Source organism: Onychostoma macrolepis, chromosome 04, assembly GCF_012432095.1.
Source record: "Onychostoma macrolepis isolate SWU-2019 chromosome 04, ASM1243209v1, whole genome shotgun sequence".
In the NCBI taxonomy this organism is placed as follows: domain Eukaryota; kingdom Metazoa; phylum Chordata; class Actinopteri; order Cypriniformes; family Cyprinidae; genus Onychostoma; species Onychostoma macrolepis.
In genome coordinates this window covers 23125588-23269766 of record NC_081158.1, presented here as the reverse complement: position 1 = coordinate 23269766, position 144179 = coordinate 23125588, and the positions used below count along the sequence as shown (strand labels likewise).

Sequence of the window (144179 nt, the reverse complement as noted above, 5' to 3'; positions counted from 1 at the left end):
CACCCTTATACTCATCTGAGCGCAGCTGATCTCGTCATCAAATACACTAGTAGGCCTATCCAACTGCTTATCCAACTACTTATTTAATAAGATGGGAAGATACTTACTTGGAATACTTTTACTTTTGAAATATTGCATTTGCGATGATGTGGTGAACTTTGATGGAGACATTAAGGACTTTGTAGTTGGTAACAGTAAGTTATTTGTTCTTACTGACCATCGACTACATCAGATGAGACACGATCTGAATGAGGAGAAGAGGAAAGACATCACTGATGCCCCTCACCATAACAGAGTCAACATCCTGGTGCCTTTTGAAGCCAACGGCACCCTGATAACGTGTGGGACTTTTAAATATGGATATTGTGAAGTTCTTGATATAAATGACATAACAAACAGTATTTACTATGAAAGTGATATATTGGTAGGACCACAACAGAATGAGAAATCTGTTGCCTTCATAGCCGGTAGCTACCTTTTGGTTGGGAAAAAAGAAGACGATGCAAAAGCTCAAGATGCCAGGTATTCTGTTGCTAGCTTGTGGAACACTTTACAGTCTCAACCAGGAGGGATTTTCTCAAGAACAGCAGAAGGATCAGATGCCATCATTCAGAGCACAGTGAGAGATGTGGAGTTTGTTGACGGATTCCAGAGAGTTTCGCCCTCAGAATCCTATTTATTTCTCAACGCAAAGACTGACTCCGAGAGGAAAGTGCTCGTCCTGTGGATGAACAGCTCTAAAGTAAAAAAGATAGACATAATCAAATCCCTACAGGCTGCAACGATACGATGCTGCAGTGATAAAGTTCGTCCAGTGCTCGTCGCCTCCACCGTTATTCCCTCAGTGAACGGTGTTATTTGGGCAGGTGTGTTCAGTGCGCAGAATCAGCAGGATCCGGAGAACAGCGCGCTGGCTCTGTACGATATCAGTAATGTTCAAGGCCGAGTGAAGGGCTTCTGCGCTATTGGTGAAAAGCCTTGTGGATCTGAGGTTGGAAATTACTTATATACTTTTTAAACAGTATTTTGCCTTACAGAGACTTGAATAACATTTGTAATAGAATACATGTTGCATGATAAACGTAATTCACTATAGTCTATACACTATATTCAGTATATGTTGTTTGTGTTTCAGAGTGGTACTGAACTTCAGCCGCTCTCTGTGGTGTTCAGGTACAGCTCAATGTCAGCAGCAGCAGCAATGAGGATTGAATCCTGGATTGTGTTGTTCATAGGAACCAGTGATGGACAACTCATAAAGGCCTGCCTCGTATTCTATTTTTCACTAGTTTCTTAAATGTTATCATCTCTAGTTAAAAAACACTGAGGATATAAGTAGGTTGCATTGCACCGGTGAATTTGTGGGGCCTTGTTAACATTATAAGGCTTATGCATCAAGAAGTATTGTTAAGCACAAAAAATATTTGATATCCCAGCAATGAACAGCGAAATTAATCAATTGCATGAATAAAGCACCACAGTCATATAATGATTTGGCTAAAGTTTGGATAGTGCTGTTGTTTATATTTTTAGCTGATGTTGGATGAGAAATTCACACCAGGCTGTCCAATAGTGCTGTACAAATCTGATGATGAACGTGCAGTGCTTCCCAGAATGCCCTTTGATCCAGTAGATTTCAAACATATCTACATTGCTCTGAAGAAACAGGTGAGATTTAAAAATGTACAGTCAATAAAAAGAATCAACACTGAAAACACTTCATTTTAAATTGCTTACTCGCCAAACTAAAAGTTGTACTTGAGGCACACTCGGTGAAACCATTCATTCATATACTGAATCTTCAGACCAAGTTTAAAAAAACTCAGTGTTTTGAGAAACAAATAAATTTTTCACCCTTGCATTTCTGTTTCCAGCCCTTTGTAAATATATATTGAATATTCATTCAGGTCAAGTTACCTTCATTTCTACACTCTCTGAAAAAAAGGTACAAAAGCGGTCACTGTGGCCATACCTTTTCAAAAGGTACATTTATACCATTTAGGCAGAGGTGGGTAGTAACGAGTTACATTTACTTCGTTACATTTACTTGAGTACATTTTTTGGGTAACTAATACTTTTAGAGTATATTTAAAAATGGGTACTTTTACTCTTACTCAAGTACATTTTTAGTGAAAAAACGGTACTTTTACTTCGTTACTGTGGGCGACGCTCCTCTCGTTACTTTATCTTAATGCATACAAGTTAAAAATCCTTCAGTTTATTCCAAGCGCGCCATCTACTTTTTTTTCTGGGCAATGAGCGTTGCCGTTCGCGAATGATTCATTCTTTTGAGTCAATTCTATTCAAGGCTTGATCAAACCAGTTGGCAGACCAATGAATCGGTTCGCGAATCAGTTTGAATGATTCGTTCAGTTCCTGCCGCGCGCTGAGTCGTCTGAGGCGGTTCTCACTCAGAGTTGTAACATCAAGAGCGCTGAAGACGTGGCTCTGGATCAACAGTCAGTTGAAAGCAAAGGCTATGGTTTACTAGCTATGAAGATCTTTATTAGAAGAACACCGCGTGTGCTGACGGTTCCACAGGTATAGATTCGATTACAGTTCACGATACCACTATGACATTACAGTTTGTTGTACATGTACCTTACACATTAAATACAATGTATATTTGATTCATTAAATAAGCTGTGACGGAGTAAGAAATAAACACCCGCCAAACCAGCGTTAGTTCCAGGAGGAATGCCTTGCCTAGACACAATTAATATGGAAATTTTCACAATATTTACGCTTGCAGAAATAAAGGCTACATTTGTTTACATTTTGCGGAACAGACGGAAGAAGATCCGTCAATGTGCATTTGATTCGTTATGTTCAGATGTTCTGTAGCGGTCATGTGAGGAGATTTCACTCTTCTCCGTGTCAGAGGTTATATACATTTATAATACATAATTAAACTTTTAATTTAATTTAACTCAGTGATGCAAATCAGAATTTGTATCAGCTGTTACTCCAGTTTTCGGTGTAATATGATCCTTCAGAAACCATTCAAATATATTGTTTTGTTACCAGTGTTGTTGAAAAAAAACAAAAACAAAAAAAACAGCATATGCTGGTTAGGTATGTTTTGAAGCTGGGATGCTGGTTTGTGCTGGTCATGTGCTGGTCTTGAGCTGGTTGGACCAGCTTAAATCAGTTCAAACCAGCATCCCATGCTTCAAAACATACCTAACCAGCATATGCTGTTTTTTTCAACAGGAAACAGTTTTGCTGCTTAATATTTTTTGGAACCTGTGACAGTTTGTTCAGGATTCTTTTATGATTAGAAAGCTAAAAAAGAACAGCATTGATAATAAATCAGGCTGATAAAAATTCTGATTTGCATCACTGAAATAAATTACATTAAAAAAAAATTAAAGGTATTTTGAACGGCAGTGTGTGTGTGTGTGTGTGCGTGTGTATAAAAATGTATCTAAATATCTATATATCTAAATAAAAATAGATTATATTCAGTATATGATCCAAAGTAACTAGTAACTAACTACTTGAGTAGTTTTTTTATCCGATACTTTTTTACTCTTACTCAAGTAACTATTCAGACTATTACTTTTACTTTTACTTGAGTAAATATTTCTTCAAGTACTTTTACTTTTACTTGAGTACAGTTTTTGGGTACTCTACCCACCTCTGCATTTAGGTACCATTAAGTTATCAATATGGAACTTTTAAGTACAAAGTGACAGCTTTTGTACCTTCTTTTCTGAGAGTGTGTAACGATTCCTACAATAGAGATTGTTTGAAAGCAGCAAATACAAATTCTAATTGACAAACTCCTGTGCGCTCCACTGCACACTGAACAAGCAAAAGACTGAAGATAGTAGTGTTTCACATTTATCATATCCGCTTGTCGTGTATATGGCTAATCATCTGATGTTTGTATATAGAGTTAGAGTTATGAGTTAAAATAGTTTTAAAGAAGTATTTGCTTTTGCAGGAGATTTTTTTTTAAGTATGTTGTTTCTTTATGCTTGAAGGATAACAGCCTATCAACCTGCATTTTCACAGTTATTAACATCATAAGTCTAATATACAAAATATATTATAAAATCTGAATGCTTTTCTTTCTTTCTTTGTAAATGTGTGCACCATAGCTTGTGTTATATTACCCTGGCATCTAATGATTATAAACTATACTGTAACACTGATGCAATGTGTTTTAATAGAGCTGCAGAAGGAATGATTGTAATCTTTTTTTCTGACTGCGTTTTTTTTGTTAAATTTTTCCTTATTTCAAAAAGTCGTGCAAACTCATTAGTGGATTTTTGTTTTTGTGTTTTGCTTTCTGCTCATGCCTTTGATGCAGTTAAGAAGAGTGTCTGTGGTTTCATGTGCTAAATTCAGCACTCTGAAAGACTGCAGAGCTGCTCTGGATCCTCTCTGCGGCTGGTGTGTGAACACACAGAGGTCAGATTAATATCTGTTACACTTACAAGTAAAAAAAAAGTGTAGGATATGCTAGCTAGTTTAAAAAAACCAATAGCATATCCAGCGTGGCAATAACAACTCCAAATGATATATTTCTGCTTGTCTAGATGCTCCATCCAAGATGAATGTACAAAATCTTCATGGTTGTTCACCCCTAAAGACTCCCTTCAGGATCTGCTGGTTTCTTTTCAGGTTTGGGCAGAGAAATCTTCCAGCAAGGTATTGTTATATTAACTTCAAATAGGACCATTTTTCATTGCATTGAAAAGATACTAGCAATTTCTACTGACCAGTCAATGCCCACTCCTACACAGATTACTCTACATCTTTCCTTGAGTCTGGAGAGCACAGGAAATCCCACCTTCTCATGCACCTTCATCACAGGAAGTGTGAAGCTGTGTGACGGGTCTGATCTGGATGCAGTTTTCCCAAACTGCTACTGTAGTTTTTCTGACCAGCTACTATCTACTGGAGGTTGGTTCTCTGTCAGTGCAGTGGATTGGTGTTGTGTGCTTTGTATTCAATGTGCACACATACCACACTTAAAGCAAGATTTTATTGTCCTCAGTACACTCCAGCCACTATATGTATCTAAATATACTATTTACAAATATAATATGACTGCATTGATGGCTATCAATTTTATTGAGAAATTTCTTACCATTTCATTAAACGCAGCTATTGCATGCAGCTGACATGCATAACAGCAGCATTTCAATGGAAAAAGAGCACAGTCTTACATGCCTCTGACACCACATGCATATTTAAACAGACAGAGCAGAGTCTGCCATGGCATTAATAGACAGAGAAACATCTTCAGAAGATAAAGCAGTCATTTTCTACTAACAAGGCCAAATTCCATGAATAAGCCCCAAAAAATGCAAACAGTAATTCCCAAAATCTATAAGACTCTTGAAGAAACAATTGTTTAAGTCACATATAAGTGAACTTGGCAACTCTGCTGCTATTACATTAAAAATAATAGGAAGGGAATTAGCACAAGCGATTGATAAATAGCAGGAAGAAAGTGTAAATACCCAACAGAGAACTCATAAATCAGCAATACATAACTTACGATGACAACATTTCAAGTTTTTGCCTCTGATTTCTCACTTATACACACGGGAACTAGTAACACTGATTCAATAATGTATGTGCGTCTGTATGTTGTAGGAAAGAAATGTTTTGATAAATTCTGTGACCACAGAGCATATCTAAATATCTTAGTGTTATTTCCTTTCACTTTCTCAGCAACCGTAACCATGGTAGTAAACCTCATGACACATCTGAAACTAATACATTTTACGATAAAGTTTCTCATAAGCTGAGAAAAAAAAATTTTCTTTTTTTTTTTTTCAAGTATCTCCTAAAATGAAATACAAGCAAAATAAAGGAGACTAGTTGTATGCAATGTAAGCCACTTTGGATGTCTGTTAAATGGATAAATTCAGTATCAATGTGAGAAGTCCTGATCAGCCTGTCTGGTCTATTCTGCAATGTTGTATCCAGAAAACCTTTTCAAAAATGTTATTATCATTACTTTTTAATAATCCATACAGGTTTAAATATCTCAGCTGAAGTGGCTGTTGGGGATCAGAAAATCACAGAGAGGCTGGTGCTGAAAGACTGCCTGAATATCAAAGATAATTCACCAAGTGCTTCTTATACACAGTAAGAAATGCAGAGCCTAAAAATAAATAAATAAATCTCCTCTCTTTAGGATGTATGTAGTGATGAGAGGAAATATGAAGTAAGTGTCATACCGACTACTGAGGATTTTTCTTTATGAGGACCTAAGGTCATGTTAAATGTCCTTTTAAATACTTTTTTGCTGCATCTTACATGTTCACCAATTGCTGTCCTGTAGGAACCTGAAATTCTCTCTCTGGAGCCCAACAAGGTTTCTTTCCATGGCAGAAACAATGTTTCACTAAGAGGAAGGAACCTGGAATCTGTCACTAAAATCCGTATTCGAGGGGATCTGGAGTGCATTCCTAAAGAGTGAGACTGTGTTTGTTTAGTGGTATATATGAATGTGTGTGTATTCAGATAAATGATATTGTATATCTGGACATGAATGTTTCTCTTCAGATCTCCAGTGTTTGATCGCTCCAGTGACACTTTAAGGTTCCACATTCCTCCGAGTGGAACTAAAGGAACAGTGAAAGTGTGTGTTGTTACTCCTGACGACCGTTGTCATGGTAACAGCATCATCACTTACAGTTCTCAACCCAGCTGCACTGGAATACAGCCCACAGTCAGCTGGAGCAGGTCATTCTTGGGACTTTTTATTGACAGATTTTTTCATGATTATTGTTGTAATTCAGATATTATATATTATTTTATACCATATATAATGGATTTGGCTCCTCCCTAATTCTGATGTCTGGTTTTTGATTAAATTTTCTTAAATGTCTCTTCAGCGGTGGAAGGAAGATTCATGTTCAAGGCAGCAATCTGGAATTTGTGGAATCAGTTACTGTCAATTCCAGTTATAGACACTATGATCTGAAAACACAATACAACACAAACTCAGGGGTAAGACGTGTGCTTATTACTCCTGCATTAGGCTAAAAATGAACCTTACCCTAAAGAGGATCCAGTCTTGCTGTCTACAGCACTGGATCTGACATATGGAGATCAACAGTCAAACAGCCCATATTCACACCAGTTCTAGTTTAGCAGATTGTTTAATTTGCTAGTAGAATTGTTAAATGTACTTCATTGACTGTCAATATTTATTAATTCAAACTAAATATTATTATTTATTCTATTCAAAGCTTACATGTAGCTTCACTCTGCACGTCACATGTATTATTTATATTTTCTCTTTCTCAGGACATGTGGTTTCACTCCCCCAAATGCTATTATTATAATTATGAATGTGGTTCTTTAAGCTTGCATGTGGGGAACTCCACTGTGGACTGTGGGTATTTGTCCTATGAGCATGATCCACTAATCACTGGATTCACCAGCTTACAGGTGGCCAAAGATCTACAGGTGAACATTGAGGTGAGTTTAACATCAGTGTACAGTCCGAATGCAGTGGCATGCGTAGGTATTAAAAAACTTTCAGTAAATATTATTATTATTATTGTGAGCAGTCAGGGTTTCTGCACATCAGCATGTGAAACTCACAACCTCCAAACCATCCCACACTCTCTGTTTCTCAGAAAAGGGCAGATATGCTGAATTTGAGTATGAATGAGGTGACTGTGACGGGTCTACAGGGAGATCAGCAGTATCAGTGTGTTCTGGAGAAGATCAAGTCCTATTCTGTTATCTGTAAGATTAAAGGCAAATTTGGAGCCGTCCCAACAGTGGACAAACTCAATGTAAGTGCGTTTTGATATTTTCTTGCAAATGGTAAATGTAATGCTGTCTCTCAATAGATTATGGGAGGGAGAATCTCTACACTGTTTAGTTTATTATACATCTTTGTCAACTTTATGAGATATTTTATGAGTAGGACATTTCTTTCATTGTCATTTCAGATCAGTGTTGGGGATTTTTATATTATCCTAAGTGGAGAAAGACCAGAGTATTTGCAATTTTTTTCTATAGTATTTTCTTTAATATTCTTATTCTTTTTTCTTATCTTTTGTACTTTGTTATTTATTTATCGGATTTAATATAATAGCTAATCTGTTCTCCAGACAGCAGGTGGCGCCTTATACTTACATATTATGATATGCTGTAAAAACATAGCCTTTCAAAGTTCTTACAGAGGACTGGTCTGTTATTTAGCACTGTAGTACAATTATTTTGCATTAGAAGGCTTTGATTGTATCTCTTTCATTGTTCTCTTATTAACCTAATATTTTGATGTTATCAGTATACTGTAAAACAAAGTATAATTAAATAAACATTTTTCCATGATCATTTCAAAGGCATATTCAGATTATTAGGCTACTATAGTTACATGATTTAACTCAGCTATAAACCCTTTCAGGCATATCATTTTATTGAAATATCACTGGCATGAATTGGTAATACATTTTATTATCAAAATAACTCCTATATGCAATATAAATATCTGAATATAATACAGAAAACTTACCATAAAATGTTAAGATTTTATAGTTGCGCAATTATTGTGGTACATTTTCATTCTGTAACATGTAAGGCTGTGTGCAAAAATAGACCTAATTCAGCAGAGAAACTACATCTACCAAAAGCTTGTGTATGCTACTTTACCAGTGCCTACACAACAATCAGAATTTCACAAAATGGAAATATTCCTTCTGAAAGGGTGATAAAAGAAAACAAAATGAGAGGCAGAACAAAGAAAAACACCAAAACCCAATGCCTGCTCTGAATGTAATAAGGCAAATAGTTTCTCTATTATTCTGCTAATAGAGTCACTGCAAATTACCTTTGAAAAGAAGAACTGCTTCAAAGAACTCAAATTACCATAATTATTCTAGCAGAAAAGCATCACTAGTGCACTTATGATAGACCCCACAAATACACAAAGATACACACTCATGCAATTACAGCTCATGCTTCAGACACAATCCATCAGACAGTGATAAAAATAAAGGTATGGAGAGACTGTTATCACTATAGCAACAAGACGAGCCACATTCCTGAGTTCTTCGCTTGTGGAAGGATCAATAGCACATTATCCACTCCTTCTAATGTTCCAGGAAACCTGAAGCATTTTCCAATAGGCAGAACCACTTCTTCTTAATTATGCATTTTTACATAGATCTTTAGTCTGAGGGGGCACATTTTTATTTCACCCTTAGTTTATATTAAGATTCTTGTTTTTAAAAGAAATCTCTTATGCTCGCCCAGGCTGCATTTATTTGATTAAAAACAGTACAGTTTTAAAATGTAATTTATTCCTGTGATGGCACTATCAGCAGTCATTACTCCAGTCTTCAGTGTCCTTCAGAAATCATTCTAATATGCTGATTTGGTGCGCAGTTATTATCAATTATTATTGGTGCTCCGTTATTATAATGGTTCTTATTATTATCAATGTTGAAAACTATTTTTGCTCTTTAATATTTTTGTGCAATTTTCTTTCAGAAATCTTTGAAGATCTTACTTTAAATCTTACTTACCCCAACTCTTGAATGGTGGTTAATCACAGTTATAAAAAAAATATATTAAGCAGCGCATCCATTGTACACATTTATAATAATAATATTTTTCTTGAGCTCCAAATCAACATTTTAGAATGATTTCCAAAAAATCACTTGACACTGAAGACTGGAGTAATGGCTGCTGAAAATTCAGCTTTTTTCATGCCAGGAACTTTAAAACTTTTAAATAGAACATTTAAATAGAAAACATAAGAGACTTATTTCAGAAATAGTAAAAGATTAAAAAAAAAAATAATAATTAATATTCAGACTTTTTACTGGTGGTGTGTATATATATATATATACACATATTACATGAATTTACTGATTCAGCTTTCAGATCAGCAAAAGAAACACATCAGTTGGCAAGCCCTTCGAGGAACTCAAGCATCATTCACAGAAAAATCACTGCGCTCACACTCACATAAACACTCCCCTCGATCACAGCAGAGAAAGAAGCAGTCCTGAACTCTCAGAAATTAACCCTGCTGAGATTTTTGGGAAAAGGGCATCTGCTTCCAATAAACCCCGGTTAATACTTGTTATCTGCACATTCAGGGGTATATGGAGATTTCTCAGAATCCTCGTCTGAACCTCTCCTCACAGACACAGCACCGCAGGCTGTCACCACGTCCCTGAGGAGACCCCGAGAGATTTATGTGCAGGAATAAATAGAAATATGGAAATATTTATGAAACCGAAAAAAATAATTATGGAATGAGCATGAGTATGTTTTATAAGCCTAACTAAACAGCGCTTATGATGGCAGAGGACAAGGTGTTCTGGGTTTTTTTTTTTTTTTTTTTTTTTTGTGGAAGGACTGTGCATGTTTTAATGAGCTTGTTTACAAAGAAAGATATTTTATTTAAGTAATAATATTTTTAATAATAATTCCACCATCATGAAGACTTTCCGTTTCAATTCTAGTGTTTTTATACTGAGCAAATAATATTTTTTTATCTTTTATCTATTCTTGAAGCTAACTGTCATTTTTATTTGTTTATTATTTTGCAAATGCATTAGGCTGTTTTCCACATGGGAACTCCACACAATGTAGGTGATTTCTGCATGGACATTTGGTCCCCATAATAAGCAAAACCTGTCACACAAACATATCTCACTTGTCAATTCACATCTCCTTTGTGTGTGTGTGTGTGTGTGTTAGAGAGAGAGAAAGAAGGGTCATAAAACCTAACAACCTAAACAGTTCACACAGGTGGCCTATTCACCCTCTGGCTAACAAGACAGGTGACAGCTCTGTGCAAAGGTTCAACTCTTTATAACGCCCTTAAACAATCTGTGAGCAAACATTCTTGGAATTAAATGGTTCATTAGATATATAAAACTTCTTGTCAAGTAATTTCCACAAAATTTCGACTGAACGATACTGCAGTTCTTCTGTTAGGCTCAGTTCAATGTTTAGAGTCAATTCCCTCTGCCTGACTAAATACAAGTGACAAAAGCATGCAAAGACAGTAATCAGAGAGAGACTAAACTGCAAGGAAAACAAACCGGCTTCCCCAACACTAATTTAGACTCAATAAATCTCATGTGACGAGGTGAGCTGAAGCGAAAGACTGAAAGAGAGTGAGAAACACAGACAGAAAGAGGCAGTGGATCAGTTAAAACACTGACAAAAATGTGACATAACAACGGAAGTGTATAAAATGTATGAATGAGGGAAAAAATAATGAGCCATAAATTAGAAAAAAATACTTCACAGTAATTAGCAATTTGATCATTATTACAATCTCTTTCCATAAATATATACATAAAATGTAATCTGTTTCAACCATTAATGATAAAAACATTTCACATTAACAATTTTAACATTCTTAGTTCAAATATGTACATAAAATAAAATAAATAATTCATGCTCTAGCCATAAATGAGAAGAAAACAATTTGATAATTCTTTAGTCTCTTTTCAAAAATATATACATATAACAAAATAAAATAATTCATTCATGCTATAGCCATAGAAAAAAAATAATTTGATAATTATTACAGTATATTAAATATATACATAAATATATACAAAAAGAATAAAATCTGCCCCAGTCATGAATGAATTTAAGTATTATTATAGTCACTTTCAGAAAAATAAAATAAAATCAGTTTAGGTACCTTATTTCACATCCGTTAAAATTAATAAATGATTTTAATCCGTTGCAATTTGTAATCTAATTTATGCCATTTATTGTAATTTGGGGCATGATGAGAGATCTTTTCTGAGAGATCACTTGATGATTGAAATGAGCAGACATTCTCATTCAAGCATTGTCTGTATTCAAGTATGGTGTGCCATGCATGTTGGAAGTCTTAGGAAAATGTCATCAAGATGATAATAATACAGAAAATAATACAATGATACCATGATATGTGCATTAGTACTGTCCCTGAGTTAGCAAGCATTTTGACAGAGAGAAGAAGGGAAGAGAGAGAGAGAGAGAGTGTGTATGCATCAGAAGGGGAGGAGCTGCTGATGGGTGATCCTACTTGTCTGGCGTTCTGCCACTTCGTTCTAATCACCACTTCCTAGAAATCCATTTCCTGGTGTGAGGAATTCTGGGAAGCCTGCTGTACTGTAGGTAATCCCAGAGAAATTCCTCTCATCTCTCAACTCCTTAGACCATGAAAGGAGACACTCTCCTGCCCTCACTCAGTGTGCACATCAAGGTTATGTGTTTGTTTTGTGTGTGTGTGTGTGTGTGTGTGTGTGTGTGTGTGTGTGTGTGTGTGCGTGTGCGCGCGTGTATGTGTGTGTGTGTGTGTGTGTCTGCTACCAGGAAGGCAGATGCCCTTCTGGGAACACATCTTTTGTTGCTGGTCGCCAGAAAAGTGTTTCAGGAGGGAAAAGAGAAATGACTTTTTATTCATTATGCTCCATCTACATGGTTCCAATTGAGCACAATGATGCTGAGAGAAAAATAATAAGAAAGAGAAAAGCTAAATCTAGCCACACGAAAACCAAACCTATTAATGTGATGGAAAATGATTAACGGACAGATTTAAAGAAACAGTTCACCTAAAAATTTCTGTCTTTTTTTTTCAATGGAGCACAAAAGGAGACATTTTGAATAATGTGCTAGTTGCTCTTTTTCGGTGAATGGGGACTGCAGCTTTCAAGCTTCAAAAGGGATGCAAAAGCACTATAAATGCATTGTAAATATGAACTGTTTTCTAAGCCTTCTTAAGTCATAGTTTTGATTGAAAAACAGACTGAAATTTCACAGGAGTTCACACTGGTTTTGTGAATCAAATTAGCTGATTCATTAAAACGATTTGACTGAAAAGAATGACTTGTTCACAAATTAGACATTGCTGCTTCTCTCTCGAATATTGCCATTAAATTATGACCCAAAGCTATCATGTTGACTACATTCACAATGTTTTATAGTGCTTTTTCAATCCTTTATTTAATTTTGAATAATGTGTTCATCACTCTTTTTCATTCAGTTACAGTAAACAGAGATTGGAGCTTTCAAACTTCAAAAGGGATGCAAAAGCAGCATAAAATCACCATAAATAATGTTCATGAGTTGCAGTCCAAGCCTTCTGAAGTCATATGATAAGTCAATTAATAAAGAGTTCTTGAAATTTGTGAACAAATTGTTAACATCAGTTTTGTGAATCATATCTACCAATTCATTTAAAAGACTTTAGGCAAAAGAATGATTTGTTCACAAATTGCCATTCTTCCATGAATATTTTCAGTGAATAATAGCCCAGAGCTAGTGTGCTGACTATTTTCATGATACTTTTATGATGCCTTTGTGGCCTTTCTGAAGCTGGAAACCCCATTTGTTGTAACTGCATGAAAAAAGCAACAGAGAGAGTAGCGCTGGTTAAGCCATAAACCGGTGTGTTAAAGGTGTTATGTAACTCTGTCTGCACACACTCCAACCTCCACTCCGTGTTCACTCCTTCACACACTCCGTTTCTTCTCCTTTAGTTAAAAATAGCTGCTAAAGGTTAACCGGTGTGCATTATCATCGAGCCCAGTGCTGACCCACCGGTCTACAGAATCAATGCAGTGTCGTTGCCTTCATCTCATATGCCGAGGGCCATGTGGATCTGCTCGCATCGGCATAAATGTGTGGCTCAGGCCAGGCTCACTGAAATCTGCTTCTGGACATATGGTGCTTTATTATCAGCTTGTGTTTGTGTGTGTGTGTGTGTGTGTGTGTGTGTTGCATGTCTGAACATACGGGTGTGGGAACACAGTGTCCAGTTGTGCTGCACTTAGTGTACTGAGATCAAGGAAAATCTAATAAACAACTGTCAATCACAGGATGCACAAACTGATAAAAAGAGCTGCTTTAAGCTCTAGTTTCTGCTTGACAGCAATGAGATTAAATAGCGATAATATGATCTATCTTATCTAATTTTTTATCTTTATCTTATTTAAAGCATGAATTAGCTCCTTTTAAGGTTTTTATAACTTCTGGACAATAGTTTGAGGAATTATCTATTACATTATGTATATTCATGTTATGTGAATATTTCTCAATAATCAAGCCTATAGTGTAACTCAACATGCTATATCTGTAGCATTCAAATACCTGGATCAGCAAGATTGGAGCTGCTGTAAAACATGATTTACTATGTTGGATTACAGTATCCGAACAGCCATAATTGTAGGCCACTCTATAGACAAAGAAAGAAATGGGCAGGATATGGAGAGACACCTCTCAGCCATGTCATTTGGGGGCAAGTTAGTGGCCAAACACACACACATTCACACAATAACCAGAGATGTTGTGGCTTTGGGACACAGTCTCACGGGAATACACACAAACACCCAGAACTCTCAGTGGCCACATTGACCCCTAGCGTAAATGCTAAGTGTCTCTCTCACACAAACACACACACAAAGGATATGAACGTCAAGACCCCACCCGCTTATTACTGTGCAAGCAAAAACAACCACAGCTTAAGAATAACAGGACGTGAATTGAAGGGAGGAATCAGAATCCGTGAACACGATTGTAAGGAAACAAAGGAGGTTCCACTGTCTGGACCAACATGGGAAAAATAAATTTATTGATTTTATATATATATATATATATATATATATATATATATATATATATATATATAAATTCAAACCTACAGAATGAGGGAAAATCACTATTTAAAAAAAATAAAAATAAAAAATTTATAATGCAGCTGACAATGTTTTTTATTTTATTGTATATTTCTTCGCTTGTTTTGTGAGCACTGCATATTACAAATATGTTTTTTGAATGTCATGATGTTTTCTTGATATTTGACAAGATAACTAACTACCCTGCCTTCAATGCCAGGTAACCTAAGATTTTAAAGACTTGGCCTTAATAGGGGTTCTCCAGCGGTCCTGGGTTAGGTAACTTTTGGCAAAATGGCATTTTCGTTGTACCACACTGATTATGCCAGAATGTTTCCCCCCCCAAAATATTAATAATATTTTAAAACAAATCGCTTCAGTCATTATTTTTTTGAAAGAAATAATTCTGATCAAATTAATTCTGCCAAATATTAAATATGTTTTTTTTTTTTCTACATAAAATTTAAGCCTTGTAATTAAGCTTTTTATTCTTTATGACAATTGTAAATGGTTTTACCAGATCTTTTGTAGCTTTATTGTAGCTTTATTCTTTTATGTGATTTAATCAACCCATTGTCTGTATGAATTTCACATGTTTGATGTATTTTAAAATATATTTATAGATTCAAACACAAAAAATAAACATTATTACACCCACACAAAGACCATTAATGGCCATCAGGTCACATGGAAATAATATAAAGTACAGGATGATTGCCACTGATTGATAACATGCTTACAAAATGCATAGTTTAGCATTGCATTTATTGTATAGAAGTAGCACGGTATGTATTTCCGAGAAACATTTCTGTTATGTTATAGGTTCAAAACAATGCCTACAACGCTCACAGCTTATGTACAAACCTCAAGAGAATTATTTTCGTTGTTTAACGTGCCACACATGGCATAACAGCTGATTGCATAAAACGTTACAATCCCAGTGATTGTTCATCTTTTTCTTTAGCATATAGCATATCTATACTGTACTGTATGTTAGGGAAGTCCTAGTTTGCTGTATATTGGCATGCTTTATTGATGTTTTAGCTCTGATAATGATTAAGCATTTTTGTCAGTTCACAAAATAGATCACAACTGACCCTTATGACTTGATCTGGTATGGGAGAAACACAACGCTTTTCCTATTTTCTACATACAGACATACACATGTCCACTGTCTCTCCACATCTTCCAATCAGATTGCCGCCTTTTACCACAAAATCTCACAAAGACACAAAATCCCCCTTTACTACAGATTTATATGTCATTGAAACTGACATCTGCGCAAACACTGCGTGGCCTGAAACGCTACACTGCCGAACACAGGGGTGAGCTCATTTCCACGGTAATGCACAGAGTCAGATGACTGGGGAACGGCAGTCTAAAACTAAAGCTCAGACACAACTCTTTGTTGTTGCATTCATTCACTGCAGCTGTTAGTGTAGCTTGAAGGCTATATGATGAAATACAGCAGCATAATGTTGGACAAGCTGTGTCTGATCTCACTGGCAGCCACTGGCAGTACCTTCTGTTGTTCTGTTGTCCATTTAAAAAAAAAAAAAATACAGTGGTGGTATCAGTGTCAATGCCATAGCGTTTTCATATATACAGTACAATAATGGGCTATTTGATATACCATATATTGGTACTGCAGTGTAAACGCTACTTCAAATAAATATACCCACTTATCAAAGTACATGTCCAGAGAAACTTACTTCTTATGCTTAGAGTTGCATGTGCAGGATGATTAAGCATCAGTCAGTTATTAAATAAATAGAAACATTTGCTAATTTAGTTGTTATAGCACAAAATGTCAAATATATGGCCTCTGCTGGGGGTAAGAAGCCTGTCCAGATAAATGTTTTTGAATGTAAATGTATATAGATTTTTAAAGTGACATTAGTGTAAAATACTAGATCAGATATTGTATTTAAAATTTTGTGTTAACAATTTAGTTGAATAATTTAATAACTGATGACAGGCAAAGCAGAATCCCAGTAAAAGAGATTCATCTGAAAGGTAAAATTATTCTATGATTTACAGGCATATTGACATATTTAACGGCCCATATTTTAATTGAAGATATGTCATAATAGCAGCACTGTGAATGTAAATCTAATGATTTCACTAAATTAACCTATAGGTTTTAATGAAAGCGAAGATGTCTGAAATGTACAACTAATTTATGGAAATATTAAATAATAACACCGATAAATATTACAATTTAAAATAATAGCAGTAGCCTTTGGTGCATTCTGTGCTAATTCTGGGGAGGTCATTTTACCCAAGGGTCTAATTTGATCTTTTTTACTAAAATAAATAAATATTAATGTTTGTGGAGATTGGAGTAAAAGTTTTTGTGTCCAAAAATCCATCATTAACAAATGATATTCAACAATAAAATGTCATAGATCATTACTTTCCAGACAGATCTTTAATTTAGATCAATTAACCGCAATATAGTTTTGACTGACTAAATTTAATAAATGTTGATATTCAGGAAAATAGTGTAGCCATTCATCATTCAAAAGTGCTGAAATGAGATTTTGTGCCATCTACAGTCAAGAAAACGAACTAAATAAAATCGTTTAGTAGTGGTTTGAATGCTGTAGCCTACCTTTTTGCTGTTGAATAAACAGGACAGTTTGCGTTGTTCAAGTTGGAATGAATGACTCTTTTGAATCAGTGTTTTTTTTTTCAATTAATCGATTAAATTCATCTAAATTGGCCGAAGTCAGTCCGTGTTCACACAAGATGCACGCGGACACAGCTATTCAAAAATACAATTCATCATATCACAAATATTGCAAAATACATATACAATCCTACAAAACCTGCAGTTTTTCCTGTTCTTTTAATTAAGTGGCCTATGCAGGCTACAGTAAGGCAGTGGTACGAAAATTAGCATTGCTAATTTTATGTGGATAAGCTAGAGACACTTTCTGAGTAGCCACATTTATCACACATTATTTATGGCTCAGGTGATTGGCTCAAAAGTTCAAGTGTTCAAAAGATGGTAAATTCTCCGAACATCATGAGATGAATAGGAGGCTTTCTCCAGGTAGCTTAATTATGAAAACCTGGAAAAACTGCAAGGTGATTGGGACCCATAATATCTTAAAACAAGTTAGGCTAGGCATATCTGAAAAATAAACATCAGCTAAACTGAACATTTTGCATTAATCCTGCAAGAGTCTGATGCTTTTCTCATGTTATGGGAACACAGTGTTAATCCATTACAAAGAGATAGTACCTTGCAAAACGTCTTCAGAAGGTCACTTGAGGATGCTATAGACTGTGATCCAGACAACAGAAAAGAGACTTTGACCTTTGTCATTCATCTTTATGTTTCATTCATGAATAGACCATTAAGCCATACAAACACAGGATCAGGAAACGATAAGAGAGGTATCCGGATTTGAAGGTGTGGAGCTGTGATGGTTTGCTCTGATAAAGTCTCCCCTGTGCATTTACTGTACACAGTTGACTAGAGAAGGATGATGCACAGGTTTAAATGTTCTTCCTGACCTCTTAATTTCACTATTATCTCACATTTAATTTACTGCTGAAGTCTCTGACCTCTGACGCCTTCACTAGGAAGTGCTCAGTCTTTCCATTACGTACAACCTTCAGCACTTCCACATATTCAATTTCAATCATTCAAGTCAAGGGCTTTGTGAATGACTAAATACTGCTTTCTAGAACCTGTGAAAAGAGCAGATTTTTTTATCTTGTGTTGATGTATTTTCTATTGAAACAAGAAGTTTGGGTCGGGTATAGAAGCTCCTTTTTTAAGTAGTATATAGTTTACATCACAGATGTAAACCATGATTGGTTCACCATGATTGTGAACCCTCAGAGACAACTGGAATTAAGGGGAAGGATGTTGTCATTCTGAAGGGTAATTGATTAGACAAAAATGTATATGCGTCCCATCATCAATGCTTATTGTTAACAAAAGAGAAATGTATATCAGCTTAAAGTACATTTGGTCAGCTTTTATGTTTAACACACTGTATAGTAGCCTGTTTTCACCTCACAGTAAATAAATAAACTTTTGCAACTTCATCTCACAAATTATCTTGTTATTATTTCTTATATTTGCGATGTAATGCGATTTGTAATTGTGACTTTATACCACACAGTTGACTTTTTTTTTCTTCTCATAACTGCAACTTTAAATCTCAGAATGTAACTTTATACCTCATAACTGTTCTTTATATCTCATTCATTATATATCACATATGGTGCCTATAGTTTCTTGTAATTTCACTGTCTCACAAAGTGATTTCTTATTGCCAATGCAACTTTGATTCTTGTATATGTGAGACTTTATATCTCATAACTGCAACTATACAGTGGGAAAAAAAAATAATTTGATCCCCTGCTGATTTTGTACGCTTGCCAAATGACAAAGAAATTATCAGGCTATAATTTTAATGGTAGGTTTATTTGAACATTGACAGACAGAATAACAACAACAAAAAAATCCAGAAAAACGCATTTCAAAAAAGTTATAAATTAATTTGCATTTTAATGAGTGAAATAAGTATACAGTGGGGCAAAAACGTATTTAGTCAGCCACCAATTGTGCAAGTTCTCCCACTTAAAAAGATGAGAGAGGCCTGTAATTTTCATCATAGGTATACCTCAACTATGAGAGACAAAATGAGAAAAAAAAAATCCAGAAAATCACATTGTAGGATTTTTTAAGAATTAATTGGTAAATTCCTCGGTAAAATAAGTATTTGGTCACCTACAAACAAGCAAGATTTCTGGCTCTCACAGACCTGTAACTTCTTCTTTAAGAGGCTCCTCTGTCCTCCACTCGTTACCTGTATTAATGGCATCTGTTTGAACTCGTTATCAGTATAAAAGACACCTGTCCACAACCTCAAACAGTCCAACTCCAAACTCCACCATGGCCAAGACCACAGAGCTGTCAAAGGACACCAGAAACTAAATTGTAGACCTGCACCAGGCTGGGAAGACTGAATCTGCAATAGGTAAGCAGCTTGGTGTGAAGAAATCAACTGTGGGAGCAATTATTAGAAAATGGAAGACATACAAGACCACTGATAATCTCCCTCGATCTGGGGCTCCACGCAAGATCTCACCCCGTGGGGTCAAAATGATCACAAGAACTGTGAGCAAAAATCCCAGAACCACACGGGGGGACCTAGTGAATGACCTGCAGAGAGCTGGGACCAAAGTAACAAAGGCTACCATCAGTAACACACTGCGCCGCCAGGGACTCAAATCCTGCAGTGCCAGACGTATCCCCCTGCTTAAGCCAGTACATGTCCGGGCCCGTCTGAGGAGGATTGGGAGAATGTCATATGGTCAGATGAAACCAAAATATAACTTTTTGGTAAAAACTCAACTTGTCGTGTTTGGAGGAGAAAGAATGCTGAGTTGCATCCAAAGAACACCATACCTACTGTGAAGCATGGGGGTGGAAACATCATGCTTTGGGGCTGTTTTTCTGCAAAGGGACCAGGACGACTGATCCGTGTAAACGAAAGAATGAATGGGGCCATGTATCGTGAGATTTTGAGTGAAAACCTCCTTCCATCAGCAAGGGCATTGAAGATGAAACGTGGCTGGGTCTTTTAGCATGACAATGATCCCAAACACACCGCCCGGGCAACGAAGGAGTGGCTTCGTAAGAAGCATTTCAAGGTCCTGGAGTGGCCTAGCCAGTCTCCAGATCTCAACCCCATCGAAAATCTTGAAAGTCCGTGTTGCCCAGCGACAGCCCCAAAACATTACTGCTCTAGAGGAGATCTGCATGGAGGAATGGGCCAAAATACCAGCAACAGTGTGTGAAAACCTTGTGAAGACTTACAGAAAACATTTGACCTCTGTCATTCCCAACAAAGGGTATATAACAAAGTATTGAGATGAAATTTTGTTATTGACCAAATACTTATTTTCCACCATAATTTGCAAATAAATTCTTTTCAAAATGTGATTTTCTGGATTTTATTTTTTTTGTCATTTTGTCATTCATTTTGTCTTTCATAGTTGAGGTATACCTATGATGAAAATTAGAGGATTCTCTCATCTTTTTAAGTGGGAGAACTTGCACAATTGGTGGCTAACTAAATACATTTTTGCCCCACTGTATGATCCCCTATCAATCAGCACGATTTCGGGCTCCCAGGTGTTTTTTATACAGGTAAGGAGCTGAGATTAAGAGCATTCTCTTAAAGGGAGTGCTCCTAATCTCCTTGCAAACATGTTCCTGCGGGGCCCATACTGGCTTTTTGCGAGCACAATTGGCTAGGGCCAGTCCACACCAAACCTAAACAGGCCCAGTGTGGGCTTGCTCAGGTGGGGCCCACAGCTTTGGGCTCACTGTGGGCTCTCTGTGAGCATCCCTCACTAGCGGACTGCCCACATTAATCCCATGATGGCCCAGTGAGGGCCAGCCCATTCGGGCCCAGAGCAACTTTTGTACCGTTGGGCCCATGCAGGTTTTGTGTAGGCAGCCCTGTATTGCAACTAGGAGAATACTAACAACATTGACTGGCCATTCTTTAGTCACTCAATTGAACTGGAATGGCTCAAACCAAAAGAGAGAAACCTGTCAAAAGAGAGAAACCTTTCAGAACCTGTTGTTTCATAAAGGCCAGGGATCCTCAAATCTGGCTCATGAGATCCACTTTCCTGCAGAGTTAAGCTCTAACCCTAATCAAACACACCTGAGCATGCTAATCAATGGCTAATCTTGGAATTCAAGAGACAGAGCGGGTAGACGAAAGGAGCGCTACCACCGTCTGTCGACCTCGGGGGAAGAATGAGCTTTGCCAATGAATACTTTAGCACACCAAAACATTTATTCTGCAGAGGTTAAAGTAATAATTTGGTATTTTTTATTTTCATGTTAATTTGTATCATATTTATATTTGTATAGATAATTTGTAGTCCCTTTCAGAGTGTTAAATCAGCAGTATTAACCTGAATTGAATGTTTTCTATTTTGTATTTAATAAATCCATTGATTATAAATCCCTTTGATTACTGTACATTTTTGACAATACAGACATTAGTTATGTGGTGACTGCATCCATTTCAGATATATAATAACTGTTTTTCCCAAAGACTTAAGTTATAGTAGCTGAAAAGTATTTATAGTGAAACAGATTTATTGCTGTAGATTAACAATGCGGGCCCTGTGTGGGCCTAGTGAGGGCTTCCTGGGGGCTAAGTGAGGGCTGCCCATGCAGGACCAGCTCTAAGGGGCCAACGTTTTGCCAATGACCAAAGTCTCAGTGGCCCTATGTTGGCAGCCCACTGGGGGCCCTTAGGCTAGCCCTAAGTGGGCCTGTAAAGGGCCAGTGCAGGCTTGTTTGCAGGGCTCAGTTTGTTACCTGTATAAAAGACAACCTGTCCACAGAAGCAATCAATCGGTCAGATTCCAAACTCTCCACCATAGCCAAGAGCAAAGAGATGTACAAGGATGTCAGGGACAAGACTGTAGACCTACACAAGGCTGGAATGGGCTACAAGACCATCGCCAAGCAGCTTGGTGAGAAGGTGACAACAGTTGGTGCGATTATTCGCAAATGGAAGAAACACAAAATAACTGTCAATCTCCCTCGGACTGGGGCTCCATGCAAGATCTCACCTCGTGAAGTTTCAGTGATCATGAGAACGGTGAGGAATCAGCCCAAAACTACACGGGAGGATCTTGTCAATAATCTCAAGGCAGCTGGGACCATAGTCACCAAGAAAACAATTGGTAACACACTATACCGTGAAGGACAGAAATCCTGCAGCGCCTGGAAGGTCCCCCTGCTCAAGAAAGCACATGTACAGCCCGTCCAAAGTTTTCCAATGAACATCTGAATGATTCAGGGGAGAACTGGGGGAAAGTGTTGTGGTCAGATGAGACCAAAATCGAGCTCTTTGGCATCAACTCAACTCGCCGTGTTTGGAGGAGGAGGAATGCTGCCTGTGACCCCAAGAACACCATCCCCACCGTCAAACAGGTGGAAACATTATGCTTTGGGGGTGTTTTTCTGCTAAGGGGACAGGACAACTGCACCACATCAAAGGGACGATGGACGGGGCCATGTACCGTTAGGGCCAGGGCATTGAAAATGGGTCGTGGATGGGTATTCCAGCATGACAATGACCCAAAACACACGGCCAAGGCAACAAAGGAGTGGCTCAAGAAGAAGCACATTAAGGTCCTGGAGTGGCCTAGCCAGTCTCCAGACCTTAATCTGTGGAGGGAGCTGAAGGTTCGAGTTGCCAAACGTCAGCCTCGAAACCTTAATGACTTGGAGAGGATCTGCAAAGAGGAGTGGGACAAAATCCCTCCTGAGACATGTGCAAACCTGGTGGCCAACTACAAGAAACGTCTGACCTCTGTGATTGCCAACAAGGGTTTTTCCACCAAGTACTAAGTCATGTTTTATGAAGGGGTCAAATACCTATTTCACTCATTAAAATGCAAATCAATTTATAACTTTTTTGGAATGCGTTTTCTGGATGTTTTTGTTGTTATTCCGTCTCTCACTGTTCAAATACCATTAAAATTATAGACTGATAATTTCTTTGTCAGTGGGCAAACGTACAAAATCAGCAGGGGATCAAATAATCCCCCAACTGTATCTCACAATAGCAACTTTGTTTCTCATAATTGCGGCTTTACAACAGATCTCACAAAATACCTTTACGTCTCACACCAATTGTGACTTTATATTTTACGAATGCAACTTTGTTTCTTGTAACTGCAATTTATAATCTCACAATTTTAAAAACATAAAACAGTTGCAAATTGTTCTTGTAATTTTATATTTAACAATTGCGACTTATTTTTTCATAATTATATTCATGACAGTATCTCACAAAGTAACTTTACATTGCACAATTGACAATGTCACAAATATGCCTGCCTGCCTGTTTCTCATAACTTCATATTTCGCAAAACGACTTATAACTCAATTGTAACTTTCATGACTTTTGTCACGATTGATATCTTTACAGTATATTTTACAAGTGACTTTATAAAGTGGCTTTATATCTTGTACTTGAAACTGCAACTTTATATCTCAAAAGTGTGACTTTTTACTTTTTACTGCATCTATATACTGTATTCAAACTTTATCTCACAATGTTTTATTACCCTAAAGGGCTTCTCTGTAGCTCAAACAATATAACATGGCACTATAAAGCCAAGGTCATGGGTTAGATTCCCAGGGAATGCAAAAACTGATAAAAAGTGTACCCTGAATCCAGTGAAAGTTGCTTTGGATAAAAGCGTCTGCCAAATGCATAAATGTACTGTAAATGTAGACAGCAATGGACTTCCTTAAAGCATATATGACCTCAAGGCTAACTATGCACTACACCTTTTCACTCACTGCTGTTTTGAGGGATTTCTCATTTAACATTTCCTGTCATAAAGCTACTACCTTGAGTAACACTCACACATCTTGTTCCAGCAGGTAAAGAAAACACCAGGAACTGGTAGATAATTACAGATAATTATCACTCATGTCACAAAATGAGCTAACATGATTCAAATCAAACAATGCAGGATAAAGATAATTGCATTTTATGTCATAACTCAGCATCAGGAAAAAAAAAACATTCCTGTCTTAGCCTTCCTATCCAGACATCCATTTGCAGAAACCAAAAGAGGAACAGATACGCAGACCAACCCATCAAGAGCCCACAGGGTATAGAATGCCACACCATCCAAAACCGGTTTCCACGGCAACCTGAGCCGAAAAGCCCGCCACAGCATTTACAGCAACCCTCAAGTATATATTTCCTCCAGAGTTCAGGGAAGGCGGGTGACCACCGCTATAATTCAATGCAGAAAGACATATCGCTCGCTGAAGAGCTGCTTTAACGCTTTGCCTTCGGCCACCTTTAAATCTAGAACAAACATGCTGTAAGCCCATGGAGGCATTTTTTATCTGCGGAGGAGATGCTTTTACGGGCGCTGATGCGTTTTTTGGCACCACACATGAATTTTCTGAACCACTGGACCGCACACACATCATTTTATGGGTATGAATTCAACCGTCCCAACTGAAGGCTGAGATTACAATACCCTGCACATTTCTGAGAAACACCGGAACAAAAAACGCACGCTAAGCTGAATTTCAAACGCTTCCCTGGAATTAGGGAACTCAGGACAGAGGGCCTGTGTCAGATAGCTCTGTGTTTGTGCACATTTAGCAAGACAACAGTCATTTATTCAGAAAAGAAAAACGCCACAGGGGACGTGTGTAGATTACTTTATCAATGTTTCTAATCAAAAGATGAACATTCATCACAAACCATTAGTTTAATACCACAAAAAGTTGTCTGTGATTTCTTAGACATGACATTATTGGATCACCTCAGGGACAATGGGGCTGTTGATGGCCATTTATATTTAACTAGGTAAGTCAATTATACATCAACGTAAGCTCTTTCACACTCAGATTCTAGGAAAGCATTCAAAGTCTCATAACATGGCATCTGGGAGACAAAGCTGAAAACAAAAACGTGACAATAACAAACGCGGAGGGAGCGGGTAATCACAGGAGAAACTGACAACTGCGTACAAATGTTTACGAATGATGGCATGTATTACGCACGCACACACACACACACACACACACACACAAACACTCTCTGATTAATAAGTGAGAGATTAGGAAATGACCTGTGTCATATAACAAACACCTGATCTGTAAATATTGATTACGCTTCGAGTAAACAGCACTGAATAAAAACAGCAAGTGACAGATGGAGAGAAAAAAAGAGAGCAGACCAGATATAGTAGCCTGAGATTATGCTGAAGACAGTATCTCAACAAACATGTGTCATACAAAATGTCTTTTTTTTTTCTTCATATGTCTCAATTCTTGTATATAATTATTATACATGCAGTTGAGCACGTATAACTTTTACTTACTGAACTGGGTCACACTTTATTTTAACAACAAATATTAACAACCATTAACTACCACTTTTGCCCTAGTAAACTCCTAATTTGCTGCTTAGTAATAAGGTAGTTGTTAAATTTAGGTATTGGGTAGGACTAGGGATGTAGAATACGGTCATGCAGAATACGTGTTTTATAAGTACTAATAAACAGCCAATATGCATGCTAATAAATAGTGAGAATTGGTCCCTATACTAAAGTGTTACCATGAAAAGCATAGAAAGTGTTTTAAAAGTATGAAAAAAGAATTGGTAGTCTGAGAACATAAATCCCATCTGGGCGTTTCAGAGTGTTATTACTGGGTGGAATCAGTGGGCAGAACAGCTTGTTTATGAATGAGAAATGAAAAGTATGACCCCACTAAGAACATCACATTATCAGCAAGCAGCTGGTAAATAGTTTCAAATAAAGATTGCATAAAGCGTCTTAACTCATCTCACCTCATCAAGGACACATGTTATCTGGGACAGGAAACAGTGTATACCAAAACATTATAAAACAGTGTTTTTCTCATGAATAAACATGAAATTATTGTGCAAATACAGAAAAATCTGACTTAGTTCACCACTGGCAGTAGCAAGGCAATATCTGCATTACAAAAATAGGTGTAATTAAGGGTAATTTCTGTGGCAAATCAAACAAAAATTGACAAATTTAACGGCAATACAAAAGATATTTCGGAAGCATAATTAAAGAAAAATTATTTGAATATTAAAAGGCATATATAGAAAAAACAGTATGACATGATCAATTTCATAATTTTTCATTATGAATGATGGAGTTTCAGTACATTCCTGTAACTGAATACAAAAAGTCACAGAAGGATACTCTGTTTTGTCTTCCTCCGGTGTCTGTCATGTGTTTTCCACAGCTCAAGAGCAGTATGAAGTTCAGAAAAACACGACTTGTTATGTCACACAAACACCTGTTGGAGGACAGATGGCAGGATGTCTGTGGCCTGCAGGCTCTGGAGCAGTCGCCGCACTGTGGCTTCTCTTCCGTTCCTCTGCGTCCACACCACCAGCCCAGCGAGCACCTGACTCTGAACCGCGTGGGGGTGGTCGACGCAGCACCGGTACAGATCCGCAGAGGACAGGCCCAGATCCAGCAGCACAGACTTCCACTCTGAACTGAGAAGAGCGGCCAAGCGGTTCAGATGCTGCGTGGTTGGAACAGTCGGAAGGATGTGGTCAGGAACACCACACTGAACTGAAAACAAGAAACAACGTATGATTTCAGAAGTACAGTAAGTCGTTACACAAGCACATCTCATTGAAATAATTACAGGACAAAACCAAATAATAAATACTGTAAGGAAATTGATCCTTCACAGGGAGTTTGATTGACAGGCGATCTGACCAATCATAATGCCGAATCTGCCATTTTTGTCCAACAAACAAACCAGACAGGAGAGTAGATTAACATCAGTGGACTTGGAACTTGAAAAATAGTGTGTATTGACATATTTCCGCAGTTGAAACAAAATACCTTCTGATGTTCATTCATGTTTATTTTGTGCTATAACTGGTAAAGAGGAAGAAATGATCAGTTCACTTGCCACTTGAACCGAGGCGCTACAGCAGGGGTGTCAAACTCAGTTCATGGAGGGCCACAGCCCTGCAGAGTTTTGTTCCAACCCTTCTCCAACACACAAACCATCTAGTTTTCAAATAAGCCTGAATGACTTAATTAGCTGTATCAGGTGTGTTTAATTGGGGTGGCATCTAAACTCTGCAGGGCTCCGGCCCTCCAGAAAATGAGTTTGACACCCCTGCACTACAGCGATCAGTCATGACACATTAAAAAGCCACAAAACGGCATTTATTGTTTTCTCTTTGCTCCATGCTGTATTTTTCACTGCGTGAGAACATGATGTGTGGCATTAGAGCGCCATGGCTTGTCAGACATAGCAACAGTAATAAAGAGGGGCGGGTCTTTGCGAAGGTTCAGTTGGGATTGTTTGCATTCAGAACTGGTTCAATCTTTCGTAACCGGATAATTTCTGTGATGTTCAATTCTGTTAAGGGTTCTTTAACATCTCCTTGTGTGTGTTGTCCTTTTTGTTTGCATACAACAACTAACATAAAGCATGACCAGAGTTGTCTAATTCAAACAAATGGTTCTTTTGAACTACAAAAAAAACTACAGAATTGAATTTATTTAAATGCAGAATGTCTTTACGACCACATGAAACAGGAGATTTTCAGACGTGCATTCCAACTTCAGCGCCAGGCGATAGTCAAACGAGCACAGAAACAGTACAGGTGATGAATCAGCTTCAGTAGAACATCAGTGAACTGCGTTCAATTGTAATCAGTGAACAATAGTAATGTTATCAGTGATACTCGCCTTCAGTCATAAAAAAATGCCATTAAACAAATATTAAAAATATACTGTCTTTATGTTGTTTCTATATTAATTTGAAGATTGAATGTGAAATTATTGCAGTATAAAAATATATTTAAAAACTTTGATGTTAGATGGGATTTGTCACAAATTCGGTTCGTGGACTTCCATCCATTTGCCACCAGATGTCAGATGTTCTATTGACTCTCACACCACACAGATTATTACACATCACCCTGAACTACATTTCCCATCATCCATTGCACTGATTACACACACACACAGCTGTAGCCAATCAGACACTCTACATAAACCATGGACTTCCTCTTTCTCACTGCCGAGTATTGTAAGTACATATCGCTACTCTAGCTGATAGCTACTTTACGGAGCCTGCTCAAGTTTTCTTAGTTTAGTCTAGTCATAGTTCTGCCTAAGTTTTCCTAGTCTAGTCATAGTATTGTCTTGCCTGTTTTTCCTGTGTTCAGATTCTTGCCCGTGTATCTTGGATTAACCCTTTATATTATTTGATATTATTTGCCCTTAAACAAGGTCCACGATCGCTAGAGAACCATGTTTGAGAATTTTTAACCATCGCTCACTACTCTGAATTACCAGACTGTGTTTTGATAAACATTTTCTGTGATGGCATTAATCAACCACTACAGTCTAAGCTTAGACATGAGGGTCCGTGTTCGTCACTCAGTCAGTTTCTGGACTATGCTGTCGGTTCCTCATTCACCGGGGGTGTCGTGGAGGAGGAACGTGACGTCATGCCCATGCCTATAATGGCGGCTGCGGCGTTTAGTCAACCGCAGGCTCCATGACATTCGAGCATATTGATCGCAACTCCGGTGATTAAACTCACTCGTGAAATGGCGGCCGCACCGGAGCGCACTCCCATAATGGCAGCAACAGCGGAGCCCGTTCACAAAATGGCGACAACACTACTTCGTCATGTCACAGCCACCATCCTTGAGTCAAGTCAAGTCACAGCTGATCTTCCTGAGTCAAGTCACAGCTGATCTTCATGAGTCAAGTCGTCACAGTGGATCATCATGAGGCAAGTCATGTCAAGTCACCGCTGATCTTCCTGAGTCAGGTCAAGTCACAGATGATCTTCCTGAGTCGAGTCGAGTCACAGTGGATCATCATGAGGCAAGTCAAGTCACCGCTAATCTTCTTGAGTCCAATCAAGACACAGTTGATCTTCCAGAGTCATGTCATGTCTCAGCTGGTTGTCCAGAGTCACGTCACGTCTCAGCTGATCGTCCAGAGTCACGTCACATCTCAGCTGATCATTCAGAGTCACATCACGTTGCAGCTGATCGTCCAGAGTCACGTCACGTCTCAGCTGATCGTCCAGAGTCTGGTCACTTCCTGTCTTTTACACCCAGATCTCCGAGGTCAGTTTGTCAATATTCCAGACTGGCATCCAGCGTGGAGGATCCACTGCTGGTGTCAGCAGGCGCAGCTGGTATCCCCAAACCCACTCACTCTAGCCCTCCGGTTCCTGAACTTATTCCCCTGTCTGAAGTACTTCCCATGATGGGGTTTGCTTTTTGGTGTGCTTGGGCTGCATACACCACCACAGAAATTCTGGAAATGGCGGTGGCCACTGTGATGTCTCCAGAGGTGGCGGCTGACACTGCAGAACCTCCCGAGTCAGTGGCACTGCTGCTGCGTTCCCTGAGGCAATGTCGCATGCTGCAGTTTACCCAGAGGTGGTGGTGTATGCTGCAGAACCACCCGAGGCGGCGGTGCTCGCTTCAGCTCCTTGTGTGGTGTTTGCGCCCAGCAATGCACTTTCAGCCTGTCATGTCGCAGTCGAAGGAACGTTGATGAACGCTGTACCTGTCCTGTCAAGGAGAATGTTAATGAACTCACCCTGTTTCCTGAGGGTACTGCTGTAGAACTTCCAGAGGTGTCAGTGGTATCCGTCTGTGAACTCCCTGTTTATCCTGTCTCGGCCAAGGAGGCCATCTGTGAACTATCTGCCTGTCCTGTCACGGCTATGGAGGCCTTCTGTGAACTCTCTGCCTGTCCTGTCACGGCTACGGAAGCTGTCTGCGAATCCTCATCCTGTCCTGTCATGGTTATGGAGGCCGTCTGTGAACTCACTTCCTGTCCTGTCACAGCTATGGAGGCCGTCTGTGAACTCTCGTCCTATCCTGTTACGGCTATGGAGGCCGTTTATGAACTTTCCCCCGGTCATGTCACTGGCCATGAACTCTTGCCCTGTCTCAACCTAGCAGCAGAGGCTGTCTGTGAACTTCCTGACTGTTCTGCTGCGGCTACAAGGGCCATTCTGGAACTCTGGACGCCAGTTAACTTATCTGATTTTGTGCCAACCGCCAATTCCATTTCAGTCAATGCTTTTGATTTTGAACGATCTGTCTGTTCAGTCACAGTCAATAAGCTTGATTTAGAACTGTCTGCCCGTTCAGTTGTCATCAGGGAAACTATTGATGAACTTTTTGTGTTCCCCGCCTCGGCCCTTGAGACTGCATATGCTCTGTCTGTCTTTTGTGTCTCAGTTTTACCTAGACGCCAGTCTCTGCCTTGGTGGTCTTCTTCTCCATCTGCTCCACCGTGGTGGTTTTCTGCTCCGCCGTGGAGGTCTTGTGCTCAGTCTGCTCCGCCGTGGTGGTCTTCTGCTCCGTCTGCTCTGCCATGGTGGTCCTCTGCTCCACCCTGGTGGGCTCCTGTTCCATCTGCTCTGCCCTGGTCTCCGGCTCCGCCCTGAGTTGAGCATTTCCCATCATCCATTGCACTGATTACACGCACACAGCTGTAGCCAATCACGCGCTCCACATAAGCCATGGACTTCCTCTTTCTCACTGCCGAGTATTGTAAGCATATATCGCTACCCTAGCTGATAGCTACTTTACGGAGCCTGCTCAAGTTTTCTTAGTTTAGTCTAGTCATGGATCTGCCTAAGTTTTCCTAGTCTAATCATAGTCTTGTCTTGCCTTGCCTGTTTTTCCTGTGTTCTGATTCTTGCCCGTGTATCTTGGCTTAAACCTTTGCCTTGCTGTTTCGGATTACGTTTGCACCTTACCTGGACTATTGCTCGTATTATCGGGTTACCCCTCTCGTCAAGCCCTCTGGATATCATTTGCTGATCGAAGACCCACGCTTGCCCTAGGAATACCCTTTGTCTTGCCTCATTCATGTCCATTTGCTGTTTATTGACCCATGCTTGTTTTCGACCATGATGATGAATAAAATTCTGCAGATGGATCCGAACATCTCATGCTCTGATAATTCCGTAACAGGATTAATTGCGATTATATACACACACGTGTGTGTGTGTGTGTGTGTGTGTGTGTATGTATTAGTGCTGTCAAAGTTAACGCAAATTCATTTTAACGGCACTAATTATATTAACGCAGCGCACATTTTCTGTTTGAACCGTGGCCTAGCCCGTAGTTGGAGAAATGGAGATGCACAGTGTTGCCAACTTAGCAGACCCCTTTAGCGACTTCTGAAACTCGCTGGTACTGCCGTGCGAGCACGAGGTCTTGCTTTCCCAGTGCGCGCACACCTCTCTCTCTCTCTCTCTGTGCGTCTTCTCTGTTCAGCGAGTGGCGGAAAGGAGCAGCGCTTTCATTTAAACACAGATATTATGATGCTTCTCTAATTTTACACATAAGTAGGCTATAGTCGAAATCACAGCACAGCAATTGTCATTATCGTATGTGTATTTGATTTCATCAGACGACGGCTTGATTATCAGGATTTTTGTGCAGATTAACATCTTGGAAGGAAGAGCTGGTTATGTAGTCTTAAGGGGTTGCGTTTCAGTCACTATTTCATATTCATTCCGTTGTCTGACAACCGAAACAATAAAATAAATCAATGAAAACAGCTGTATCAAAATACAGTATGTGGGCACAGAGAGGCTAACAAATCTAATAATAAATAATAAATGTACATTTTGCATGTTCAGAAGAAGTGAGCTGCCCTGTTGTGCAAAAATGTAAACAGGTTTGTGTAAATAAATTGCTCAGTGCAAACAAAAGAGAAGTAATTGGAACCTGGTATTTATTTTTTCATGTGTCTAATAGACATGAGCAAGTCTATAGAAAAACATCTATAATCTTTGATACATGTCTAGTCTTCATGCTCTGTTAACTATGGTTTCACTAATAATAAACATATATTACATAAAGCATCCATATTTGTCCATGCCCATGTTGATTAGAGTATTAAAAACATGAAAAGTATTGATTTAAGGTACATTTAGAACAAATAAAAATGTGCGATTTAAATTGCGATTAATCACAAGTTAACTCATGACAATCATGCGATTAATCGCGATTAAATATTTGAATCGATTGACAGCCCTAGTATGCATGTATATATATGTATGTGTGTGTGTGTGTGTGTGTGTGTGTGTGTGTGTGTGTATTCCTTATTAAATCCAAGTCCTTAACCAATTGAGTTTTTAGTGGGAGACATTTATATATTTCGTCATCTTCAATTTATGTTGTTGCTTTTTTTATCCTTCATGTTAGATATGACGTGGATTTGACTGTACTTGGTAAAAATAAATAAATCCAAAATGTCTAAGTCCATGTCAAGTTTGTGTTCAAGTCCATTCATAATTGCAGTCTGAGTCCAAGTATGCCAACACTAATACTGTGTGTGTGTGTGTGTGTGTGTGTGTGTGGACACACACGCACGCACGCACACACACACATACATATTTATATACTATGTATATACATATATATATACTATGTATATATATATATATATATATATATATATATATATATATATATATATATATATATATATATATATATGCTGTGTTTGTTATGCCATTTAAAATTGTTTTGGCTGAATCAGAACTATCAAATTTGTTACAAACAGTTCCAGGAAAATAAGAAATAAACAATGCAAGCAAAAGAATGTAAGGGAATGCTGTACAGCATGTTTTATTCATATATGCTTCACTGTTATAATACACTCAGGTTACCACTAAACGGCTTGAGATGACAAGCCATGCATGTGTAATTCTGACCTCAATAACAGAAGTTTGAGGGGGTCAGGGGACAAAAAACAACATCTCTAATATGATGCAAGCATATTTATTTGAATAAAACATGCTCCATGCACTAGTGGAACAGCTTAAACTGCTGAATAAAATGTAATATTTTATTCAAAAAGCAGTGATAAGTCTTTTATGTCTCTACATGAAGCATCAGTAAGTCAAAACATATTTACTGGACTGACTGAGAATTTACATATAAAACATAAATTAATTTAAATTAAAATGATACATACACATAAAAAAGCAAACACCATTTAATTATATTGGAAGAGAAGGACTAGGAAAAATATTTAACCATTCAAAATAAATTTCTAGGTGGCGACATCAACATCCAATATTTCTGTCCCTGTGCAATAAAGACACGTCATTGTTTTCGTCCCAAGAGAATAGAGATGTGTTTTATTTGAGCAGTGGGGATGAATGGAGCAAAGGTCGATTTGAGAGTTTGTTTTGAGTGTTCCCAAATTCTTCACAAAATCAAGGACGTCCATTGATTTCTGTCGTCAAGAGACAGGAGTGGCCACACCAGGCCATGAGAATAACAACTCTCTATCTCTAAGGCAGAACATTTTAATAGCTTCTGAGCTGAATCTAACACTCTTGCCATTGGCATTTCATACATTCTTTCCTATAATCTTCAATAAAGGTTTCAGATTGTTCAGAAACACATTTAAAAACAGTCATTATTTTTGCAGTTACACTTGGTGACACTAACAGGTGCAGAAATTGCCCACTTCAGCTTTAAGGGAGCAGAAAAGATTCAATTCAATTCCTCTTCACTGTTATAAGCGCTCAAAAAACCAAACGCAGTAATTCTCCACCATGGATTTGGACACTTTGCGATAGTTCTTCACAGCTTTAAAGCTTCTAGACCCCTGAGACAAAGATTAGTGTGTTGAGGTGGCCCAACCATCAGCAATAAACACCACAAAGAGGATTTCACACAGCAAGTGCTGGTTTAGTAAACAGGGGTGAGCTGGTAAAGATCCAACAGAGCCATAACATGTCTGTGGCAATACTTTATCTGATTAATGGCACACGGTGGTGGAGGAACACAAAGGAAAAGTGGAAAAAAGACAGTCAGAGACAAAGAGAATAAAGATAAAGTGCAGAAAAGACATTGGGAGTGAACATAGAAATAGGGTAGCAAGGAAAGAAAAAAATCAATCCATAATAGTGGTCAAAAAAATGGCCAGTGATTGTTTTAATGTTTTGTATTAAAATAAATGTTTTTAAATATTAATATTGTAATAATATTATAACATTAATGTCATTATTACATAAACATATAAAATATGAATACTATTATTTTTGATATGAACATAAATTCATTTACATTCTTAAATAAAATAAACTAACAAAATCTTACAAATCTTTAAGTACACATTGTCATTTAACAATTAGTAATGATACTGAATTAACTGAATTAACAAAAAAAGCTTAATTCTGACAAGGAAATTACAAATTTCACAGATTTCATCTTGCTGTTTAATAAGTGAGTCAGATTTATTAACCACTCTGATGAATTCATTTAGTTAATTCAGTAAAGGGATACTTTAGATGGATTGTTTGTGACTCCTGAAACTTCTGTGGATTACATTCCGTGTTTGTTTTTGTGTACAGTTTCGCCATTGTACTCTATATATTCACAGGCATATTTATCACCCCTGTTTATTTTATTTTGCTGACAAAAATGTCTGATACTATATAGGTTCCCATGAAAAATGTAGCATTTCAGTGACATTTTTAAAATGGTTAAAAAAAAAAGTGCAAAACACAAGTCAGTAATGTTTACGACAAACTAATGTAAAAGGGATATAGCGATCACAATTAAAGTTGATGAAAACAAAGAAGAAAAAAATTGGGAAAGTAAAAAGGGGTTTTACTTGAATTTTTAATAAATCATAATGAATCCATTAGATAAATGTTAAAAGGATAAAAACAGTGTAGGAAGAAAGAACGAAAACAGAGAGAGAGAGAGAGGGTGCTCTGCAAAGAACATTGCCTGGGTTTTGGCGAAATGCTTAACTTTTCTGAGAATTGTTTCTTTTTTATAGGATGGAGCATTCCAGCTTCAATTTCCATGCGTACATGTGGACACTTAACTCCAGATTGCTGGAGGGAACAGATTGTGCACTTTAAGAACGTGAAGTATGCAGAAGCCTTGATCTGAGGGGACAGTTACAGTACCTTAGTCTTAAGAGGCCGTAAGGAGACACATGTAGCTCTGATGTACAATATATATAGCCTATCCATCATGCTTTTGTTATAAGAAGTGTCCGTGAGTTCGTGTATAACAGCAGAAAATGTTTACATATTTAATTAAACATCCCTGTGAGAGGATGCAGTAAATTTGAAGGACTAGGAATATGTTTTTTTTTTTTTTTTTTTATAAAGCCAATAAAAATACAGACGTGAGCGAGCGTGCATGTGTGTGTGAGTTTGAATTTCCTAAAACAGGTCACTCTGTCTCTCTAGGAAAAGTAAATTCGTTAATTTTGGGCAGGGTGATAGTGAACCGCCCACACACAGCCTCTAGGGAACAGCAAGCTGTGTCGTATCTCTGGAAAATTCCACGAAATCTCACAATAAACCCTGCTTTTCAACAAGCGTGATGTCACAGGACTGGGCTTGTTTATCTGAAGTTAAAAAGAGGGAAAGTCACAGGCGTATAAATCACCATAATATACAATATAGCCAGAGAATTTCACATCTAACCTCACATAAACCTGCAGGATACCATCACAATGTGACATTAATGTTCCTGTTTCCTCTTGAAGAGAGATGGAGACAGTAAAGGAGGGTTCACTGAGGACATTCAGGCTCAATACAGGTGCTTGTGAAGACTGATCATGTGAAGATTGAAGATTGATCATGATGAGACAGAACAAACATGATCATGCAAACAATCCACAAATTACTTCAAATTAGCTTCAAATTAAATATAAGCAAAATTTTTGATAATTAAAATTGATTTTTAAAAATTAAAACGGCCTGACTTTGGTGGTTTGATGTGATTGGCTTCCTCTGAGGTTGTACATTTCATACATTCAAATGTGATTTCAGTACATTTCAGTTTTTATCAGACTTTAAATGTTCCATCTCATCCCTAATGACCGCAATTCTGCTGCCTAAGGAAGGAATTCCAGTTGGATTACTGGATGTACTGCAGACTGAAAGATAAGATTACACCTCTTTCCAATGGAAATGTCCGGTCAAAAATATGTGGCTAATGTTTGTACATCTAAAGAAAAAAGAATGGAATGAATACGTTTACGCACGAAAATACATCCTTTGTGGAAAGTATACTCACTGACACAAGGACTATCAGACCAGAGCTATTAATTAAATTAAAATTAAAAACATGATACATTTTTATATATATATATATATATATATATATATATATATATATATATATATAATTAAAACAATAATAAAAATAATTGTTTATTGTAATTGTAATATAATTTACATTTATATAATTATGTATATAAAACAAAAATATTACATTACTACATGTATATTAAAATTATATATAAAATTAAATGTGTGTGTGTGTGTGTGTGTGTGTGTGTATATATATATATATATATATATATATATATGTAGATAAATACACACACACACATTCTATTTTATAAATAATTTATTTTATTTATATAGAATGTATTCTATTTTATATCATTATTATTATTTTATATATTAAAAATATTACAATAATTTAAAAAGTAATAATCGATTATGTTTTTGGTTGGCTCTGGCCTCACAACTTTGTTGTCAGTGATCAGGGCTGCGTGGATCTACGATCAATTTAGGCTTACGATGCTTTTGGGTAACGTAGCCCAGTATCCCTTCCACAAAGAATAGATCTTCTTGGGTAAACTTATATGTCTGCCATTTATAACGTAGGTTATTATTTAACTTTTTAAAGTAAAAAAATGTTTAAATGTTTTTTCTGGAAAAAAACTGCTTGCAAAAATAAATTGTATCGTGTTTTGCATCGTATTTCTCAGTAAAAATATGAGCAGGGAAAATACAAATCTGAACTGACTGGGCCAGCACAAAAACACTTAGTGGTTTGTTATTTTTCAGATGACTGACACAATCAGTTGAAGTCATTAATCCAGCTCCATATAAATCAGAATGGCAGCAATGCATGCAGACACAAAATCTCTCTGTTGTCGAACTATAAAGATTTGCCTAGACAGATGGTTTCATGTTATGAAGTGGCTCAAAATGTTCTAATGGAGCATAAATCTAAGACCTATTAATTGTCCTTAATAGACCCCATGTGTAAGCCTTGGCTTTGGGCACATGAACAAAAAACAATCTTGTGTGGCTAAATTGGCTGTGGACGCTCAACATCTGATCTCGATAAACCAAACTGATCTCGAATGATCCAAACTGTACCAATATGAGAGTGTCGTCTCTGTTCGTCAATACAAAATATTCCTAACAGATGCAGCACATCAAGGAGTCAGTCCGAGTGTAGAGTCCAGCTGGAACGGCCGAGCACTGCAGCCCGCTTCCACATTCTGACAGGAAGACTCTCCTCAAGCCAACGTTCCTGGAAATCAGACTGTACTAGAGATGGGTGGAGGGAACGAAAGAGGAGAGTCAATGTGATGTTCCAACAAAAACAAGTGAACAGCACTGTGCTGGCTTGTTTCAAAAGCAAATTATTAAAAGTGCCTTCCTGCGTTCGTCCGTGGGTGAGGCAGGGAGGCGACAAGTCACACGAGGAGAAGAGTCCGGCTTAGCCGACACTAATGTGATTGTTACTAGGAACAATCTTGCTTGCTATTATAAACTGCCTTGCTTATACATTTTATACGCGTCAAGCATTCGGTTAAGCATGTTTTCCTAAAATAAAGACCCACTATTTTTATAATAAATTTTTGCTATCTATGTAGCTGACTTGATCCGTTCAGTTAGCTCGCTTCCTGTCGACCTATACTGTCCTATCTAAATAAAGGCATAAAACGCCATGAATAAATCTTTTTTTAAAGTTATATTCATGTAAAAATATATTTGTATTTCATATAATTATTACATTGATTTCTTAAAGATAATATGACACTGAACACTAGAGTAATGGCTGATGAAAAGTCAGCTTTGCCATCACAAGAATAAATAAAATCTTAAATTCATTCAAAGAGAAAACTGTTATTTTACACTGTTATAATGTTTCACAATATTACTGTTTTTACTACATTTGTAATCAAATAAATGCAGTCTTGGTGAGCATAAGAAACTTCTTTCAAAAACATAAAAAATACTTAAATACCTTAAAGTTAAGAATGATGTTAGTGTATATTAAGAGTTGGAACCATTCAGGGGTTATTACCTGCTCACTATGAACTCAGGATCTCTTAAAGGGATAGTTCACCCAAAATGTATATATATAAATCACGCAAGCACACATTGTTATCAGATTATCGGTCTATCCACGACACAACTAGAGATGTTTCTGTGTCTGCAAATGCATCTCCCTCACTGACTACTTCGTCCTGATCAGATTCAGAATGGTCAAAACATGATCTACATACATATGCTCTACATATATGATCTATAATTTTCTCTGATCCTTCCATTTATGCCGATCGTCTTGTATTCGGACCCGGGAGATATCTCGTCAATGGCCTATTCCGTTCCAAACCCGCAAGACCTTCATTCATCTTTGCAAAAACAAATTACGATATTTTGGACGAAATCCGAGAGCTTTCTGACCCTGCAGCTATGCAACTAACACTTTCAAGGCCCAGAAAGGACATCATTAAAATAGTCCATGTGACATCAGTGGTCAAAAATAATGACTTTATTCAACAATTTCTTCTCTTCCGTGTCAGTCTCTGTGCGTTGTGGTACTGTCGTGAATGCACGTCGAAGTCTGACATGGAAGAGAAGAAATTGTTGAAACAAAATTATTCTCATAGCTGCATAAAATTATGGTTGAACCACTGATGTCACATGGACTATTTTATAGATATCCTTACTACCTTTCTGGGCCTTGAACGTGTCAGTTGCGTTGCTGTCAGAAACTCCCGGATTTCATCAAATATATCTTAATTTGTGTGAATGAAGGTCTTGGAATGACATGTGGGTGAGTAATTAATGACAGAAATTTTGGGGTGAACTAAACCTTTAATTCTTCAAAAAAAATAAAAATTGTGTCCCCTGAAGAAGAAAAAAACACCATACAGGTTTGAAATGACAGATTTTTCATTTTGGTTGCACTATATTGTCCAGCAGTTTCTGTGCTTCTGTTATACAGAAACAGGATTGTATGTGAATGTTTTACCATATGTATGCCATAATATTATGTGCTGGATATCTGCTTTAGTTCTCAAGCTTTTTTATAGACTTTGTGGGCGACACTGGCATACACTGTAAAAGTAAACACATACAGAACGGTGCAAAAGCTCTTGACATGAATCGGCAGCTGCTGGGTATTACAGAGGGTGACTAACAACGTATAAGGGATTGACCTGAAGATATAAGACACACGCAAATGCAGCTGTGCAAATAACAGATACTATAGTCTTCATGGTCTGGTAGCACCAGTCTGGTGGACACATGTTACTGATCATGTAGGGCAGTGTTTGTCAACTTCCTAGACATTCTGTTCTAATAGGGAATGCAAAAACAACGCTAAATGAAAACTAAGTTTGAAAAACTAGTGTAGCATATGGTCTTGCAGAATGTGCTTTATAAGTAACAATAAACAGCCAATATATTAATAGGCATGCTAATAAGCAACTAGTTAGTGAGAATTAGTCCACATACTAAAGTGTTACCATTAGTTTTAATAAATTTCCATTTTCGACAATTCTTTGGTAAGTAAAGAACAAAACAACTACAAAAACATGGCCTTTTGTCTGATCAAGGTCTCATACAAGCCAATTTGGAAAATAAAGCTTCCAGAATGACTCACAACTGCACTAACAAATAGTCACCAAGGGTTCTGAGCATGCTAACTTCTGCTATAATGGAAGCCAGTTGTGATAAATTTGTCTAGAGGCCTGCCACAGAACATTTAGCTTTGTAAACAACTTAAAATTCAAAACCTTACAGCATCAGGTACGATAATTCCCAGAACCCGTAAGTGAAGGCTTAAGGAACCATTTGCATAATGTTCCTTAAAGCGAGCATCTCATAAATAAACATGCAAATATGCATGACTCGCAGGTGTGCAAATGGACTTTAAAACGAGGATATTGTGTCCCCACCTGACTGATCTCGGTTTAAAAGTAGGTAATAAGATCATAAGGATGGTGCTTTGTTAAATTCAACCAGCACATGCATCTCATTTATTAATGTGTCCGTGACACTGCAGATTCAGAGTCTGTCACAACGATGGAGAATGAAAGCGAGTTGAATGAAAAACACGTTCCCATGCCAACAGAATGACATCACTGGTGTCAAGATCCAAATTCACAGCGACATGAATATTAATAATATGAGCAGTGGATGACAATAAAAGCGGGAAAGGAAGAACAAAGCACCACAACCGTTTGTGTCCCTGAACGACCCCTGACGATCTATTAAGCTAAGAAGATCTTAAAATTAAAGCGAGTACTTAAGTGTGAAGAATGCTTGCTCAGAGTAGCGCTCGTCCTCGACTTCCAAGAAATTTGCAAGCACGCTTCTTTTTTCCCTCCTTTTCTTTTATGCTTTCTCTTGAACTCCACCCCATCCCCCAATTTATTACCATCTGAACCACAGTAAGTCAATAAAATCTTCAGCTCAGTAACTGGAGACAGGAGGGAGAGGGAGAGCAGCCAACAAACGGCTTTGATTATATTTTTCCTAGAAAGGAGGATGCTCGGCGAGAGTGCTGGGCCGCAGCGCTAGTGCCAGGAATTAATGCAGCTTTCATGGAAAACCAGGGCAGCACACCAAGCCGGCCTGGCCTTGAGAGACTCAAAACACAACTTCAGCTCTTTTTTTTTCTTTTTATACTTCGCTCTCCTTCTGTTTTTCTTTTTACGTCTTGTTTTTCTAGGAGGGAAGGGGTTGGGTTTTTTCAAAGGTGTTCTGGGGTTCGGTTAACTGACTAAAAAGGGGGATGCGGAGTGGTTGTTAGTGGGTGTTCTGTTCTCACACGGAAAAAACAACAGAAAGCAGATAATAAGCCGTCTTTTAGCGAAACAGCAGCTGAAATATACGTGGTGCACGTAGAGAATATCATTGTTTTTAAAAACGTCTGAAACCAGACTGGTGTAGATGTAAATAAGGCATTTCACAGACTGTAAATATGCAAAAAGATTAGTTTTCAAATCATATGGAAATTTGCTATGCTTTAAATGCATTTGCTGTAGGTTCTCTAATAGATTTAGTAATAGAGGGTTTAGTGTTAGGAATTAGAGGAAGGGCAATTCAAGCACTTGTTATTTAACCCTGCGGTCAAAAACAGGAGATGTAATAGCTTGACCTCTAGCTTTCATAATCTCAATTCAAAAATGAATAGTCTCATTATGAGACAGAGAGTGAAATCAGATGAAACTGGGAGGGAATACGAGGGAACAGAAACGCATCTGACAACAAAATGCTTTTTTAGTGCAGCTGGTGCCTTGAAATGGCTTAGAATAATGTTATGCTTATTTTTCATATTTTTATTTTATTCATATATTATTATTTATATACAGTATTTTTATTAAAAGCTATACAATACAACTATAACAATATTAAAATTAAATTTTTAAATTGTATTTTTATATTATATATTTATTCTCTTCACACATGTATGACATGCGTGACTCAGTGTCTGGAGATATATGTGACCCTGGATGACAAAACCAGTCTTAAGTGTAAATTTTTCGAAATTGAGATTTATACATCATCTGAAAGCTGAATAAATAAGCTTTCCATTGATGTATGGTTTGTTAGGATCGGACAATATTTGGCCGAGATACATTTGAAAATCTGGAATCTGAGGGTGCAAAAAAATCTAAATATTGAGAAAATCGCCTTTAAAGTTGTCCAAATTAAGTTCTTAGCAATGCATATTACGAATCAAAAATTACGTTTTGATACATTTACGGTAAGAAATTTACAAAATATCTTCGTGGAACATGATCTTTACTTAATATCCTAATGATTTTTGTCATAAAAGAAAAATCGACAATTTTGACCCATACAATGTATTTTTGGCTATTGCTACAAATATACCCCGGCGACTTGAGACTGGTTTTGTGGTCCAGGGTCACATTTGTCCAAACAGTGTAGGTTTACTTATCCACCTTATTTTTCAAGACATAAGTAATGTAAACTATTTTCTGTGAATATGTGAGACTTCGTTAAGTGTAGATAAATAACTAGAAGATAGTAAAGTGCAGTAGACTATATGGTAAAACAATTTTCACTACAAATTAATGTTTTTATGATTACGATAATAAAATAATATGATAACAAATACTAGTTTGCAATAGCAAGACTGTTTTTTGCAGAAAAACGCAAAAAAAAAGACTGACACCGGAAGCTTTGCACATTTACAGTAAGTTACAAATGGCCACACCCACTCTTATGTTAACAATAAGGTTCACACACATGTTTGTGTGCGCTGTGTGTGTGTGTGTGTGTACCTGGTATTTTCTATGTTATGAGGACCAAATGTCCCCACAAGTATAGTAATACCAGTGAAATTTAAAACAAGCTTATAAATTATACAGAATAGGCTATTCTTTTCTGAAAATCTACAAATGCAGAAAGTTTTGTGTGAGGGAAAATACAGTTTGCACAATATAAAAACAATTATGCCTATGGACCCTGCTAAAAAAAAATAATAATAAAAATAAAAATTAGACGTCCAATAGAAACCATCACAGAAATTCCAATGGTTTCCATTAAAATACCATTATAAACCATTAGCTTTTTCCAGTAAAACCATTACAAAATTCCTTTTTGTAGTGTGTTTTGGGCATTTTTCCAATAGGATTTAACATCCCACCAATAGAATCCATCACACACCAGTAGACACCATTATAGTTTCCATTAAAACCAATACAATTCCCATTATAACCATTAAAACCATTACATTTTCTATTGTGTTTTGGGCAGGGTTCTATTGTTTTTTTCAGCAGGGGAAATGGGAACCAGTTTGTTTGTTTGTGTGTGTGTGTGTGTGTGTGTGTGTGTGTGTGTGTAGTCATTGTGATGATTTAATTTAGTTAGTTAGTTAGTTAGTGAGATATATTATAAGATGTTTTCTATTCCCTAAACCTCACACAAAACTTTCATGCATGTTTTAATTTTCATTTAAATTTCATTTCATTTTGTGGGTACATACACTTAGCTATCCAAATGAGGACATTTATGGCATTTGTGCTTACTTTCTTTTTGTTTATATTATTTATTCATTGTTTTTTCCAGTTAAAGATAGCCCAAAGGGATGATATGTCAGATGCGGCTCAAACGACAGCCAAGTACACCCACGCAGGACTCACCTGTGAAGGACAGAGGAGGAGGAGACTCTTTGTCTTCAGCACACAGTCGCAGTAATTTGTCTTTGATCCAGGGAAAATCTTTCTCTAATGACTGAATAAAGTGATGGAAGGCGCGCGAACCCCGCGTGGGCAGAATATCCAGCAGCTTTAGCGTTTTTTTCCTATTAGACGACTCAGACTGAATCTCCTCTAAATGACTCTCCGTTAAGATCTCCTCCTGGTATAAATACTGTATGATCATGTCGTCCACTAAAAGCTCCTCGACCAGAAAAAGCCGCTGAGATCGGAGCAGTTCTTTGTGTTTTGGGTCCATATTTGAACCCGATGACCCAGTAAAAAGCACAGTCTATAGTGAAAAACCCTGGTTCTTAACCACAACAACTGACTGAACTATGAAGAGTTTACTACAGCAGCCGGGAAAACGTCGGCGAATCCTTCGTTAACCTATTAATAATTGTTGGTAAATGCACATAAAGGGGTGTTTGTGAATATATCACATACATATCATAAGTTTGCGCTGTTGGGTGTAATACATACTTTTCCGCGTAATGTCGCATTTGTTTTCTACCGGCTGGAAACGTGGAGCAGGAGGAACTAATTTTTGCCATCATTGTTGTTCCCGCATTTGTGTAATGTGTGTAAATAAATTGGGTAATTTATACTAATCATTGTGCAGAATAAATAAAAATACTCCGAGAAATTGTATTATAACCTACATAACATAATACAGCTGTATTTATCCCTTTTATTCAGACACAGAGACACCCATCCAGAATATAAAACTGGATTTTCTAGTTAGGCTAATACATTCAAATATTAACAAGCGTTCTGTATTATTAATGCAACACATTTTATAAATCTTTAGAATGTGTTATGTCTTTACTTTCAAAGACATATATTGTGGTAACAAACCTAGAGCAACTCAGCAACCACAGTAAATGTTTGTGAAGGATTATAATTACAATCCTTTCTTCTGTCTCTCTTTCTCTCTCTTCTTTTCACATGATGTAGAGCAAGTGATATTATTGAGTGATGCTCTTGTCTTTCCAGTTTGTCCTGTGATGACTCTTACAAAAACATTGTGTAAAGCTGCCTATTGCTGACATTGTCCCCTGATTAGGAAAGTTCTGTGTATATTTTCTTGTCCTCATGACGTTCGGTTAAACCACTTGTTTGAAACGTTAAGCTTTCTTTTGCCCTTAAAGTGGCTTTAGTCTTTCAAACACTGGTTATGATTTTGTAGAGCAACAGTTGTTCCAGGAAGAGCGGATTATTTAAATATCATGGCATTTATGAGCTGCAAGAAGTTGGATGTAGCTATGTAAATCCCCTTTGGTATTATTTGTATAATCCTGAGGGTCCATACCATCATTGCCTTTTGCAGTGCTGAACCCCGGGTCCTCACGAATAATGCCCTATATGTTCAATTCATTACATTTATATGGCTCTTTTTACAACCATACATAAGGCCTGCTTTATCAACAAGCATGCTTTACACTAAGCCTTTTAAAATCTGTTATAAGGGATTTTCCCTTCAGAGAATCCATTATTTTTGAGGCTTAAGGACTTCAAACTAAATTGGAAGCATCTACCGGGCCGAATTTACCGGATATTTGTGTAAAACTGTACTGTACAGTCACTACATGTTTCAAACATTTTCAATTTTTAGTTATTAATCTTATCCATTTAATCTAATGTTTTATCTTTCTGATGTTAATAATCTGTTTCATATTATCACCTATAGCTCTGAATGATGTTCCATGTTGTTTCTGAACATGGCACCGCACCTGCCTCAAATTTGAATGAACAGTTTGTTATTATCATCATCTGGTCTTGATAATGGCATAATGAAACAAAAGGTGTCACATGCGCTTTAGCGAAGCGTGCTTTGCATTGCAAAGGCTGTGTTTTTATCAGATGTACAGTACAACATGAAGACTTTGAGCTGAAGTATTCCTTTGAATTGTTTTGTGCATGTAATATGAGGTGAGAGATCATTAGCCCTCGCCCCTGAACTGACCTTTTAAATCCTGTTTACTTGACCGCATGAGCTGTTAAGACGTTCATCAAGCCAGTGTCAGGTCCGGTCATGTAAAGAGATGTGAGCTCCAGAATATTCCTCACTGGGTTAGTTCAGGTCCTCTTGCCCTCAACCATTGATAAGTTTCAGGTCAATGTATTTGTGCATCTTTCTACATTTAATTACTTATTCCCTGTCACTTGGAAGATTTCTTTTGAAATCCCATCCAACTACCTTTAAATTAACATTTTGTCTAAAGAAAAATGACTAATTAGGGATATTAAAACATATTAATATAATATTAATTATAAAATATGCTATTTGTATCATTGTCATTGGCCCTATATGATCACAGACCAAAATAACTAATACTGCTTCCCTTAAAAACTATATTATATTCCATATTGCTTGGAAGCTTTCTTGTGAAACTGCATCCAACTTTAATTTCATGTGGTGTCTTCAGATGTAATATATATATTAAAAACATAATAATAAAATAAAAATATCAAAATACGTTAAATGTATCATCATCATTGGTCTTATCACAAACATAAAAATTATACTGTAATTTATTAAACTTGCCATGGTAACAATAAGGTTAAAATATTATAGATCAGTTTTGTCAAAATATCATAGATAAAATTGCTTTTTTTGTGTATTATGTATTCTAGGTAACACATTATAATATATAAATGATACCATAATTTAGGTACGACGTTTAAAAAAGCACGAAGTCTTTACAAAGCAAGGAGTCATTAAAGTATACACACGCACGCACACACATATATATATGTATGTATATAGGATGTCAAGTTTTGTTGGTGTAACTTTGAACATTAAGTGACTTGTATAGTAATTCAAGTCATTTGGATAGGATGACGCTGTTCTTCTAATATGCTGAAGCCAACACTTAAATGTGTTTGTGACTGCAGAAAATGTGACGGTGCACTCGTGGGGTCAATTAAATCCAGTTTCCATGTAAAATCCAATGAAGTTTAGATTACCTGGAAAACAGTGCTATCTCCACGTTATCTTTGACTAAACAACTCTTTTGTGCTGTGACAAGGAGAACTCCTGCTTTTAGCAGCTATTTCTTGGGAACGGTGTCAATATTTAACAGAGAAATAGTCACTTTCTTGCGCTGATCGGCTAGCCAGTTGCCTCTCGAGGAAACGTCTGCAAATAAACAGCCTTTGTACACACAATTCACTCTAAAATTCCCTGGAAAATATGGAGTGACTCAAATTGTTACTCAGAATTTCCATGCTTTGGTGCAAGCTAAGAAAAAAAAGAAAAAAACATGGAGGGGACAAGAAAAACTGTAGAAATGGAAAATGGACTGGGCAAATTGGGAGTAAAACTTTCCAAATCAGGTGGCAAAGACAAAACACTTTCAAAGAAAAACGCCTGAAAATGTACACAACAAAAATACTTTTGAAATTCAATATTATGAAGTGCTAGCATACATGAAACCATGCAAAATTCTTGCAAACACTGTTGGATTAAAAAGTGAATCTTCTAAACAACCAAACAAACGATTTCCATACAAACACCAAATACACTTGGATTATCTGTATATTTTCAGAACATAAGAAAACAGAACTCCATTTAGGAAGTGGGTTTACTAAAGGTTTGAGAGGTTGCCAGGTTGTGGGTGTGTGACCTTGATGATGGGTGTTATTATCTGTTCTGCACATGATTGGCTCATTTAGGGGCAGAAATAAAAGAGTGAAGTTGTTGTAGAAAACAAACACAGTTTTTTTTGTTTGTTTGTTTGTTTTGAGACACACACACACACACACAGAACATGAATTAAAGCTATGCTTGCTTTTATTTCTCACTTTTTGGGAGACAATCCATTTACCCCGATGCAGCACAATGTTGTAAAAAATGGAATTTTGTAGTGGCAAAGAGATCATATCAGACTTACTACCCTAGATATACCATGTCCTCAAGGAAGACAACGAATAAAACTGACAATAGTATACTGGATCTTAGAGATGTTGGCAGAATTACCTTTATGCTGATCTGAGATCAGCTTCCCAATGATTTAAGAATTTCTGTTAGATTGGTTTATTAAATTACGTCACATTAAATACGGAACTTAATTTAAAAATAATGGCAAAATCAAGCCACCAATCCGTAATCATGTTTGGCGCAATGCATTTAAGATAATACTATTTGAATGCTTTAACTGAAAGACTAAGCATAGAGAGAAAATGCAGGAATTTAGCACCCAAGCACAATGGTGAATAGAATACATTGAGCGACCCATTCTTGAAGGTATAAAATGATGTATGTTTCATTAAACCAAAATAGAAAGGAGGTCAGATTAGTGAGGAACTTAATCCAATTTTTTTTATAATCTCTCCACAAATAGCAGTGAGGAGAGAATAAAAAGTTTTCTGATCTAGTACGTCTTTTTTTTTTTGGTCTGTGTCAGAAATTACGATTCAGTATAGAAGCAAATATTCTCCAAATACGACCAATCAGCATGCATGTTTATCATGACGCCCTCCTGAGGTAGGGTTAACACAGGCCAATACTTCTTGACCATATGCAACCAAAGCTGAAACAAACCATGCTGCTAAATTACCTCTTGGTTCAGAATATGCAATAAAATACTAAGTCGGTGGTATATTTTATTTGCAAAGTACGCACCCTTAAATGTTGGGGTATGGCGAGGACCCATTTAAGCAAGTTTGAGCTTTTAAATTAAAAGGTTTTTTTTCATATACACTGCCATTCAAAATTTAGTATGTTAGGGGTTAGTATGTTTTTCCAATATTTTTGAAAGTCTCCTATGCTCAGCAAGACGAGCATATAAAGTAATTTATTCTTGTGATAAGGTGAATTTTCAGTAGCCATTTCTCCAGTCTTCAGTGTCACATAATCCTTCAGAAATCATTGTGCTGCTTAATACTTTTGATGAAACTGCACTACATTTTTTTTTTTTTCAGGATCCTAAGTTCAAAAGAACAGAATTTAGCTGTAAAGGAAATCCTTTGTAACATTATAATATCTTTACTGACACATTAGTTCAATTCAATGTGTCCTTGCTGAATTAAAGTATTAAAAAATCTAACCCCAAACTTTCAAATGGTAGTGTGTATGTTTAATACATTTTTTGTTTCAAATTGACTTTAAAAGGACTATTTTTTCATGTAATTTTTCAGTAGGTATTACGTTATCATGATGACATTGGGATATACAGTATATGATATCGCAAGGTACTTGCCAGTTCTCAGCAGTTCCTTGGGCAACCATGACATCAAATGATCATCTATGACTACAGTACAAAAATATAACATGGATAATGAGCAAATAAAACATAGTCAAAAAGCATACAGTTTAAAACTCCCATGTCTCAAACACAGGATGCAGAACATCTCAGACACCTGCTGCAATAAAACCATAGCTCACCCAAAAATGAATATTCTGTCATCCTTTACTCATGTTGTTCCAAACTCATATGGTTTGCTTTCTTCTGTGGAACATGAAAGAAAATAGTTCAAACATCAATTAACATCCAAATGAGGTTTGACATCAGTGGATGTTTGTGCCACCATAGTAAATGTGGTCTGAGTTTGTGTGCTTTGATCGGTGATTGGAGAGTAAATAATCCTTATTTAGAATATGCCAGATGAGTCGTATGGATTTACTTCATGTTAAAAATAAGGGCTCTTTTGTATGGTTTCACATAGAACCTTTAACATCCATGGAACCTTTTTCAGTTCTTATAGTATAGTGGAAAAACGGATCTTTGAAAATATTTTTCTTTAAAAACTGTTCACTGAAAGGTTCTTTGGGGAGCCCAAAATGGTTCGTTTATGGAATCACTGCAAAACTCCTTTTTGAACCTTTAATTTTTAAGAGTGTACTTTTTGGACACCATTGACTTCGATATATGGACAAAGACAGCTGCAGGATTCTTCAAAATATCTTCTTTTATGTTCTACAGAATAAAGAGCATTGAGTTTAAGGTTGAGCTATTCATTTTTGTGTGAAAGTGTTTCTTTAAAAGAGACGCATGGTCACACCGTGAGGCGTGCTGTATATCTGATGTGCGTATTACAGGTAGAAACCCACAGATGTCAGTGCAGGCCAATGCTCCTCATAGATGCTGCTCAGTCGCTTATTAAAAATTGACTGTAGAATATCTACAGTCCGTAAACTTGTTAAGTGTGCAATGAAGGACACTTAACGTTGTTACGATATTCTGCGTATTAATGGGATAGTTCAGCCAGAAATGTACAATCTGTCATTGTTTACTCACCAAATCTGGAAATGGAATATGTTTTGAAAAATGCTGATACAATGAGAGTCAAAGGAGTAGTGTTCTTTTGGACCCCATTGACTTTCATCATACGAACAAAATTGGAATATCTTCTCTTGTGTTCCACAGAAGAAAGAAAGAATGTCAAACAAGTTTGGAACATCATGAGGGTGAGTAATTCATGACAGATTCTTATTTTTTTTGGGTGAACTATCGTTTTAAAGTAGTCCTTGGGCACAAGATGAGGGATCCCGCAAATGATCCTAAACGGGACATCAGCACCCCGTTGTCACTGGGTCTATATGATCCATAGAACCTCAGCACTTATGGTCATCATTGTCCATCTGGTTCTATACATTATAAGTGTAGTCTGTCAGGTAATCCTTCAGCCGGTTCGGCAAAGGCAGTTCTTGTACCCGCCGTGTGGTTTTGTTGATGGCAATACGACACAAATGCTGCAGAGACGGTGTGGCTGTGTACACCGGAGTCGTGAGCAGCAGCTGCACGGTGCCGTTGGATGGGGCGAGAGGCGTAGTCCTGCCCTTACAAGACGTCCGGGACAGCTGCACATAGTGCTCCACGAGATGGACGACGCTGTCGAACTGCTTGAGTTTGGGTTTGACCAGCACCACAGAGTCCAGCTTGAACTTGCCGTCCTTGTATTCGATTCGTAGGTTGGTGGGTCCCGCAGATGTCATGGCGGAGATGGTGAAGAGGTAGTCCCTCTGAGAGCTGTCTCGGACCAGAAACGTCCCCTCCGACGTGTCCTGCAGGATCTCCTTGGCTTCATTGGCTGTCAGGCTGCCCCAATACCAGCCTGCTTCCAAGAAAAGAAGACACAGAGATGGTCATACGTATCCTCTTCCACAGTATCTGTTTCAGTCGCTTGCTTGTGTAACATGAGACCCATAACGTGTCCCTCTAAAGACACGCTCACAAAAACCATCACAGCTACAGTCATATCCTGGCTATTCGGCTGTTGTTTTATTAGGCGTTTTCTGAGTCACTGCAGAGATTTTGGCTTTCGGAAGAGGACGCAATGCGTCTTTCAACCTCTCAACTCTGCCCTGATTTAAAGAGCTAATTCACATCTGATAATGCAGCAGAAACCAAGCACTTCCCGAAATGAGCTGTTAAATGAACATTAATTGCAAACATTCTGACAACTGTGGCGTAGCAAGACTAAACAAGACGGCAGAAATGTCAACATGAATGACATATTTTTCCTGAAAAACTGAACTAGACCATCTGACTATTCATCTTGGGAGTATCTGACATTTTTGATGGTCGGATGCTTGACAGATGTTCCCAAAAGCTGCTCCCATTGTTTTTCTCAGCAAACAAACAGACCTAAAAATGGATCTCGCTGCAGCATCATAATAACTTTGTGTTGCGTTTCTCTTTTATACAGTCAGTGCAGTGCTGGACTAAATTTGCTCATGCACTTTAAACCAGAAAGGGATGTGACAGAGACACAAACCATTGAGGACAAATGTTCCAGCCAGACCAGGAATTATAACAAAAGCTTCATAGACATCATAATGTCACTCTTTTGTTGCACAAAAAGCAAACAGAAAATGTAAACAGTAAAAGCTTTGTCAGGAAATTCACATAGTTCCTACTTAAATTCACTTGCATGCTTCATATCAGGCTCAGAAAGGGGGGCTTGTTGGACAAATGCCACAGAAAGAGACAAAAATGCCCCCAGAATTCAATTAATTTTAAATACACTTCATACATTACATCTAATTATTTGGATTAATGTATTAAATTCAGATACTGACATACAACAATGAAAAACTGTATAATTTAATCTATACATGGTGAAAAATGCCTGAATAGCCTACTCTCTGATATTTTCATTATTATCTTCTGCTCAAACAACAGCTTCGAAACAACACACCAGATTCAAAACATGTCACACGAATGAATAAAAACATTAACAGCAGCCCTGAAACAACATTTTCAACTATTTGACATTCATAAAATGAAATCATATCTACTTTGAATATATCAACAAACTCATGCCAAAAGGATGATATAGTGTAGACCTGCTGCTAGTTTGATTTATGAGATTAAAGTACACTTAAAACGACCTTTAAACATTTTATTGAAATTTTATATAGAAGGTTAATCTTTTTAAAATCGGCTGTTATCACTTTTAACATCAGATTTGAAGCATTATGATAATTCTTTTTTAACTGTATGAATCACTGCCTGTGGCTGTGTTGCATACAACATTAATTCAGTGAGTGTTACAGGAGCAAATGAAGAGAGTATGTAAGTAAAACGAGCCGTAAACGTTTACCAGTGTTTTTAAGGTCTCTCATGGCAGTGGCAATGCGACTCTGTTCGGACTCCGCGACTTGGGTTTCTGCTTGCGATCTCCTTTCATTCTCGATGCTTTCCGTGGAGTCGGATGAGTGACAGGTCATTGGAGAACGGCCTTCTGCATCCAGTCAATGTCTATAATTATCCTTCAAAGACGACCAACACTTACAATCGACCAAAACATTTGAGAAGTCTTCAACAGCATCCGTAATTGTGTTTGGCTGCGCCGATCTGAAAATACAAACATGATTTTACGCTTTTTTTTTTTTTGCTTTTTTTTTTTTTAAATGCTGATATAATATTTACATATTTCCTTGCTGCAAATTTGTTGATGTTTAAAAACTAGTGTATGCATAAAACTGCGTTAACTGATGTCAAAAACAAGGAGTGCTGGTGCTACAATCTTCTACATTACCTGAGTGTAAGACTAATAGAAAAAGTGGACATGCATGCATTTATGGTAATCAAATTTACTTCTTCAAAATAATTATGTCATCCCACGTCACCCCTATTTCATTTTAATCATTTAATTCAATAAGGCCAGCGTATAGGAAATGAAATAACATAAAACAAGACACAAATATGCAAACGCATGAAACAGCTAAACTAAAGAGTGTGTGTGTGTGTGTGTGTGTGTGTGTGTGTGTGGTTAGTCACGCACTCACACAATTGTGGTAAGCGTACCAACACTGTCCTGTTTTGTTCAATATTTGTGTCGCCAGCAGAAAGGAAAATGTTACAACCCTTCCCGTCTACTCAGACATGGTATTTATAGTTTTTTTAACATGTAAATGAAAAGCTTGTGTGAACATTATACCCTGTATATCACACTAAACATTAATGATACCAGTTCTGTCATTTAACATTCATTATCCTGATCTGAAATTGAGCTGTAGCCTAAAACAGAAACGTCCTGTACGTTAAATCCTTAATATTGTTACAGTCTTAAAGCCTCTACTGTCACCTCGGGAGGGTGGTGCTCACATATGATAGTCATTTCACTCCTGTAGTTTCTAATTGGTTATTTGAAATACTCTTAGAAAGTGATAAATGAAAGTGGCCATTTCGTGTTAATCTCCATTTAATAATCCAAAGGTCAGCTACTGCTATTTTTTCTGTTGTTGTTTCTAATTGGATAGAAGTGTGACATGACAATCTTCATAAGCTTCATTTTCATTACAAACGTCCGTCTTCTGTGTGAACAGCTCGTTGCGCACGTGCATGAAATAAAAACAAAGGCTGCCTTTGAGAGACGGCAAAATACGCAGAACTGCCTTTACTAGGAAACTGCATTGACAGCTCCTGGTAAATGATAGTGTGACAAATAAGACAAACGAGTGTATTTCCTCCTGAACGTGTAAATTAAGATACTTTTAAATGCACGAATCATTTGATGTAGCTGCTATAAGAGACATTAGCCTAAAGAATCAGAGGAAATAAAGCAGAATATATTTTGAACATAAACTTGAGCCTGAAAGGTGACAGTCGGAGAAAGCGCACAGCACTTACCTTTTGTCTAAAGTGAAAGCAATAAGCAATCAGGTCCAGCGCGTTTCACGTTACAGACGTTCAGTTGCACCATGGTTTAGATCCATTATTTATTATTAATGGGAAACACTGATCGGCTCACTGTCAAACGACCAGCACCGCCTCATGCTCAGCAGACCGGGACGCGTTTTTCCGTGTATTTGCATTGATTCTTTCGGGAGCGACACTCTACAAAAGGCGACACTGTATGTATCGCGCTGTCTGCGAGCGCACCGCACGCACCGCGCGTCCAGACGCGTTCGCGCCAAGCGAGCAGGACACATATAATTACTCTCTCTAGCAGTTTAGTGATATTCCAACGAATCTCTCTCTCTCTCTCTCTCTCTCTCTCTCTCTCTCTCTCTCTCTCTGTGTGTGCGCTCGTCGTTAACTACTTAATCCTCATTTAAAAAGACTGGTATACAAAAGACTAATTTCCAGGAACTTTCCAGGAATCGTATCACGTGGTCAGATGTGCGAGCGCTCTCTTAAGGTCGTGCCAACTGGCTATTTTGTTGTTGTTTATTTGTTTGTTTTTTTTAGATCTGCCAGGCACATGTTTATATCGCAAACCAAGCTGCATGTAATTATAATTTTATTATATTTTATTTTTAAAACAAATATTTTTTTTGTTAGTTTTTACATTGAGGTTTTCCTTGTAAGGATGTTTTCATCATTGTGTTTTTTTTTTGTTGTTGTTTTTACATAAAGGCCTAATATCACAACTAGCAATGAAATGCAAGGGACAGACGAAATATACTGCAATACGTTCAATATAGCACATTCCAAATCTATTTTATTGTTTATTATTCGTTCTATGTTGTATTTCTGTAAAAAAAAAAAAAAAAAGTTTATTTCTTTATAAAAACATCTGTGATGGGCATGTTTTGTTTGTTTTGCTTTGTTTTTTAGAGTCTGTTACAGAATCTGTACAGGTTTTAAAGAAATTTTCAGTTGTTGTTTTTCGAGATAGGCCCTATGTGTGTTACAGAACTCCTCTGAGCCACAGTCACAACTTGACAAGTGCCACCTTAAACCAGGAATTTATTGCCTACATGACAAAACAAAATATATGAAGCTGTGTAATTTTGACATTTGTGTTTGTGTAAAAACCCCAAAACCACAATAAACTACCTGAATATCCAAAATACAGATGACAGACAGACAGACAGATAGATAGATAGATAGATAGATAGATAGATAGATATATATATATATATATATATATATATATATATATATCCTTGTAAAAAGACAACATTAAAGGGCTATTAGTTCACCCTAAAATGAAAATTCTGTCATCATTTACTCACCATCATGTTGTTCCAGACCTGTGTGATTTTCTTTTTTTTCTTTTGAACACAAAAGAAGATATTTTAAAGAATGTTGGTAACCAAACAGCTGACGGTAGCCATTGACTTCCATAGTATTTATTTCTATATGGAAGTCAATGGCTACTGTCAACTGCTTGCACTATCCATTTAACACAGCACTCAGAGCTGACTGTAAGTCTGATGCCTCAGATGACCTTGCTCACACTCTTATGAAGACAATTGGTATGCTTGTTAGTTTTATGGACAGATTATGTTACTTGTGTTTGTAAACCAATTAGTTGCTACTTTAAAACAAATAAAATTGTGGTCAAGCTTACTCTTCTTTAGAAGCTCTTGGCAGATTAGCCTCAGATGACACATGGGCCTGTGTCCTCAAGTGGGTTCAATCATTATCGATGTGTGCTTGCCACTCATTTCAAATGAAAGTAGTACATAACACTTATATGTCAAAAGTCAAATGAGCCCAAATTTACCTATGTATGCATAATAGACTAATCATAAAGAGGATCTGAAAAATATATATTTTTTATGATCTGGCACCCCTTATTATTTAGATTGTTCTAAATAATGCTCTATTACTGACTAAATATTCATGTGTAGCTCTAAATGGATGTAAAACCAGTTTATTTGTTTATTTATTGGCGTGTATACATGTACATAACTGAGTGTATGTGTGTATATTTTATATGCATTCATTTTTTCAATTATCTTATGAAAATGGTCAGCATTATAGTAGGCTAATTGTGGGGAATATTAGGTCAGGGCTGAGGGATTGTGTCGAATCAATTTGTAATGCATTTAAAAACCAATAAAAAACATTTTAGTACAAAATGAATGAAATGCTATGAAATATAATCATTCAATAATCTTCTTGTTTATACGTCTCTGGGGTTGAGCTGAAAAAAATAAAATAAAATTGTCTGCCTTATAGCGACCTCTTCTGGATGATGTAAAGTTTACGTTAGTTTTCCCGCCAGATAGAAAATAAATAAATAAATTCTTGTGAACTGCAAAGAATTGTTACTGTTTTAATTATTTATTTATTTTTAATAAACCATTTGACTTATGTGTTCGTTAAATTGTCTGACCACCTTATATGTAAGCTCTTTCTGTATTTTTTGCTATGCAATATATACAAAGCATATCCTAATGAAGCCCAAATTAGTTACCTGTGGTCTTCCTGAGACTTTCACTAGACCAGGGGTCATCAAACTTGATCCTGGAGGGCCGGTGTCCTGCAGAGTTTAGCTCCACCTTGCCTCAACACACCTGCCTGGAAGTTTCTAGTATACCCAGTAAGACCTTGATTAGCTGCTTCAGGTGTGTTTGATTAAAGTTGGAGCTAAACTTTGCAGGACACCGGCCCACCAGGACCGAACTTGGTGACCCCTGCACTAGCCTCTTAGGAGGATGCAGAAGTTACTCCTCCGCGGCGGCAGGGGGCGGGGCGGCCGTTCACTAGATGTACAGTGACTCCGATGTGACGTCACGTACGCGGCAAAAACAAAAATGACGGACGCGCGGAATTTCCCCAAAGAGTAACGTTAGATTTATTTTTTTGCACAATTTAGAGACAGGAGCTGGACGTTTTTCGAAGTACACAAGAAAGAGATTATTTTTATCCAGCAACCGTCGCTTATTCGCATAATAAAGGTGAGCATATTGATGTTTAAGTTGTATATGAGCGTCGCGCTGGAGCTTCAGTGCTGTGAAGTTGTTATTGCTGTTTAGCCGGTTTAAATTAAATATAGCTTACAGTTTAACAGTGATTCCGATTGGTTGTATTAAAAAAACGCTTTACATTTAATGGTAATATTCATATACTGATTTATTTATTATGTAACAGCGGTAACAGCGATATAATAGTTTCTTTCAGGTGTAAACTGTGTCTTGTCTTTGCCTGTACAGTGCAGTGCCGTAATAAAACAGCTTATAGATCAATCAAATACAACATGCAATTTTTTCTTTTCTTTTCAAAATGAAGCAGTCTTGTCTTAGTTAAATCATTCTTGATATATTTGGTGGATGGTAGTTAATTAGACGTGTGAATTCTAAATTATTTAAAATATTATTTTTCAGGGTATTTTGGAAATACATGGTCATGGATTCTGCAGAGACGAGATATGCCCATCTGCTGCAGCCCCTGCGAGATCTCACCAAGAACTGGGACATTGACCTGGCCAGCCAGCTTGGGGAGTATCTTGAGGAGGTGAGAAAACACAGACAGGCTGATCAAGAACCACCTTAATTCATTTAAACCTTCATTTTCTAGCCTAAGTATCATATTGTTGCTGTTGTCTGTGTTGACAGCTGGACCAGATGACCATTTCATTTGATGGTGGGAAAACCATGATGAACTTTGCAGAAGCTGCACTTTTAATTCAAGGATCAACATGCATCTATGGCAGAAAGGTCAATTATTTGATGTTTTATGTATGTGTTACGTTGATTAATTTCACTGAAATATAGATTTAGTAAAAGTTATCTCATCTAGCTTAGTAGTGCAAGGAAATGTTTTAAGTCATTTATTTTTTCTTTAATTCATTTAGTTATTTTAATAAAAAGTTTTATGTTTGTCAGAAAGACACGCATATTAAAGGAATAGTTCACCCAAAAAAAAATCCAAAAATTTTCTGAACATTCACACACCCTCAGGCCATCCAAGGTGTAGGTGAGTTTATTTCTTCATTGGAACGGATTAGGAGAAATTTAGCATTACATTACTTGCTCACCACTGGCTCCTCTGCAGTGAATGGGTGCCGTCAGAATGAGAGTCCAAGCAGCTCATAAAACCATCCCAATAATCCATAAGTAATTCACACGACTCCGGTTTACATCTTGAGATTCAAAAAGATGCATGTTTGTACATTATATTGCTTTCTCCAGTGAAAAAGTCATCTTGTCTGAATCAGGAGAGACGTATGCACAGAGCAAGCGACTTTCTCACTGGAGCTGGCATTATTTAATCTTGTTTTTTGGCCTGGTGTTAAAACGCCTTAATGGTGGATTTGTTTCTAACAAACACACTGCTTTTCACTTCAGTACGCATTTATTGATGGACTGGAGTTGTGTGAATTACTTGTGGATTATTGTGATGCTTTGATCAGCTGTTTAAACTCTCATTCTGACGGTACCCATTCACTGCAGAGGATCCATTGGTGAGCAAGTGGTGTCATGTCCTAAATTTATCCAAATCTGCTAGATGAAGAAATAAAATCACTTACATCTTGAATAGCCTGAAGTTAAGTAAAATGTCCTTTTTGTGTGAACTAATCCTTTAATATGTCACAAACTTAAATTTATGATGGCAAAAGACTTTTTCTTTACAAAATGATCTGTTCTGAATATTTAGGTAGAACTCCTTCACGCTCTGGTGTTTCAAACATTAGATTACATCTCTAACAAAAACAAGAAGTAAGTGTTATTGTCCTGGAACTTTATATTCTGCTTATTCTGTTGCATCGCCAGTTGGTGTTTTGTCATGCTGTTTGTCTTTGTTTCAACAGACGTGACAAACAAGGTTCTTCGTCAGACGGTAACCAAGAAAACGGCCCTTCAGGCAATGAAGGAGATGATTGTGAGGTGCGTAAATGAGCAATGATACTTATTAATTCAAACAAAAATGATATATCTGTGTGAATAATTGAGTGTTTTTGATTCAGTTTGATGAGATTGAGCAGGATGAGAACATCAACACTCAGAATATAACAATGAAAGATCCAACAGAGGTGAGTTGGGTTTCACCTTATCAAAGTTTTTATTTCTACAACTTAATGTGTATACTGGACCTCCATATTATTCAGCGTTTGTGTCTTTGACTACGAAAAACGTGAAATTATTATTATTATTATTATTATTATTTATTTATTTTTAATGTTCTGCAGATTAAGTTGTTGTATAGCATGTGAGTTTTGTTTTTTTGTTTTAGGTTTGTCATTTTGTTTTTTAATGTGGACTAATTCTTTGATTATTCTTTTTTTAGCCAGTGAGGATTATCCGTCTCCCTCCTGAATCTCTCATTCCTGTAGAATCACTTGAGAAACAGAAATACCCCCTTCTCAGGTAAAGACACTCTGACCCACACAAACAAAGAAAATGGTTGCACACTGTTCCTTCTGTAATCTTACTGGTACTACAGTCCAACAATACCAGTCCAGTCCTTTTGCTCTTCAGGAGAATATTATCTGAACAAGCGACTCAGTTGCTTGAAATTAAGTTCATACTTAGAAAGAACTAAAAATGCTTGACCAATATGTTTAATTGTTATCCTCTAGCCTCAAAGGGGAGCTTCTTGGCAGCTGTAAGGATTTTCGAATGAATCATTTCACCATGGACGAATCAGGATTGATGCGTCTGGGCTCTTCCCACACTCACTTCCTCAAGGAGGTTGAAATCCAGCACAACTTCTCTGTACATGAACCTGTGCCTTTAGATAACGGTGAGGACACAGACTTATCGTGTGACAATCTATACAGATGTTCTGTTTGTTTGTTTTTTGAATGTTTCATGTCCAAGAACTTACACTAGATCAGATGATTAAAAAGTCACTTTATTGTCATCAAAGAATCCTGTAAAATATATTACAATTTCCTCAAAAAATATGAAGCGGCACAACAGTTTTCAAAATAAGAAGAAATGATTATTTGGCACCAAATCAGCATGTTATAATGATTTCTTAAGCATCATGTGACTCTGAAAACTGGAGAAATAGCTTCTGAAAATTCAGCTTTGCTATCACAGAAATAAATGTTAAAATTTAAAATGTTCAAATACATTTTAAATTATATTAAAATAGAAAACTCTCATTTGAAGTTGTAATAATATTTCGTAATATTACTGTTTTTTTTTTCTGTATTTTTAATCAAATAAATGCCTTTGTGAGCATATGAGACTTCTTTCAAACACATTTTTAAAAAATATTACTTACCCCAAATTAAACCTGAACCTTATTCCACTTTCAAGATTAATAGATTACTACATTGATCTATTTTGTTTTTGTCTTATCATTGTCATGTGGTGTCCAGAAGGTGTAGCTGAGGTTAATGGTGGTTACGATGAAGAAGATGGTGGCGCAGAGGTTCTTCCTCCACTGGAAGATCATGGGATGGAGGTGGAGTCTGAAGAATGGGTGGAAAGACAACAGGTACCAAAACAGTTTGTGTGATTTAAATATTGATATATTTGGCATTTGGGAAAAGATCTGTTGAATGTAATTATTAAAGTTTTCCCTTTTGCAATTGTTCTAGGCCCCTAGTGAGGGGAGGATGTTAAGACCGAGACCTGCAGTACAGCCAATTCCAGAGGAACCCAAGCAGCTCAAGGTATAGAGCGGTGCAATGAAACAAAATAGACATTTTTTCTTCACACTTACACTAAATCAGTCAAGTACAGTTCACATGTAGTACATGTTAAAATATGAAAATAATTTTGTTATGTAATGTTGCATTCTGTAATACGTGTTGCATTATCATAATCAATTGCATGTGCATATATCCAGGAAATTGTGGACCCTTGGAAATGGCATGATTCATATGCTGCATTTGGGGAGGACAAACCTCTCAAAACAGGTGTGTGCTCAAGCTGATATTCTTCTGTATATGTGTTTTGATGTTTTTCCATTAAAATAACTCGATTAATTATTTTATAATGGCTTTTTGCTGCTGGACTTATATTTCCTCTCTGCTCTCTAGGGAAGTGTTATAAAGTGCCCGCTGGTCTTGATGAGTCTGGAAAGAGGAAGAGGAAGGGTCCTTCAAAACTTCAGGACTTTGGGAGCTGGTACTCTAAAGCCTGTAAGTTGTTATCAGGCTGTTATTTGAAAAGGAATGGATGGCATAACTGTTTGGATGAATTAGAGAAGTTGTTTTTTTTCTTTTACAGTTGAGACTGCAGATCGCAAGCTTAAGAATGGACCTACTTATCCTGGTAATACTTTCAGACCTTGTGCTATATAAAATACACTTTCTCTAAGATGTTGTTGAAATTTATACAAATAATGTTTTTTTTTATTATTATTGTAGACCTTAATTACATCTTTGTGAGTAAAATGGGTCAGCGTCTGAAAGCACAGAAGCAGATTCTCAGGAAAAGGGTAAGTACAATTTTGAGTTGTGTGATATACATTATCGTTCAAAACGTTTGGGTTCTTTTGACAGCAAGAATGCATTAAATTGACTTGAAGTGACAGTAAAGATGATAATATTACAAAAGATTTATATTTCAAATGAATACTGTTCTGTTCATTAAACAAATCAGCAGGATCTATTCTCTCTTGACCCTCAAACACTAGCGTTCCCTATTCTTTTTCTATTCTATCTACTTGTTTTCTTTTTATTTATAATAAAAAAGCCTTGCTACATGTACTGCGTTAGGCTAACCGAGACTTGTCAAAGCATTTACATATTATTGCTCTTTTATTGGTTTTGATTGCTTCTGTTGTCCTCATTTGTAAGTCGCTTCGGATAAAAGCATCTGCTAAATGACTGAATGTAAGTGACACTGAAGACTGGAGTGATACAATTTAGGCTTTACCATTATAGGAATAAATTACATTTTAAAATATATTAAAATGTAAAACATTTCACAATATTACTGTATTTACATCAAATAAATGCCTTGCTGAGAGCATAAGAGACTTCTTTCAAAAACATGAATCTTACTGACCCTAAACTTTGAACAGTAGTGTATTTGTGATGTGTCATGTAACCTGAGGTATTTTCTGTTTTAGGGTGTTTTTGTCTCCGATGAGGAGTTAAAGAAAACTTACTTGGAACCGGAGAATATTGAGGACCAGGTCGAGGTTGTCCGGCATCCAGACGAAGAGGGTGAGATGCACGTACCAAAAAATCACCCAGCCCTAGTTTTTTTTTTTTTTCCCTACACCATTAATTGGCATTATTTGCCTAGAACCATTGTTTAAAATGCACCAAACAAACATTTTGTGGTTATTCCCTCAATTTTATTCAGGTGAGGACTTTTCAGATGAGGAACATGACCACTTGGTTGATGATCTTGAACCTGCAGAGCACCTTGGTGAACAGGAGCAAATTTTCCATGACTTGCATATGAGCCGGATGAGTTATGAAGATCTGGTCAAGAAGAGTGTGGTATGAAAGCTTTAGATCGATTTCCAGGAAAAGAATGATTCATGAATTGGACAGTGGTAGTTTAGTCTTTCTGATTTCTCTGTATGTAGGACCTGTTTCTGGTGAACTCTCAGAAGTATGCGCAGGAGACTGCGTTGTCTCGAAGAGTCAAAGAGTGGGAGGATGGAATCAACCCTCATCTTGCTGCTCAGGTAATGTGGGATGATTTTTGCAAGGTTTCTGTAACCGATTCTAATGTTTCTAAAAATGTTCAGCATAAAAAAAAAATAAATATAGAGAACTAATGGTTGCAGTTTAACCCCATTAAATGAGTGTCTTACATTTTGTGTACAGGAGACCCGTCAAGCTTTTGACATCCATGAATATGGAGACAGAATTGTCCAATCACTCTGTAGCGTGGGTGTGAAAAAATCATTTGCCTTTGTCGTCAAAGGCAAGGAGAACACAGAAGCCTGCAGATACATGCTGGCTGCGCTACAGCTGGTGGGTATAAAAGCCAATGACTGAGGCTGAGAGTCTAGTTATGCATTACCAGTAAGGTTGTCTGTGCCAATTTGAGCAACTTCTATTTCTTTGACTGAGATTTGTATCGATACTTGCGACATTTAAGTTAAAACATAACCTTTTAAAACAAAAATGTCACCTGACGCTACTTTTGTATTACAGGCTAATGATTACACAGTGGAGATTGACAAGCGAGATGGGCTTGAAGAGAGTGTAGATACTATGGAGCTCACATTACTGACTACACAGAGGGCTCATGAACGTCTCAAAACCTACAACGCACCCTCTGCTACAGATGTTCCTTGACTTTTTATTTTTGTTTATTGCTTATCTCTTACCTTTGGCCCCAAGCAGAAACTATTTATCACCGACAATGTCGAAGAGATAAAATCCACACAAAGAATTTCTATGCTATTCTATTCTAGGTCTTTTTTTGTCTGGTAATTCCTGTATTCTGATATCCAGCACTGTACTTAAGATTTCAGTTTGGCCTTTAAATATGCTTGGATGAATCTGAGTCTTGAGATGAAGAAATAACAGGTGTTTGAGACTGGCTTTGCATTTTAAGAAGCAAATATGTCATATTTCATTGGCTAAAATTATGATAAAAGTCTGTAAAAAGGCCTGTTTCTATGCATTCTTTGGGATTTTAAGATGATGGACACTTTCTCCCCATTTTCATCTCTAAGTAAACTGCATGTCTGTACAGTTTCTAAACCAATTTTATAGAATTATAAGAGACACAAAAATAAAAATAATAGTGCTGCACTATTTAAAAAGTCATTTTGTGTATGATGCGAGTAGCAGGTTCAACTAACATTTACTAGCAGTGAGGTATAGGAAATGTTTCTGGATTTTTTGTGAGTTATAGTTAAGATAAGTCTTTTATATGTACTATAATTATATGTACTGTACAGTTTTAATCAACTGCACAACCTGAGTTTAAATCAGAAATAGAACATTCCCTCTACCAATCTTTTAATTGTTTTTTTTATCTTTATATGCCATTATAGTATTTTTTTCACTTTTCATTTTAGTAATTTTATATGCTTGTCACTAAAATATTTCTGAATAGTTTTAATTTGTTTTTATTTAATTTTAGTACTTAAACCTATTTCAGTTAGTTGCCAACATTTCCAATTTGTCAAGTTTAAGATTTTCCATATTTATTTTATTTCAACCGTATTTCAGTACCAAAAAAAAGATAATGGTTTTAGTTTTACTTGATTAACAATGCCATTATATATGCACATGAGGAACTAAAATGTAGCTGATCAGTGTTTTGAAATGCAGTTTTATTGTGCAAACATTTTTTCCCCCATTTAGATTAATCTGGAAATAATTTAACATAGTTTTTCATGTGATTACGTATATTCTCGGCAATCTGTACATCGTTTTTCATTCTATTGTAGTAGTCCAGAAAGAGTCCGTCTGGGTTAACCAGGTAGATGATGATGGTGTGGTCCACAATATAATCTCCATCCTCATCTTTAGGCCCAGCGCTGGCGTAGACCCTATAATCCCGTCCTGCCTGCTTCACTTCCTCCACAGTACCCGTCAATCCAATCAGCCGGGGGTGAAAATCTTTCACGTACTTTGCAATAGCAGCCACATCATCTCTCTCAGGGTCAACAGTGATAAAAAGTGGCTGGACAGGGGGCAGGCTGGGGTCTTTATCAAGAATATGCACCACACTGGTCATTTTATCCAGCTCGTCTGGGCAGATATCCGGGCAGTGGGTGAAGCCGAAATATAAGAGCACCCAACGGCCCAGGAAGTCACATTTGGTCCTTCGCTGTCCTGTGTGATCCAACAGACTGAAGTCTCCTTGTCCGACAGCCACTTTTCTCAACTGCTCCAGTCTTTGCATCTGGATCATCTTTTGTTTCTCCTCATAAACATACCACCAGCTACCAATAATACCACCTCCGAAAAGCAGCATCACCATCAAGCGTGTACGCAGTTTGATCCCTGCTGATGAGCCTGGGTTTGGCGTTTTAGAGGAGTCTTGAGAGTAAAAAGCTCTTTGTTCTCCGAGTAACCATGGTAGACAGCAGTGTGGTGGAGGAAAACCTTGAGCTGATATTCTAATATGTATCTTTTTGAGAGATCTGCATGAGGGGAATGTGGCTTTTGGGATATGACGTGAAAGGTTATTTGTTTCTCTCGTTGACCGTAGGATGCTCCATGAAGTCATATGCCAGTCCAGTCCTCTGAGGCAGCCCAGTCTCAACATCATCAGAATAACTGATGAAGACAAAAAAGAATGGAGTGAGCTGAGCAATCAAGTTCGAATTTTATTTTTTGATAAACTACAGTCTGAATCAAAGTTTTGAATCCTGGAGATATGTCTTCCTACAGACGGACATATTTTCATTTACAAGTGAGAAGACCTTGATAATCTTGTTCATCTGGTGTGTTTATTCAGGGTTTGAGTTTAACTGCAGGCAGATCTCCAGAAACAGGATCACAATCTCTTTATTCATAAATTATATTCATAATATATTCATAATCAATTATACAGATCTACAACAGAAGAATATTTGAAAACACATGAATCGTTAGTTTATAAATATTCAATATATAATCATCGGTATATAAATAACACCATAAAGTCTGATCTTTTTCTGATCCTGTTAATTTAGCCTTGATTGTTTTGATTTGTGTTATATTGAAAACGTATAAATAAATTAAGACATTTAAGGGATTTTAAACGGACACCAATAGCCTTCTATGGCAGGTAAATGACAATATTAGCAAAGCTAGCTCTTCAAGAATATATCTGTTTATAACACTATCTTTGGTCGGTGCAAATACAGGATTTGTAATATGAACACAAAATTACAGGTATAATAACACGTTTAAATGTTACTAACCCTGAGGTTACTTTCGCCTGTCCTTCTTGAGCTTCACATGTAACATGTACAACAGTCAGGCGGTGTGAGACTTGAGTTTCGAGGTCGCAGATTCATCGTGTAGAATTGTCGTGATTTTAAATAATATAATTATAAATGACATATAAATATTTATCATTTTATATTATTAAGTATTATATATTACTAAGTTCTATGTATCAAATATTTGTTACAATACACATCTTGCGGTAGATTCGTCATTACTGAATGGCCAGTAGATGGCAGGTTAGTAAATATAAAACAGCTGGGTGGAAATCTGTAAAATTGGCAAAGTTTAAAGTTGTCCGTTTTCATTTATTATGTTTTGGGAAATGGTATTGCATAAAATTATGCTTTACATCTAACACCCAAGAAAAATAAATAAATAAAACAAACCAAAAATAAAACTCTGTTCATGATAGAATATGTGTGTTAAAGTCATTTTTGTATAAAGTGCATTTCAATGTAACTATTTAAAAAAAAGGAAGAACAAAAAGAAGATTGACATGAGACACACGAACGCGCACGGTCGTGCCCCAAAAAGAGTGCGCGCGTCATATCCATAACAACAGAGTCAAACAAAGTGCCTCTCACGCGCTGCTTGAAACATGGACCCTGCACCAGCAACCTACTACGGACCTCTGGATAAAAACAACCCCGTCCTGTCAGCTTTTCAAAGTGACCTAAAAGAGTTTAAAGCGTATGTAAAGAAGCTTTCAGGCTCACCGAACTACGACTCTCGATCCTACTCTAGAGGGTAAGAGATAAACACAGAAAAAAGGCTAAAAACTCGATTTTTATTTTTGTTTTTATATTACTTTATTGATGTTTAAGTATAGTTAATTAATATACAAAACATTTGTGTTAACTGACAGGTCCATTAAACTGTTTGAAACATGGAACAAATATAAATCTCGCCTTCCTCCCTCATATTTCGAAGAGCACCTGTTGCAAACAGCAGATTTCCTCTTTGACTCCAAGGTAAATAAAACTCTGTATATTACTCTTTTTTTAACCACAGTTATAGGCTACCAGTTGGTTAACTTATACCAAATATATTTTGCTAATGCACTCAATCTTCATCCATTGATATATGTGACCCTGGACCACAAAACCAGTCATAAGGGTAAATTTTTAAAATTGAGATTTATACATCATCTGAAAGCTGAATAAATAAGCTATGGTTTGTTATGAAAGGACAATATTTGGCTGAGATACAACTAATCTGAGGGTGCAAAAAAAAAAAAAAATCCAAATTTAATGTTGTCCAAATGAAGCTCTTGGCAATGCATATATTGTTTTGATATATTTACTGTAGGAAATTTACAAAATATTTTCATGGAACACGATCTTTACTTAATATCCTAATGATTTTTGGCATAAAAGAAAAATCTATAATTTTGACCCTGGCTATTGCTATAAATATACCCGTGCTACTTATGACTGGTTTTGTGGTCCAAGGTCACATATAATCATATTTCCTTTATATAAATATTTTTCATCATGTGCTATAAGCTTTACAGGCTTGCTCTCTGGCAAGGGTACAGACTCTATCTGCAGCAGTTTTGCACACTAAGCCTAGAAAGCACACGAGACGTGGAGCACTTCAAACAGTCTTTCTTCTCAGACGGCTTTGATTCAAAAAGAGCCCGACTTACGGTTAGGGATCCTGCCTGAAATACATGTATCATTTTTGGTTTCAATATCAATTTCAATGACCTTTGAACTATGTATTTGTAGTTCCGTGCTCTTCAGGGAGAATACCAGTGCATCTTCTATTTGGAGAAAGAGAGAGGTGCACTGCCAGATCAGAGTGGGGTTCAAAAGCTGCTGAGCATCCTGGGATTTGTGCGCATTCTCATGCAGGCTGTTCTGCCTGATGAAAGTTTATGCTGGATCCTGTACAATGGTACCTTCAGTAAGACCTCTGGATGTAGTATATCACACTGACAGTAAATGGTGACTGTGACTTGTTTCTGTTTTTCCTCAGGCTCGTTACACATGTACAACATGTGCAGATTCCTGATGTCAGCAGGCCATGCTTCACAGGTTCGCAAAAACATGCCTTTATCTATGATGTTTTGTAACACTTTTCAGAATATACAATACTGTTCACTATTGGGGTGAGTATATGTTTTTTTAACTCATCAAAAGCGACAGTAAAGATTTTCACATTGTTACAAAAAACAAAAAGATTTCATATAAATTCTGTTCTATATATAAGAGAATCCTGGAAAAAAAAAAAATCTCCACAAAACTATTAAGCAGCACAGCTGTTTTCAACATCGATAATACAATGTTTCTCAAGCACCAAATCAAAATATTACAATGATTTCTGAAGAATCACGGGACACTGAAACCTGTAGTAATGGCTGCTGAAAATTCAGTTTTGCTATTACAGGAATAAGTTACATTTTAAAATATATACAAATATAAAACAGTTATTTTAAGTTATAATAATATTGTAGTGTTTTTGATCAAATAAATGCAGCCTTGGCGAGCATAAGAAACTTATTCTTGAAAACTGTAAAAAAAAATCAAGCAACCCCAAACGTTTGAACGTTAGTGTACTTTATTTTTATGTATCAACTGTTATATTCCCATATCCCCCTGCCTCAGGATGTTATACAATACAAATATACATAAATATAGAAAAACGTAAATGAGGTGAAAAGAGTAAAAAAACTGCAAATAATAATAATAATTGTAAATATGTTGGTTGGTAGATACATAAAACAACAAGATACTTGCTTAAAATTATAATTGACAACGTATTACATTTCTATGAATTAAATTCCTTCAAGTACTTGATATATTTATGTATTTATTTATTTTTAAGCGTATGCTTTTTATATATTTGGTTTGTTTTGAAGTCTTTTTTTGTCTTTGTTCAGGTTTTAGAGTACTTACTATGGGCATGCACATGCCTAGAGACCTCTGTTCCTCTGTTGACTGCCAACTTCCTGCCATGGAGGGCCACACTTTACTGTGCTGTGTGCGAATGTTATTTTCATGACTGTGCTTCAGTCCAGGCAGAGGCGAGTTCACATCAAAACGCTAAATCAACTTAGCTTTATGACTCAAGAGCCAATCGATTGACTCAAGAGGCAATCTGTCCTTCTTTTGCCTCCTGTTGTGCAATATTGTAGGTGTTTGCTCGCCGAGCCCTTGGCAAGATCAGTGAATTGGCCAAGCTGGAGGAGATGACTGGCTCTCAAGTGTCATTTGAGACCCAACAAGCTTATAAGGAGGCCACAATAAAAGTGAGGAAATGCTGCCTAAATGAAACATGTTGTTGTTTTTATCATTCTTGTATTATAACTACCATATTTTATTACTGTTATTGTTCCATTAATGGAGAGAAGCTTGCGGTAATGGTGTTTAAGCGCTCGGTGTATGAGCCCCGAAGGAAACCGAAAGGCCTCTTTAGACCCAAACAGAAAAGCAATTTGAAAGAGCTACATCTAGTGAGTATTCACTTTAATAATGTAGAATACATCTTTTTCTTAGTTCTTCTCTAATATCTTCTTTTTTACTCTTATCTCTCCCCTTATATCGCTCGGTAGACTCCGTGGCCTCGCACACCAACCGAGCGTATCCTGATGGAGATGTTCGAGGGCAATGCTGCTCGTTTTCTGGCGGTGCTGGAAGCTCTACAGGACAGCTCTGTCAGGCCTCTGCAGACCGGCATGCCTGAAGAATTCGAGGTCCAGGATGTGGTGCTAGAGCTCATTTCGGCTGGGACTAGCTTGTTGTCTGGTACACTTTTTCCCACACCAAGGACAATTCCTATAATGATAACAATAACTATAAAGTTTTAATAATCTTTCTAATTCTATGAGAACAATGGAGTCCACACCACAACTATAACAATAACAAAACAGATGAACAATAGCGTTGTTATTACTTCCAGAACATTTTTCCCAGCTGTTGAATTTAAAGGGATAGTTCACCCAAAAATGAAAATTCTGGTATTAATTACTCACCCTCATGTCGTTCCAAACCTAAGACCTTTGTTCATCTTCAGAACACAAATTAAGATATTTTTAATGGAATCTGAGAGCTCTTTGACCTTTCCATAGACAACAAGGATCCTAACACGATCAAGGCTCAGAAACATAGCAAGGAGATCGTTCAAATAATCCATGTGACATCAGGGGTTCAACCGTAATTTTACAAAGCTACAAGAATGCTTTTTGTGCGCAAAGAAAAAAAAAATAAACGACTTATCCGCATACATACATTGTTTACGTATGTGATACTCTCCAAAATGGCGCTATGGGGTGATGCAGAGGAGACGAATTGCTGGATAAAGTCGTTATTTTTGTTTTCTTTGCGCATAAAGGTTTTACAGGTTTGGAACGGCATGAGGGGGAGTAATTAATGACAGAATTTTCATTTTTGGGTGAACTATCCCTTTAAGCGTTTAAAGTGACAGACCACAAATTGCAAAATGCATTGGTGTCAAGCTAATATGTCTATTGTTGTAAACTGGCCTTTAGGGCTTAAATATAATTTCTTTTGCAGGTTTTGGTGATTCTGACCACACTTTTGATGAGAGCCTGCCTCCCTCTGTGAATGCAGTCACTCCTACCTCCTCTCTCTTTGACACAGCTGTTGCTGGTGAGTGCTTGCATTTAATTTGCCATTTATTTTCCTTCACTCTTATTTGTGTTTATGCATTATATGTTGCTCAGGGTCTTTGTTTTGTGTCTCTCAGGAAAGAGTAAGATTGCAGTAGATGCTGCGGTGAAGTTTGTGAAGCAGCTCTTCAGATATGAACAGTGGAGCACGTTCAGCTCGCTCTCCACGGCTCTTATGTCAGCACTAGCTGTGAGTACATCTGTGATATGGATTAAAATGTCAGCCAGACTGCTATCTAGTTCTTTTTTCTTGTACTGTACACAGAACATGGAAGGCCGTGCATTTAGGAAGTATGAGGTGGAACTGAGGATTTTGGAGGCTGCGGAGCGTTTGATGTCCACTCAAAGAGTTAAATTCATCATGAAAGATACTGCTTTTGATGGTCAAGCCGGTACTAATCACATAATTTAATTCACTCATAGAAAAAAACAAGCAAATGATAAAAAAAGTTGATTCAGGATTTATTTATTTATATTTTTGGTTAAGTAAAATTCTTAAACCCAAAATAAACATCATCCCTCTTTTATTCCATTACAGACAAGAACACTGTGGCAGCAATCATGACCGAAGAATTTTTCAGTCTTATTCAGACACTTCATGCTTGTGTCTGCAGGACAGACAAGGTCAGGTCTTTCTCTCACACTCTCTGAAGAGTTCATGGAGCTGTCATAGGTAACCTGACAATGTGTATGTTTGTCCAAATAGGACATCCAGCCAAATGCAGACTTGGTGTTGGACATTGTGCTCTTCTTTTGGGCTAAGTGCAAAACTGTCTTTCAAAGAGCACAGTCGAGACACTATGAACCTGTGCGCTACCTGGGAAGGATAGCAAACCAAGACCAGGTTATTATTAAAAAAAAAATCTAAAATGTCTATTATGAGAGACTTTGTCAATTTTAAAAGCACTCCTTTATAGCACTATTTGCTGAATCCATAACATGTAAGTGTTTGTTTTTTTGTGTTTTGTTTTGTTCAATAGTGGGTGGAGACCCTCCTTTTGCTGTGTGAAGTGGCCCATGAGCACCAGCTGGCTGAAGTGGACTTTTTATTAGTGACTGAAATGACTCTGAGACTAGCCATGGTGCTGGAAAGCAGCGTGGACGCCCCACCACAGTCTGGGAGAAAGACAGGTACCATGTACCACAAAGACGAGATTTCACACAGCAACAGTCTATTACAACTATTACAACAGATGCTGTAAACATGACTCATCAAAGATTCCTTAAAAAATGTATCATGGTTTCCGCAAACATTACACAGCACCACTGTTTTCAACACTGATAATAATAATAAAAAAATAATGTTTCTTGAGCTCCACTTGAGCATATTAGAATGATTTCTGAAGGATTGTGTGACGCTAAAGACTGGAGATAATTATGCTGAAAATTCAGCTTTGCCACCACAGAAAAAAAATATATTTTAAAATATATTACAATAGAAATCAATTATTTTAAATTGTAATAATATTTCACAGTATTACCGTTTTAAATAAATAAATGCAGCATAAGAAAACATTTTTAAAAACTTACCCATCCCAAACTTTTAAACAATAGTTATTTTTCACTTTTAGTTATATATTGAGGAATTTTTCTTTGTTTTTCTTTCTGTAGCTACCACTGAAGATGGTAGCGAAGAGTCCATTCCTGTCAGAAAATCTGCAAGCTCCCTGTTTATGGTATGTTGTCCCATGAGTAAAAATATAAGCTAAAACCCTACTGAAAGTTCATATTGTAGCATCAAAAATTGTTCAGCGGCATCAGATTCAACATTTAGATTATAAACAAGTAAAATTACCTTACATTCTGAGATTGTATTCAAACCAACTAAATCTAATGCAGTTTTATAGAATTGTGTCAGGGTTTAACCATAATAAAACTATATTTTTAACATGTGTGCAGAGGTCCAGAACTGAACAGCTGCAGACAGCGTTGGATGTGGTGGAAAGAGGTGTGGAATGTGTGTCCAGAGGAAGGGCCAGGTCACTCTATGGCGGTTCTGCTGTCTTTGATGAGGTGTTCACGCAGGCAAGAACATAAGAAGTTTTGCTTACTGCAACACAAGCTCTGTTACATCCTGTTACTGTTGATACAATAAGCATGCTTTATAAGATGTCACATTTCTCTTAATCACAGAAGTTTTGTGATACGAAGAGTTCCAAGAGCAACAGAGTCCCAGAAAGCAGCAGTACCTCTGACCTTGCTGCCCTTTCCATGGATTTACACCTGGAGTTGCTGGTCTTCCAGCACAGACTTGCTCTCAAACTATCTGATTCCTGGTCAGGTCAGAGAGACATGCAACCTTTCAACATATTAGTGAAACACATTTTTATGCATGTCACTGAATCTGTCATATTTGTTGTGCTCAGATGAGATGAGTTTGATGGAGTTTAAGAAGTCACATGCTACTCAAGCACAGGCCTCAGAAACAAATAGACCTACAGGAGGTGAGTTTCAAAACAATGTAATATTAACATATTGGCACCAAAACAGGTAGGCAGTTTTACACAGATTTACTCTTTAACAGACTTTGCGGTACTTGAAAAAATCAAGAAGAACCACATCTCTAAGTGTGTTTTCCTAGCGCAGAAGGCTCTGTTGGCATTCAGGAAAAACCAGATGAGCCGAGAGACCAAGAAAATACTTGAGGTCAGTATTTCAATTGGTGTCACAAGACATCAGCATAACATGATGTAAACTCTATTTTCATCTCTCCAGGAGGCCATAACGCTAATGGAGAAAGCTGAGCTTGAAGAGAGGAGGCTGGCTAGTTGTGCATATCATTCAGAGAACAATTTAGGAATGGCAGAGAAGAGACAACCACCACCAGTCCCTATACTTCTCTCACGCACCAACTGCTCCATGACCTTCAAACCTGCACCATATATCCTGGAGGATGAGGTTGTCACATCTTCTCTATATTGATGAATACATCTCGAATTTATTCCTTGATGTTCAGGTGTAAATGCTGAAGAACACAATTTACTATTATTCTGATCTAGGTTAGCTGGTACTGTATTTATGGACGAGAGGCAGAGGGTGTCAACCTAAAAGTACGACTTAAAGACTGCTACTTGTGTGGGACTGGAAATATGGTAGGGCTAATGGCGTTTTGAAATATCAGATCATGAATTTACCTCACTTACTTTTTTTAATGTCTGTATTGTTTATTCATACTCAGTACCTGAAGTGAAATTTGTGTCTCAACCAGATTCCTGCCAGAGTTGAATGTTTACTTCATGTAGACGGGTTGGAGCCTAATAAGAAGTACATTTTTGCAGTGGCTGCTTTTAATGCTCAGGGCAAAATTGTGGGGGGTGCCATTGGAGAGACCACCAGGCCTCTACTAGCCTCCCTGCCTCTACCACTACTAACAACCTGGGCCCACATAGCTCAGGTAAATGGATCAAACATTATTGTGTGCCGTGCAAAATAGCCATCCACTTAATGTTAGGTTTTATATTGTTTAGGTAGCTTATCAGACAGGACTCTACTCCATTGCCAAAAGAGCTTGTAATGAGCTTTGGAGCCACTTTACTCTTCTCCCAAACTCAAGTCCTGAGGATCCAGAGCCAGAACAAGAAGCCTGTCTTGAAGGACTGGCTCAAACAAGGTTTAATTCAATATAATGTAATATAGTGTAATATAATGCAAGATCATGTGCCTTATCAAATATCTGTTCTGTTTGTCATATATTTCTATTTCATGTAGACTCCGCCCAGAGACCCTGCAGCTTTCTTCTCCTCTCCTCCAGCAGCTGTTTTTTTCCACCATCTTCATTCAGACAGATATTCACATTCAAGAGGGGGCACTATTCTGTGACATTCTCTGTGATGGAGGGCCTTTGATCTGGGGCCAGGTTAGTGAACAATGTGACTAAGATAAAATCAGCTTTATGGTGGGTTATATACTGTATTTAATCACAGCTCATGATAATACAGCCCAGTCTTTCTCAAGTAATTCATCCTTTTAAAGCTGATCTGTCTGCAAATCCATCGCAGGAGGCCAGGCTTGCAGAGTGTGAACGGATGCTGGTGGCCACTGATCTTGCTCTGCACCTCAATGACAGCAGTGGTGCCCTGCAGGCTGTAGTGAGCTGTTACGGCCTTCTCACTCCATTAATCTTCAACCAGATCCTTTCAGAGCCTGTCATAGAGGTGGCTACTTTTATAAATGTACTTGATAACAATAAAATGTCAGGAGTTCCATAATTTCATGGTCAAATCAGTTGTTTATATGATGGCTTTGCCATAGCAAAGGTGACTTTAGATACTTCAATGCATCTGTGTGTTTCAGGTGCTGTTGAAGTGCTTTACGGTGCTGCTGGAGATTCCAGAAGTCCTCAAGCAGAAACGGCCTGTTGCCACCACAGAGTCCCTGCAACACATGGTCGCCTGTATGACATACTATTTAGCCAAGGTAGTAATTGCATATACTGTTAACCTGTTAAGAAAGAATATTTAAGGAAGAAGTCTTTTATATCATTCTAAATACCTTACTGTCACTTTTTCTCAATTTAATGTGTCCTTGCTGAATAAAAGTATACATATTTTCTTCTTTAAAAAAAAAACATATTGACATCAAACTTCGATCCATTTCTGTGTGCTTTTAGAGCTTGAGCTCCACTCAGGAGAGTCAAATGGCATCATCTGTGTTTGAGCTGGGAATGAAACTTCTTCAGGAGATCAATGAGCCCCCACAGCATCCTGCCAAAAAAACATCATCATTGGAGCTGGACGGGGTGCGTGATGTGTCGTGTATCATAATCCCTCTGTGCTGCTTTAATAAGTATTAATGTCAGTGCATGTGTGTTTGATTTTCAGAAGAAGGCAGCTTCCATCCATGATGTGGGGCCAAGCAAGCAGCTAAATGTTCTAGAGGCCATTGTCATGAAAACCATGCATACAGAAACATTAGGAAACCATGATGTCACTTCCTGCAACAAATCAGGTCCTTTTTTTTTCTCATATCTTAGTCAGGAAGCCAATGTTTAAACAAAAATATAGTAAACAATCAGTACAAAGTATGTTATATGGCCTTTGATGCAGAGTCAGATGGATGTGAGCTTACTGGACAGGAAGACCCTGTTGTACTCTACATGGAGATTGAAAACAGCCCCCTCCAGCATGCTTTTAAAGAGGGTATAACAAAATCAAACAAACACACACACATATAGAAAAATCTGATTCACTGAATGAGGTATTATACACTCATTTTGTATGTTTGCATGTGTGTGTGATTGATCCAGTGATGAAGTTCAAGCAGAAGTCTTGTTTTCTGGAGTTTGTTGCACACTTGCTCCATAAATCCCTGCTAGAAGATGAGCTGGATCTTGTGTTGCAGTGGGAGCAGAACATCTTGAACTGGCTTAGCAGGTGTGTTTTTGTGTAGTCCATGCTTGCAATGAGTGTGTAGGTGTTTTGAGTTACATTTCTTTGCTTTCTGTAATATTTCTAGACGTGATGAGGCTTTGGTCGGGCTAAAGAAGAACTCAGGTCTACCAGGGGAGGAGTTTAAAGACTTCACAACCTCTGTGATTGAGTACAATGCCAAAGTAAGCTTTTGTTTTGTAAAACATGTTAAAGGGATACTCCACCCCAAAATGAAAATTTTGTCATTAATCACTTACCCCCATGTCGTTCCAAACCCGTAAAAGCTTCGTTCATCCACGGAACACAATTTAAGATATTTTGGATGAAAACCAGGAGGCTTGTGACTGTCCCATTGACTGCCAAGTAAATTACACTGTCAAGGTCCAGAAAAGTATGAAACACATCATCAGAATATTCCATCTGCCATCAGTGGTTTAATCGTAACGTTATGAATCGACGAGAATACTTTTTGTACGGAAATAAAACAAAAATAACTCTTCTGTGTCAGCCGCGACACGGGGATATGTCTTATGCATCGATTTACGCTTTGATTTGAACGCAAACAGCGCATCCCTGTGTTGCGGCTGACACAGAAGTGTGTATGCATTTTGCATCCAGAGGATATTCTCCAAAATGGCGCTACGGTGACACAGAGAAGACGTTACGGTATGTAATTGTTGAATAAAGTCGTTATTTTTGTTTTATTTCCGTACAAAAAGTATTCTCGTTGCTTCATAACATTACGATTGAACCGCTGATGGCAGATGGAGTATTCTGACGATGCGTTTCATACTTTTCTGGACCTTGACAGTGTAATTTACTTGGCAGTCAATGGGACAGTCACAACAAACCTCCCGGTTTTCATCCAAAATATCTTAAATTGTGTTCCGAAGACGAACGAAGCTTTTACGGGTTTGGAACGACATGGGGGTAAGTGATTAATGACAAAATTTTCATTTTGGGGTGGAGTATCCCTTTAACATATTGCGGCACATTTGCACAAATTAAATGCATGTTCTCTTTCAGTTTATAAATACGCTCTGAATCTATGTTTCAGAAACAAAAAGATGGCACATTTTGGGATGGCAGGAAGTTGCTACAGAAGAAAATTCTGGTTGCATTCAAGAGCCAAAACTCTCAAAAGTAAAACACTATTCAGCCCAGCTTGCAAAATAGTGAAATATTCCATCTTTAAAATGTGCAGTCATGTATACTAACATTCAAAAGTTTTTTTTTTATGTTTTTGAAATTTATGCATTTATTTTATCAGAAATACAGTAAAAACAGTAATATTGTGAAATATTATAATAAGAACTGTTTTCTATTTGAATATATTGTAAATTTTAATTTATTCCGGTGATAGCAAAGCTGAATTTTCACCAGCCATTACTCCAATCTTCAGTGTCACATGATCTTTTAGAAATAGTATTATAAAGTACTAATTTCTTTAAAAAAAAGCTTACTGACCCCAAACTTTTGAACGATAATGTATGTGATTATATCTTTAAAACTTTATCTGTGTTTGCTGTTGTGTCCCTCAGAGAGGTCAGAGCTGTGGACGTCCTGCTAAGTCAACTGGCTACTCTTATCAGAAGATATCAGCGCCGCTGGAAGCTGAGGCAGATGCGCTCTGAAGATTCACTGTGGCGTTGCCATGTCAATCTGAGTCTGGCTTGTGCTCACCTAGGCCTGCTGAGGAGGAACCTGGGACCACCAAAACTCTGGTACTCAAAACTGAAAACCAAATAATGCCAAATACATTGTGATGTCAGTTTGGGTCTTCAACCTCAAGCTCATCTTAATATCAAGACTTTTTTTCTGTTCTGTTAATACCTTTTGATTATTATTTTCTCTGGACCTGTTCGATTGAAACTTGAGCTTTTTTCTGTCCTTTCCAGTTTCAGCCATCTTTCTCAGTCTTTCTTTTCTCTGGCTCACTGTGGAATGCTGATTATGTGGAAGAATGTTCCACAGCACATTAGGCCACCTGAACTGACTGTTCCACATCCCAAAGTTGTACCCCGTCCTAGATGCCATGCTCACAAAAAGGAAGTGAAGCACAAAGTTAAAGATACTAATCAAGGTAGGTTAAAGTCTCTTTAGCATGACAGCTCTACACTCTACACTGTTGTGCCAGAATCTACACTGTTGTTCACTGTTGTCTCCAGTGTCACATTCCTTCATAAATTATTATAATATGCTGATTTTGTGCTTATGAAACATGTCTAATTATTATTATTGTTGAAAGCAGTTTTTTTAGGATTCTTACTGATCCCAACCTTTGAATGGTAGTGTAGATCATTACATGTAGATGCAGTATATGATTGTCCTAATTTACACTACATCCTCAGAAGAACCAAATAGCAGTGACGAGGAGTTCAGCTCTGCAGAAAGTGACGTTGAAGGTGAAGAGGACTTTGAGCACACCCATGACCCTAAAGCTGACGGCACTCCTGTTCATCAAACCACGTCTCAGTTACTGGACACACTTAACAAAGCCTCTGTACACATGCGCAGAGCTATGGTAAATGCATTTTTATTTTAATAGCCCTAATTTGCCATGCCCTTTATCTTATGAGCATCTCGCATTTTTTTCCACTAGGTGCTGGCACATCGCTGGGGTCACTGGACAACTTTACAATGGGTGTGTCGGACTCTCTGGGACCAATCCAGCACTCTGGCCCTGATGATCGAGCGAACCCAAGGCCCTAATGTCAGTGCCAGACGGCTGACGATAGAGCAGCTGTATACAGTGATCACTCCCCTACTAGCACTGGCCTCAGATCTTCTCATGGACATGATGGAGAAGCTGAAGGTTAATCCACATCACCTCTAGAGCAGTGGTTCTCAAACGTATTGACTTGAAGGTCCACTCTCCAACACATTGTTCAGAGGCCCTATAAATAATAATTCAGTTTGCATTAATTTAATTTAATTTAATTATTTTTAAGATTTTGAGTTAGATAATTAAAATGATTAATATTAATTATTTTATTTTATTAAATTAAATTAATTAAATATTATTACCTTTTTTTTCAGTCATCCTACAGCTCCCTTAAAGGTTACTTGATAATGATTGGTCATTTGCACCATTCTGCAGTCAAATACTTTTAAAATGACAGCTAAACTGTAAAGATGTCTTTCATATTTGTTTTCTTTTTATTCTGTAGCTGTGGAATGTTTATGATGATCAAGATGTAGAGCTTGAGGCCAGCCTGTACTTCTCTGGCCCAATGGATGACGGGACAGTTATAGATTTGCGCTGGCTGAGGACTCTGGTTCTGCACACATTAGAGCTTCTGTACTATCAGGCCAAGTGGGAGAATCTCGCCCACCTCGCCCTACTTTTCAATACATATACTCGGTATGCTGATATCTCACTGATGCTGGTGTAGCATTAATTTGTATGCTTGTTGAAATTAAAGAAGTAATAGAAATGTTCATGAAGATAATTTCTCTTGCAAATGTGTAGCTATTGAAATGCAATGCGTCATGGGTTTCAGGGAGCGCTACTCTCACATGGTAACACCTGTTCTGGTGCATGCGCAGAGGAGGTTGTTGGACAGGATCAGCTGTTTCAGGGGCCCTCCAGCCCCTCAACCTCACTTCACCTACACTGAGATGATCTCTGGAGAGAAGGTAGACAGAAATAATGACATACACATCATTTTGATTAACTTTGACAAGAGCTGCTTAAAATTTTGAGTTCACAGCCTGGTCAATGCAAACCTTTATAATGGATATTCCAGTCGTGCATCCATTAGAGTTGGAAAAATGTCTACATTTTGTAACTGATGTCCATAGGTGACATGCAGGAATTATGCAAGCAGACAGTTACTGTTTCCCTGTGGAGGAGGTCAGATTATGATCACTGACCCAGAGCCCAAGAAACTTGCAGGTACAAAAAAGGGTTGCCAGGTCCCATTTATTTTCTGATTAATTTACCATTTTGTGCATTTTGCATGTCATATTTGGGTCATGTATAATGACCCAAATGTATAATCTATTTTTTAAAAAGACCATAATTAAGTCTTACGTGCGTGCTTTATAATTTACTGCAGATGTGAAGAGAGCCATGTGTCTGGTGTGTGTACCGTTGGATGTAGAGGACACACTGCAGTGTTTCAGAGAGACTCTTGAGAAAAGACATCACACACTGCTGACCTTTCAGCACAACCGAACTCTACTCCTGCTGCTACTGGCGGACACACAGCACTGTAAGTCTTACACACACCACTAAGTTTGGGGTCAGTTAATTTTTAGAATTTAATTGTTAAATTCAGGAAGGACACATTCATTTGATCAAAAGTAACAATAAAAACTGTTTACACTTTCAATCACACCCTTTATATGTGGCCTCAGCATATGTTGAGGTGCCATTCTCTAAAGAGAACAGCGGCATTCTGCAGGGAAAAGTGGAATTCAGCATGGCAGCCAGCACCCCGCCTGGCATCAGCCCTCCAGACCTGTCTGCAGAGGACTTCAGCTCTCTGGGCTCCATTTACAACCCCACCCTGCCTCCAACACAGATCCACACTGTTTTCTCTTCCTACAACAATTCTATTAGTGAGAACCGATCTGAACTTTGACATCTTACAAGCAGAATTTGTTCTAGAACAAGCTTTTGCAGTACAGATATATGTTTTTTTGTTGTTTTATGCAGAATATCTTCAAGCAAATAAGTACAACTCCCTCCAGGTGCAAGCACTCCATGACCTTGGAAACTTGCATTTCTACAATGGAAATCGAAAGTATGATGTGTTCACTGCATTATTTTCCTGCTTTGATTATTATTAATTAGAGAAGTTGTACTGTATATGTTTACACTCCCTTTTAGAAGTTAGTGGTTGCTAAGATTTTGAACGGCAGTGTAGGTAATCATATGTTTTGATTTCACACCATATAAGGACAAAAAAGCATTTTTTATTAATATGTGCTTATGTTTGTGTCTAGATCCGCACACTCTTTCTGGAGTAAGGCTTTGGACTGTGCTCTGCAAAGCTCTGGAGTTCTGGAATCGTGGGATGGTGACTCATGGGGCAGCAGCTCCTCTCAGGAAACCCTGCGGCATGCTGGGATATGGGGCTGTCTTCAGGGAGCTTTGCTTTCAGCCAAGATTGCACAGTAAGTGAGAAACCATAAAGTGTATTTGTGGCTGTGCTTCATTACAGCTGTATGATTTCACCTCTAATGACAGGCACATTCTGACTTCCAACATCGATCAGCGCACAAAGTCCTGCCTTCTCTCTGGCAAACTCTTTAAGGTGAGAATTGAGTCACTTTTAGTATAGTTGAAAAAGTACTCTGTTTTGAACTCGGCTAATGAGGAAATTATGACCAGCAGCACCCAATGTCAACACTCAAGAGTTTAATAAGGCCATATGCTCCACAGTGCCTACTGATGGCCTCTATGCCCCATCCGATAACTGACCTGTCCTACTCCATGTACTCTGTGGAGACGGAGCTGATCCCAGGTATCGACCTCTTCTCTGAACCAGATCGGGGGAATCTTGGCACCACTGTTGCCAGTTTGTCTTTTCTCTGCCACTGGCTCTATACCTCAGGACACCTTCTCAAGGTACCAGAGCAACACTCCTTGACACTTAAATTAAGGTGGTTACATTTGTGCATTTTACAGTTGATGTCTGATCCATCTTAATCTTCAACACATCATACTGCTTATTTCAGGTTCTTCCTGTACTGGCTCTGTATGTGTATATTGCCAGAACAGTGTGTCGGGATCTACACCTCACTGTCACATGCAGAATACTGAAGGTTTGAAAGACATTGTTGTCTGTTCTTGTAAATCTTGTAAATCTGTGTTTGATTGAATGTATTTGTCTATTTGAGTCTTATGGGTTTATATTAAGTTTGTTTGTGTATACAGGTAAAAGTATTGACAGAGTTGGGGGCCTTCAGTCAGGCGTTTAAAGAACTCGGCAGTCTCACATTTGGCAGGGAAATCCCTTTACCTCATGCAGGCCACCACAGAGTGGAGAAGCCATCTTGGGTAAAGCAGCATAAACAATGAAAAAAACCAAATACAGAGTTGGCAAAAGCAATACATGCAATTATTTTCTTTACAGTAAAGTGTAGAGTTGATATGTTTCTTTAGCACCAAATCTGCATATTAGAAAGATTTCTGAAGTATCATGTGACACTGAAGACTGGAGTAATTGCTGCTAAAAAAAATTCACATTGAATCCCACAGGCAAAGGAAATATTTAATGAAGGGAAACCGCTGTTGGATCCTTCCAATCTTCGAGTAAGTTTACCTGTTTTTACACATGTACATCAAGTCATTGACAACATGCTGTACTGTCTGTAAAAAGCATAATGCTTTGTGTGATCTTTTTCTTAGGTTATGGAGGAGGTGGTTAATAGGAGGCCATGTAAAGACATTGTGGCTCTTTATGGCTCAAAATTGACCAGGCAGCTCCTGATGGCCAGAGTTCATCTCATCTTGGCTGTATGTAGCACTATACATGACCTGCCTGAGCCACTGACTCCAGGTATCATTTCAGTGCTATCTTATTATGGACAATCACAGATTATAAATCTCCATAACACATTACTGAATTATTTTCTTTAAACCCACAGATTTATCCGAATCTCAGGAGGAATGCTCCAGCACTTCCTGTTTGCCTGATGTCTCCAGCTTTGACGAGTCCAAGGGTCTCCAGCTCAGTGCCAGGAAACTCACATTAGGAGAAGTCAAGGTGCTCCATTTTACCGTTAAAGCTGTCCAACTTTTATTTTTGTTAAATTGTTCTTCCAGATCTAGGCCTATAAAAGCGTTTTAACATTATTTGACCCTACAGCATTAATAGCTGTAAAGTATAAAGTTATAAACAAAAATATAAATACATCTACCGAATGCCAAGAACATTAAGGACAAAGTGAACATAATGTCTCTTTATTGCCCCTTTCAGGCCATACTTTTAAAAGAAGCACATGCTCTGGTTAGTCCAGAGCTCTTCACCCCACATCCTCTGAGCACCGATCCTGAAGAAATGGAGCTGGCAGTGGAGATCAGACTGTTAATGTCCAATATCAACATGCAACAGGGCAGAATGTCTGCCAGGTAGTAGAGAAACTTAAATCATGAGGAAAAATGCATGTTTGTGAAGTTGTGTGGGTGTCTATATGAACACTACTGTTACAAAGCTTGGGATCAGTGTGATTTTTATTTTATTTTTCTTAAGAATCTAGTAGTTTTATTCAGCAAGGATGCATTAATTTATTCAGAAAATATGAGTAAAGACTTTTATAATGTTCCAAATAAATGCTGTTCTTTTGAACTTTAAATTTACTGAAGAATCCTAAAAAAAATGTATCAGGATTTCCACAAAAATATGAAGCAGCAGGGGTAATGGCAGCTAAAAATTCAGCTTTGCCATCAGAGGAATAAATTACTTATTAAAGTATATTAAAATAGAAAGTAGTTATTTTAAATTGTAATAATATTTATCAATATTACTTTGTTTTTGATCAACTTTTCATGGTATTGTATGTCCCTGGGTATGCATGCTTGTCTGTATTTTTGAATCCATTGTAAATCTAAACATCTTTCCTCTATTGTAGTGCAGATCTGTCAGTGTCTGCTTTGAGACTCCTCCAGAGGTCTCCTGTGTTTCAAAGTGATTTCCGCCCGCTGCCTCCTCGCGGACCACCCTCCTCTGCTCTCAGACGACCCAGAGCCAAAGTACATCAGGTAATAATCAACCTCTGATTTACTTACATTAATTCAAGCTAAAAATTCAGATCTTGCGTAAGTTTCATTAGACTTTTATCTCTCTGTCTTTTTCTCTGCAGACAAGCTCCGGGGACGCAAAGTCTGTTCTCGATCTCCATAGCGGAGATGTTCCAGAAGAAGCAGAAGCAAGAGAACGCATGGATCTCCTGTTCTGGCTGCGCTGTAGGCTGGCGGTAGTTAGCTCCCTCGTAGGCCATATCCCTGGAACTGCAATCTGCTCTGGTAAGCTGCTTTGCAAAGTTTAATGTGGTGTAAATGTTGCTGGATTTAACTGGTATTTGGTGTTTTTTGACCACTTGCGCTTGTTTGTGCAGGTGCAGACAGCAGTGCAGAGGCACTTCGACTGCTGAAAGAGGGTCTGGAGGAGGCCGAGGCCTGGGGAGACCCTGACTCTAAAGCCCTGCTGCTCCTACAAGGCGTCCAACTCAACACACACCGTGGCAGACCCACGGAAGACAGTACGTCCATGCTACAGGTCAGTTGTTTGTTAAGACAGTTGATTTTGATTTAGTGCTATTTGACTCTTTCTGTTGGCTGATCTGTGTGTCTGTTTAGGAGATTGTGAGCTTGTTATCTGGGCGCAGTGCTCTATCTCTGCGCTCTCAAATGACTCTAGCTGAGGCTGTGTTACTTCTTAGTGAGCTGAGAGGAACAGGAAGCCAGACTCTTCACCTGCTCACACAGAAACTACTGCAGCAACAGGTTTTGGATATTATCATGCTCAAAATGTTTGTTGAAGCATAACACAAGTAGATATTCATGTGAACTTGACCTTTGTTGTTATCTAAAATGTGTTAAGACAGTAAAGATCTGATAAAGATGTATAGCTCCCAGATTAGGTCTTTTTGAATATGTAAGAGCAACAATATTACATTTACTTGTGTTTTAGATATTTGTGTAGTGGTAATATTGTTCTTTGTTTTCAGCTCTGTGCCTTTGGAGAGTCCATAGGTTTCAAAAAAGGAGGCAAGGTGGAACTACTAGCTGGCTTAAAGAATATTTATCTTCCACAGCTTCCCCTGCTGGCAAAGACAACCATGCGGATTGGTATGACAAGAGAAAAAAGGCAGAACTGTATAGATATTCCTCTAACATCCTGGTTAGGGGTTTGTTCTAAACATCTAAGTATTAAATTTATGCATTTAATCCAACTGCTTAACATATAGAAAATGTGTTTTGTAAATTACCTTTACAAAACACTATTTGTTTTGTTTGTTATATTTAGTTTGTTTCATTTGTTTGTTTGTTTTGCTTTTTTTGCTTTGTTTCATTGTTTTAGATTAATGCATGGAATTCTCCTATTGACTATAATATTCAGAATTGAAAATGTTTTTATTACATCTTTATTACATCATTTTGCACACTGAATTGTCATTGGTCTTGTCTTGACATGTATTTAAGTATTTCATTCTACACAGAATCAAATGTCAAACCAAAAACAATTCTTTTGCTAAGCCGTGGCTTTTTCTTTCTAAAAATGGCTCAAGCAGATGCTGTTATGATTAATGTCGATTCTGTTTGTTCTAGGTCACTCTTTGGCATTGCAGGCTTTGTCAAGTTCCTCTGAGGGAGGTGAGGAACCCTGGAGGCCCTTAATATCTGCTCAGGAAGTTCTGCAGTGTGCACTCAGCATCTCTCAGGCCTCTGCCAATAGAGATCGCCAGCTGGAGGCTGATATCCTGTACTGTACAGGTGACCAATAGGGAGTGATCTTTATATCTAGCGTCTTGTCTTGTGAACCAGTACTAATTGTAAATGGTTGATCTTTTGTATCTGCAGGAATGGTGGGCAGACATCTCATTTCCATGCAAAAATCTGATCCCCAGAAAGTCCTAGAGGCCTTTTTTGGATGTTTAAACACATTTAACCATACTCTTAGCCAAAGCTTGCGGTAAGTAAGTTGTTTTACTAAAGTTCTCCTCTAATTCTTTTCAAACATGACTCACATTTTTAATGCGTGTGTGTATTTCAGGTTGACACATAGTTGCTACCTGGAAATGGCATTGATATACTTGCAAGAGTGTGAGCAGGTTATCTCACCCTCTGAATATCCAACACCTGACGAGACCAGAAAGGTGCTGTGAAATGTGACAGAATTTGAGAGTAACAGTAGAGTACTTCTGTAATATTAATGTGTATTTATATGTTGTTTCCTTAGGAAATAGTCAGAGAGACCTGCCTTCTGCTCTGCTGGATTTGTTTGAGGATAGCTTTAAAGGTCTGTAAGGACATCATCCACACATCTGTATGAAGTGTGTTCAATATAAATGATTTATCCTTGTTTTATAGACATCAGAAGTTATTGCCAAATGTGGCAATTTGCACAGATTCACTGGAGTTACTGAAGGCAATGTACCACTTTCCTCAATAAAAGCCCTGCCTGACTTTGCATGGAATGATCTCTTCCATCCCTGTGGTAAACTTTAACCCCAGACCACTGCACACATTGCAAAAATTCAGTATTTAGTTTTGCATTAGAAAATAGGATTTCAAGTCTTGTATTGGATTGAAATTGGTGTCATTTTAAATCAATTTAATGCATCTTTGCTGAATAAAGGGATTATTTCTAAATATGTACATGTGCTGATTGCATTGGCAGGGGGGATAGAAAACCCTGAGAACTGTATCACCAATCCTGAGGCATTCATGGATGCTGAGCATGAGATAAACAGCAGGAAATGCTCTCAGCTGACCTGGGTTCATATGTCCCGCTACTACATGCACTTAATCAACCTACTACAGGTCTCTTCACGACCAGGTACAGCACAAGTAACTATTAAACTAGGGTTTTTTTATTCAGTTCATTCAACAATTAATAAATCTAAACTCTGAAAACCTTTGTACTGTATATATGTTTTTATGTAATGATGGTTTAATTGGCTGTGTTATTCAGGAGCAGTGCAGGGTGTTGATGGGCTGTTGTCCATGTCCGGTGATTCCAAACTTGCTCTCAGACTCTCCCAGTTACACACCTTCTTTAGCCATCACCAACCCTCTTACAGAGAGCAGTGGGCAGTTCCTGATCCCCCTGCAGCTCTACTACTGAGGCATCAGAGAATACAGGTTTCTATTCACACATGCATTACCTTATCACCAAATGATAATAGAAAAAATAAAATCATTATTGTTGTCTCACTCCTAACTCCTGCCAGCATGACCAGCCATTGTCAGATCTTTACCCCTGGGCCAGCACTGACATGCAGGAACTGAGCATCCAGTGGTACAGACCCATGTCAGAGGACAACACGGTAATAATTTACAAATTATGTGAATTATGTATCTTGTCCTTTATTTAAATTAAATGGTTCTCTCTGTAATAAATATCGGTTCCTGAGCAGAGTTATATTTGATCTCTTCAGATTCTGCTTCTGTTCGCTGTAAATAATGTTCCTCTATCAGCAATGAGCCCTGTTGCAGATGCAGTGGCAGCACTACAGGCTGGACAGAGAGCGATCTGTTTGGACAGGTACATGTTATGTTTATCTATCCAAAGACGAACCTTATTTTGTGTTGGATACACATACACTGTTTTTACAGAGTGCATTATTGTCAGCAAGGGGACTGTGGTTTAGATTTACCCTTCTTTTTGTCTGTTTGATTTAAGTGGTAGTTAATGGTTAGAAGTTAGAGTTTTGTTTACTCTCATTGCTCCATCCAGGCTGAAAGCTGTTCATGCACTGCTGAACACAGCATGTGTTGAGGTTGATGGGCATGTTTCACAATCCTCCAGCTCAGCCTCCTCCTTCAGCCCAAAAAAAGAAAAGGAGCAGAACAGAACGGCTACGTCCACCCCTCACCGACAGGTGTCTCGGAGTCCTAAATCACCATGTTGTACTTTTGCACTAACCATAAATGTAGAGCACACTGAATTTACATCTCTTTGTCATTCATTTACAATGGTTTCTTCTAGGAAATGCTTTTGGAGAAAACTACACACATCTGCTCTGAGATCAGGAATTTACTGAAGTCTGATTTCAATTTAGCACCCATCACAGAGGTAAAGTGTTACACTGTCATTTATTTTCTAAAGAGTGTTTAGTTTAATTTATATACTATTATAGTATTTAATATTTTTCATTTTAGTTTAATTCATTTTTTTTATACATTTCTGTTTAGCTTGAATTCATTTTTATTTCAGTTTTAGTAATTTAAAACTTACATCTCTACATTTCTAATTATTAAAGTTGTTTAGGTTTGTTTTTCATCTAATATTAATATTTCAGTTTAATTTCAACTAAAACATTTTAATAACAACACAGATTCGAAACATGTATTATGATTGAAAAAACCTCCTGACAGACGTGTGTATGATTTTGTCATAAATATGTGGTTGTACCCATGCAGATGCCCTTTGACCCAAGCATGCAAAATCTTCTGAACCTGGAACACTGCTTTAATCCTGCAACAGGTGGCACACTGCAAGATGCAGCCCTCATAACGTGGCTCCTCTCTCTTCTGAGATAAAACCCACAGCCTTGATCTGCTCTAGACTGATAAGATAAAACAAAATACCCCAACAACACATTTAATATGTTATAAAAAATGAAATGTTTTATTTAACACCAAATAAAGAGGACAGCACTAAAACATGGATTAATTTATTTGTTTCTGCTAAAAGAATGTCAGCAAAAGCTTCTTTTTTTTTCTCATTTTTACATCAACACACTCTTCATAATTCCCTTCAGTTCACTTTAAATACTGTAGCTCAGCTGATGTAGGATATTTCATTCAGTCATAACTGAAGTATAACAGGATGTTTTAGTGCTTGGTAATGCTTTGTTAGTGCTGCTTTGTAAGTGTAAATTTATGATTGGTTGAGCCAGGCTGAGCGGAGGTTGAGTAGGATCTGCACGTCACTGGGGGCCAGCTTATAGACTCCCAGCTCATTGAGCGCTGCCTCTGGACTGGACTGCTGATGGTTCAGAAGACCATCGTCTTCCTCTGACTGCTTCAGCACATCACACAACAGCAGCGCCGGCCCAACCTTAAGAGTAAGGATGATGCAGGCCTCCTTCACACTGAGACGAGGAAACAAGAGAAATTAGAATCAGGTTATTCTAAATATTAGCTCTGATTAAATACACTTACTGTTTGAAGAAGTTTTCAGGTCTCTTGCAGTAGTGTCCAAACAGAGGGAAAAGGTTTCTGGTCATATCATATTGAAGCTGTGCCACCCCGCCTTCATTGAAATGGTTATACAGGATCAGCTAAGAGTGAGAGCAAAAAAACAGATAAACAACACGCTCTCCAACAAACTACTACATGCAGACTTCAAATACAGCTAATCCTGACTAAAATATGAAAGATTTTTCTTTTTTAAATATGTCTCTTTCTTTAACCATTCTACAATTTTAAGTTTGATTTTGAGGCTTCTGAAAGTTTGGGGTCTGTAAGATTTTTTTAATTCATATTTTTATTCAACAAGGAAACTTTTGATTATATAAAAGCAGCCTTGTTGAGTACAGGAGACTACTTTCAAAAACATTTTAGAAATCGTACCGAACCAGCATTAGCTAATCCACATTAGCTTATAATAAATTAAGGTTTAACAGTGAAAAAGTTGAAGCAAGAGACTGACGTCTTCGTAGATGAAGCTGTCAAGCCTCTCTGCGAGGCCCTGCCAGAACATCTGAAACAGAGGAAGACACAACATCTGCTGCAGCTGGAGCAGGTGATCCCTCAGACAAAGCATCATGGGACATGCAGAGCTGGATAATGACATAGTGGCTTGGTCGTTCTGTGATGGCAAAGAAATCCACCTAAAATAGACCAGATTCATTTCAGCAGTGGTGGAAAGAGTACTGAAAATTTGTACTTAAGTACAAGTACTGTTACATTGCTGAAATAATACTCAATTACAAGTAAAAGTACTGGTGTAAAAACAGTACTTAAGTAAAAGTACAAATTACTCTTCTCAAAAACTACTCGGAGTACTAGTTACTAGTTACTTTTTGGCCGGCGATATTTAATGATTTTCGTATTCATTCATATCAAAGATCTATGTGGATAATAGCTACTTTGAACAAAAGCCACTTTTAACTTACTAGCAAAGTACGTGAATTAGTGGTCATGAGACAGTTATTTCTAACTTCAATACCTTGAAAAATATCAATAGTATGGTCCCCATGAACCGGAAGTTGCAACTGACTTCAGTGTTGTGATGTATTTTCAAGTGAATATTGAATAAAGGGCAGGGTTTTATTGTGGCACACCTCCTCTCCACCTCTTGCTCATAGCAGATTCACGGTTGGATAGAAGTGGTTAAGAATATCTGCTTGTTACGTCTGACAACAAACGCTTCACCACTTCTGGGTCCTAACGCTCTGCTAGACGCCCCAAGAAAACAACAAACAGTGCTGATATACACCCACAATCTCATGTAATACTGAAAAATTATAACCCTAACCTTTATCTCCATACTGAAATCCCAGATGGCCAGACAGTGTTTCAACTAAAATATTAGTGTCTGGGACACTGTGAACACAGAGACTGTAGTGTGCACTGCAAATTTTGTATATGCTTAGCTTAAATATGTAGTATTAAATAGTGCTCATAAATGGCTGTTGAGATAGTATTCTCAGATGAAATGAGTTGAGGCTTGGACCTGGAAACAGCATTCCTCATGTCATACTTAAGAGGATTCTCCCCAAGCTGTCAAACTCACGTCATCAGAGTGAGACACCATTCCCGAGCAGAAGCAAATTTTCAGTTTTTGATTAAAGATTACGACGGCAGACTTTTTTGTTTTTTTCGGTGTGTATTGACTTGCACAGTTTAATTGTTCACCACAAGACTAGTAATGTGCACTAAAAAAGTAAGTAGGGTCATTTTTTGATTTCATGACGACTTTAATAATTTTCAATATCATTTGCAAAACTATACTGTATACTGCCATACGTATTTTAACATCATATTTTTTTTGTTCATCCATTTTTTTCAAGGCAATCATTATGTCAAGCTTTGAGTGGTTTAATCCAAGTCTTCTAAAAAGACACGTTCACTTTACATGATGAACATTTTCAAATAGATACACATATAAACAGTGATCAATTACCATTACAAAAATCTCAATCTTAAACATTTGCTCATTCTGTGTATTTGTATCTTTAAAATAGGGTAACTTTATTGCAAATGCAAGCTTGATTTCAAATTTGATTTCAAACTAAATTTAATTTACAGAAAAAAGGCAAATACACAGTCAGTAATAAAATTATAAAACAAATGACCACAATTCAGTTGAGGTATTCAAAATATGACAAGACTAAATTTTTATAAGCAGTGTTTTAAGAGCCATATATGTTATTTATTTAGATAAAAGGAACATCAGATGGCTTTGACCTGTAATGTCTGTACAATGATGCAGTTACACAGACTAGGATATTTATATGAACAAATCATACAAGTATCCCATTCCAAAACATTTCTAGCATAAACTTACATTGTAAAGAAATTAAAGATCCATCTTTGATTGTTGAAAGACTTTCTGGTGCATTTCACTTACAGCCAATAAAATTTCCCAGTAGCATTTCCATCGGTCAGGCGTGGATCTATTCTGAATGATAACCTTTCACAAAGTTTAATCCAGGAGCAAAGAGAAATTTCTACTTTAAAAGTCAAGTCAAGTCACCTTTATTTATATAGCGCTTTTACAATACAGATTGTGTCAAAGCACTTAACAGTATCAAATTGGAGGATAGAGTGTCCGCGGCTTTTCCCGCGGTTCAGATATCAGGGCTTTTATTGGTCCGTTTACGATCGGATATTTTTATTGGCTACTGAAATGCCGTCAAAGGTTTGAATATCAATTCAAATTGTGGGCGTACTCAGTAACGAACTATGATTTAAAAGTAACGAAGTAGATTATTTTGCAAAATTTGTAATGAAGTACAAGTAAAAGTACAGCTTTAAAAATATACTCAAAAAAGTACAAGTACCCGAAAAAACTACTTAATTACAGTAACGTGAGTAGTTGTAATTCGTTACCTCCACCACTGCATTTCAGACACTCAAACTTCAAAACCTGGTACAGAAAGAGCCTTGAAATAATTCCACTATGCCCCCAGCTACCCAGAGATCACTGCTGAGATTGAAACCATCCTAACTAATTTTCTAGTTTCCTAATTTCGGTTAATTAAAGAGCCATTTAGCAGCGTGGCCTAAAGAAAACTAAACATGGACAAAATGCACATCCTCATAAGGCATCTATTAAACTATATCTATTAAACACAACTGTTTTTAAGTTATTCCCACCCGTACCTGTCCTTGCAGTATGGCTGTGCCTTCTCTTTGACATCTCTCATGACTGCATCCAGTAATCGTCCCAGCATGTCTCCTCGTAGCCTTTCCAGGAGGGCCAACAGGGCCTCAAACAAAGATTCTTCCAGAGAGGCCAGACGCCCCGTCTCCGTGGCCCCAAGAGGACCTAGGATATCCTCGCCAACTGACACTGCAGCCTGCTGCAACTGTAAGAAGAACTGAGAGAAAACAAAAGGAAAGTGATTTTGTGCTGTATATGCTTCTGTTCTCAATCAAGACTTTGAAAAAATATTTGATAAATTTATTTATTAATGGGTCATGGACGAATAAGAGGGTACAAAACAAAAATCTTTTTAAAAAAAAGTCTTAGAAATGTACTATTTGTATTCATGTAGGTTTAATACTTTTTTTTTATTTTTTATCATTTTAAAGAAATTATTACATTTAATAATGCTAAAAAAAGTGGTTTAATGTGGTTTAGCTATTATAAGGAATATTTAGCTCCCACGTTGAATACATGTGAACATACAGTACACACTAATTTTTTTTAAATATATTTTTCAAAAAATGTTAAATTACAAAAAAAATAAAAAATTATATATATATATATATATATATATATGTATATGTGTGTGTGTGTGTGTGTGTGTAGTTGACAAATAAGAATTGGACTGTGTCCTATGGTGTGACATAGGAAAAATGTAGAAAAAAAAACCTTAACATACAAATAACATGAGAAAAATGTATCTTCATTCTTAGAATTATAAATAACGAGAGAGGTTTATCTTCAGTGTTAGAGGTTTTTTTTTTTTTCATTCTTTTTTGATTCTTGCTGTCACACCAACTACCCAATATATATATATATATATATATATATATACACACACACACACATATATACATACATACATATACTTTTATATTTAATATCATGAATTATTAATTCATAAATATTACATTAAGTAGTCGCACCACATGACATTATAAAATCTGAACTAAACTTTCCTTGTCATAAAAAGGTCAAAATATATTTCATATAAAATATATTAATATATTTTAAGATACTTATTGACCTGGAAACATAGTCATGTTAGTTACACCACATGCCTTGGGAAATTTGGTGGACAAGACTTCTTCAAATATTAATAAGCAGTTTTGTAAAAAAAAAAAAAAAAAAAAAAAATTTAACTAGGAAACTATTATTAAAACGTTAAATGACTGTTACTGCAAAAATAAGCAACATGTCCCTCATTATCCTCATAATGTCCAATCCTGCTCCCGGAGGGCCAGTATCCTGTAGTTTTTAGCTCCAACTACCTTCAACACAACTCATGTTTCTAGTGAATCAGAAGACCTTGATTACTTTGGTTCAGGTGAGTTTAATTAGCATTGGAGCTAAACTCTGCAGGACAGTGACCCTCCAGGAACAGGTTTGGACACACCTGCTCTCGTACAAATGTTACTGTTAGCCTCAGTGTGACTCAAAAACACTTACAACATTGTCCCCCCAGTCACTGAGAACAGTGGAGATGTAGTTGGCAGCATTGAGGATGGCGCAGTAGCGAGGGCTCAGTGGCTGTCGGGACTCCTCTTTCATGACCTGCGTGAGGCGGATACGGAAATCATCTACCAGCTCCTTCTGCAAAGCCAGGAAACTGAGCTGAGCCCGCGGACACGGCAGAGAGCGGTATCGTTCTAAGAGATGGATGGCGCATAGATTTAGAAAAAAGTTTTAACCTTAAGAATCAAAAATGAGGATGATTTTTTATTATGGATACCTGTGATGACCAGCAGAAGGGTCATGAAGGTCTCAGCACAATCTGGTGCTTTGAGCTCATCCATATCAGTGATGTCTTTGTACTGAGAGCTCCAGGCTCCCTCTGCAGACAGCATAGCGTCCACTTTTTCCACAGCCACTAGAGAGCAACATACTAAATTTAATTCACCATAGAAACTGAAAATTCGACGTTCAAATTCGTAGCATTTACACTCACTCTTTCTCTCCACACTGAGCCATTTCTGGAGCACGGTCTCCTCCAGTAGTATGTGCAAGATGCCGGGATAGGCTCGAGGGTAACTGTGGGTGCTGCGGAGCTCTTTTTCAAACTGCAGCACCTCGTCCACTAGGTGGCAGAAGAGAGCATCGTCGTAGAGCAATCGAGGAGCATCGTGGGCGAGCTTCTCCTGCGCCAGAGTCAAGAGTCCTCTGCACAGCTCCACCTGGAGGACAGATTGATAAAACTTCAAGGCCTACAGATGGCTTTGATGCACTAAAACAGAATTAGCTACAGATCTTCTCATTCATATTGTGATGTACATTTAAGTGAAATGTGTTCTAGAAAAAAAATGGTTCTATCAATAGGTTGTTGATTGGATGGAGGCCGATCTGAATGCAAGCTTGCAGTCAATTGTAAGAAAGGGACGGGGATTTGACAAATCTGCCATATGTCACCAAAGAGAAAACGGTTGCTTTACTGGAATAAGTTATGAAATTTTGATTAAAAAGTACAAGGTGAAATTTAGAAAATAGAATTTAACCAATGAGCATACGCTTGCATTAACTTTGGCCCCAGCACGATCCAATATAGGCTGAATCTTCTCATCCATAAAGTTGGAGCTGTTTCCCATCCAAATGAGGACTTGGGTCAAATACCACTCTGGCTGTAAAGGTGAAAGATTTAAGTTAATATCATATCATTGATGCACATATGATAATTTATCAATAGTTTGCCTACTCACACAAATGTGTAATCGCTAACCTTGCTTAAGTTGTTGGTCTGGCGGTTTCCAGTGAAGTGATACCTGAACCTCTTACTGAGGGGAAGCAGCATGATCTGAATGGGCAGTGAGAGTGGAGGAGTCTGGGACTGCCCAGGACGAGACGGTGTTTCTTTCTTCTCTGATATAAGGTCATCGCTTCAAGACCTGTTAAGGAAAATTACCAGCTTTGCACATAAAAAAAAAATAAAAATAAAAATAAAATAATTAATAACCTAAATAAATGTAAAAATGAGTAAAAAATAAATAAAATAAAAATACTCTAAATAAAATAAAATAGTTGGTCTGAACAGTATCTTGTGTAGTTTATTATACACTTTAAGAAAATTAAAAAAAAATAATAATAACATAATAATATAGTTGGTCTTAACAGCATCTGGTGTAGTTTGTCTTCCACTTTAAGCAAATAATTGTGACCCCAGATAAAACAATCCAGAAGAGTTTATTAGGAAAATGAATTAGCATTTAATAAATAAAAATACTGTATAAAATAATTAGTCTTAACAGCCTCTGATGTAGTTTGTCTCACACTTTAAGAAAATCTTTGTATAAAATAAATGAATCTTTAAAAAAAGAAAAATAAATAATTATAAAATAATCAATAATACTCTAAATAAAATAAAACAGCATCTCATGTAGTTTCTCACACTTTAAAGGAATAGTTCACCCAAAAATAAAAATCCTGTCGTTAATTACTCGCCCTCATGTCATTCCAAATCCCACATGATCTTCAATCGTCTTGGACACAAAAATGTAAGATATTTTTGATTAAATCCAAGAGCTTTCTGACCCTGTATAGACAGCAATGCAACTGACACGTTCAAGGCCCAGAAAGATAGTAAGGACGTCGTTAAAATAGCCCATATGCTATACTCTCATGAAGGCAACACAGAAGAGAAGAAATTGTTGAATAAAGTCATTATTTTTGTTTTTTTGCACACAAAAAGTTGTTCTCGTAGCTTCATAACATTGCGGTAGAACCACTGATGTCACAGCGACTATTTTATCGATGTCCTTACTACCATTCTGGGCCTTGAACGTGTCAGTTGCGTTGCTGTTTATGCAGGGTCAGAAAGCTTAGAGTCTTACGGGTTTGGAACGACATGAGGGTGAGTAAATAATGACAGAATTTTAATTTTGGGTGAACTATCCCTTTAAAGATATTGTTGTGACCCCGAATCAATCAAACCCCTCTGGTTATGGACACCGAAACAATCCAGTAGAGTGTATTGAGAAAATGAATCTATATTAAAGTGGATTTAATTCCAGAAGATTAAGGATACGAGGTCTGGAGAGAGAGAAGTTGGGAGACCAGTAGCTCCAGCTGGCTGTTGAGCTCCTGTGCGTTGGCCGGGGGAGAGAGGGTCTGTGTTGGGGGCGAGATGAACGGCCAGTGGAACTGCGTCAGGACTTCCTCAAAATCACTGGAACAGAACCAAACATTTAGTGTGAACTTATATTAATATTTATTCATTTAAACATATAATTCAAAATAAGTCTTAATACCTGGCCAGTTTGTCTTTAAGGATCTTGTGCCAAAAGCGAAGTGTTTCTCTGAGGAAAGCCTGCAAGTGGCTACAGCCTGACTCCCGCAAACCCATATCCAGAGAGGCCATCCTGTCTATTGCACTGACCGCATCCCACACGCTATTGGTCATCAGATACTGCTGGATGCTGTCACTAATGCAACACAAAAGAAATGAAGTGGAACCCAGTGTAAAACCTTCAGTGCCCTCCAAAATATCTGGACACACAGTTTAGAGTTGAACCCTTACCTGAGTTCCTCAATACGAGCCAGACATTGAAGGTACTTCATATGCCTCTCTAATGTGTCTAGCTGACCCAAGACCTGCCCGATGCTGTCGGCCCAGACCTGTGAGCCCTGCAGATGCTGCTGCAAAGTGTTGGACAAAAGTCTCTCCTTCTCCAGTAAAGACTCCAGCTTCACTCGAGACTCCTCTGCCGCGGACAGGGCAGCCGACACACGCAACGGCACTGAAGAGGACACAGTCAGCACCTGCATGCACACACAAATGCTGGTTTACAAATAAATAAAAGTAATCCTAAAATAAATAAATAAAATGCACAAAAATCATAATTTCTATAATTTTATAAATAACACCAAAATACTAAATAATTAATAGCAGAACTATAAGTATATAAAACAAAAATACTAAATACATAAATAATACAGAAAAATAGAACATAAATTATACATAATATGGGTCGAAGAGTAAAAGGGGTTTTCAGGCTTCAAAACAATAAAGATTTAATACGGCTTTCATGTTTTTTGGGGGGGGTTTTTAGCATAAAATAATTACTATCATACATGTTTTACCGTGATTTACAGCAGACACTCGCTAAAATGTAATTCAGTGTAACAACTGTTTATTCACCAAAAAAAATCTTGTCAGCCATATTTATAACAAGAAATACTGAATGACTGTATTTAAGGATCACAGTGCAGCTCCCAAAAACTAATTAATCGTAATTTTAAATCTTTACCACTATCCTTCAAACTGCTAGAATTTAAAAATGTATAATTTAAAATGTAATACAATTTAGTACGACCACTTTTTACTTTTATATATTTTATTAAGTACAGGTCAGAATGGCACGCTGAATGACAATGGAACATAATTTCACCAATACACTAACATTTTATTGTCACAAAAGTTATTTAAATCATTAAAGTAGACAATTCACTTGCATTTAATATGCTTTCAGCATATTTCACGCAGTCACAAATAATAAATAAAACAGAAATACTAACGAAATAAATAAATAGTCAAGCATTTGGTGTAGTTTGTCTAACATGTTAAGCCAAACGTAATAAATAAAATTAACGTAATAAAATTGCTTAACTCTTTTTTATTCTTTACAACACTTAAATTCTGTTAACGGAGTCTGTGTGGCTTTATTTACCTGCTCCTCCAGCTGCTTGTTCTCTAATGTCAATTTCTCCAAAAGCCCTGACACCTTCTTTAGCGACTTAAGGTCGCCACCTATCTCTTTCTGAACAAGTGCAACTACACCATCTGTAAAGTTTCCATCCTCTGAAGGAGACTCAGAGTTAGTGCTGTCTGCACGCTCTAGATGAGAAAGCTCATTGTTGTGCTTCATCATGTGCGCTGCCATGTTGCTCGACACGTCATCAGCGGGTTGTGCCCGCTGCTCCCTCTAGTGGCAGAAAGTACTCCAAAATGTGTTTTGTTTTATGTTTAAATTATTGATTTAAATCTTGTACTTCTGCTAAAATTATAACAAAAATGCTTTTTTTTTTTTTTTTTTTTTTTGACAGAAACTAGGGCTACCAATAAGCATTAATCACATTATTATTATTATGATAATATATAATAATATATGAAGATATATAATATTTTATTTATTAAATTATTCAAACGTAACGTAATTTGCTTTAAATAATTTTAACAATTTCTGAAATGTTTTAAATGTAAATTTAAACGGAAAAAAAATTGGCTCATGAATATTAATATACGTGATTACGTAATCAAAACCGTTTACGTAACCTAATTAACATTCATGAGCTCAACCTTCGACGGCGTTGTGTCTAGCTTTTCTTTCTGGCAGGCATGGATAAATCAAATACATACATTAATTTCATGACAAAACGACATGTATGTGTTTAGAAACAAGTTTCACTATATAGCTAACGTTTCACTATATAGTTATAACAACGTAGACGCAACAGCTTTAAGACTCAAGTCATCAAACAGACGTAAACAATGGAAAATGAGACCGGTTGATACGTCCGCTTTTAGTAAACAGCCATAAAATATAAATATCGCGGCATAGGTGCATCTATATTTACGTTACATTTTGATCGAAAAGTGTCCAAATATTTGCCAAACGTATGCTTTGTGCGTTCCTGCATTAATAACATTATTTTTTGCTTGTGTGCCAGCAACGGAGACACTAACGTCACTGTCACCACGTTTAGTGCTGTAAAAGCAGTTATACAGTATTTCATGTCATTTCCTAGTATTGTGGTCGTGCAAAAGACATAAATCGCCCAAAAATGTTATTTCTTGGCTCATGTAGTTGCAGGAGGCGCTGGCATAAGTGCCTGCAGGCCTCTGTGAGACACTCCTCTGGTTTGAGGTTTCCTGACATGACTCTGACAGGGCTCTGCTGGCCTTGGATGGCAGAAAGGACATAAGTTGTTAAGGATCTTGAGGTTTGAGAGTGTTTGCCAAAGTCAATTCTGGCCTGAGCAGCAGCTGTATGAAGTTTCTTAAACTGGCACATTACACCAGTCCAGCTTAGCATGGCAGTCAGCATCACACAGTCCCTTCAAGTATATGTATAGCACCCTGAAAACTGGACCCCTTCTTTTGTAACTGTACCCAGATGAATACTGGTGAGTCTGTTGTGTGTTTTGGGATTTATTAAATAAAAAAAAAGTACACAAACACATATTGTACACACAAATAATATTATGGTAATTAATATTAATACAATTATACAAATTTAAACACATTTATACATATAATTTTACAAATAATTATATTATCAATAATACTGTACATATACAAATATGAATTATTATTGCAATAAATAGTATTTTTTAATGTTAGACATTATATTTATAATTATTTATAATATTATTAATAATAAAATAATATTATAAACTGTACATTTATAACTTAAATGCATATTATTATTGTGTCTTTTAAATAATTAGATATTCATTTTAAATTTAAAATATGTATGTTTTAAAATATAAGTAATGTTTATATGTGCATATACTGTGTATATATATATATATATATATATATATATATATATTCACATGTGTGTATATTTAAACATAATAATATTTAAAATACTTAAAATAAATATTTATTAAAAATAAATAAATATGTGTGTTATTTATTTAATATTTAATAATTGTATTTATTTATTTTTGTAGAGTTTATTTTTTGAACAGCCTCTGAATGCTACAAAAAGCTTTGTGAAACATTTTCTCTTCCCTTGAAAAGCCTATTTATGAATCTATTCCTGTTTTAACTATGCACAATTGCATGGTTTATTCAATTCAGCTTGTTTTTTTCTTACTAGGTCATGACCTACCAGTTGAAGCTCCAGCACCCTAAAGGCATTTGTAACATATCTGCATTTTCAAGCTGTCAGAAGAAAATGAAAAATGAGTCAGCCAAGTGTACCACAGCCAGACAGTGTTATCGTCAGGGGAGGGGGTGATCAAGAACTTTGTTCCGGGACGTTGATGAGCATAGCCTACTCATTTGGCCCCAGGGGAGAGGCGGCCCACCCATCAAAATTTGGTTCCAGGCCCTAAGGATTTTAACGATGACAACGGCAGAGTGACAATCTTGAGCTCCCAGTCTGAGTCAGAGAGTGAAGCCAGGCAGTGCTGACAGCCAGAGGTGGACAGTAACGAAGTAAATTTACTTGAGTATTGTACTTAAGTACACTTTTTGCGTATCTGTACTTTACTTGAGTATTATTTTTTCTGGAAACTTGCGACTTTAACTTCACTACATTTGAAAGACAGATATCGTACTTTTTACTCAACTACATTTATATCATCAAGGTCCCCAAGTAGAAAGTCGTTATATTTAGCAGTTTTTACAGTGTGTGCATTTTCAGATTCACTGAACCCTTTTCAATCCGGCCTCCGATCTGCCAGGACCTTCCTGTGTTGCCAAGTGTTACAGTATTTCTAAGCCTGCAGTTTTCCGCCTAGCTTTGAATGGACATTTGGCTGATTTGTTTTACGCAAATCTGGCAACCTCGGGATCTTCCCCACTAAACTAATGTAAATGTCTGCGCTACTGCACAGCTAAAAGCGCTCTAAAAAGGCATGTGTTAACTCATTAAAGCCCTTTGGAAAATTAACCATGTTTTTACTATAGTAACCATAACTATGGTATTTGCAGTAAAATATATATATAAAACTTAGGCCTACTGGTAAATTGCTGCTAAAAACTGGTCAGGGGAGTATACAAATCTGAACATTATTTTATTGTCAAAACACTGGACATAAATACATATACATATACATATATATATATATATATATATATATATATATAAATTTTTTTTTTTTTTGTGCAAACAAATGATCAAAAAGTAGGCTAAATTAAAACTTTGGAATCTAAACTGGGAATCAATAAGAACTGAAATCAATTAGCAGAATCAGAAACAGAGTGGATAAAATTCAAATAATACCCAAACCTAGCCACATGTTGTGAAGTTCACTGATTTCTGAGCATTTTATGAACACTGATCAGTTGATGGCAAAATTCAAAAAGATGGTTATTTGGTGCAACCTTCACACCCGTGGCCATACTGAGAGAGTATGTTCCAGTTTTCTGAAGAGACTAAAGGTTTGTTTTCTTTTCAATGTTTGCTTTGTTGCCTAAAATGAACCATATCATAGACTTCAATATCTCTTTGAAAAAGAACTGTGTAACTTTTAAACAAGTATTAAAATGAGTTCAATGTAGTTGTAGGAGTGTTAAATAAATAAAAAATAATAAAGATGATTTTCTTCATTCAGTTGTTCCATTTCTATAGGTTTGGTAACATAAAAGCTCTTAAATCCAAAGATAATACAAGCTAATGAGTGTATTCAGTAGGTTGCATTAGTGGCATAAGTATACAACAATGCGACAATAAAACAATGCATTTACTTTTTACTTTTGATACTTAAGTACTTTTAAAAACATGTACTTCCGTACTTTTACTTAAGTAAAAATCTGTCTTTACAACTTTCACTTGTAGTGGAGTAGTATTTGACTAGTGGTATCTGTACTTTCACTCAAGTAATGAAGTTGTGTACTTTGTCCGCCTCTGCTGACAGCCCAGGAAAATATGAATCGACTAGGGAGACGGGACTGTTTAGGGAAGCTTTTGCACCATCCCAACCAACTCAGCTCCTTTTGTAGTTCATACCAAAGACTTAAAACAAAATTTACATATTTAGTTCTACAATCGTGGCCAAAAATATCGGCACCCTTGGTAAATATGATCAAAGAAGGCTGTGAAAATTAATCTGCTTTTTTAATCCTTTTGATCTTTTATTTTAAAAATTCACAAAAATCTAACCTTTCATTGGATAATAAGAATTTAAAATGGGGGGAAATATCATGAAATAAATGTTTTTTCTCAAATACACGTTGGACACAATTATTGGTACCCCTAGAAATTCCTATGAGTAAAATATCTCTGAAGTATATTCCCATTCATATTCACAATTTTGAGCACTCCAGGGTGATTATGAACATGAAATTATTCAGCCATGGCTTCCTGTTTCACAGAAATATAAATAGGAGGGAAAACAAAGCCCAAATTCCCTTAATCATCCATCACAATGAGAAAAACCAAAGAATATATTTATGATGTGCAGCAAAAGATAATTGAGCTTCACAAATTAGTGAAGTGGCTTTAAGAAAAGAGCTAGAGCAGTGAAAATTCTCATTTCCACCATCAGGGCAATAATTAAGAATTTCCAATCAACATAAAATGTTACGAAACTGCCTGGAAGACCACGTGTGTCTATATCGTCCTAATGCACGGTGAGAAGAAGAGTTTGAGTGGCTAAAGACTCTCCAAGGACCACAGCTGGAGAATTGCAGAAAATAGTTGAGTCTCGGGGTCAGAAAACAGCACCTACATCACCACATGTTATTTGGGAGGGTTTCAAGAAAAATTCTCCTAGCTCATCCAAAAACAAACTCCAGCATATTCAGTTATCAGACACGACTGGAACTTCAAATGGGACTGGCTTCTATGGTCAGATGAAACTAAAAAATGAGCTTTTTAAACAGCAAACACTCAAGATGGGTTTGGTGAACACAGGGATAAAAAGTACCCCATGTGTACAATGAAATATACTGCTGTATTTTTGATGTTGTGGGCCTATATTTCTGCTGGAGGTCCTGGACATCTTGTTTAGACACATGGCATCATGGATTCTATCAAATACCAACAGATAAAAAATCAATAAGTGACTGACTCTGTTAGAAATCTTATAATGGGCCATGTTTGGATCTTCCAACCGTACAATAATCCAAACACAGACCTCAAAAACAACACAAAAATGGGTCACTGAGCACAAAACCAAGCTTCTGCTGGCCATTCAAGTCCTCTGACCTGAACCCATTAGAAAATGAGTGGTGAACTGAAGAGGAGAAGCACCAACATGGAGCTGGGAATCTAAAGGGTCTGGAGTGATTCTGGATGAAGGAATGGTCTCTGATCTCTTTTCAGGTGTTCTCTAACCTCATCAGGCATTATAGGAGAACATTTAGAGCTGTTAAACTGGCAAATGGAGGTTTCAAAAAGTATTGAATAAAAAGGTGCCGTTAATTGTGGCCAATGTGTATTAGAGAAAAACATTTATTTCATAATGATATTTCCCCCCCATTTAAAATTTTTATTATCCAATGAAAGCTTAGATTTTTGTGAATTTCTTAAATAAAAGATAAAAAGGATTAACAATGCAGATTAATTTTCACAGCCGCCTTTGATCATATTTACCAAGGGTGCTGATATTTTTGGCCATGACTGTAAGCATTTCTCCAAAAAAAAAAAAAAAACTAAAGTTGTTACTGCGATAGATGCTATCTGATGTTAAAAAATAAATAAAAATGTGGCTGGCCAAGATTCAGAGTTACCTGAGGGTGATATGTCACTATGTCTGTCACCATCCTTGTTGCTGAAACAAGATAATTGATCTCACTGTGAGATAAAGGTTTAACAGTCTTTTGTTGTTATGTTTTTGTCATGTGTACCCATGGATACATATCTCATGATTTTTTGTTTTGTTTAAACAGGTCCAGTATGCATGATATAGATCCATATGCACCATCATAAGGTACAGTAATCTCTTTCACTATAGACAAAGGTCATATTACTACAAACATCCAGCAGCACTCCATAATCCCACATTACAGTCTGTCTGTGAAGTATCAAGAGTCCTTCTGAATGCTTCAAAGTGGCAGTGGGTGACCAGTGAAGTTATTGCTATTCAAAACAGAACTGGGAGCATGTTTTTCCCACATTCCTCACCCAGCTGTTTGCGTGTGAATAGAGGGGCTGCACAAGTTTGCATGAGAGATTGTGTGTGTGTGTGTGTGTGTGTGTGTGTCTGTGTGAATGTCCTTCCTTGTCTGTCTGTTTTCCTCTGTCAAATGTCACTGATTTAAGAACATTTTAAGTTCCGTAATATCTCAATCAATGTTCAACCCTCAGAGACACACTGTAACATCACAGTGCAATCAAATAATGCCTATTTTCACTAAATATAGCTCACACTCTGAAATACATTATAGTAACAATATAGAAAAAAGTATTTTTTTGGAGAGGGGGATTTTGCAATAAATAATTTATATAATTTTTAAAATTATTTTTCTGTGTGTATGTGCACTTTGCAATGAAATAATATTAATATTATTTAAATAGTAAGTGTAATAAGTCATTTTTAGTGCAATTAATTTTAAATAAATATGGGTTGTAATTAGATACATTATATAAGTTAGATACAATAATTTATAAATGAATATATATATATATTTATTACATTTTTTAGGAATCTTCAGGAATGTAGGGCTCAAACGCCATGTCTACACCGGACATCACTTATACTTATAAACTTAAAAGTTTTAATGAGATAAGAATACATTTTTGACTTTAGTCGCATCATAACTCTGTATACCTTTTTTTATAAATATGCTCAAATATTTTTATGTCAATTAACAGAGGAAAGTAAGGTGTTGAGGTCTCAAGAAAGCTGAAAAAAAATATGTATTTGTACACTTAAAGGGATAGTTTACCCAAAAAGGAAAATTACCCCATGATTTACTCACCCTCAACACATTCTAGGTGTATATGACTTTCTTCTTTCAGACGAATACAATCGGAGTTATATTGAAAATTTGAATTTTTGGGTGAACTATCCCTTTAATTATAGCTAGCGATGTTTTGCAACACTGAAGACTCATTTTTCTTCAGAAATTTACTGCAAAACAAAATATGCTTTAAAACCAATTACTACAACCACTATCAATCTGAATGTCTCTGAGGACTGAGAAGTAATGGGGTCGTTATTCCTGGTATGTTTGTGCAGGGGTATCGTGTGGAATGTCTGTACATGTGTGTGTGTGACTGGAGAATTCACATTTGGGGGCAACAGTCACACAGAATGGTGTTATGAGTCAGAGGCTCTCCTGTGGACAGGGTAAAAGAAGACTGTAAAGATCTCTAATAATGTGGCCTTTTGATCTAGTGCTGCTTTGACATTCCACTTCAGTTAATAAACAGCCCAACAAATCATCATGAAAGCCGAAACATCACAAAATCAACAGTAAACCGTTTTTTCTCTTTTTTTTTTTGGTAATTAAAGCCTTTATTGTTGGAAAAAGCCACTTTTTATTGGCTTGAGTCACAAAGGTGATGATGCCTCCTTTGTTTGTGGCTGTTTTAATTAATGTATCAATGGAATTTCTGTAAGAGTAAGCTACACTTCTAAGTACAAAGTAATCAGTTAGCCCTTGGATGGTGACGAGGTATTCTGCATGTATATGTGTGTGCGAAGCCCGGCCCGTTTCTCTCCTCCTGCTCCCGGGAGCTTGTTTTCCCAGATTTGGGAGTTGCAGGTGCAGCGTCCAGCTGCAGCTCCGTTGCGCACGCCAACAGCATGAATCATTTTCCCTCCTTTCAGAGCAGTGAAATCAAAGCATATGGAGGACGTAAAAGAAGGGGTGCATGTTTTATCTGGATCTTTACCATCACTCCATTAAGCTATGTTACCAAGCTGAGTGTGGAAAAAAAGAGAAGATCCTGTGTGCATATGCATGTTTGTGGGCTGCTTTCAGATAGGGAGTGAAGGGCAGTGAAAATCAAGCTCTCACAGTCGAGTTCACAGCCCTGGCTTGATTGTTTTTCTTGTCTTGGCTCATCTTGGGCCGTCAGTGTTGTCATATTGTCCATGTGCATGGAGGCACACAGGCCCTGAGAGAAACAGAGAGGGACCACACATGGAGATCGAAGCCCCAGGGAGTATCAGGCCTGTGTGGAGTGCTTTGCCAGGACCCAAGTCGCCTCGCTTCACTGCTTGTCATTGGATCTCAGATCTGCTGATAAAATTTGCCCCCCTCTCCTCTTTTAAAGTGATGAAATGTCTCTCCTTACCCAGCCCACCTGGGTATAGGTGAAAGAGGTCCAATAAGTCCCTCTGAGTAAGTGTGGTCTGTAGCTGAAAGCGCGCTCATAAATGAGGTCGGTGTGGTCTGAAGATTATATGCATCCACCACCTCTATTAAGAGTGACACTAACAATGCATTTTCAATGCTCTGTTTTGTGTGCACAGACAAACACACACAAATATGGTGCACTCAGTTTTGTTTTTTTCTGCTGGTCACACAAATCTGTGGCCTCGATGTGGTGGCCAGCTCCATTTGAAATAAAATGGAGCTTTTTTTCAGACACTGATATAACTGGAGTCTTCATATAATGAGAGTGTACATAATGTTTAACTAGACTTCTAGAAGTACAGTATATCAATACTGTGTCTGTTATTTGCTGAAATTAGAGTTTTTGTTTTGTTTCTTGTTATTGGACAATATTGTCAATGTGGTAACACTTTAGAATAGGGAACACTTATTCACCATTAACTACGACTTTTCCCTCAATAAATTCCTAATTTGCTGCTTATATTAATAGCAGCTAGTAAGGTAGTTGTTAAGTTTAGGTATTGGGTAGGATTCGGGATGTAGAATAAGGTCATGTAGAATAAGGCATTAATATGTGCTTAATTAGTACTAATAAATGGCCAATATTCTAGTAATATGCATACTAATAAGCAACTAGTTAAGAGACCCTAAAATAAAGTGTTACCGTCAATGTTATTTAAAGCTTCAGTCCGTAACTTTTGGCGTTCTAGCGGTTAATAAACAGAACTGCGTGCCTGTTGCGGAAGAACATTGTAGCCGGAGCTACTTCTCTCTGTTTACGTCTATGACGAATCACACAGGTACCGGGCTACTCCGCAGCGGTACCTACCTGAACCAGTCTAAATAGTCCAAATATAAACACTTATTACAGGTGTACCATAGTGATTCAGGACAAGCCAAAAACACGGTTTAGAAAATGAATTCATGGTGTACTCGCTTATTATATAAATTTTGTCAATTTTATTGTCTAATAATTTTATAACACAAAAAAAGTTACAGACTGCAGCATTTATGTATTATTATAGTATGTTTTATTATTTTTAATAAGCTTTTATTTAATTTTTTTATCATTGGAATTTTTATATTTACTATATTTTTTGTAATATATATTTCACCTTTAATATATTTTTTATTTCCGGTTTAGTTTTAGTAATTTACTTGTTTTATTTTGGTTGGTTGCCAGTAACATTAAGTAGCATTTCAAGTAACATTTTCATTTAAGTTTTTCAAATTTAAGTTTATTGTATACTTTTTTATTTAAACATTATTTTCATTAACAAAAGCTATTTTAATTGTTTTAGTTACGATAGCATTAACAACACTGTATATTGTATATTTAATTGTCCTCATTTTGCTCAAAAATGCTAATTTCCCCTGTTTTTAACATTTAGATCACATTTGCTGTCGTCTAACACACCTTAAGTTACTCTTTACACTTTTCAATGTAAACTTCAATGAATCTCACATTGAATATCTGTTTATTATACTGTGCATTATAATGTTGTGATGCCTAAATTCACCCATTTTTTATATATTTTGTTTCATTTTTTAATTTTGTGATGTATTAAGACAAAGTTGTTGTTGTTGTTAATAATAATTATAATAATAATAATGAAAATAATTATTTATATAAACCCTTAATACTGTCTATAGTTATTGGTTATGATCCAAAATGTGAAAAAAATTATCAGCTTTTTTGCATGGTCCAGAATTTTAATTTGTGTTAATTAACATTAATTTCTTTGTGTAAACTTTTAAATAAGGGTAAAATACTAACACACACCTTGTCATGTTAACGTCAAGTTCAACCAGTGGTGTAAGTTTGGAGTGTGGGATTTCCTGTTTATCCAAACAATGATATGAAACATTTTTGAAAAACTTTGTATGGTTTTTGTTGTATGGTTTACACACTGTAACTTTAATACGTAGCTGTAAAACGTAAGGCCCATCTGTGTCACACACTCATTCATTGTACTTCATAGGAGTCTTCTAGGATTATTTATAGTCGAGCGAATAAGACAGACCTGTGAAATCACTCCCAGCCTCTCTGATTGCTTTACAATGCCTGAAACATTATAAAGCTCTGTGAGTGACAATTGCAGTCGTTTATAATGCCCATATGTTTCTCTCTTCTTCTCAATTATAAATGAAATGGTTTTTGACCTACAGTGCAATGCTTTTACCATCAGACAGGTTAACTGCAGTGATGTCTGGCACCCGAGTTTGGAGTTATTTCAATAAAGTGCTTGATTCAACAAAAGGGCAAATGACTGAATCAAAGATGGCTGTAAATATTTGTGACACACCACCAGACAACATGGCACCTGGTGATGCCTGATAAGCCATTGCAAGTTGATCTTAACTGTTATTAACGCATTGTTTTGTTTGTCATTGCTGTGGCTGCTATGGCTGGTGTATTTTTTGGCCTAGAGGATAAAAGTAATGTAACTATGACCAAATCTCATTTCAAGCAGCACTTAATCAGCTCCATTAGTCACTCGTTACCTTTTAAATGTAAGATTAGCAGCCCTTATCCAGGCTTATTAACTTTTGTGTTTATGTTTGCACTTTGTTTCTCTTCACGTGGCCTCATCTGCCCATGCTGCTCAAGACGTCCTGGGACAACGGTACTCTAAAGAACGTGTGGCTGTCTGTCATCAGCGGGCGTCGCTTGGCTCTATCTGGGTCTTTCAGTCCTGTCTCGTCTCTCAGCATGCTGTTAGTCTTCCTTTTAACAACCCTCCACACATGCTGAGGTAAGATGTGCTTACCTTGAGTCTGCTGTGTGTTGTGTCTGCTGGCATCCCACTTCCACGAGCCAATCAGATGCGTTTTTCCAAACCATGATAAAACAGTAATTATTCACCAGAACTGTTTACAGTGATTTCTGTAGCCAAGGAACCTTTGGCACAGTAACGCGCCTTAAAATCTCTCACTTGCTTCCTTTAAAGTTAAAGAAAAATTTGCTTGTACCAAATGTATTTCTGTGGTGTTTGAAGGTACAGTATAACAGCTAATTTCTCTTACATTTGGTTTCCAGAGCTGCAAATGAAGCCACAACAACATCTCCAGTCGCCGTCACCTGTGAATTCTGGGGCTGATGAAAGAAAGTAAAGTTACCCTTGCAAGCTGGAAGAGAGTCTGGTAGGCATAGCCATTGCCTTGATGCACGTCTTTGTTAGCATTTGCATTGGGTTCGGTTTAAGGCTGTCAACTGGTGAGTCGCAAGTACAACAGCTGCTGCTTATAATGTCTGACACAATATAAGAATATTGATGTAAATTAAATAATATCAATTTTATCATATAGATTTTATAAATTAGTTATCCAATTCTATTAAAAGTGTAAGTTTTAAATAGTTTTAGAACAAATATCAAGCGATTAATTTCAGAAGATCAAATTTAGTAGTAATAAAATATATTTAAAATATGTTTTATAATATATAGCATATTTATGTAAAAATATATATTTTAATATATTATTTATATCAGTAACATTTAATATTTAACTACTTTTTTAAAATAAATATTTATACACTACCGTTCAAAGTTTTGGGGTTGGTTACTTTTTTTAAAAATATTTTTGAAAGAAATCTCCTATGCTCACCAAGGCTGCATTTGCATTTGATCAAGAATACAGTAAAACAGTAATATTGTGAATTAAAAAAAAAATGTAATTTATTCCTCTGATGGCAAAGCCACTACTCCAGTCTTCAGTGTCACATTATCCTTCAGAAATCTTTCTAATATGCTGATTTGGTGCTCAAGAAACATTTCTTATTATCATTGTTGGAAACAACTGGAAACATTTTTGTGGAAGCCAAAATTCAAAAGAACAGCATTTATTTGAGTACAATTTTAGCCATTTATTGCCTTCTTGCCAAACAAAAAAAAAAAAACAAATCTTACTGACCCCAAACCTTTAAACAGTAATGTACTCTTTGAGCAGTGGTACTCCAACTGCTCAAATAAAAGCTCAATTAGTGTAAAGTTAAGAGTTTGATCTGCGTAACCACTTGAGAATGAAATGTGACATGTAGAATTTGATGACCATGCACAGCAGCTTTATCAAGGTCAGCATCCAGGAATCTCATCCTCCACAGTGTTTTGTGATCACAATCTGTTATGAGACAGTTAATTAAATGCATGCCATTGTGACAAGCAAGGATGGGTTTTTTGCTCCTGTAGTAATAACTAGCTAAACTATAGAGAAAGGAGACGTCTGAGGAACATTTTCCAAAGTGAATTATGAAGGTAATGAAAGTGTTTCTCTCCTTAGTACAGTATCTGGTGAAATAATGCAGTTAAAACCCATGGGTGATGTCATGCAGACAAATGTTTCATAGATTGAAAATCCATCAGTCCTGTGAAAAAAAGAAAGAAAGAAAATAGTGTGTTCAATATGTTTTCGCTTATAGGATTTGACAGGTTTGAGGCGAGGAGAAAGAGAGGAGGAACGCACTAAAAAAAGTTGGCAGGGAAGAACCGCGAGCGCGTGGCAAAAAGATTCAAGTGCAACCGAGGCGGGTGAAGGGCTGATAATGGGGGGAGCTTGAACAAGAGCTGCTTTTTCATTTAACCCCTGCCTACCTCTTTACTTTGCTTTGATTCAAGGAAATGCTAGGTTTTGGAACAAAGACTTTGAAGGTTAAAGATGATAAATGCTTTGGTTGGATGTCATGCTCAGGCTATAATTTCATCTTTGGCTGGCAGGTGATTTGAAGGTCTGCATGAATTTTATGTCTTAGTATTGGTTTGTCCCTTTTTTCAAAGCCCTTGAAAAATCCTGATGATTTTGTTCTCCTGTATGATTTGATATGATCTGGGAGAATAGGTCTGGAAGAATGATCTGGAAGCGAAACCTTTGACCAACTGTACAAACTGACCACTTTTATTATGGTTTTTATTTCATGTCATAACATTTCTTTGTTTTGGAATTTTTCAAAATGCAAAAACCCTCTATTTTTTTTCCCAGATTTAAATTCAATTTTGAATCCCAGACATTGCCTCAGGCATTTGGAAGCAACTGTTTTTTTGTTTTTTTTCTATATTTGTCAGTTTTTAAAAGTTTGTAATCGTGGACCATCTTGGATTTCGTGGATCTGTTTTGGGAACAGATGCCGACTGTACTGTCCGACCTGTGTGATTAAAGAAAAATGTATCCGACAGACATTTTGCAAACTGTCACTCTGGTTTGCTGATGTTTTGAATGGAGACCACAGGTGTTGTCTGCTAACTGGGTCGGTCGTGAGGAGCTTTAGTTAGATGGGAAGGGATGTGACACCATGATGAACTGCAAATTGACTCCTTATAGTCAGTCCAAAAAGAGAGCATTATTGTCCTTTCTTTTTCATTCCCTCAAGGGAAACAGACCATGCACATCCATCAAAATCACATATTCCTACCATGAGAATTTCAGTTTTGGAAATCCAGCTCATCGGCCAGGCCAAGTAAAGTCTAGGTCAGGAAGACAAAATCATATTGACTGATTCTGGCATGGGTCCGTTTTTCTGCTTTTACTATGGATTGGCTCCTGAGAGTGAGAGTGGACGGGTTTACTATGATAAGCCATTTTTGTGGAACTGTGAAGGACGTTTTGACTGTTAAGTCAAACATATGAAATTTCAGATAATGGGCAATTGTTGGTGTTCTTAGATTTTTTTACATATGGAGGGCAGGCCTTAGTTTACCTGTTGAACCTGGCTGGTTAAACACTTTGCCACTCTTAAAGTATCTCCTGACAGATTTTTTTTTCTCTCCCTGGTGCAGTTAATGTACATTTTAAGAGCATAACATCATTTAATAGTTGGGTCATTGACATAAAATGTCAAGTACAACCTTAAAATAGTTATTTCTGGTGAACGTGCTTGAGAAATCAATCTAAATATAAAATACTGGTCACAAATTATTGGTCACTTTCTAAATAATAAAAGTATAGCACATCTACTAATAATTCTATATAAATCGTTTTTTTACCAATGCAAATATGTTAGAAACAATGCATCGTGATGCAAATGGCAACTTGTATGCAATGCACACTTTTTTAAATCGATGCATTGCATCTTTAACTTTCATGCCGATGCACCAATGTGAATCGGTGAATCTTACCATCCCTAAATAAAAGTAATTCAAATCAGTGTCATTTGGCCCAAACAACATATCTATACCTTATAGGACCCTTCATAACGATGTGTTATGCACAATAGGTCCCTTAAAATATCAGACACTTTGGCCTTTTTAAGACATGGAAAGGTTAGATCAGGATATAAAATGTCATGTGGTACAACCACTCCAATTTATAATTTTTTTTTTTTGTTGTTAATTTGTACAAACAAATAAAAATATTTCTATATTCTCTATTTCTAAACTTTCTGGAAAATACAAGATGAAACAACTTATCACTTTTTACTTGATGGTTACACAATAAACACAATTTTCACAATTTAATGACTTCGAAATTGTCATGAAAATTGTGTTTTCAAGCTATTCTTAACCATATGGAACCAACATAAACATAAATTACCTTGCTTAAGCTTGTCATGTTTTTTAAACTAGAATTTAAAAAATGTACTTTGTTTATCTTGGACTCTCTTATTTGTCATTGACCCAATTATCAATACTCCCCTTTCAAATGAAACTGCATTAGGGAAGTGTATTTAAGCTCCCTGTTCTGTCAGAACATTGCATGTTGGCATCAGATGTTTATTAGGCTGTAGGGAGTATAAAGCCTTCCTTTTTATTGCATTTCTTTTATTTAATACATTTCATAATATTTTGCACTCACCGTAAAATCTTTGAAAGGCTCGTTGGGACGCAGTCTCATACTTGGAAGCAGGATACTATTTATTCAGTATGTAAATCATGATGTAACAGTGAAAAAAACATTCCCTCATTGCATATATATATCTCCATGCCTCTCTCGACTGTCCATTTATAATCTTGAGTGGCTCGCTAAGGAATAACAAATTGGAAACGTGAAGGAGAACGTTTACCGTACTAAATAACACCAAGGTCAGTTTAGCGAACATTAGATTTGTTTTTCTTAGTGTTTGGAGGGAAAGACTGAAATGGAGAGGACTGCATTTCATCCTGCTGTGCTCTTCATCTTGTGTTACATAGATTCAGACAAAAAAGCAGGCTTTTTTTGGCCGTATCAAAGAGGGCCGCAGGACTCAAAACATCACTATGAAAATACATGACAGAGGATGAAACCTAATTCTGTTCTAGGCCCTCAGTCTAAATCAGCTTTAGTTATGGAGAGGGCTGGCAGGGAGCTTTGGTTCCACAGTTCACGCCAGGCCTCTCGACACGCAAGCTCCTGAGGAGCGTTTGCCAGTGTCCTCGTCTGAACTAGCCTGCTGATTGATTTGCACTGAGGTTCTAGCCGCCCCTCTCCCCAGCCTCAGCAGGTGGTGAGTGTTTGTGACTTGAACCAGGGAGCTATCAGGTTACATTCATTTCTTTAAGATATCATTGATAAAAATGGTGGAATAGCTCAGAAGCATCCAACCTCATTTGTTTTACACATATAGTCATAATCTCATTCTGGAAAAATAGTCTGTAGCTGTGAAAACAGATGTAGGAAATTATTGTTAGTAACCCCAGATATAAAAAAAAAAAAAAAAGTTCACCCAAAAACACAATTATGTTGTTCTGAAACCTGATCACGACTTCGTTTTTTTCCTGTGGAAAACAAAAAATGTGGAAATGTGTCTGTTTTTTTTGTTTTTGTTGCAAACCATTTAGTGAACCGTTTTATCCAAACTGAATTACAGATGAGGAATGCAAAAGTTAATGGGGTCAGAATGTTTCAATCTTTTAATTTCAAAGTATAACCTTTTGTATTTTGATTTTACTTCTTCACCCCCAAAAATAAAGTATTTTTTTATTGCCACATGTGTTTCCATGAAAAAATTTTACATTGTGTAAAAAGAGTTCTTCACAATAAATAAATAAATAACATCAAACTTTCTTTTAAGAACTGTTCACTGAAAGGTTCTTTCCAGAACCCCAAACAATTCTTCAAAAGCATCACTCTAAATATAATAATAATGGAACTTTTTTTTTTTTTGAAGAGTGTAGAACATTTCCATTGCACAAAAAGCTCTTTATCCACCTTTTTCTTGCCATAAAAATGGGCGCGGTGTAGTTATGCCATAGAAGAACCATTTTTGGTTCCTCAAAAAACCTTTCAGTGAAAAGTAAAATGGAGAACATTTTAAAAACCTAAAGAACCTTGAAATGTGCTATGTATGTTAAAGGATCTTCATGGAACCATCAATGCCAATGAAGAACCTTTATTTTTTTGAGTGATAGTAAAGGGTTCTTTTAAGAACTGTTCTCTGAAATGTTCTTTGGGGCACCCAAAATGATTTTTCTGTGGCTTCACCATGAAACAACCTTTTTGGAAACTCAATTTCTTTAAGAGTGTTGGGTGAACTATACTTTTAAAAAAGCAAAATATCATTAGCACCACTGACTGACAACGTCCGCATCGCCAATAGTTTGCATACCGCTTTTTGTAGTTGCGACAAGGTAATTTAAGCTGATTTATGCACTTGCACTAGATTGTTCTTGTCTTGGAGAATTTATCATCTGAAGATGCGGAAAACTCATGAATATTTCCACCACTCTGGAATGCTAATAGTCTTCAGACTTCATAATGATCGAGAGCGAAGTCATTTATTTGCGAACTTCAGAGCAGATGCACCTGCGCAATGTGTTTTTTGGAGGAATTCCTAGAGGGTGAAGCATCAGGCTATTGGAACGTTTCGTGGTTTGGGGAAGCTGCGCATCGGAGGCCCGTGGAGGGAGGTGTGATTTTTAAAAGTCGCCTCTTTCATTCAGAAAAATGTCCGGCGGCTGGCCAGGTTCAAACACTTGTACAAACACGCCATCTCCTTCGCTCGTTTCCAGCTCTGTCAGCCCTTCCCGCTGGGTTCAGTTTCCACTGAAGAAGCCCAGTCACATCCAGAGCGTCTTTTGACACTGGTATTTGTCTAGTAGTCTATTTGTTTAGTCTAGTCAAGGAACTGCTTTGTTGCCAGCTGCTAGGATCGTGATTGTGCCGTAACTAAGCTGCGATCTCAGGGGCGTGCGTGCGCACCTTGGTGTGAGGTAGTGACTTTATGGCCGGGTGTGTTTTGTGTGACTGACTTGGAAGCAGACCTCAACAGCCCTCACACCTGTTGCTGCTGTTTTACTGCCATTTAAATCCAGCTGTGTGTTTTAAGGGTAATTACAACTAACAGGTACCCTCTCCAAACCGTTACTTGAACCTCATGGCATTAGCACAGAACCGCACACAGCCTGACAGGCGTCCAATTAAACTAAGCTGTTTTCCACAGAAACTGCTTCTGTGTAATATCAGCGAAACAAATTCTGTCTGGCTCTTAACGAAGAGAAGGTGAATCCAAAAGTGCGGATTTGGTGAAATGCAAAAGCACTGGGCCAAGCTTGTCACTTTTGTGAGTTTTGTGATTGCCACAAGGGAGCGCTTATGCTACACAGAATCATCTGATAAGATTCACTAAAACGCATGCACAGTTTGATCCATTTTAAACTCTGTGTTTATGAAATAATCTGAGGTATTTTTATGTGGCCAAATGACAAGTAAAACTTCATTTTGCAAATGGCACCAGTAAATGTTGTTGGGATGCTTTAGGGAGAGTTGACATACACCATCATGTTTGCAGTTTTTTTGCAGTAATAGTATGTGTGTGTGAGATATGAAAATATTATATGTAAAGTGCTGTGTGGAATGGTTGCAGTTTTGCTTTTATTTACTTATATATTAATATGCCGCAAGCATAAACTGGGTGAGATTGGTGCCTCACCTCTTCTGGGAAGGGTGGTGCCATCTGGAGTGAAGGGGTGTAGCATGTTTCTCTTGTGGGAAACTGTGTGAGTGTTTGTTACTTTCGGACATCTGTGAGCAGTGGACTGTCTTGTCATTTAGTGGGCCTGCCATATCTGACCTTTGACCTGTAGACAGCCATTAACATACACAGCTGTGGAGAACACACATAGAAGACACAACCCATAAATAAATAAATAGATAAATAAATAAATAAAAAAAACTTTTCCATAAAATTTTTCCATAAAAATACAATAGGGAGCAAAAGTCTCAGACCATAGTTATTTTTCATTGAAATCAGAAAAAATAAAAATAAAAATAAAAATAGTTTTTGGTTTTTCTAATATTCTAAAATTCAAATAAATATTATTATTTTCAAATTAATTTTTTCTTTCTTTTATTTTTTGTCCATACAGTGAAAATCAATTTATTCATTAAGAAAACTATTTTATCCAAACTGAGAAATACAGAAGTTAATGGTGTCAGATTGTTTCACTATTTAAATTTCAAAGTATAACCTTTTGTATTTTGATTTTACTTCTTCACCAAACATTTTTCATTAAAATAGGGAGCAAAAATCCTGACATTTAAACCTGAAAAAAAGTTTTTGGTTTTTCCATTATTCTTTAATTCAAATAAATATTTTCATTTTTTCAACTTTTTAAAAAAATGTAAACTATAGTGATGTGTTGCAAATATAGAAGATCTAAGTTTTTGACTTCTTTAAGTACTTTATAATGTAGTGCTTCATGTGCAAAGGGAACAGTTATTTAGCACGAGCTGCAGTTAGTGTGGTCACTGAGTTTTGCCACATGAGCAGAATATGAGCAAAAATATTGATAAACCGCATTTCACAGCAGTTATTCTGCACACTTGTTTTTCGCACTATAAATAAAAAAGACAGAACTCTAATTTGAATTCTTCTGACATCTAAATCTCTGCTATCTGCTTAGCACATTTGACTGGGCATGTATAATGGGCCCTTACTGGCCGGTGGAGCGGGACAGACTTAGTCATAGTTACTAAAGGAATCCCTTAACTCGAAAAACACCCCCTCCCCCACCAGACGAACCTCACCACATTGCCTGCGCAGAATCAGAGCTATTTAATCGGTCTAATTATTCAGTTTTCTCATAGAATGGCTCTTGGCCTGCTTGGAACAGATTCTGTCTGGGTTTTCAATTGAATTGGCCACGCTGGACTGAATTGGCTTTGAGCAAAAGGTGCAGGAAACATAAAGGGCCTATCCTCTGAATATTCCTGCAACTCACTGAGCCGCTCTGTGCAGACAGAGAGCTCTCAAAGTGCTGCCTAAAACATCCCACCCCTGTTATGACATTTACGCTAATGAGAGGAGATAAAGCTATGAATTACGCCTCCTCCAAGCCTCTTGTAGTATGCTGAATGCAAAAGGAAGAAAGAAAATTAGCCAAAGTAAGCATGAAATTGTTTTTTAAAAACTGAGAATTGACACGGATTAAAAATGTCCTCTGAATATATTTACAATCTGATTTTAATGATGATTACATACTTAAATTACACGCTTAAATTAAAATAGGTGTATTTTTGTACACATCCTGGTAATTACTTAACTATGTATGCTTATAAAGGCAAGGAATGTGATATATACATTGAAAATAAAAGCAGAATCTGTTTCTGTCCGAGTTGATTTCAAAATAAACTGCTTCCTGAAAAGTAATGACCTGGAACAACATTTTTTAGCCTCCCTTTCATTTTATATTAACGTAGCACAGAACATTTCACCCCACTAATGTAGCACAGTAGGTGGGGCAGCGACATATCATAGGTGTAACGGGTGATGAGATTTAAGATAAAGCTTTTTATCTGCCAGGGAGCACCTCAACTCATTTAGCGTGTGCACACTGGCTAAACTTTAAACAGGAACGTATAGGAGTCTGCGATTTACACCACTTTGATCTTCAAAGAAAAACACGGGATTTACGTGCATTGAACCTGGCTGCGTTAAGGCGTCTATTGTTTCAGACCAAGTCTTATTATTGGCATTTATTATACGGGGCTGTGACATCCGCTCTCTGTGGCCACATTCATTAACAGTGTTTTGGTGTCTCGTTTCACGCGTCTCTCTGCGAATGGGCAAAACAGGAAATGAACTCTGTGAAATAGGTCAAATTGAAGTTCCTGTTTCACCTCACTCAGCTCTGTCTGGTTTGTGTTTGCTGCTCAGGGGCCAATGAAATGCCCAAGTGAAGCTTTAATGTTCTGCATGAGAATTAAATTATATCTGCTATACCTTTAAATAAACAGAGGGCAGACTTCGTTAAAAGCTAGTTCACCAAGAAAATAAATATCCTGTCATCATTTACTCATCCACATGTCATTTCAACAAGTTTGCATTTCTCTTTTGATGATATTTTAGAAAATACTTTAGTACAAACATATGTTTTAGTACATACCATGAACCATAAAGGGTTCCATGCATTGACCATCGTTTAGTGGACAAAACACATTCTTCAAAATGTCTTCTTTTGTGTTCCTCAGATGAAAGAAAGCAGGTTTAGAATGACATGAGCGTGAAAATTTATATTTTAGATTGAACTTCCCTTTTAAAAGCACATTCGTTTTTAGGTGGTGCCAACGTGACCTGTAAATCGGTGCATTATATACATGGTTTCACTTCTTTTTGTATGCCGTTTGACTTGAATAGCAAAACCTGTTTACTAATCTGAGGATTAAAACTAATTTGGATCATGCACAAGGAAGTGTTTTTTTAATGCAAGCAGGTTGACGTTCTTCCACTGACTGCAAGGCCTTTGTTAAAACTCTGGACTTGTGGTTAGAGTAAAAGCGTGACAGCTCATTGTGAAAAAGTGTGTGATGACCTTGTAACCTCTCCCCAGATAAACAGAAGATGACTTCTTTGTACACATGCCAGTCTTCCTTAGAAAGTACTTAGCGCTAGAGTAAAATCTGCAAGATGACACTGCACATTGCCTAATCCGAATTTGTGCATATGATCTCATGAAAGGGCTGTAAATACAGCCTTACGTGCATGCCACACACGTACACAACAGACACGTGTACCATAAAAAGTAAACATACCGGCTAGGAGTGAGACACACCCATGCACACTTGTGGCCTAATGTGCTGCAGACACAAAGTACATGGAGAACAGTAGGCTTCATGAGTTTTGGTAAAAAAAGGGGTGTTTCCTGAGCGATCGTGTTTGTTTGGGGAAGTGTGGTTGGTGCAGTATAGTTGACCTAGATATAGTTTTGAACGTGCAACCATGTCTGTTCCTCCCCCCAGCTGAGCTCTGCAGGTGCTGCGAGTCAGAAAGTCTTTGCCTGGATGTGCTCCAACTCTGTGACTTGGAAAGAGACTCTTAGGTGTCGGTGTAGAGGGGGCATTAAATGTTTGAACACGGTGCTAACAGCCTGCTCAAGTATCTGAGTGGTCTCTGTGGTTATTCAAATGTTTCCATGGTTACTTCTCACCCAATCGGATGACTTTGAATCCATTCTGACCCTCTGAGCTGCGGGCTGAAGGTTCCTGTTTGTAGAGCAGGTTTGATTCCTGCCCCCCTGGGGCAGAAGTTTTCGGCTGTGGCCTTGGATCGGTTATTTAGTGCAGTTTTAACCCTCCTCCTGCACCCATTTTAATTAAAGCATTTGTCAACAGAACAATAAAACTTGTTCTCCATTGTTTGTTAGGCAGCTGAAGATCCAGCATGGGGAGATTATGAGGTCTGTTTAAGTTCATTCCAGCACCTATAACATTTTATTTGGAGACAAAATAAGCTAGGCTAATGTTCCTGTAAACATCTCTCTGAACTTTTCCTCTGAAGTGCCATGCCCCATATCACACATTGATTTGATATCAGTAGTCGTCAAAACGACTGAATCAAAACCAAAATGTAACACTCCCACGGTCATCTGACTTCACATCTGTTGTGTCTGATTAAAACGTAGCGCCTTTGATCAGTTGTTTACGACAGACTTGAAAGAGACTGCAGAGCAAGGGAAAAAGGAACAACTCTCAAATTCAGTCTGAAACTGATTCAAAGTACGTACAGATCAGAGGATGAAAAAAGGCAGTACAGCAGCTCCCAATTTAATAAACACTGTTAGGTCTGAATTGAGGCTTCTCTGACAAATATTGTCTTTGGAAGAGCTCCAGCTTTTTTCCTTAGATGAATCCGTGCCAAATGAAAACTCCTCCAGCCCAGAGTATTCTCTAGAGCCCTGAGTGTTGTTATGGAAAGTGGTGCGGGGAAGAATGCCCTCGCCGTACCCTGTTGAGGTGGATACTATAATTAATTTTCTGCAAAACCAGCATTAAAAGACAGAAAAAAAGAACACTTTGTTTGACAGGGATTTAAACTTCTTGAGCCAACTTGTAAACAGAAACAGAGCCTGCTGCCTGGATTTCTCTGTCATGGAAACTCAACCTGCTTGTCAACCCTCTAGTGTCGCTAAATAGTTATTAGAATAAATGTGCGTGTTATTGCAGTGATAATATCGACAGTGGTTGTTCACTTCTTTAGGCCTTTTGTCCTTCAATCCAGCCAAGAAATATAATTCTGATATCAGGAGCGCTTTTAAAAATCTGGTTTTGATCAGAAAGGCATGTAATGACTGAGTCTTTGGGATTAGATTGGTGGTAAGTTTTTCTATAATGTTTTGTTTTGTTTTCCTCTGTTTGGCTTATGCCCTTTGATAAGGGTGAAGAAGTGTGCTTTCTACCAAGCAAATGTAGCATGTGCAATGCCATCATATTGGGGTGTTGTCATTTAGCATCACAAAACACGTAATTTACTAACTCAAGCATAGCATAGCATACATTTCTGCATGCTCCATGTTTGTGCAGCTGCCTGCAAGACAAAGGCCAAGATGGAAAAAGTGCATCCGTTTCAATTTTCCTGTCTGTGCCATCTGGTAGCTGAGGTGAGGTTCTGGTTTATGGGTAGCCTCATGCACCATTTAGGGGCTGTTTGGAAGAGAAGAGGAGGAAGAGAGTATGCATCAGTGAAAGGACCATGTCCACCCTGCCTTTAACTCGGTCATTACCAGCATATGGCTAGTGGCTGTTGTGGCGCTCTGTGTCCACATGCTCTCTGCCATCTATTATGAATGCAGCCATTATGAGTGATTGTGAAGGCCAGGCAACCCAGCTGGAGCTAGACTGTCATTCAAGATCTGTAATTTATTGGCTTGAAAATCCTGCAGTTAATTCCACTGGATGAGAATTTTGGAATGTTTGGATGAGGAAACAGATATCCACTGGGTGGGAATGAAGAGCATTTTTGGTTCAGTGGACCTGATGATCCACTTGCAAACTTTATTTCCAGTTTAACCTGTTGTAGGATGCAAACCACCACTCATCCAATCATCTTGACTCCCTGTAGTCAAGTCAATCTAAGCACATTGATTAAACTTAGCGAGACATCCTGTTGCTGAATTTTGGCATTTAAAATTGCGATAAGAGCATGGATGCCGCTGTCCCAGTCCACTGCTGGACAGTGAAATGTGGTCTTACTTTATATTCTTGTATTTTAGATGAACCAGACATTCAGGAGACCTTAGTGACCCAGCTTCATTCATGCATCTATCATAGCAAGACAACCTTCATCCCCAAAACTAACCTATTTTTTCCCTCACTGATTCAGCCACCTTCTCTAAGATAGAAAGAAATGCTAGAATAAAGGAGCTTGCCAAACTTTGGTGGATCTAGCAGGCTAAGCGATCCAATGTGATCCATCTATCCATCCATTTGTCAGTCCATCAAAGCAAGATATTATAGAGAAGATGCACCGAACATCTTGACAATATCCCCAAGAAAAACCTAATTTCCGCTCATTGAATCAGCCATCTTCAATAAAGTAGTCCAATTTTATCCAACCTTCCATCCATCCATCAGTCCATCCTTAAAACAAATGTGGTTTTCAAGCAACATTTCCAGCCATCTGCAGGTAATACTTAGAAGAAAGGAGCTTGACAACTTTTGGTGGATCTAGCAGGACACACAGACTTGACCTTACACCAGACCAATGTAAGATGAAAAACGGGCAGTAGGAACAGGACAATATAAAAGTCTTCTGCTCAGATGCAAAAACTCCTTGATGATAATGACAACAGGAACCAATATTCACAAAGATCTCAGATCTGCTGGGTTCCTTGCTGCAGAAACATTGAAGTCCAACATGCCTGTAACGTAAAGGTCAGCTGTAGGATTGTAGAATGAAACGATAACAGTAATATTATACAATGTGAATGCATTCGTCATGTTGTCAGTCTGAGCAAAATAAATGAATTTGAGGTTTTGCTTGGAACATGGCAATTAATGGAGATGGGAGAATGAAGTTGGGAGAAAAAGTGGGAGTGCAAAAGCATCTGTCCTGAGGTCTTGTGGTAAACCATTCCACACCAGCACTCAACAGCACTCTGGCTGCTGGGCTGGACAATAGAAGATCGTGTTACAAGCCAAGCTTGATGCTCATGAAATCTTTAGCTGAGGCTGCTGTAGTGCACGCAAGCCACGTGTTTCAGAGTTTATTAATAAATCAGTTTCTTGCCATGATGGGTGTCGTGGCTAGTTTGTTTGTAAGGGTGTTTACACCTTCTCATAAACCGCAATATCACTCATTGCCTCACAAGCACGTCGTAAGTTTCACTACTGGTTGAGTAAGGTGTAAAGAGCTGAACAGAAAAAGCAGGATTTTCAGTTTTTCTTTACTCAGCTGGATTCCCCACCCACAGTTTGACCTAACATCTCTTGAGTCAAGTCTTCCATTGTATAGAAGCTGGATTTAGGATTGAAACATCAGAATGAGAATTAATGTGCTCGTTAAAAGGACCCTGGCGCTGTGTGCACTGGTCCATAGACCAAGTCCCTGCTCTCCAAAAAGGGAGGTGTTTTTGTTTGTTGACAGTACAGTGTTTGACTCAGTGTTGTTCTAGAAGAAAGTCAAGACGTGCTTCCATCTATGAACCAATGTTTCTCTTTCAGAAAGTGGCAGCTTATAGTGCAACATAAAAACATCGACTGCTCGATTGTGTTTTTGTAGTTCTGCTAAAATGGTCCAGTGTCTCAGTTCAACACAAAGTAAGTTTGTAAGGAGAGAAAAGGGTTAAGGCCTCTGAATTTAAAAACACACATGGCTTTCATCAAGCCATTAGAGATTTGTAGAGGTGGTGAGATTAAATCTGGAACTTGTGATATTCCTTGCAGAAAAAAATCACTTGGCCTGTTGTGGTTTGTCACGCAGATACACTTTGAGGTCTAGCAGTAATATTATTGCCACCTTGCCTTGCCAATGCCTGATCAACAGCAATGCCTTGTGAACACATTTCACAACGAAAGCAGTGAATACAGTATAATATTCAATTAGGGCTGTACACTTTTGCACCAGGGTGTGGATTTGCCATCCTTCATACAGTATGTTTGAGAAAGATCTTCTCAGGGACCTTGTTGACAGAACGTTGAGAGTGAAGGATATGCTTGCTTTCTCCGTTACACCTGCTTGGCACATTGGCTGCAGTTTGATGTAATTTTTATGTACTTTGCATTGAGTCATTTCTCTCAGTTAAGTCCTTTTGAGGGGGCTCTGTTTGTTTAAGACTTTAGTGTGTATTAAAGGGAGCGTTTAACATTTTTACGTGCTAGCACAACAAATGAAGGTAATTACTTATTAACAAAAATGGCCTGGCTCAATTCCAAATGATAGGCACGCTATACTTATTTTTGTTTTGTTACCCACCATGGGTTTGCAATGCTCGAAAACATACACGCCCACTCAGGGCATGTCTGAACTTGTTGTGATACTAGTTTCGTCCAGGCAGGCAGGAGGGGGCAGTGTTGACTCTCTGGCCCTCTGACTGAGCTCAATCGGAGAAGACGAAGTTAGCCGGGGTGGAGTTATATCTCAAGATATGTGGAGTTTCCCCATGCAGCTTTGCATGTCTGTCATTGACCAGTCTATGAGAGGGAAAAAAATTCTATCCCTTAAGGATTTAAAAACCAAAATCGCCATTACCAAGGGTTTGTTGCACTCAGCTCTTGTTTAAAAGAAGATTGCACTGACACCTGGTTCGCTGTCATAAGCTCTTTGCCATGAGCCCTTATGCCTATGTGTGTGTTTCTTTGTGCTCATGCAGAGAGATAAAGTGATGTGTTTTGTTCAGCTTAGTTTGAAATGAGGGATGAATCTAAGTCATCCACAGCAGCACTTGTAGTTTGATTGGCATGCTAAGAGCCCAGTAATGGAAATGATAATCTTTTGTAACATGGGGGCTCCACTCAAGGGATCAAATGGTTGTTGGTTTGAATCCCAGGTAGGATAATAAAATATTTGGCCCTTAGGCAAGGCAGCTGCAGGTACTAGTTGGTGTGCTTTGAGAAATACTTAGATTTTTACATTTTAGTAGTAGTAGTTATTTCCTCATTGCTGGGATGTTGTGGGTGTTTGCCAGGGCATATGCTGTTGCTAAATTGTTCTGTGCTATTTAGAATGTTAATATGGGGTTGCCAGGGTTGTACAAAATTTAATTGGCCACAGTCAACAGGAAGTTTATTTTTATTAAATTTGACAAAATATATGAACTCTAAATACACGTTTCTGTCATTCTATTGCTTTATCTGTTGGTTTGTTGTTTTCTTTGCAAAGCCTGTACACTTTTAAAACTCAAAGCTTTGAAAACATTTTTGTAATCAATGATTTAAGCAGACATTCAAAATTTAGCTTGACAAAATTTGCCTTCTAGTTCAATGAGCAGTTTTTTTTGCTTAAAGTATTATCTTTATTTGTGTATTTACTTGCATTGAAGTCATTTTTACTTGCTTATATTCAAATAAAGTTGTAATTCTAGCCAGTTTACTACTTCAGGTCAAATTCAGTTCAAATTTGGAACTGAATTGGGTTTTAAGATACATTCAATTTAATTCTGAATGACACACAACCCTGGTGGTTGCTACAGTAGGTGTTTTTTTCCTCTTCTCCTCAAGCCACATGATTTGAGGTAAAATTCATGTCTGTAGCATTGAGGCTGGTTCAAATTCCAAACCATTTGTATGAACAATAGTATATGTTCACCTTATCGAGCATCACTAATGATGAAGACCCACGCAAAGTGCTTAACCAACGGCTAAAGTTTAATAAAAAATTAAGGGGGAAAATGCAAAGCTTGTACACAGTCACTGTTTATTTATCTCTATTTATTTTATAATACTGCGTAGGCTTATCTCACGGGGGAAGACATTAGTAGCCCATGATCCCACACAAAAAATTCCAAGGCGAGACAAGACAGAAAAAAGAAGAATGTGTTGGAAAGAAAGAGAGACCAGTGGCCCACCCATGAAAAGATGTCCCCAGAGCCCAGTATAGGAAAATTACAGTGTGTGAGACTGGCACTGTGGGGCCCAAGAGGTGGGCAGATGTAGTGTTTTGTGGGTGAGACGGTCCCATAGTCTCTTTACCACTGTTAAACTGTCAGACCAGGGCCGTCTAGCCGCCTCTGTGGCCTTTTGCCAGACTCTGACACATCGGATTAAAGAATGGATTCATTTAGTGTGTCACTGGTCATGCTTTTCCATGCCCTCAGATTTATCCTCGCATGTACTGAGCATGTACCAAAAGGGAAAAATGTGCGTTTACAAGCCTCAACGTGTGAGTCATGGACTGGGCTGCATCAGGCTGGGTCTCCATGCAAACTGCAGCACCAATGTTTCCCCTCACAGGGATTTTAGATCCCCATCCCAGAATCCATTCACCTAATTATTTCATGGAGTTTTTACTCTGTCATTTGTATTTCACACTGACAGAGTGTTTTTATGGAACGCATATTTATGAATCAGATGCGGTATGATATTACCCATGGCTTAGTTTAATGTCGAAGCTTAATTTTTCAACAGAGGGAGGGAGAGACAACCCAGAGCTCTCTCTGCTGCTGCTTGGCTTCCTTCATATTAATACTAGAGGGGTAATCCAAGAGGTCTCAAAAAATAAAGAAGTGGAAAAGGCTTTAACGTGCCATGTAAACTTTGAAGAGAAGGAATTGAGTAATTATGTCTGTTCTCCTGCCGTTTTTCTGTTTATAACTGAGCGGAAACCAAAGGCTTAGCCCTAATTGTGTGGTTAGTTTATTTTATTTGTGTTACTATGCTGCTCTTTCATGTTTCCGATTAGCTTCACTCTCTCTCTCTGTCTCTCTCTCAACACGCCACTTTTCTTAATATTTGCACATTTTGCTTCTAGCAAAAAGAGACACTTCTTGGCTTCCATTATGGTATTTTGATGCTTAAAAGTAATAATGAAAAGCACTAGAAGGGCCTCTCCCTCCATAAATTCAGCATGGGATCCGTATGTTATGTCAGCATCACACTCTCCGCTCCATATTGTTTTTGACTGCGCTCCAGAGTGCTTCAGCGCCTGCGGCCCGGGGCTCCTGCAGTGTTCTTGATGAATTAGACAGAAATGTGGCGTGATGTAGCTCAAGGTCTGGGTCGTGCTGACACACTCACCTGCACGGACTCCGTTTCACTGTGCCATAATGGTGTGAGGCTTCAGGTAGCTGATGGATGCTGGGTGGATCCTACTTTTATATGGAGGGATTTTGGTGAAGTCATTAAGATGACTTTTTATTACCAAATGGACTTGATGAGAGACTAAATTTGGGCATGGCTAAGTTGACGCATCACTGAGCCCTGCCTTAAAAATCGAACTGTCCTACGTTTAAATTTAATTGCACAGAAATTTTCCAAACATTGAGTAAAATGCTGTTGCCTAGGCACTTACACTCCTGTTTTACTGTCATAACGCTCATGCACAAACAAAGGACATAGTTGAGTCAATAGTGAGAGTTCATAGTGAGTTTCTGTACAATAACGTTATCAAGGATATCTCTTTTCAGAATTCAGGTTTTTTTTTGCTATACAATTTCTTTATAGAAAGCGCCAAATAAAAATGGTTTGCAATGCAACACTACGTTCCAACAATAACATGTGTGTAGTTTTAACCAATTTATGAGCAAATTGTCTTGAAAATTAGACTGTTCACAGAGATCTCCAGTTTCTTCCTATGGGATATTATGTCAGGCATGTGAGAGAGTGTCTGAGTGCATGCTGAGAGCCATGACAGGACAGCAGTGGTATCCCACAATTCAGTGTGATGGCCACTGTGATTTTATGGTGCAGTCGAGCAGCCTTCAGACAGTGGTTACCCTCCCTGTATAAGTGTTTGCCTCTGTATCTGGTTTTGCAGATGCTGTGTGTATTCTGAAGTCACTGCTGACAGATTACAAAATATTAGATCAAATAGTGTGTAAAGCATTCTTTTTCTACACAAAACCATCAGTGTTCTCCAAGATGCCACTGATATATATTGGATGAGTTGTTGTGGTGGAGTCAGGGATCAGTTTTGGATGCCTGTTGGGCAGTTTGAGCGCTGGTTTTCGTTGCACTGTGCCCCAGTGGAGCGTGAATCACTTGCACTGAGTCAGCAGCAGACCTGTCTGCTGAGGAAAGTAAGCAGCTCAAGTTTCTTGCTGCCCTGACTCTGTTTTGCTTCTTTTTTCACACTGTCTGTTCTTTTCTCACATATGCATCCCAAAGTGTCAAAGTGCTGTCATGTGAAATATTGGTGTTACATTTCCAAAGCGATTTAGAAAAGAGGAGCAAAAGCAATGCGTTAAAAGGCCAACAATATTCGTAATGTGTAATTTCAGGTTTTTTAGATTAGGAAGCAATGAACACTAAAGTAGGAAGCCAGCTTTTTGTAGTACAGTCATTGTCGTAATTATTCAAGTCACTTATTTGTATGGTGTGGTACAAAACTGTATTAAAACACAATTAAGCCTTTAGAGACTATAACAAAACTGAATAAGCTTGAGCTATTACACATGCATATATTTAGCCCATGCATGCGCAAAAGTTAATTAGCAAATATGGCCAAGTCAAAGGAGCTATCAATAAAGCTATAGAGAATAAATTGTTTTATTACCTGTGGCTACAAGAAGATTTCCAAAATGCTAAAAGTTTCTAGAGACACATCTGGCAGCCTTATTCTTAAGTTTAAAATGTGTTTTACCAGAAAACCTTTTAGGGCGTTGAAGAAAAGGCACAATATCATCAAGGGGAATAAAATGTTTGATCAGAGCAGCTGAGAAAAAACCCTCAATTTACTGCCAAAGACTTGCAAGATGACCCGATGAAAGGAGGAAAAAAATATTTCAATAAAGAGTATAAGAACACTAGACAAGCATGGCCTTGATGTCAGGACACCTCGATGAATGTCACTCTTGACCAAGAAGAACACAAAAGGCCTACTTGAATATGCTAAAATTGTTGAGTTCTGAAACAATGTTTTGTGGAGTGATGTGTCCAAACTGGAACTTTTTGGACTCGTGGATCAGCGTCTGATAAGCGTCTTTTGTCTGGTGCAAAAAGGGCAAAGCATATGAGCAGAAGAACACCATATGGTCAAACATGAAAGTGGACTAGTCTGTTATGGGTGTGCTTTGCTGTTGCAGGAAGAGGAATATGAACTATATGACTATATGAAGGACATCATGGATTCTTTGAAAAATCAGGTCATTTTGGCAAAGATCATGATTCCTGCAGGTCAGCTATCCCAAAGTATACATCCAAATCTAACGAAGTTGGTTCAGGGATTGGTTGTATAATGTTCTTGAATGGCCTGTTCAGTCTTCAGATTCAAATCTCATTGAAAATATCTGGTGGAATTTGAAGAAAGCAGTGGCAACGTGAAAACCAAAAACCATTAGTGATCTGGAATAGGCCAAGATTGCAGTGGAGAGGTGACAGAAGCTTCTAAACACTTGGAGGCTATAAAGAAGGAAAGATTCTGCTCAAAATTTAAATGACAAAATTTTGGTTGAATAATTTTGTACATGAATGTTTAGAGCCACTTAGATTTAAAAAAAAAATTTCATTAACTTTACTTTCTCAAAATCTCTCAAATGTGCATTAATAAACTTTCTATAGTAGTTTACTGATGCCTTTGTTGAATTGTTTTCATAAAATTAAATTCTCAGCAGCAAAATATCTTGCAGGTCATTGAATATTTTGAATGAATGAATGAATGAATGAGGCATTTATAATTAATTATAATTCATTTGCATTGCAACTGTATATATAATATTGTTATTGTTAATAATAATAATAATATGAAATGAAATTATAATAGTTTATTCTTTGTATATTTCACAACACTACACACAAAACTTAGAAGCATTGTGATTTTTTTTTTTTTCTTATATTTTTGTTTTGGTGGTTAAATGTGAGCAATATTCCACACATGTGTCTGAGTTTTGGAAAAGAACAACACTTTAGACATCCTAGATGCAATTCTGATGGTAAATTTTCCACTGGGGGAAAAAAAAAAGCTGTTAGAGAACGCACAAGTCACAACAGATGTTTTCTTTAGTAGACGATTTGTATGTCTTAGATTTGAATCACTGAAGTCACTTACATCACAGAGGACCGATTATTGTTCTTCTAGTTTGATTGAATCTTTGTATTATGTTGCATTTCCTTATAAAGTTACACTATATAAAGCCAACTGGCAGGTAGTTATGTTTTGTTTACATGCCAAACCCAATTTTTTACTACTACTTAATTTTGGAGAAAGTGTGTAAGTGAGAAAGTGAGTCATAGCTTGATTTAACCATATTTTTTGTGTGTTTCTGTATCTGATTGTTTGTTGGTTTGTCCGACAGTGGGTGTGGAGACACAAATGCTCTACAGATGTGGACTGCCTCTCTATCTCTTTGTAAAAATATATATATTTTTTGTAATTTTTCTGGCTCTTCCCCCTCCCTCTCATTCCTCCACTACTGTTGGGCATTTCTCAACTGAAAGATCACAATACATGGAAAGAGGACATACTTCCCTTTGCTGTTAGTCATTAATGTCCTGCTTTGAAGTTGTCTCTGGGCTGGTTCAAACGAGCACGGCACTGTCTCTAGTGTATGAGGATCAAGGCAGTCGGATCAGAGCAGTCTTTGACCATGTCCCCCGACATAAAAAACAAATGTGGCTGAGGGTGAATGAAATAAGAGAGCTTAAGTGCAAACACACGCTCGCGCAGCTCTGCGATGCTCAGGATGTCTGAGAGAAGGGCACATGCCAGAGCTCAGGAGGTCACTGCTATGCTACGTTTGAGCATCTGTTTACTACGTTCCTCACAGTTACTGCTGTTCTCTCAGCTGTACTTGGGGAAGAAAGTTTACTCTCTCAAGTACAGAAACAGTCTAGATAAAATCATGCATTGAAGAGCTCAGGTGGGTTTAGTTGCCATCAATTTGAAAGAGACATGTTTTCCCTGAAGTCCACTTATAATAAACAGTCATTTAGTTTATCATGACTAATTTTTAGAACAGCCTTTTTTGCCACTGTACCTTTTTAAATATTTCACTTCATCTTTTGTATTGACTTCAGATGACTTGACTTGACAGGTTCATAAAACAATCCCAGGTTAAATGTGTTGCTCAAACTGTCAAGACTGAAATGATTAGGGAGATTGTTAACACTGAACTTTACCTGCTCTTTTCTGATGTTCAAATCCTTCAGAATGATGTGCAGAGCTGTCGGCCTGTCATTATTCATGTCGCCCATGTCTTAAATTTTGGGCTGTTCATCATACTGTTCATCTATTGTATGACTTCAGAAGACTGGCAATATATTGTACAAGTCGTATGGACTACTTTTATGGTGTTTTTGCACCTTTTTTCAAGCTTGTAATTAAAAGAGTTAAAGTATTAAAGTATACTTAAAGTATAGCAGAAGTAGTGACGGATCTTTTCTTCTGGATTACAGAAAAAGACAAAAATGTATGTTGGGGTTCAGTTCAAAGGGGTTGAGTTTAAGCAGACTAAATGAGAAATCTGGCATATGGCACCTGAGATAAATTTGACATTTTACAAAAGATTGAGTTGCAAGATCCAAAAAAAAAAAAAACTTTAATCCAACTTTAAACATTTCCTTTTGTGTTTAACTAAAAAGAGATCAGGGAGTTTGTTAATATCCTAACAATGAGTCTTTCATAAGAATGTGCAGAGTTGTAGGTGCTACACATAATTGGGAACAGCATAAGTTTCGGAAGACTTTCGCATTGTTAATGTTTGTTGTTCTGAGATTTAGGAAATAATCTACAATATCCTACTTCCTCATCACCTCACTTTGACTGAGCAGACCAAGTTTCTCAGCATACAGTGGACGTTGTTGATCTAAATGTGTACAGTCATGCATTTTTGTATGAGTCAATGGGTCATATTTGGCGATTTGTTTCAATAAATGATATTTTTTTGGAGGAATTGTTGAGATCTGAAAGTTACGGTGTATTTTTATTATTCTGCCTCTTTAATATGTCAGATTCCTAAGTTATTAAAACAAAAATAACTTGTGGTGCACTACATCTAATACATGGCATCTGGGGCTCACAAATTTCTTATTGATGTGTAATTGTTACTTTCGCTCTAAAGAAGTGTAAATATCAGAAAATCTGATGAAAGCCTTTTTGACTTAAACCATGGTTTATATGTAACATGCAGGGGTTGACTCAGAGTACAGCAAACATTGTTTAACTTATGTGTTTTGGTGAGCATAAATTTAGTCTCAGAGCGGGCCAGGAGGCTCATAAAGGCCTACCGCCACTCTCTGCCTGCACTACGGCCTAGATATAGTAGATTTATATCTGTGGTATAAAAAGTATTGAGAAGTTATCTACATTGTGCCTTTTGAGGGTTTCGGCAGTGATTTTGTCTTGGTTTTTAAGCTTTTTGGCTAATTTTCCTGCCCTACCCTTGCTATTTTGATGCATGTCCCGCTGTTCCGTTACAATAAACATTCTCCATTTCCATTTAGCATTTGTCTAGTTCATACGCACTTGTCCCTCTGACACTAAACATTGTTGTCTCTGAGGAATGTGCAGTGGAATTTTTATCGAATGCTTTGGTGACATCATGCTGCTGTTATCCGGTGACCTCAGAAGGACATTTTTAATACATAGTTTAAGCTTCTAGAACCTTTTGAAGTCAGAGAAGATGCAAAAGGCCACATGCATGACATGCACAATATTTGTGGCGTCTTTGAAGAAAGCAAGCAGGCCTCTATGATCTTTGTGACAAAAGGCATGTTTAGATGACAAAAGCTCTCGTGGAGACATTTATTTTCGCTGATTGTCAGACTGTTCAGCCTTTGTCAGCTTTCTTGCATTTGTTGGGCATATATCATTGCCCACATCAGATACACATTGACATCTAGCAATGTCTTTTTGGTTTTTTAAACCAGCCTCTTTTAGATTTAAGTCACAGCAACATGTTACACATTAGTGATTTGTAAAACTACAAATTTTTAAGGTTTACTTGTTGCTGGGTTGCCTGAAGTACTTGTATTGCTGTGTTTTTAGCTGGTGTTATGTAAGACTCGTTTTTGCATTTAAACACAAGATGGAATGTAATGCTAGGGTAAATGTACCTATTAAGCTCACCAAAATCTACATTGAGACATTTTCAGTGCACAAGATATTGGTTTCAGTACAAAAAGTTGTGTTAAAATAAAATATTAATCTCTCACACAAAAATATTTTATTTTATTTTAAATGACAAAAGCATTTCAATTAAGATATACATCATTAAATTAAAAAAGTCTGGCTGTGGTTGTACCCTTTAAGCACACCCCTGTTCGCATTAAGCTCACATCATGTTTTATTAAAATTTCTTGTTTATTTTAAGGAACATTTTTTAAAGAATAATTGTAAAAAATTTACAAAAAATTCAAAAAAAAATTTTTTGAAGGTACAAAGTCATAATATTATGGATGCAAAAGTACAAGCCAGTAATGCCTGTGAAGTAATATGTTAGCATAGCACACGATCGTATACAGCTAGTCAGCTAACTGTGTTCTGTAGCATCTGCTACTAGTTGCTAAAACTATCTTTTGGATCTAACTGTAATTATTTCCCACATCCAAGCTCCAGGTTATAATACGCAAAAGTCTAAACATTAATCTCTTAATTTTACAGTAAGCAGTGAAACTTACCCAAAATAAAAAACGCACATTTAAGGGGCTCCTCTTTTGGTGAAAGCTTTCAGACAGCTTTCAAAATGGCCGCCAGACAGCATGAACACATGGAGAGCAGTGAACACTCAGTGTGCAATGATCTGATTGACTTGAAATTACAGGAGGTATGTAGTAACAAACACATCAATTGGTTAAGACATCAAGTTTGATAATACATTATTTTTTCTTTTGATAATCTGAGCTCAAATATGGAAGTGTGCGTAATGGGTACGTGAGCTTAATAGGTACACTTACTCTAATTGTTAAAGCTAATAAACTAGTCAGCTTCCCATGGACTTGTTTATTGTTGAGTAACAATGGATGGGTCATTCATCCACATAGTTCTACATAGTAGGTGGCAGCATAAATGAATTTAAATCACTTGACGGACTCCATTTGAAAAATGCTTTCCCAGAACATGGGAGGAGAGAACAGGCGCAGAGATGGAGGGATGCATTTGGCCATTCAGGAAGCTTATTGTAGTCTAGAACGGCAGCAAACTATCCATTAATCTCACTGGCATTTCAACTACATGCCTGCACGTTGATCACATCCTTCTTGGCTCTACATGGGAATGTCTAGTCAACACTTCCGTATGATCTAATAACCTGATCTGGACTGAAGAAGGGGAGAGACGGGAGATGAAGTGAGAGGTACAATTCAAACATCCCTCTCGTTCTCCTCCTGTCTCGCTGAGAGAGGCGGGTTGTGAGACAGGCCCTAAGGTGATCTTGTGGCTTCAATATTCTCCTCTCATGAAGCCGATGTCTGCGTGCCTCTTCTGTCTCGTCTCATCCGCTGGAATCCAATTTCTTCTGCCAGACTTTTATATGACCCAAGTTATGACAACAATGTGTATAGGATCTGATCTGGATTAAGAAATACTTAAGTAAAAAATTCTATTATAGGAATAAAGGTAACCTTTTTAGTATAGGGACCAATTCTCTCTACTAACTAGTTGCTTATTAACATGCCTATTATTAACATATTGCCTGATTATTAGTACTCATAAAGCACATATTCTGCATGACCATATTCTACATCCCTAATCCTACCCAATACTTATTTTGTGAAGTAAAGCTGGAAAAGACAGGCTAAAAAGGACATAAGGAAGTGAATAAAAAATAAAGTTAAAATACTAAGGAAAAAGTCATGCAAAAATTAATTTAGGACTGAATTTAATTCAAACTTAATTGCAGTTTTTGTGCTCCATACATAGTAGTATTTGTTGTACTGCCTTTAATTTGTGCTGATTTTAGAAGGGAAATTACACTGTTAGACATTTCTGTAATTTCCACAGTTATTTACTGTATATCACCCAGTGTAATACTGCAAATTCCTTTTACAGTAAATTACTGTAATACCCTTTGCATCATGGGAATTTTCTGTGACGTCAGACCCCACATACAGAGATTTACTGTATTTTTCAAAATTGCTGTATTTACTGTAACGGTCTCTTTGGCGCCATTATACTGAGGTCGTTTTATTTTCCTCATTTCTTACATTTGGATTGACACAATTTGCCCTACACCATGTCTACAACGCCGCAACAGCTTGGGACTGACTACACTGGACGTGTTACATCGCTTGTATGTTTATCTGTGTGTTTGTGTCAGATTTTTGCACACCAGTTTAACCCATAGTAACATTTACTCGTCAACATGGCTGTTACAGAACTTTACTATGGTAAACTGTGCTGTCATTTCAAATGACTTTTGTCATCTTATTGAATTAAGTTACCGAATTAAAATAGTTTTAACGAGCAATGCTTATCTTATATTAACATTAGGTTAACTAATCTGAAATGTTAGTAGCTGTCCAGTAGCCTATTGAGAAAATAAAATCGTATGTTAGCTAGGTTAAACTAGTTTTATGGCTAGCTGCCTTTCTAGTTTTAGAATTAGTTTGTTATAGTTTTTAATGGAATTTAAGATTTACTGCATTCTTTTGTATTTGTGTTTTAAAGCCAACTGCAATGAAGCATCAAGAAAGACATGAGCAGGCCAGCCACCCTGAGACTGATAATTCATGGTAAGAGAACAACTATGGTTTTGAGAGATTTGTGTATTCTATATGAGGATTGCCTTTTAAAAGTGTACTATTTCTACTTCTTGTTTTTCAGAGAAGACATTTCTGTCAAAGTGGATGGTGAGCAAAGATGGTGGACACGTTTTGGAGCAGCACCTTGGTTTTGCAGTTAGCTGTGTATTCTTTGGCTGCTTGTCTTTTTTCCCCCATTATGTTTCTGTTGCCTAAAGATTCTTTGTGAGGATGAATCCAGAGGACACAACATAATGCACTGCAAAACGTCCTAAGACAGGAGAAATGGTGAAGTTGCACTGTTCCAGCATTGACATGGATCTTTGACATATAAAATCTAATGAAATCTATATTAAAATGAATGAAATCAAATACAGTTTGCTACTGTAAATCTTAATTACAGTAACTTACTGGCAACAGTGTTGCCAGTAAGTTTCTGTAAAAACCCTTTGAAATGTCTAACAGTGTACTGTATTACATTAATAAGAATAACAATCGGGAAATGGAAATTGCAGAAATAAGCAAAATGTTGTAAAACATTCAGACATATTGCAATAATGAAAAATTGGAATTTGAAACATTTGAAATTGTGAAATGTTTAACTGTAATGAAAAGAAACTAAAAAACATTTGTATCTATTGGTTTTAAATGAAATGTGACTAGATCATGATACTGTTAGACTTGCACTGAGATAAAGAAACATCCACTCATGGACGACCTGTTTGATTGTAAAGTGTGCATCAATTAAAGGAATCTGACTTTGCATGCAGGAGCAAGAGCCTCAGCCTGCCCACAGGATATGAGCAAATGAACCACAAGCGTCATCTTTTAGCTCACAAATTACAGCAGCCAGATTCAGGACACAGCACTGATGTTCAGATGAATTGTGTTTAATGTGTAGGGGGAAAAAATCACCAGCCCATTGAGCAATAGAACTGGGAGAAAGTTTACAATGTAAGCATAGTGCTGCATGTGTGAGGAATGCATCTGTGTGCATGTCAGACAGATAGAGACATAGTGTTAATTTACGAGTGTGTGTGTAAATTAGAGAGCACATGCATTGGTTTTCTGTGACCTCATCAGCACTCCCCCTCTGTGCCCATACAGGTCCATTTCTGGCCAAACGTATGTTAACAAGGTCGAGAAATTGCACGATTTGATAGCATATTTGATTAGGAGCCAGCAGTATCTCCCTCCCACTCCCGCTCATGTTTGCTGGACTTGGCAAGCGCAGTAAGCCACGAGAGTTAAACATTAACCCCTGCGGGATCCATGACCTAATCAGAGGACAAACTCAGCACCAAAGCAGCCACATAGCGCGTCCTGCTCGCAGCCACACTGTCTGACTAAGACCCCGTATCCTCAACAATGCTTCTTTATGGACAATCATAAATAAAGCCGGTTGATTTAGGCCCGTGTGTGTTTTTTTTCACAGCCTAAATCAACTGCTCCGAGGCAAATGCATGGAGGGACTTTTGGCAGACTGAAGGCCTTATGCTTCAGCGGTTTTTATTCCAGTTCAAACCTGAATGAAAAGGTTATGAGTGTGAGGGAAGCAAGACTGGGTGAGATGAGAATAGCACAGTTTGATCAAGGTTTATGTGCATTTTTCAAATGTGTTGTCACATTACCCGAGGCGACATTGACAAGTTATGCAAAAACAGAAGATGGGAATCTTTGCAGGGACTTACAATAAAGAGTCTGTCTGCTGGCCCAGTGTCGAAATGTGTGTCTATATCTGTCTGGAAAATGTCTTTATCACTTTAATTTTGCATAAATTAACATGCATTTTGGAATAACCTAACATATACATATACAACAATAAATTCATAAACACTTGTTTAATGCACTGCCAGAGTTTTTAGGGTTTTTCAGGGTCAATTTGTCATGCAATGTTTAAAAGATTTTTAGATAAGTCTTCCAGTAAAAAATATTTAAAACCAGTACACTACTAAAATTACTTCTGGAGTTCTTTACTGTAATTTTCAACCAGTCACTCTTTACATTAGCCAGCTAGATATGAATACTTTCATGACTTTGCAACAACAATGCTCAGTACATCAAATTATGCAAAGCATAAAAAGACATATTCATGATCAGAGAATATAAAACACAGTCACAATGAAGCACTGGGTTGATGGTGCAAGTGAAACATACTTTTCTGGCCCCAGGCTGCCATACTCTGCTTATTCAGATGACTGTGAGATGATTTATGCAATCTTGAAACTTTTGTTTTCATTTTAGTTTTCTTAATCAGCAGGAAAAAAAAGATCTGAATGTAAGAGAAATTGCATTGCCATCATAAACACGTGAGCTATTGTGGTTTATGATGTTGTAGTCAGCAAAACTTTGCGTGTGTTGCACCTTGCCTTGTATTTTTTATTAGCCACTGTTGCAATCCCTAAGTCCTGTGGAAAACATGAATGACGTGAATGTGCTGGGAAAAGGGGAACTCCAAGATGAGTTGGAGAACTTAGAGTATCAATCATGAATAGGATATGGCATAGGTGACAGACATGGTGGTCAGTGAGTCATTGCCTGTCACACTGCAGATGTGATCTTGAATGGTTGTTTTCACTGTGGCTCATTTTTTGTTTTTCACTTAAACCAAACAAAGCTAAATTTTGAGCACATCACATGTTAATGTGCAGTCTTGCACTTGGTAGATGTTTTAGATCAAACTGATGGCGGACACACCAGACAGAAAGAACTAATTTTTAGAAAGCAAACCAATTCATAAGCACAGATGGTATCTCTTGGGTCCTCTCCTAAAGCCAATGTTCTCCATTACACATTTTTATGTTCCATAATTGAAAACATAGGAGAAAAACACTCTTTTAACTGGTCTCATAATGAGCAAAATATCCGTTTATTGTTTCATTGTCCACTTAAGAACTAAAATATAAGTTTGCATTGTTTTATTCTGCAGAATTTGCACTTTTTTCTTAATATTGGCAATGATTATGGGTGCAGTGAATTGCTAGTTCAAGAAAGGTCATTTAATCTGGAATTATATGAATCAGCCATTACTAATCTGAAGGCATTAATAGACAAGCAGAAGTTGCATGTACTACACTTGTTCCTTTTTTCCACTCAGTATAGACGCCCTTGCTCTAAGCGGGAAAACTCATTGTGCTAGAGAAGTTCTAGGTAGGGTAGGCGATTTTGTAGATGTTAACAATAGCAAGCTAGCTGTGAAAGCATAAGATCCCACTCTCCCTGCAAATCACTCTCCAAAGCCATGCCTCCTCCAAAACACATGAACGTGCTCAGGCAGACCAGAGGCTAACCAGCGACACAATGAGAGACGGTGTTGGTGGAGGGTTGAATGCAATGCTGGCAGATTACCTCTTGTCTCATTCACCGGTGGGAAAACATTACAGTACAAAATACATAATATTAAAATAATAACATCCATTCTCACTCGGTCTGCAGTAGCGTAATGGACCAGGCTGATGACATTTGTGACCTTGGACCACAAAGCCACTCATAAAGGTCAATTTTGTGAAATTGATATTTATACATCATCTGAATAAATAAGCTTTCCATTGATGTATGGTTTGATAGGATAGGATAATATTTGACTGAGATACAACTATTTGAAAATCTGGGCCTGTATTCTTAAAGATTCTAAGAATCCTTTTAGAGAGCTCCTAATTTAGCTTAAAAATTTCTAACTAGGAGTCTTTGGCTGTAAAAGTGATTCAGGACCAATCTGAGAGTAACTCTGAGCGAGGAAAACGCAAAAACTTTTATCTCAGTGAGGAGGCGGGGTTGACCCCATTGCTAGCGATGACACAGTCTTTTGAAGACTGTAATTGGTTAGTTTTCCAAGAAGGAAACAAAAGAGCGCTTTTAAGAGTAGGGTTTATTATAAGCCTTCACTTTGAAATTACAGGCGTAATTTTTCCTGTTTTACCGTACTCTCTTTCTCTCACACACACATTATATATGTATATATATTCTTTATTTTTTATTTACCATGCTGTCATAACTTAATGTATTTTATAGGAAATGAACAGCGACACAATGAGGTTCTGAAAGTGCTGTAACAGACCCAAATCACCACTGCTGCAGAGTTGCATTTTTCCAGTTGCCAAATATGTTAATGTAGTTAATGTAGTGATTACGTCCATTTCTGGCACTATGGCATTTCTGCGCGGTGTCGGAGATGTTAGCTTGTCTCAAATAAGATCGTCACAAACATGATCCCTGAACGATCTAATGTGTAGCGTCTTATTAACTCACTGTCATGCATTGTGTGCAACACATCTCTTCTCCCTCTTCATGTTTAGTCCATTTTCTCCACTGCTAAAGACTCTTAAGCCTCTTAAAAGTCCTCATTCTTACTCCTAACAATTTTGGACCTTAAGACCTCTTTTAAGGGTTAAGATGCTTTCTGAATTACTTTTTTCTTTACTAGGATTTTTTCTTTAATTTTAAGAGGAAACACCCACATTTCTAAGATACTAGGAGCAACTCTAAGCACTAAAATTTTTCATGAATACGGGCCCTGGAATCTGAGGATGCAAAAAAAATCTAAATGTTGAGAAAATTTCCTTTAAAGTTGTCCAAATTAAGTTCTTAGCAATGCATATTACTAATCAAAAATGAAGTTTTGATATATTTATGGTAGGACATTTACAAAATATCTTCATGGAACATGATCTTAACTTAATATCCTAATGATTTTTGGCATAAAAGAAAAATCAATAATTTTGACTCATACAATGACTATTGCTACAGATATACCCGTGCTACTTGTGACTGGTTTTGTGGTCCAGGGTCACATTTTATGTCTGCACGAACAGGGTGCATGGAGGTTTGCAAATATCATAGCCCTCGGACCGAGGGATATGATTGGATGAACATTTTTGTTGTCCTACGCCTTCCACAGACAATATAAATACATTTAGATCACTTATCTTAGTGATTGCTATTGCGATCTAAAGAGGCTTTTAACCAGCATAACAATTTTTTTTTAACCAAATCACCTACCCTGCCTTTAAAAAGTCAAATAAACATGCACAGTTTAGTTCTTCTAAACCATCTTTTTTGTCTTCAAAATTCTAAAACTTCGGATCGTCCTGCTGTTAGGAGTCTCTAGTCATCAGGTAGTGAGTTGTCATCTTTTTCATTTCCTGTTGGGTCTCACTTTGAACTTCCTGTGTGAAGTGTATGTGAGTGCTTATTGCTTTTATTTGCATCAGTGGACTTTCACTCTTCTCACGAGCTTCATCTCGATATGACTATGTTGAAAAATGCAAATTGACTTCTTCAGCCATTTAGATCTTTTATGGATGCATGAAAGTCACGGGAGACAGTAGTTAAAAAGGCATGGAAGTTATCAAAAGTTACAACAAAGAAGACTGTAGGATGACACAAGATTTAAAAAAAAAATGCATGGCTTTGACATCTAGGAAATGAGACTTGTTGCCATGAGACAGTAGTGAGGCCTTTCACAGGGTTGTCCATCTTTAAATAAACGGAGCCCGTCTGAAACCAGTAGCTGTGTCTCTACAGGACTGCGAACTGGAGCCTCCTGTCTCTGACTTGACCACAAAGCCTAACCACCGCCCGTGCAGGATGACGCTGCCTCATGCTCCAACAACAATTAACTCCACTAAGCAGTGCATGAAAAGGAAAAAAAAGAACAAAACGAGCAAAATGGCCTTTATTTTCACAGATTGTGTTACAAAACAGTTGCAAAGGTTGATGGAAAAGTCACAATGGCTTCTTCTGTAGAGGAAACCTCAATTGGTCTGTAGGTTATGCCAACATTTATTGTGCATTCATCTCAAATTATGGGTATTTTAATTTCTGTAAATATCTTTTACAACCATTTGTAGTCATAATTTTGTGGATGAGTGTGAAGTTGCAAGTAACAACAAATACAGTCATGCCAAGATGAATTTTAAGAAAATACTCACTTTTTCAAGTGCAACATTTGTTAAGACTGTGCTCTGACTTATTTCCTATATACACTACCATTGAAGAGTTTGGGGTTGGTAAGAATACAGTAAAAAATTTACATTTTAAAATGTATTCCTATAATGGCAAAGCTGAATTTTAAGTCACATGATCCTTTGGAAATCACTCTAATATGCTGTAGAATTTTTTTTTTATTATCAGTGTTTAAAATTGTTGTGCTGCTAAATTTACTTACTATTTTTTTCCAGGATTTTTGGATGAATTGAAAGTTAAAAAGAACACATTTTAATTAAAATAGAAGTCTTTTGTAACATAAATATCTTTACTGTCAATTTTGATCAGTATAATTCATACTTCTTGAACAAAAGTATTATTATATTTTTTTAATCTTACTGAACATAAACTTCTGAACAGCAGTGTATTTGTTTTTACTTATTTTTTTGGCCAATAGGTTTCAGGTACATCAGAGGCATGATTTGTTGCTTATTAGTTTGTGATTGGTACTATATCAGGCAGATATCCAAACTGACAGGCATGGAATTATAACCACACAACTCTCATTGAATTTAAATGTGGTCTGATTACAAAGAATCCATTTTTATTCTGTATTTTCCCTTGATGGGTGTGGAATCAACTGATTCCTGTTTCCTCCTCCATCTTTGAGTCACGCTTTAGTCACGGGCCACCAACTTTCGGACCCGTTTTGCACAAGTTCACTGTTTACCTCTTCTGTTTTGATTGGGACTCCGCGTAGAATGACATCACCTACCAAACACAGATTCTGACATCCTGGACACTCAAAGAATGGAGGAGTTTGCACTACCACAGTATATTTACAGGGAGATGAGTTCATCGCTTTCCCTGTAATTGTTTGGAAACCGGAGTAGCCCTGCTGTCCACTTTGTGGCTTTGGTTACAGTTCAGGGAGGGCCTTTGTGAAGAATTTGCACAGTTCTGTTTGTGTTTAGGTGTGTGTGTGTAGTCAGTATGCGAAAGGGCGTGTGAGATTTAGAAATGTGTTGTGTATATGTGCTTTACGTGACGAATGGGCGAGAGCAAACGCTGTCATCAGCTCCGAGTGACTCCACCAGTCGACTCACGAGCACGGGCTGTGCCATTCTGACCATTAGCCGGTGACTAAACTCTCTCATTGAAAATCCACCGCACTTTCCCACTCACACCCTGCCATAAGACACTGTCCAACTGACCAACATCTTAAAGAAACAGCAGCGTTCTCACCGACGCTGGGCAAAGTCACGCTCATTTCTGCCCTACATTGTTCACTCTGCACCTCTGTTGAACTTAGTTGGCATATAGGCACTGTTCCAACTTCTAATAGATGCAAGCTGTCAGCTGCCAGTAGAAAATTACCCATGAATTTATGGCTTAACTGCGTCCGAGGCATGCTTGTGTTTATTTTATTTTGCATAGCTGCGAATCATTAACTCACTGTGGCAAAGGATTTCATTTGTGTCATGATAATTGCTTCATATGTAATTCTTGTCAAGCAATCCACTGGTTAAGTAAGTGTACAAACATTCAAATGTGTACTGACAAATGAATTTGATTAATTAAAAAAAATATCTAAACATCCTTAAAGTAAAATTATGAAAGATATTAAGATTTAAGAATATACACTGCACTTTAAAGTTTTATGGCCAATAAGATTTTTTGGATTTTGAAGGAAGCTTTATGCTCACCAAAGCTGCATTTATTTAATCAAACATACAGTGAAATGGCTAATATTGTGAAATATTATTGCAATTTAAAATAGCTGTTTTCTATTTTAGTATATTTTAAAATGTAAGCTGAATTTTCAGCAGCCATTACTCCAGTCTTGAGTGTCACATGATCCTTCAGAAATCATTCTGATATGCTGATTTAGTGCTCGAGAAACATTTGTGAAAATCGTTGTGCTGCTTTATATTTTAACGAAAACTATTATACAATAGACATTTGATGAATAGAAAGTTTAAAAGAACAGAATTAATTTGATTTCTTTGATGTCATTACTTTCACTTTTGATAAATGTAATAAATTAGGCATTTCTTACCTCATAGGTAAATATATTTTGTATTTAAGCATATATTTTACACATTTTGTGTGTGTGTGTGTGTGTGTGTGTGTGTGTGTGTGTGTGTGTGTTTTACCAAACCAAACAATATTTTTTTGAAGTTAAGATATAAATGTTTTATATTTTTGTTTTAATTTCACTATGGTACACATTTTATTTATTTATATTTTTATTTTTCATTATTGGTGCTCTTTGCACAAAATTTTACACTGAGAATTTTCCCTAAGTTGTAAATAAAAGATCCTGTGAGTAAAAATAGGCTTAATATAATAGTATTATTTCCACTATTATAGTATTAGAAAGATTAAAATGAGTTGACCTTTGTACCACGGCAATTATTGAGCATTTAGAAAATGGACACTCATCATCTGGAAAAGGTGAGCCTCACCTCTAACGATTTCATTTGAAGGAATGAGGAATTAAAGAGATAAAGGAGGGTGTGGGAAATGCCAGAGTACCTTCATTATGTTACTCTGCAGACTGTCTCTAATGGCAGATAAAGGCATCTGAAGCAGAAGGTAGAACCTCATTTTAGCACGTCACCGGGCTGGAAAGTCCAGTAGAGCAAGTCATTCAATTAACTAAGCCAAAACAGCAAAGGCAACGCCCAGAGAGCGCACCGTGCCAAGGGCACAGCCCAATCGCTCATTCATTTTGTAGCATTATGGGACTGGAAAGATTTGTTTATGAGGAATCAATGGGTTTTTTTGCATACAAAGAAAACCTGAATCTATCAGGTGCTTCAAGTGTCTCCTGTCTGTCTGTAATTCATTTAGTTTCATTTTCTTGTGCTGATAGCATTAGAGCAGTACTGAAACTTAAAATTCCAAAGAGGTGAAAGTCATATGTGGCAAGCAAATATAGTTACTTTATAGTCCTTTATCTAATCACAGTTTCTGCATTTATGTGCGTAATTAAGTTTTAAGCATCGGTTTTATCAGCTATAGTTATGATAGCATAACAGCAAGGACGCCACTAAAGTTGAGTTTCGCTTCTGATATCACATGTGACATTTGTGTAAAAATGCTCCAAATACTAACAGGGCCTTAGATTGATCATCTGTAAGACACTTCGAGAAAAACTGCAAAGCCCCTCAAGCTCCCTGACAGAACTGGGTGATTCTTGATTTCTCTTTTCACATACTTTTTTTTGCATACTTGTACCATGAAAACTTGGCGTCCAGCCCTGCTACGCTATGTGCTAAGATCATTTGGGGTAAAGCAATGCTGACGGGCCGCTTGCTTCATCTTCGGTACCGAATGAAGGGATTGCCTGCTGCACGCTCGGCCTATACTTTTCCCCGTCTTTAATCAGGCATTACGTAGTGCCATAGTGTGGTCTGTGGTTTCAGCTCAGATTTTAAGTCTCAACTATTCTGTGGAAATAAAACACCCGGATTTGCCAGTGCTAAATATGTCTGGAAGTAACCAAGACTGGCTGAAAATAGAGTGGCTAGGGTATCATTATCATTAATAAAGAATAAATCTGTCATCTGATAACATCTGAAAACAGGCAGCGTTTTAGGGGTTCCAGTGACTTGCAGTGGTGTAATTGCAGCGTGAGCAGTGCTTCTGAATGAGCAGTCAGCTATTTTCGGCACTTATGCCCTGTGTTACTTTTAAGAGCTCTCTGATTCTACTTTTGGCTGATGGTTTTGCAATTGCATGGATTTCCTTACACATGCTTTTAATATCTTGGTATTATGTCTATATCTTTTTCTTTACATATACCAGTGCAGGAACCTAAACTCAAATAAAAATTGTCATTTATTTACCTACATATTG

General features: G+C 37.3%; 7 protein-coding genes and 1 long non-coding RNA gene across 14 annotated transcripts; 4 read left to right on the top strand and 4 right to left on the bottom strand.

Annotated features, from left to right (window-relative positions):
* Nucleotides 1-31: 31 nt before the first annotated feature.
* Nucleotides 32-8315, top strand: LOC131538523 (plexin-C1-like). The gene is made up of 13 exons (XM_058772390.1): nucleotides 32-991; nucleotides 1136-1261; nucleotides 1534-1668; nucleotides 4319-4419; nucleotides 4548-4659; nucleotides 4755-5132; nucleotides 6161-6190; nucleotides 6308-6441; nucleotides 6532-6711; nucleotides 6864-6978; nucleotides 7279-7452; nucleotides 7614-7775; nucleotides 7935-8315. Exons 1-13 carry the CDS (start codon nucleotides 92-94, stop codon nucleotides 8070-8072), a joined length of 2685 nt encoding a protein of 894 aa, XP_058628373.1. The 5' UTR covers nucleotides 32-91; the 3' UTR covers nucleotides 8073-8315.
* A 16561-nt stretch (nucleotides 8316-24876) lies between these two features.
* On the bottom strand, nucleotides 24877-43958 carry cradd (CASP2 and RIPK1 domain containing adaptor with death domain). Its single transcript, XM_058773906.1, has 2 exons — nucleotides 43428-43958; nucleotides 24877-26783 (listed from the first exon to the last, which is right to left on the bottom strand). The coding sequence occupies exons 1-2, from the start codon at nucleotides 43738-43740 to the stop codon at nucleotides 26488-26490; spliced, it is 609 nt and encodes a 202-aa protein (XP_058629889.1). The 5' UTR covers nucleotides 43741-43958; the 3' UTR covers nucleotides 24877-26487.
* Nucleotides 43959-47255: 3297 nt separating this feature from the next.
* On the bottom strand, nucleotides 47256-53996 carry socs2 (suppressor of cytokine signaling 2). The gene is made up of 3 exons (XM_058774115.1): nucleotides 53564-53996; nucleotides 52032-52285; nucleotides 47256-50540 (listed from the first exon to the last, which is right to left on the bottom strand). The coding sequence occupies exons 2-3, from the start codon at nucleotides 52156-52158 to the stop codon at nucleotides 50074-50076; spliced, it is 594 nt and encodes a 197-aa protein (XP_058630098.1). The 5' UTR covers nucleotides 52159-52285; nucleotides 53564-53996; the 3' UTR covers nucleotides 47256-50073.
* Nucleotides 53997-56383: 2387 nt separating this feature from the next.
* On the top strand, nucleotides 56384-63294 carry ncaph2 (non-SMC condensin II complex, subunit H2). Its single transcript, XM_058774225.1, has 19 exons — nucleotides 56384-56568; nucleotides 56995-57124; nucleotides 57226-57327; nucleotides 58268-58329; nucleotides 58422-58497; nucleotides 58578-58643; nucleotides 58898-58977; nucleotides 59190-59353; nucleotides 59940-60058; nucleotides 60162-60236; nucleotides 60413-60482; nucleotides 60606-60707; nucleotides 60796-60840; nucleotides 60936-61006; nucleotides 61643-61739; nucleotides 61882-62021; nucleotides 62111-62212; nucleotides 62355-62504; nucleotides 62688-63294. The coding sequence occupies exons 2-19, from the start codon at nucleotides 57011-57013 to the stop codon at nucleotides 62829-62831; spliced, it is 1779 nt and encodes a 592-aa protein (XP_058630208.1). The 5' UTR covers nucleotides 56384-56568; nucleotides 56995-57010; the 3' UTR covers nucleotides 62832-63294.
* Nucleotides 63295-63799: 505 nt separating this feature from the next.
* Nucleotides 63800-65537, bottom strand: LOC131539593 (protein SCO2 homolog, mitochondrial). Its single transcript, XM_058774226.1, has 2 exons — nucleotides 65402-65537; nucleotides 63800-64772 (listed from the first exon to the last, which is right to left on the bottom strand). The coding sequence occupies exon 2, from the start codon at nucleotides 64762-64764 to the stop codon at nucleotides 63853-63855; it is 912 nt and encodes a 303-aa protein (XP_058630209.1). The 5' UTR covers nucleotides 64765-64772; nucleotides 65402-65537; the 3' UTR covers nucleotides 63800-63852.
* A 442-nt stretch (nucleotides 65538-65979) lies between these two features.
* Nucleotides 65980-87665, top strand: LOC131539290 (cilia- and flagella-associated protein 54-like). 5 transcript variants are annotated; one of them, XM_058773768.1, is made up of 69 exons: nucleotides 65980-66176; nucleotides 66295-66400; nucleotides 66935-67078; nucleotides 67160-67328; nucleotides 67410-67468; nucleotides 68314-68457; nucleotides 68569-68682; nucleotides 68785-68886; nucleotides 68986-69178; nucleotides 69947-70042; nucleotides 70140-70252; nucleotides 70328-70454; nucleotides 70601-70686; nucleotides 70769-70906; nucleotides 71043-71193; nucleotides 71674-71738; nucleotides 71962-72087; nucleotides 72196-72343; nucleotides 72429-72506; nucleotides 72587-72708; nucleotides 72778-72960; nucleotides 73062-73154; nucleotides 73271-73456; nucleotides 73530-73672; nucleotides 73771-73918; nucleotides 74061-74216; nucleotides 74356-74478; nucleotides 74672-74800; nucleotides 74886-75009; nucleotides 75108-75200; nucleotides 75308-75434; nucleotides 75517-75613; nucleotides 76489-76574; nucleotides 76973-77155; nucleotides 77330-77514; nucleotides 77783-77955; nucleotides 78034-78246; nucleotides 78602-78795; nucleotides 78935-79070; nucleotides 79236-79329; nucleotides 79493-79648; nucleotides 79794-79997; nucleotides 80095-80182; nucleotides 80385-80555; nucleotides 80629-80695; nucleotides 80824-81009; nucleotides 81120-81206; nucleotides 81319-81441; nucleotides 81643-81696; nucleotides 81793-81943; nucleotides 82032-82150; nucleotides 82364-82515; nucleotides 83016-83145; nucleotides 83247-83409; nucleotides 83502-83662; nucleotides 83743-83889; nucleotides 84114-84234; nucleotides 84715-84879; nucleotides 84967-85078; nucleotides 85160-85262; nucleotides 85346-85405; nucleotides 85477-85603; nucleotides 85787-85945; nucleotides 86081-86250; nucleotides 86340-86435; nucleotides 86547-86653; nucleotides 86846-86990; nucleotides 87098-87184; nucleotides 87532-87665. In XM_058773768.1, the coding sequence occupies exons 1-69, from the start codon at nucleotides 66028-66030 to the stop codon at nucleotides 87649-87651; spliced, it is 9027 nt and encodes a 3008-aa protein (XP_058629751.1). In that variant the 5' UTR covers nucleotides 65980-66027; the 3' UTR covers nucleotides 87652-87665. The 5 variants fall into 5 exon arrangements, with proteins under 5 accessions (XP_058629751.1, XP_058629752.1, XP_058629750.1 ...); XM_058773769.1 differs by having other exon boundaries at nucleotides 74883-75009; nucleotides 77786-77955; XM_058773767.1 differs by having other exon boundaries at nucleotides 74883-75009.
* Nucleotides 87666-87984: 319 nt separating this feature from the next.
* On the bottom strand, nucleotides 87985-97391 carry rint1 (RAD50 interactor 1). 2 transcript variants are annotated; one of them, XM_058773772.1, is made up of 13 exons: nucleotides 97147-97391; nucleotides 95997-96238; nucleotides 95728-95901; nucleotides 95505-95645; nucleotides 94203-94359; nucleotides 93994-94104; nucleotides 93438-93663; nucleotides 93222-93359; nucleotides 92939-93138; nucleotides 91444-91661; nucleotides 88766-88946; nucleotides 88276-88394; nucleotides 87985-88205 (listed from the first exon to the last, which is right to left on the bottom strand). In XM_058773772.1, exons 1-13 carry the CDS (start codon nucleotides 97357-97359, stop codon nucleotides 87992-87994), a joined length of 2334 nt encoding a protein of 777 aa, XP_058629755.1. In that variant the 5' UTR covers nucleotides 97360-97391; the 3' UTR covers nucleotides 87985-87991. The 2 variants fall into 2 exon arrangements, with proteins under 2 accessions (XP_058629755.1, XP_058629757.1); XM_058773774.1 differs by having other exon boundaries at nucleotides 94000-94104.
* A 5652-nt stretch (nucleotides 97392-103043) lies between these two features.
* LOC131539142 (uncharacterized) lies at nucleotides 103044-136069 on the top strand. 2 transcript variants are annotated; one of them, XR_009270782.1, is made up of 5 exons: nucleotides 103044-103084; nucleotides 108052-108196; nucleotides 108481-108584; nucleotides 134317-134381; nucleotides 134473-136069. It is a non-coding gene; the product is annotated as an uncharacterized LOC131539142 (long non-coding RNA). The 2 variants fall into 2 exon arrangements; XR_009270781.1 differs by lacking the exon at nucleotides 103044-103084 and having other exon boundaries at nucleotides 107087-108196.
* The last annotated feature ends 8110 nt before the right edge of the window (nucleotides 136070-144179 follow it).

Bases quoted from the DNA above. Each gene is read 5' to 3' on its own strand.
- LOC131539593 (XM_058774226.1), bottom strand. From the start codon at position 64,764: ATGATGTTGAGACTGGGCTGCCTCAGAGGACTGGACTGGCATATGACT.
- LOC131538523 (XM_058772390.1), top strand. From the start codon at position 92: ATGGGAAGATACTTACTTGGAATACTTTTACTTTTGAAATATTGCATT. The intron at 4,420-4,547 runs GTCAGATTAATA...CTGCTTGTCTAG, and splicing joins TGGTGTGTGAACACACAGAG to ATGCTCCATCCAAGATGAAT. The intron at 7,776-7,934 runs GTAAGTGCGTTT...TTGTCATTTCAG, and splicing joins CAACAGTGGACAAACTCAAT to ATCAGTGTTGGGGATTTTTA.
- ncaph2 (XM_058774225.1), top strand. From the start codon at position 57,011: ATGGTCATGGATTCTGCAGAGACGAGATATGCCCATCTGCTGCAGCCC. The intron at 57,125-57,225 runs GTGAGAAAACAC...CTGTGTTGACAG, and splicing joins TTGGGGAGTATCTTGAGGAG to CTGGACCAGATGACCATTTC. The intron at 60,841-60,935 runs GTAATACTTTCA...TTATTATTGTAG, and splicing joins GAATGGACCTACTTATCCTG to ACCTTAATTACATCTTTGTG.
- LOC131539290 (XM_058773767.1), top strand. From the start codon at position 66,028: ATGGACCCTGCACCAGCAACCTACTACGGACCTCTGGATAAAAACAAC. The intron at 67,469-68,313 runs GTTCGCAAAAAC...GTCTTTGTTCAG, and splicing joins CAGCAGGCCATGCTTCACAG to GTTTTAGAGTACTTACTATG. The intron at 73,919-74,060 runs GTTAGTGAACAA...AATCCATCGCAG, and splicing joins GGCCTTTGATCTGGGGCCAG to GAGGCCAGGCTTGCAGAGTG.
- socs2 (XM_058774115.1), bottom strand. From the start codon at position 52,158: ATGACCTGTCACTCATCCGACTCCACGGAAAGCATCGAGAATGAAAGG. The intron at 50,541-52,031 runs GTAAACGTTTAC...TCTTGGAAGCAG, and splicing joins GAGAGACCTTAAAAACACTG to GCTGGTATTGGGGCAGCCTG.
- rint1 (XM_058773772.1), bottom strand. From the start codon at position 97,359: ATGGCAGCGCACATGATGAAGCACAACAATGAGCTTTCTCATCTAGAG. The intron at 95,902-95,996 runs GTAAGGGTTCAA...GTGTTGCATTAG, and splicing joins GCTCGTATTGAGGAACTCAG to TGACAGCATCCAGCAGTATC. The intron at 93,139-93,221 runs GTATCCATAATA...TCCATCTCTTAG, and splicing joins CCTTCTGCTGGTCATCACAG to AACGATACCGCTCTCTGCCG.
- cradd (XM_058773906.1), bottom strand. From the start codon at position 43,740: ATGGACCCAAAACACAAAGAACTGCTCCGATCTCAGCGGCTTTTTCTG. The intron at 26,784-43,427 runs GTGAGTCCTGCG...TCTTGTTTTCAG, and splicing joins TCCTCCTCTGTCCTTCACAG to TTCAGTGTGGTGTTCCTGAC.